Source organism: Bos grunniens, chromosome 10 (assembly GCF_055505025.1).
Source record: "Bos grunniens cultivar Pamir isolate PY7600 chromosome 10, Bosgru_T2T1.0, whole genome shotgun sequence".
Taxonomy (NCBI): Eukaryota; Metazoa; Chordata; class Mammalia; order Artiodactyla; family Bovidae; genus Bos; species Bos grunniens.
In genome coordinates, this window is record NC_141174.1 from 60,246,865 (window position 1) to 60,368,722 (window position 121,858).

Here is a 121,858-nt window from a genome sequence, read left to right on the forward strand (position 1 = left end):
GCAGATTTCCAAAAAATAGCAAGGAGAGATTAAAAAAAAAAGCCTTCAGCAATCAATGCAAAGAAATAGAGGGAATCAATAGAATGGGAAGGACTAGAGATCTCTTCAAGAAAATTAGAGATACCAAAGGAACATTTCATGCAAAGATGGGCATAATAAAGGACAGAAATGGTACGGACCTAACAGAAGCAGAAGATATTAAGAAGAGGTGGCAAGAATACACAGAAGAACTATACAAAAAAGATCTTCATGACCCAGATAACCACAGTGGTGTGATCACTCACCTAGAGCCAGACATCTTAGAATGCCAAGTCAAGTGGGCCTTAGGAAGCATCACTACGAACAAAGCTAGTGAAGGTGATGGAATTCCAGTTGAGCTATTTCAAATCCTAAAAGATGATGCTGTGAAAGTGCTGCACTCAATATGCCAGGAAATCTAGGAAACTCAGTAGTGGCCATAGGACTGGAAAAGGTCAGTTTTCATTCCAGTCCCAAAGAAAGGCAATGCCAAAGAATGTTCAAACTATTGCACTCATCCCACATGCTAGCAAAATAATGCTCAAAATTCTCCAAGCCAGGCTTCAACAGTACATGAACTGTGAACTTCCAGATATTCAAGCTGGATTTAGAAAAGGCAGAGGAACCAGAGATCAAATTGTCAACATCCGTTGGATTATTGGAAAAAAAAAAAAGAGTTCCAGAAAAAAATCTACTTTTGCTTTATTGACTATGCCAAAGCCTTTGACTGTGTGGATCACAACAAACTGTGGAAAATTCTGAAAGAGATGAGAATACTAGACCACCTTACCTGTCTCCTGAGAAATCTGTATGCAGGTCAGGAAGCAACAGTTAGAACTGGACATGGAACAACAGACTGGTTCCAAATCGGGAAAGGAGTACATCAAGGCTGTATATTGTCACCCTGTTTATTTAACTTCTATGCAGAGTACATCATGTGAAATGCTAGGCTGGATGAAGCACAAGCTGGAGTCAAGACTGCCGGGAGAAATGTCACTAACCTCAGATATGCAGATGACACCACCCTTATGGCAAAAAGCGAAGAACTACTAAAGAGTATCTTGATGAAAGTGAAAGAGGAGAGTGAAAAAGTTGGCTTAAAGCTCAACATTCAGAAAACGAAGATCATGGCACCTGATCCCATCACTTCATGGCAAATAGATGGGGAAACAATGGAAACAGTGAGTGACTTTATTTTTTGAGGCTCCAAAATCACTGCAGATGGTGACCACAGCCATAAAATTAAAAGACACTTGCTCCTTGGAAGAAAAGTTATGACCAACCTAGACAGCATATTAAAAAGCAGAGATATTACTTTGTCAACAAATGTCTGTCTAGTCAAAGCTATGGTTTTTCTAGTAGTCATGTATAGATGTGAGAGTTGGACTATCAAGAAAGCTGAGTGCCAAAGAATTGATGCTTTTGAACTGTGGTGTTGGAGGAGACTCTTGAGAGTCCCTGGGACAGCAATGAAATCAAGCCAGTCAGTCCTAAAGGAGATCAATCCTGAATATTCATTGGAAGGACTGATGCTGAAACTAAAACTCCAACACTTTGGCCACCTGATGCGAAGAACTGACTCATTTGAAAAGACCCTGATTCTGGGAAAGATTGAAGGTGGGAGGAGAAGGGGACGACAGAGGATGAGATGGTTGGATGGCATCACTGACTCAATGGGCATGAGTTTGAGAGGGCTCCGGGAGTTGGTGATGGACATGGAAGCCTCGCGTGCTGAAGTCCATGGGGTCACAAAGAATCAGACACAACTGAGTGATTGAACTGAACTGAAGGGTTTGTGCTTTGCAGTTAAGATATTGTCACATTGCCTCTGATGGAGACTGACCAGTTACCAGTCTCACCAACAATGTATCAGAATACACATTTCCCCATATTCTCACCAACACAGTATATAATCAAACTTTCTGATTTGTGCTATTCCAATAGATGGGGAAACAGTGGAAACAGTGTCAGACTTTATTATTTGGGGCTCCAAAATCACTGCAGATGGTGATTGCAGCCATGAAATTAAGAGACGCTTACTCCTTGGAAGGAAAGTTATGACCAACCTAGATAGCATATTCAAAAGCAGAGACATTACTTTGCCAACAAAGGTCCATCTAGTCAAGGCTATGGTTTTTCCTGTGGTCATGTATGGATGTGAGAGTTGGACTGTGAAGAAAGCTGAGCGTCAAAGAATTGATGCTTTTCAACTGTGGTGTTTGAGAAGACTCTTGAGAGTCCCTTGGACTGCAAGAAGATCCAACCAGTCCATTCTAAAGGAAATCAGTCCTGGGTGTTCATTGGAAGGACCGATGCTAAAGCTGAAACTCCAGTACTTTGACCACCTCAAGCGAAGAGTTGACTCATTGGAAAAGACTCTGATGCTGGGAGGGATTGGGGGCAGGAGGAGAAGAGGACGACAGAGGATGAGATGGCTGGATAGCATCACTGACTTGATGGACGTGAGTTTGAGTGAACTCCGGGAGCTGGTGATGGAGAGGGAGGCCTGGCGTGCTGTGATTCATGGGGTCGCAAAGAGTCGGACACGACTGAGCGACTGAACTGAAGTGTACTGAATAGGTAAAAAATGATAACATAATTTAAATTTGCATTTTTTGTAATATGAGAAAGTTGCCCATCTTTAATAAGTTTGAGACATTTTATATTCCTTTTCATATCCTTAATGTTTTTTTATTATTACATTTTAGTCTTATAAATTTATAGGAACTCCTTTAGATATTAGGGAGATTAACTGTAGGAAATAAGTTGTAAATATTTTTTTCAGTTTGTCGTTTGCCTTTTAGCTTTACTTATGTTTTCCTTTGGTATACATTTTCAAAACTAGAACTTACCAAGCTACATTTTATGTCATAGTAGTAAGGTCTTTGTACTCTGAAATTATAAGCAGATTACTTTATGGTTTTATTTTTTATATTTAAATATTTGACACATCTGGGAGTTAGCCTAGTGTACAGTATAGGGTATGGATCCAACATGTTTTCCTGGATGGCCCATTTGGTTGGGTAACTTCTTACTAATGTCATTCTTGGATTATTTTCCACATGCATGTGGATCACATTTCTGTTTGTCTAGCCCAGAGATCATAGCTCAGATGCTTGTAGAGACTAGGCAGGTTACATAAAAGGGTGAAGAGTGCCAGGTGGGGAGGCTGCTGCTGCTGCTGCTGCTGCTAAGTCGCTTCAGTCGTGTCCGACTCTGTGTGACCCCATAGACGACAGCCCACCAGGCTCCCCCGTCCCTGGGATTCTCCAGGCAAGAACACTGGAGTGGGTTGCCATTTCCTTCTCCAGTGCATTAAAGTGAAAGTGAAGTCGCTCAGTCATGTCTGACTCTTAGCGACCCCATGGACTGCAGTTTACCAGGCTCCTCCATCCATGTGATTTTCCAGGCAAGAGTACTGGAGTGGGGTGCCATTGCCTAGCCAGCTTCAAATGGGATGGCATACTTTTCTAAAGAGGCAGCCACTACCCCGTGCCTACTGATCATTCCCTTGCAGGGCGCATCAGGGCCCAGTATTGCCAGATCTTTGTCAAGAGAAGCTGGAAATCCAGATTTTTTTACATGAAATTTTAAGATATTAACATCAGGTTTAAAAAGGTAAATACAGTTCTGGTTGAACAAAATGTGTCTTGAGACCTGATTTGACTCAGAGAAGGCTCCTAATCTCCTTAGCCAAGAATGAAACTTCCCATCTTCACTTTCCTATAAGAAAATACAACCCCAGTCTAATAGCGGGACAGCCTAGCAGTTTATAGCTGGAGTTCAAGAAAAGAGAGAAAAGTAAAGAGGTCTAAATTAGCCAAGGTCTTTGCCCTCACTTATGGAAAGATTCTTTGGAGAAATACAAGCATTTCACCATTCTACCTTTTATCCTAATTACATGGGAATGTGGATGTGGCCATTCTTTTTAAAGGAAGTATTTCTTATTTACAGTAGTTTCAGGTGTACAACAACAATTCAATATTTTTAAATATATTTTGCTCTTCTTGAACTTATTACAAAACAATAGCTATATTTCCTTGCTGTACCACATATCCTTGTTACTTATCTATTTGAAAAGGTTCTGGATTCAGTGGATACTTGGATTAGAAAAATGATCTAAGTTTTCCAACTCTGCCATTATGATTTTGCCAAAATGACAAAATGATGCTTGTTTTAACTGCTCTGCTACTGATTTTGAACCGATTTTGAATCGTGGCACACTGTTTTTTTGTACCTTGTTCTTCCTTTCCCTTCCTCCGGGATGGTGGCTGCAACAGTCTATTGTAATTCATGTATGTGCTCAGCATCTTTAGTGGGATAAAATTTATGCTAACGATAAAGTTTCCAGAGTCGTCAATTCAGGAGGGGTTAAGGTCTGGGGATCTTTTTGGGGTTGCTAGTGAGTAGGGCTGGCCCCAAGGGCGGATCCAGGTTTTGTGGGACCTGACACCTCCACACCGCCACAATTTGGAAACACCATTAAGAAAACAATGCAAAAATATGGACAGTTTTACCAAAACGGTATGAAATTTCTGTGAACACATGAGGGCTCGTGCAAGTGAAGGACTTTTAAATTCAAGCTTGATTAACAATGCCCTCTGCCTTTTTTGGCCCTACTATGCGCCAAGGACTTTCCACTCCTCACCTTCTTCAGTCCCCTCAACACTACGCTATGAAATAGTTACATATACAGAAGAGCCACGTAGAACACAAATACATTAAACATCGTTTCCAGCCTGAAAACCACTTTCTTTCTAACTCCCTATATTGCTTCCCACGACTGGAGTTCTGGCGCTTGAGGAATGGCATCGAGTCAGGATTGTCGCGGGAAAGAGTGTGTAAAACGCAGTCAGGGAGCTAGGGAGTGTTTCCGAAACTGGCTCGCAGAGAGCGCCCAGGAGACGTGCACTCCCGAGAGAAGGCCCCCGCGCCCAGCCGGCGCCTCGGCCAGCTCTGCGACGCGCATGCTCCGTGAGGGGCTGGTCCAGCTACTCTGGTTAATGAGCGCGCGGCGGAGGGGGCGGGCCGAGCCGCGGCTGCTGGGACCTGGGCTTGGCGGCGGTCCTGAGGCTCTGTGCGCGGCTGCTGAAGGGGCGGCGGCGGTGGCCGGCACTGTGCGCGCAGGAGTGTGGCTTGCTCGCCCGACGCGCACGCCCGGTCGGTCCCCAGGGCCCTCTGGAGGTGACTCGGGCGGCCCGGGCAGGGCAGCGTTGCCGGTTGGGAGGGCGGAGATGAGGCGATGAGGACACAAGCTGCCGCCGCCTCTGTCCGCCTACTACGGCCGTAGCGGGAGTCGGGGCGGGGGCGAGGCCAGCTGTACCCCCGCCGGGCTGCGAACCCAGACAAAGGAGGAGCAGCCGCTCGAGAAGCGGGCCAGCGCCACTGGGAAAGGAGGCCGTCGCTTTGGTCGCAGCCGAGGGCCGTTCGGGCTCACGGGCCGCCGCGCTTCCCCTGAGGACGCTGCGCGAGGCGAGGTCGCGGGGCCGAGGAAGCCGCCCCCGGAGCCCCCGCCCGCCCGCCGGCGCCGCCTCCGAGCCGCCTCGGCCGTAACCGCGGCCCGGGCGGGAGGCGGCGGCGGCCGGTGAGGCTAGGCGGCCCGCGCCCTGCCTGTCAGATCACCGGCCCGGCCCGTTTCGGCCCGCGGGCCGCCCCCGATGCGGAGGCGCTGCCGCCGGGGCCATGCAGCAGGCGCCGCAGCCTTACGAGTTCTACAGCGAAGAGAACAGTCCGAAATGGCGGGGACTGTTGGTCTCGGCCCTGCGGAAGGTCAGTGCTGGTGCCCGGGCGGCCTCGGGGCCCGAGGGAGGTGCCGGGGCCGCGGCAGGCGGGCGGGGCGCGAGCCACGGCCCGAGCCGCGGCCCCTCGGACGCTGTAACGGGGAGCTGCACGTCTTCCCCGCGCTCGGCGCCGGAGGGCCCATCGCTTTCTCTCTGGCCGGCGACGAGGGGCTTGTGATTGCCTTTGCGTCCCAAAGGACGTTTTCTCAAGTTATTGCCTGGCCCCGGAAGGAAGGTTTTGTTATGATCATAAAACTGGATTTCATGTTGCAGTCTTTTCGTCAGGCGACTTCCGCCGTTGACCAATTTGTTGTCCTCGGGCTGGATTCGGGCAACAGAAAGTCCCACTGGTATTTAGACAGTTTCTAAAACAAAAGCACGTTTCTAGGCCGAGTAATCACTTTTAATTAAATTCTTTGGGTCTGTTCCCTTAGGCAGTTTGAAGGGTGAAGGGTGTCCACTCACTTAAGAGGTTGTAATTTTTTTTTTTTTGGTGATGGATGTGTTTCTCGATTGAGAAATGTCAGTGAGCCATAATATTGCTTTTACAATTCTTGAGGTCAATTTAAAGTGCCTCCTCCCTTCCTGCCATAGGCGTCCCCCTGTTTAGGAGAGATTTCCCCTGTAAAATTTGGTTATTTTCTTCACTGAGTGCAATTTATTACTTAGAATCATTTTAAGGGGATAAAAAAGGCTCAGCTCATAAAAAATCAATCTTTTTAGTTTGGGTACATCGTTAGGGTGCATCTGTCCTGTAGATGATGTCAGTTTTCCTCTGAATTTCGGTAATAATCGTACTGTTTTTTTAATATGTAATAAACATACGTTTTTATAATAAAGCCTTTTGTAAGGTCAAGACGTTTAAAGAGTGTAAATGGAGGCAGAAGATGATAAACATACTGAGCATGGGCTTTCCTTGCCATTGATACAGATGTAGTCCCTATGACCTTTTGTGCAAAATAACCAAATATAAATTTTAAAATAATAAGGAATAAACATTAATTTAAAAGACTACCCCGGAAAATAAATCTTCATACATTAAATTTCTCTAAGTGAAAAGAAGTAGTAGTATTTTAAAGTAAAAAACATTCCCTCACGTATTCGAGTTTCAGATCTGCCGTTTTTTCACGATTCTTAGGAAGAGGTATTGCCTTCCTTGGGCCAAACATCATGTAAAATTTTTTAAAGAATTTGGTGGAGGTGGTTAAGAGCAGCTAGACAGTTACCATTTCACAGGTATTTTAGGTGTTAAAGTATTACATTGACCTTCCTTCCGTGGGCAACCCGATTCTATAAGGAGAGGGAAGGAAATGGCAAGTGTGCTGAGTGGTGATAATGAACACTGGCCTGAGTTAAAAGCAAAGAGGGAAATGCTTAGATAGTGATTGAACCTTCTACCACATAGAAATGTGAATGCAGTTATCAGATAGTCCTATGTTGTTGGCAGTGAGGTGTAGGTCTCTTACTAGGATTTTCTGGTAGCAAATAGAATTTGAGTATGTGTTGCATAACTTATTCAATAGGTAGCTTTGACCCTAATAATCCCTCATGCACAGATACAGATTTATATCTTCAGGTTAGTCTGGAAATAAACCCAGGGTAGCATCTGATCCTAGTTCATTGCTTTGAGTCTGTTATTTTGCATTTATATGTTGTGCTTGTTTTCTTGGATCTCAGATGCCTTGTAGATCTCTGTTGTATTCTACAGTTCTTGTATGTCCTTTGCGTATGGAATATATACAGCTAAGGAAATCTGGCCTTTTGAGTGAATTAAAAAACAATTTTTATTTAACTTATTACATTACTGTTTTTCTAGAATTGAGGTATATTCCCATGGAACACATTTTTTTTATGTTTTTGCAAATTTTTTGATGTTTGTAATTCCAGATTATATCCAGTTTTGTGGTCGTGCAGCTCGTAGGTTTATAGTTCTTTGTAGTTTTGTAGTTCTTGAGGTTTGTAGTTTTTGAGGAGTTCAAGGTTCACTCTTTCTTTGCAGGATGAGTTAAATTCTGGTCTGTACTTGCCACACGTGTCCTTGTACAGTGAGAATTCTGCAACTTAGGCAGAAACTCTGTCTTCACATTCAAGGCATCTAGAACATGGCTTCCTTCTTCCAGCTGACCAGATTATTGCAAACACTACTAAGATTAATACTAATAGTAAAAGCAGCAATAGTATTAGACTACTAAGACTTTTCTCCTCTGGTGGATGTTGCCATCAAACATGTGGGAGCTAGTTTTATTAACATTTATTGAACACATTGTAGGTACTTGGCCCCAAACTGGATCCTAAGAATACAAACGTGAATAAAACCAAGATGCCTTGCTCTAAAATGTTTACCACATAGACTGAAAATTCTAAACTTTGAGGTTTTGGTTTATGTAGAACTCAAAAGTTCTGTAAGAAATATCTCTGTGTGAAAAGAACAAGGTTGTTTAATTAGTTCTGTTAGTTCACTTGTGCATCTTGATGGAACCTTCAAAACAGTTACAATATAATTTTCTGAAAGGTAAAATCAAAACTCTCATGACAGTTATGAATGAACATGTATCAGTGATTTTGATTCAATTTATTACTTAATTTATTACTTAACTCATGAGATGCTAAAAGCCACTTCATATGAAAATTGGAGGAGGTTAAGTATTTATAGGAAACCTTAAAGAATCTCAAGGTAAGATTGTTGGATTGGACACAAAAATAGTTAATGTCCTACAGGAACATAAGCAGTAAGTTTGGGGTTATCTTCCTACTGATTAGATCTTGCATCTGTGCCGGACAAAAATCTCTTTAAGTTAATCTTACCCGTTTGTAAAATAGCCCAGTCAGTAGTAATCAAGCATAGTGTTGGACTGAAGAACAGCAAGTTATCTCTTTTGCTTATTTTCAAGTTTTCCTGATTTTTCTGAAAACCATACATATATTTGATAAAGTTACTATACTGACTTTGAAAATGGAAGAGATTGTTTTAAACCAACATTAAATATTCATTTCACTATGGAGAAACATGAACATTGAGAAATAGATTTAAGGAAAAATAATTTTGGAAATAGAAATGTGTTGTTCTTTAGCTCTTTGTTTTATTGTGCTTTTGTTCTTTACCTGTTAAAATAGAACTTCACTTAGGGCATTTAAATACATAGAGAGCTACAAAGGGTAGAGCAATATGACACTACTAATGGATACTATGTGCATTGTTAACATTACTGCTGAATTATGTATCTTACCTAAAAAGAGCCAGAGACGTAATTGCCCTCATTACTACTCCTGAAGAACACTGAAGCTATCATGTTACTTGGGGGAAGAAAGGGTGTGGGATATATTTGCAAATGCAGCTTATTACCTGTGTCTTTGAAATGCCTGTGGTACTTTGTGCATGTGCTACTTGAATCGTATGCTAAGAAAAATCAGTGTAAACATTCTGCATATAGGGAAACATGCCTTAAAATCATTTTAGCAGGTTTTTTAGTCTCTGATATTTCCCTTGTAGATGCCTTTTCTGTAGGATATTATTCACCAGGCTAGCCATGGAAAAGAAAATTTTCTTATTATCTGTCATTACAGCTGTCACAGAAAGCTAGAAAGAATTGGTAAACTTACCTTATTCCTGAGTCTAACTTAATTCAGGTTTAATATTGACCTTACGCCTCAACCATTACAGTTTACTCTTGATATCTGTTAAAATTCAAGAGATGTGAGAGAATGTTTGAGTTAATTAATGGCAGTCAATGCTGAGGGTGGGGGTGGAAGAGAAGGTTGAAGGTTTTGATTCAGAAATGCCTTTGTACTAATACCTCTTGGAACTGTTTTAGAAGATTGCACTGGATCTTTCCTAGGACCCAGAAGAAAAGCATGGGAGTTCTTTGAGAAAATGAAATTGGTGTCATTGACAGAAGGTCAAGGAAGGCTTCTTTAAGGAAGTAATATTAGTGCTGACTTCTGGAGAATATATTTAAATATTTGTTGAGTGCCTCATACGTGCCAGGCAGTATTCTTGATACTGAGGTTGTAGTAAGGCCCTGCTCTCATTAAAAACATCTATTCTCTTAATAAATGACTGTAGCAGAGAGGTCTGGGGAGAGACAGACAGTAAAGAGGTAAACAATTATTTGAAAGATCAATAGGAATAAACAAAGAAAGGGGGAGAAAAGATTGGAGCTGTAGGGTAAGGTAGGACCATGACTTTAGGAACTGAGATCAAGTGAAAAGGAGTTGAGCAAGTTGAGAGACTCTTACATAGACTCAGGTTAAGGTCTCTCCTGAGAATAGAAAATCCTGTAGGGTTATTTATGTAACACATTAATTAGATTAACTTGATCAAACTTGCTTTTTTGAAGAGATCACTCCAGCTAAAAGGAATAGGAGAAACTATGATTTTGTGACATGAGGCCTATTCGGAATTTCCTAAAGCCACTGAATATAACAGTGAATATAACTCTAGGGAGTCATTTGGAATTATTCCAAACTAATAATGACCCAAACTGACCCAAGGGGTTCAGCTAGAACTGGATGAGCATTAGGAATGCATTTTAGCTTGCTGCGTTTAGCTTCCTGTCAGCCATGATTTAGTAGTCTTCTATTTTCAGTTTAATTTTGGTATGGTATATTTGGAGCAATAATATTCCATTAAAGTGTTTTATGCTGAGTATCCAAAGCATTACCTGTGTTACCACTTGACATAAATCAAATATATATCTTTTATATTAATCAGGGCCTTTCTTTCAATGGAGCAGTAGTTTGATTATATCCTCCGTTAGCCTGCATATTTGAATCAGGAAGGAATTTTAATGGAACTAATAGATTTAGCGTTATCTCATGTAGTCACGTTAAAAATTAACAACCTAAAATTCTTTTCCTTTTTTTACATAAGAGCACATAGTAAGTAGAAACTTTTTAAATGTGTAAAGTATTATATACTTCACATTTTAATATGTAGAGAGGAAGCAACACAATGAAAATAACATCAAGATCAAGTCGAGAGCGTTAGTATTATCTCCAAGTAAAGTTTTCATTACCCAGTTTTCTTCATAAAAACACCTTGTGAACTCAAATACTACCTCTTACTTATGTAGCACTTTGTAATTTTTTCTTAAATGACCCATTAGCAACATTTCATAGTTGATCTGTTTCTGCTTCTTTTCATCATTTGGCTTCCAGGACACCAACCTCTGATGGTTTTCTCCCTCTCTGACTATATTCCTCCTAGTTCTTCACCATTGTTTATCTCCTCATCTTCCCTACTACAATGCATCATCCTGACCTCCCTGGAGCTTAGTCTTTGAATTTCTGTTTCTATTTACAATAGATTTCTTGAGATCCCACCCAGCCTCATTGCTTCACATACCATCTCTATCTGATGGGTTCCAATATATATTTCTGGCTCAGAGCTCCCTCCTGATCTTGGATATCTGGTTTCTTAACACTTCCACAAAGATGTGTGATAGACATCTCAACTGATACTGAATTCCTCCTCTTCCCCTGAAAATTTGCTCCTTTTGTAATATTTCCCACATGAGTGAATGGCTACTTCATCATTCTAGTTGCTCAAAGTACTGAGTTATTCTTGAATTCTGTCTTTTTTTATAACCAATATCTAATGTGTCAGCAAATCTTTTTAGCTCTACTTCACACTATAACAGTATTCAGTCACCATTTTTTACTCTTCCACTTCTACCTTCTGGGAACACTCTGGGACTATTAAAATAGCCTCTTAACTGGTCTCCTGTCTTCTCCCCTTATCCCAACGCATAGTCTTTTCTCAACACATAGAGATAAGTGGGATCATGTCATTCCTTTGTTCAAAACTTGTGCTTCTCAGAATAAAAGTCAGAGTCCTCTCAGTAGCCTGGTGTTGCCCCACTTCCCCCTGAACCTCACTGATCTCATTTACCACTGTCCTTTTTTTGCTCTCCTCCTGCCGCACACTGGCTTCCTGGTACCTCCAACTCTTAGACGTGTTCTAGTCTCAGGGCTTTGTGCTGGGTGTTTCTTCAGCCTGGAACAACCTTCCTGCAGATAAAAATATGAGTGGCCCTTTTACCTCTTATAAGTCTTCAGACAAAGATCTTAAAGAGTCCTTCTCTTGGAGCCTGTCTAAACTTCTGCAACTCCTGCTTACTGGAAATTCCTATGTAAATGTTAACAGCATGTCCCAATTCAAGCTTGTTATCATCTTCCATAAACCGATGTCTCCAGTATAAATGATCTTGTACTCATTTCTCAGGCTAGAAGCCTAGTCATCATCTGTTCTTTTTTCTCCAGGTTCATGTGTAATCAACACCCAGTCTTGATTCTTTTCTCCTAAAAGGAGCTTTCTAACTTTTTTTTTACTATGTATTCCAAAAGAATTTTGAAAATTTTGTACATTTTTATGTTGACATCTAAAAATGTTCATCTTTAAGCTTAGTTTCAGAGGATATATTGAGTTGGCTAAAAAGTTCATTTGGTTTTCTGTAAGTTGACTTTGTTGTTGTTCAGTTGCTAAATCTTGTCTAACATCTAACTCTTTCCCGACCCAGGAATCGAACCCGCAGGCAGATTCTTTACTGCTGAACCACTCAGGAAGATCTATGGTGGCTTTAGTAGTGCTTAGTTGTCTTTAACTTCATTTGACACAGTTTTGTTAGATTGTATGTCATATCAGTGTGCATTTTAAAAACTTACCAAAACCAGAGAATTTTTGTGTAGCCATTTTAGTGTTCAGTGTTTAAGGCTTTCTTGGTGGCTCAGATAGTAGAGAATCTGCCTGCAATGCTGGAGACCTGGATTTGATCCCTGTTTGGGAAGATCCCTTGGAGAAGGGAACAGCTACCCACTCCAGTATTCCTGCCTGGAGAATTCCGTGGACAGAAGAGCCTGGAGGGCTACAGTTCAGGGAGTCACAAAGAGTCAGACATGACTGAGCGACTTTCACTTTCACTTAGTGTTGAAGGTGGAAGAAAAAGCAACATTTTGCCATATTATGCTTTACTATTTCAAGAAAGGACTTCTCTGGTGGTTCAGATGGTGACGAATCTGCCTGCAGTAGGGGAGACGTGGGTTCAGTCCCTGGGTTGGGAAGATGCCCTGGAGAAGGGAACAATACCCGCCCCAGTATCCAGGTCTGAAAAATTCCATGGACAGAAGAGCCTGGCAGGCTACAGTCCGTGGTGTCGCAAAGAATCAGACACGACTGAGGTACTTTCACTTCACTTCAAGAAAGATAAAAACACAATTGAAACACAAAAATAGATTTGTGTTATATGAAGAAGGGGCTGTGACTGATTGAATGTGTCAGAAGTGGTTAGTGAAATTTCATGTTGGAGATTTCTCACAGGACAATGCTCCATGGTTGGATAGACCAGTTGAAGTTGATAGTGATCAAGTCAAGACATTAACTGAGAACAGTCAACATTATACCATGCAGGGGATAGTTGACATACTAAAAATATCCAAATCAAGCATTGAAAATCATTTGTACCAGCTTGGTTATATTCATCGCTTTTACATTTGGGTTCGACATAAGTTAAGCAAAAACCTTCTCAACCATATTTCTGCATATGATTCCTTACTTAAACATAATGAAGACATTCCATTGTTAAAACAAATTGTGACAGGCAATGAAAAGTGGCTACTGGGCAATAATGTGCAGTGGAACAGATCATGGGGCAAGTGAAATGAACCACTGCCAACTACACCAAAGGCTGGTCTTGACCCAAAGAAGGTGATGTTGTGTATATGGTAGGATTGGTGAGAGTCCTCTATTATGAGCTCCTTCTGGAAAACCAAATGGTTAATTCCAAGCACTGCTTCCAATGAGGCCAACTGAAAGCAGCACTGGATGAAAAGTGTCTGGAATTAGTCAACAGAAAATGCATAATCTTCCAACAAGATAATGCAAGACCACATGTTTCTTTGATGACCAGGCAAAAGCTGTTACAGCTTGACTAGCTAGTCCTGATACATCCGCCGTATTCATCAGATGTTGCACCTTCAGATTTCCACTTATTTCGGTCTTTATAAAATTCTCCTAATGGAAATAAATTTCAGTTCCCTGGAAAACTGTAAAAGGCACCTGAAACAGTTTTTTGCTCAAAAAGATAAAATGTTTTGGGTGGATGGAATTATGAAGTTGCCTGAAAAATGGCAGAAGTTTGTGAAACAGAATGGTTGAATACATTGCTTAATAAACTCTTGGTGAAAATAAAAGGTGTGTCTTTTATTTTTACTTTAAAACCAAAGGAACTTTTTGGCCAACTCAATAGTTTGTTTTCTAAGTACAGGTGTTTTAAAATAAAACATTTACATTAGTGTTTTAATACCCAATGAAATCTAAATACCGTAACAATTTGATACACACCATTCATCCTTTTAATATATATGACAAAGTGCTTTCTTTTAGGTTGAGTTATTGGCTTTCCCATGTGGCTCAGTGATAAAGAATCAGCCTGCCAATGTAGGAGTTGCAGGTTCCATTCCTGGGTCGGGAAGATTCCTTGGAGAGGAAATGGCAACCCACTCCAGTATTCTTGCCTGGAAAATTCCACGGACAGAAGAGCCTGTGGGCTACAGTCCATGCGGTTACAAAGAGTCAGACACGACTTAGAGACTGAGCACATACTTTAGTAGTACATAGTTGCTCAAAAGAACATAAACCTTATGAATTTCTGTTGTGTGGTTGCTAAGTTGCTTCAGTTGTGTCTGACTTTTTGCGACCCTATGGACTGTAACATTCCAGGCTCCTCTGTCCATGGGATTCTCCAGGCAAGAATACTGGAGTGGGTTGCCATGCCTTTCTGTTTCCACATAACAAATTTTTGAGTACTTGGTGGCTTAATACAACACATATTTATTATCCTACAGTTACGGTTAGAAGTCCAGACATGGCCTACCTGGATTCTCTATTTTGGGTCCCATAGGCTGAAATCAAGGTTTTGGCTTTAGCTGCAGGCTCATCTGAGGTTGAGATCCTCTTCCAAGTTTATGTGGTTATTGGCAGAATTCATTTCCTTCAGTTGCCTGTCTGAGGCCCTCAGCTCCCAGGGGTTGCTGCCATTTCTTCTCCGTGGTTCTGCCTGTAATAAGTCAGTTTACTACTTCGAGGCGAACAGGACTGCATCTGCTGCTGTTTCTTGTCTCACACTTCTGGACCCTTTTTTAAAAGGACTCACCTGATTTAGGTCAGGCCCACCTAGGATAATCTCTTTTATGATTAACTCAAAGTCAACTTAATTACTGACCTTAGTCACCTTTGCTATATACAGTAATAGCACAGGAGTGGTATGTCATCATATTCACAGGTCCTGCCCACATTCAAGGTGAGAGGAGTGTACGGGGTGTGTAAACCAGGGATCGGAATCTTGGGAGCCAGGCACCTTAGAATTCTGCCTACCACATTCATCTTATGGAAAATATCCCCCATAACCTAACTGGAAAGGTCAGTTTAGTTGTCAAGCCAACCTGCCTATCATATTTATCTTCAGACCAAGTCTGACTTAATTTTTCAATTCAGATGAGTGTGTTAATACTTGTTATGTGCCAGCCATTTCACTTCTGAATTCTATTTGTAAGATAGAAAGATAAGGTGTGAAAACTTGCTTTAAATTGTTTCTCCTGACTGAAATAAAATGATGTTGGCTGTATTTAGTATTCTTTTAAAGATGCTTTCTTTTCTTTGTTCTCATGAGTCTCCTCATTTATAGTGTATTTTTTTTACTCTAGGCTACGGGATGAAAGAAGCAAGATTAAATGATAAATATTTATTATTTAAATGAGAAGTATTTATCACCGTCTCTTTGTTTTGTGTCATAGAATTTATTATTTATTGCTCTGCAGAGCAATGCCCCATAACAACATTCAAGATAAGAGATCTGCCTTTCTTCTGTTAAGTGGGAGGAAGGCAGTTGTGGAGAGATGGGAAAGGAGAATGCATTATTTACTCCTTGAGTGCAGGCACCTTGCAGGCAGATCTTTAAGAAAGAGTGCATATGGTAGTTTTGGTAGGATGCTGAAGGATATGAGTATTTGACCCAGGGAGTATTAAAGTTTGACTGAATAAAATATACTTAGTGACCTTTTCCCCAGGCCACAGGAAAAAGCCAGTATTAATTTTAATTAATTTTATTTTTTTCATGCTCACTTTGGCAGTACATATACTAAAATTGGAACGATACAGAGAAGATTAGCATGGCCCCTGCGCAAGGATGACATGCAAATTCGTGAAGCGTTCCATATTTTTACAAAGGCTGTAAAAAGAGACAGAAGGACACTACATAATGATCAAAGGGTCAATCTAAGAAGAAGATATAACAATTATAAATATATATGCACCCAACATAGGAGCACCGCAATATGTAAGACAAATGCTGCTGCTGCTGCTAAGTCACTTCAGTCATGTCCGACTCTGTGTGACTCCATAGACGGCAGACCACCAGGCTCCCCCGTCCCTGGGATTCTCCAGGCAAGAACACTGGACTGGGTTGCCATTTCCTTCTCCAATGCATGAAAGTGGAAAGTGAAAGTGAAGTTGCTCAGTCATGTCCGACCCTTAGCAACCCCATGGACTGCAGCTTACGAGGCTCTTCCATCCATGGGATTTTCCAGGCAAGAGTACTGGAGTGGGTTGCCATTGCTAACAAGTATGAAAGGGGAAATTAACAATAACACAATAATAGTGGGAGACTTTAATACCCCACTCACACCTATGGACAGATCAACTAAACAGAAAATTAACAAAGAAACACAAACTTTAAATGATACAATAGACCAGTTAGACCTAATTGATATCTATAGGACATTTCACCCCAAAACAATGAATTTCACCTTTTTCTCAAGCGCACATGGAACCTTCTCCAGGATAGATCACATCCTGGGCCATAAATCTAGCCTTGGTAAATTCAAAAAAATTGAAATCATTCCAAGCATCTTTTCTGACCACAATGCAGTAAGATTAGATCTCAATTACAGGAGAAAAAATATTAAAAATTCCAACATATGGAGGCTGAACAACACGCTGCTGAATAACCAACAAATCACAGAAGAAATAAAAAAAGAAATCAAAATTTGCATAGAAACGAATGAAAATGAAAACAACCCAAAACCTATGGGACACTGTAAAAGCAGTGCTAAGGGGAAAGTTCATAGCAATACAGGCATACCTCAGGAAACAAGAAAAAAGTCAAATAAATAACCTAACTCTACACCTAAAGGAACTAGAAAAGAAAGAAATGAAGAACCCCAGAGTTAGTAGAAGGAAAGAAATCTTAAAAATCAGGGCAGAAATAAATACAAAAGAAACAAAGGAGACCATAGTAAAAATCAACAAAGCCAAAAGCTGGTTCTTTGAAAGAATAAATAAAATTGACAAACCATTAGCCAAACTCATCAAGAAACAAAGGGAGAAAAATCAAATCAATAAAATTAGAAATGAAAATGGAGAGATCACAACAGACAACACAAATACAAAGGATCATAAGAGACTACTATCAGCAATTATATGCCAATAAAATGGACAATGTGGAAGAAATGGACAAATTCTTAGAAGGTACAACTTTCCGAAACTGGACCAGGAAGAAATAGAAAATCTTAACAGACCCATTACAAGCACGAAAATTGAAACTGTAATCAGAAATCTTCCAGCAAATAAAAGCCCAGATGGCTTCACAGCTGAATTCTACCAAAAATTTAGAGAAGAGCTGACGCCTATCCTACTCAAACTCTTCCAGAAAATTGCAGAGGAAGGTAAACTTCCAAACTGATTCTATGAGGCCACCATCACCCCAATACCAAAACCTGACAAAGATGCCACAAAAAAAGAAAACTACAGGCCATTATCACTGATGAATATAGATGCAAAAATCCTTAATAAAATTCTAGCAATCAGAATCCAACAACACATTAAAAAGATCATACATCATGACCAAGTGGGCTTTATCCCAGGGATGCAAGGATTCTTCAATATCCACAAATCAATCAATGTAATACACCACATTAACAAATTGAAAAATAAAAGCCATATTATTATCTCAAGAGATGCAGAGAAAGCCTTTGATAAAATTCAACATCCATTTATGATAAAAACTCTCCAGAAAGCAGGAATAGAAGGAACATACCTCAATATAATAAAAGCTATATATGACAAACCTACAGCGAACATTATCCTCAGTGGTGAAAAATTGAAAGCATTTCCCCTAAAGTCAGGAACAAGACAAGGGTGCCCACTCTCACCACTACTATTTAACATAGTTTTGGAAGTTTTGGCCACAGCAATCAGAGCAGAAAAAGAAATAAAAGGAATCCAAATCGGAAAAGAAGTAAAACTCTCACTGTTTGCAGATGACATGATCCTCTACATAGAAAACCCTAAAGACACCACCAGAAAATTACTAGAGCTAATCAATGAATATAGTAAAGTTCCAGGATATAAAATCAACACACAGAAATCCCTTGCATTCCTATACACTAATAATGAGAAAATAGAGAAATTAAGAAAACAATTCCATTCACCATTGCAACGAAAAGAATAAAATACTTAGGAATATATCTACCTAAAGAAACTAAAGATCTATATATAGAAAACTATAAAACACTGATGAAAGAAATCAAAGAGGACACTAATAGAGAAATATACCATGTTCATGGATTGGAAGAATCAATATAGTGAAAATGAGTATACTACCCAAAACAATCTATAGATTCAATGCAATCCCTATCAAGCTACCAACGGTATTTTTCACAGAGCTGCTGCTGCTGCTGCTAAGTCGCTTCAGTCGTGTCCGACTCTGTGCGACCCCATAGATGGCAGCCCACCAGGCTCCCCCGTCCCTGCACAGAGCTAGAACAAATAATTTCACAATTTGTATGGAAATACAAAAAATCTCGAATAGCCAAAGCAATCTTGAGAAAGAAGAATGGAACTGGAGGAATCAACCTGCCTGACTTTAGGCTCTACTACAAAGCCACAGTCATCAAGACAGTATGGTACTGGCACAAAGACAGAAATATAGATCAATGGAACAAAATATAAAGCCCAGAGATAAACCCACGCATCTATGGACACCCTGTCTTTGACAAAGGAGGCAAGAATATACAATGGAGAAAAGACAATCTCTTTAACAAGTGGTGCTGGGAAAACTGGTCAACCACTTGTAAAAGAATGAAACTGGAACACTTTCTAACACCATACACAAAAATAAACTCAAAATGGATTAAAGATCTAAACATAAGACCAGAAACTATAAAACTCTTAGAGGAGAACATAGGCAAAACACTCTCCGACATAAATCACAGCAGGAACCTCTGACCCACCTCCCAGAATATTGGAAATAAAAGCAAAAATAAATGGGATCTAGTTAAAATTAAAAGCTTCTGCACAATAAAAGTAACTATAAGCAAGGTGAAAAGACAGCCTTCAGAATGGGAGAAAATAATAGCAAATGAAGCAACTGACAAACAACTAATCTCAAAAATTTACAAGCAACTCCTGCAGCTCAATCCCAGAAAAATAAACCAGCCAATCAAAAAATGGGCCAAAGAACTAAACAGACATTTCTCCAAAGAAGACATACAGATGGCTAAGAAACACATGAAAAGATGCTCAACATCACTCATTATCAGAGAAATGCAAATCAAACCACAATGAGGTATCATTTCACACCAGTCAGAATGGCTGTGATCCAAAAGTCTAAAAGCAATAAATGCTAGAGAGGATGTGGAGAAAAGGGAACCCTCTTACACTGTTGGTGGGAATGCAAACTAGTACAGCCACTATGGAGAACAGTGTGGAGATTCCTTAAAAAACTGGAAATAGAACTGCCATATGACCCAGCAATCCCACTGCTGGGCATACACACTAAGAAACCAGAATTGAAAGAGACACATGTAGCCCAATGTTCATCGCAGCACTGTTTATAATAGCCAGGACATGGAAGCAACCTAGATGTCCATCAGCAGATGAATGGATAAGAAAGCAGTGGTACATATACACAATGGAGTATTATTCAGCCATTAAAAAGAATACATTTGAATCAGTTCTAATGAGGTGGATGAAACTGGAGCCTATTATACAGAGTGAAGTAAGCCAGAAAGAAAAACAGCAATACAATGTACTAACACATATATATGGAATTTAGAAAGATGGTAACGACAACCTTGTATGCAAGACAGCAAAAGAGACACAGATGTATAGAACAGTCTTTTGGACTCTGTGGGAGAGGAAGGGGGGGATGATGTGGGAGAATGGCATTAAAACATGTATAATATCATATAAGAAACGAATCGCCAGTCCAGGTTCGATGCAGGATACAGGAAGCTTGGGGCTGGTGCACTGGGATGACCCAGAGGGATGGTATGGGGAGGGAGGTGGGAGGGGGGTTCAGGATGGGGAACACGTGTACACCCGTGGTGGATGCATGTTGATGTATGGCAAAACCCATACAATATTGTCAAGTAAAAAATAATAATAATAATAAAAATTTTATTTTATTTTATTTTTTTTCTATGTTTTTCTTAATTCTGTGGTACCTGCTGCAGTTTATTTGCTAACGAATAGTGCAAGTTTGTTATTTGGCCATCAGCGTGTGGGATCTTAGTTCCCCAACCAGGGATTGAACCAGTGTCCTCTGTAATGGAAACACAGAGCCCTAACCACTTGACCTCCAGGGAAATCCCTTTTTTCCTATCTTTACACCAGTCTACCACACTATTTTATTACACCTTTATAAAAAATTTTTGGAATCAGGTAGGTTTAGCCTTCCAGCTTTTTTTTTCCCGCAGTTGTTTTGGTTATTCTAGGACCTTTGCATTTCCATAGAAATTTTAAAATTAGCCTGTCAATTTCTACCCCCCCCCCAAAAAAAAACCCTGCTGGAATTTTGATTGGGATTATGTTGAATTTATAGATTATTTGAGGAAAATTGAAATCTTAACAGTATTCAGTCTTTGAACCCACAAAGTTTGTATTTTCATTTATTTAGATTTTTAAACATTTCTGTCAGCAATATTTTGTAGTTGTTAATGTATATCTTTAGGGTGAAATCTGCTTTTTCTTTTTAAATTGAATTTTAACTTTTAAAGCTTTCAGTATTTTTAATTGATGTTTGAGCCACTGTATCTTTGCAGAAACTTTGGCAATGAAATAAAGAATTTGGCATGAATAAATACACAGACTGTGTATCCAAGGGATTTATTTCTATATTGTTCAGTTCAGTCGCTCAGTCGTGTCCGACTCTTTGCAACCCCATGAATTACAGCATGCCAGGCCTCCCTGTCCATCACCAACTCCTGGAGTTCACTCAAAGCCATGTCCATCAAGTTGGTGATGCCATCCAGCCATCTCATCCTCTGTTGTCCCCTTTTCCTCCTGCCCCCAATCCCTCCCAGCATCAGGGTCTTTTCCAGTGAGTCAACTCTTCTCATGAGGTGGCCAAAGTACTGCAGTTTCAGCTTTAGCATCAGTCCTTCCAGTGAACACCCAGGACTGATCTCCTTTAGGATGGACTGGTTGGATCTCCTTGCAGTCTAAGGGACTCTCAAGAGTCTACTCCAATACCACAGTTCAAAAGCATCAATTCTTTGGCGCTCAGCTTTCTTCACAGTCCAGCTCTCACATCCATACATGACCACTGGAAAAACCATAGCCTTGACTAGACGGACCTTTGTTGGCAAAGTAATGTCTCTGCTTTTGCATATGCTATCTAGGTTGGTCATAACTTTCCTTCCAAGGAGTAAACATCTCTTAATTTCATGGCTGCAATCACCATCTGCAGTGATTTTGGAGCCCCAAATAATAAAGTCTGACACTGTTTCCACTGTTTCCGCATCTGTTTCTCATGAAGTGATGGGACCAGATGGCATGATCTTGGTTTTCTGAATGTTGAGCTTTAAGCCAACTTTTTCACTCTCCTCTTTCACTTTCATCAAGAGGCTTTTTAGTTCCTCTTCACTTTCTTCCATACCCTAAACGCAAATGTTAGTTGATTGAACAATTTGCACTAGCAAGATTTTCTTATTTGATTCTGAGTATGGGAAACTGAAAATATGTATGTATTAGGAAATAGCATTTCTGAAATTTGTCAGATCTAGTGTTTATCAATTTAAAAAATTAAGTTTAATGCTTTTATATGTGTCTACGCACAAATCTGTAGCAGTATGATTTTTCTGTTTACAGTGTATGTGTAAGGAAATACCGTCTGGCAATTTGAAAATACGGTATAATGGGAATACAGGTCTGATATGTTAATCTACTGTTAAAGACTGAAAATTATTTTAATTGCTCTTTTTTCTGCCTAGTCTTTCAGAAAAATATGAAAAGTGAGTTTGAGTGAGTTTGTTCTGATATAATTATTTTATACTTACTGTCTCTTAGGGTGCTGAGATAGTAAATGTGGTATTGCAGGGTACGGTTATCTTTTGTTGTCGTTTGATATCCTTTTTAGTATTTATAGCTAGGATTTTAAGATTTTATATTTGTTTTTATGACTTTTCATCTTTGCAATTTAGTGAGTTTAGCATAAGAAACTCAGATGCTCAGTGTTAAGGTTGCTTTTCAGGTTACTTACTGAAATCATAATCATGGGAAAAATTTGTATCCCAGTTAGACATTATCTTAATTCTCACGCATAGTCATTTGTACTGAGTGGGGCTGTTGGCTTTTGTGGAAGAATGTTATAACAAACAGTCTTATGGACTTTTTTAAGCTAAACTTCCAATATAAATGTTTATTTTATACATATATTTATACGTGTTTATACATGTATTTAAATGTCTGTTCTGTTGATATAATAGAAATATATGGTAGAGTGTAATTAAGTTTCGTCTTGACATGTAACAGGAAATATTTATTTCTCCCAAATCTATTTTGAATTTCCAAAAAAAAAGTAAAGCCAGGTTTTTTGGATATTAGTCCTGTATGGATTTCCAGCTGCCTTAGTTAAGCGCTTCTCATCCAGACTTCGTTAACTGGTTATTGTTCCAGCTTCTTGTGTCCTTTCTCTCTCTCACTTCCCCACTTCAAATTATGTTTCTTTGTAAGTTTGTTTTTATCAAAATTATTCATGGAAATGAAAAGATAACTAGCTCTGTAAGGCTGTTAGGAAAAATAGCAGTATCTCCTCACTATTTGCAACAGTTTTTGCTTCCTAGATGCAGTCCCTTTAATTTTTCAAAGTGATTTATTTCAGTATTCTGTATCTCTAAGAAAAAAAAAATGCTTCTGCTCTATTGACCTTTCTGCTTTGGGCAGTATCTTTTGGCTTCCTACTATGGAAGGTAAGGTTTTACTATCTTTTGTACACACACACACACACTCATATATATATTCTCCCCTCCAACAACACATAGATTTACCACATGTACATACTTCCTGTCTCCCCTCCCACTCCATGCTTCTATCTTAATGTTGGTTGGATCAATATTCAGAGTTTATAGTATTATTACTGTACATAATGACCATATACTATATGTTATTTATAGTTAAACCCCTTTTTCTTTCCTACTTAATGTTTTACTGAAGTTAATAATTATCTTGTGTTCTTGTTTGTGTATTTTCTATGTACTTATCAGTTTAAGCTCAAACTGCCTACCAGTTGTCTAAATATCCTCTCAAGAGTTTTAGATCTATCAGATACTCTGTTAATTTCATCTTCTTGAGATAGTTTCTTTCAGAGCCTTCTGATCTGCTCTGATTGGACTGGCAACCTTTATGCTTGTTTTACAGATCTCATAAGTTTTCTTCACGTCATCCTAGGCGTTCCTTTGGCTTTTCTCTTGCATCGGTTCCTTTGTTTCTTATATCCCATATTTTTCTCTATCTTGATTTGTATGCTTGTTTTATTGTGGTACAAACTATAAAGTTTAACGAAAAAGAGTATGTGAGAGTAAAACTTTTGGCCATGTTAGATCCAAGCATGTCTTCATTATACCTTAACATTTGATTGATAATTTGTTAAGATCTTATTAAAGGTTGGAAATTATTGCCTTCCAACTTCTAGTATTATTGTTGAAATCTGGAGCTGATTTAATGTTGTCTACTTTGTGCATGACCTGTTTTCTCCCTCTACTCTGAACTTGTAAGATATTCTCTATATCTCCAGGCATCCTGACATTTTCATTTCTTTCATTGAGATGGGAACTAGGAGGGCCCTTAATGATTTAATATATTGATAATTTCGCCCCTTAATTTTCTGTTTGCTTGTTGGTGATTTTCTTTTTAAAACTTTATCTATGGTGAAATGTAACATACAGCTAGAAAATGCATAAAACATAAATATACAATTTAAGGAACTCTTACTTAACCATCACCCAGGTGAGAAAATAGCACATTTTTAACATTTTTCTCAAGAGAACTCTCCAGAAGGTAACCAGTAGTCATCACTACTTTCCTTTATAGTTTCATCATCTAAGCATGTGTTCTTAAACACCGCAGCTTAATTTTATCTGATCTTGAACTTTGTGAGTGAAATTTGTATCTGTTCTTTTTATCTGTCTTCTTTCTGCCAACATTATTTTAAAGATATATCCACATTTTGTGGAGCTGTCTTTACTCATGTTTTATTTTTTGCTGTATATACATTCCATTGTATGAATATGCCACAATTTATCTATCGTACTCTAGATAGGTATTTGAATTTGCCTTTCTAATTTAAAGGTATACCAATAATGTTTTTTTCTGAACCTTTTTGTTCACGTATTCTGTAAATGTTTGTGCTTATTTCTTTAGAACAGTGCTGTCCAGATGAAATATAATATTAGCCACATGTGTAATTTAAAGTTTTCTCATAGTCACGTTAGGGCTTCTCAGGTGGTGCAGTGGTGAAGAATCTGCCTGCCAGTGCAGGAGATGCGGGTTCAGTCCTTGGATGGGGAAGATCCCCTGGAGAAGAAAATAGCAATCCACTCCAGTATTCTTGCCTAGTAAATCCCATTAATAGAGGAGCCTGGTAACCTGCATTCCATGGGGTCACAAAGAGTCGGACTTGACTTAGCAACTGAGCACACATGTACCTCCGTCCGTAGCCACATTAAAAATATAAGAAGGCACAGATCAAGTTTATCTAAATAACATATTTAACCCAATGAATGTAGTCATTTCAGCATTTAGCCAACAAAAAAATTATTGAGGTATTTGACATTCTTTTTGTATTCTAGATCTTTGACATCTGGTATGTATTCTATAGCCCATCTCAGTTTGGTCGAGCTACATTTCAGGTGCTCACACTAGCCACATGAGGCTAGTGTCTCCTGTATTGGACAATAGAGCTCTAAAAGATGTGAATATACTGAACAGTAGAATTGCCGGATTATAGGGTATCATATCTTGAACTGTAGTAGATGACAGCAAAGGTTTCCGAAGTGATAGAGCCATTTTGCACCCCAGTGCCAGTGTGTGTGGGTTCCCATTTTTCCACATAATTACCAACACTTAGTATTATCATACTTTTTCGTTTTCTTGTCTGTTAAGTGGGTGATAGATTTCACTGTGGTTTAATTTGCACTTCCCTGATGGCTAAAGAGCTGGAGCACATTTTCACATTAATTGACCATTTGAATTTCTTCTTCTGTGAAGTACTGGTTTAAAATTTTTTTGCCATTTTTTTTCTATTAGGATTTTCATCATTTTTTCCTTGTTGAATTTTTAGAAGTTCTTTATAATATATTCTGGATGTGAGCCCTTTTGTATTATGTGTTAACATAGATCTTCAACTCTGTAACTTGCCTTTTCATTTTCTTAAAGATGTCTTTTGCTGAACTTGTTTTAAATTTTAATGTTGATAAGTTTGTAAATCCTTTACTTTATGGATAGTAATTTTTGTGTCCTTTTTAGTAACTCCTTTTCTGTCCTGAGATCATGAGATTGTTATCTATTATGTTATTTTATATTATCAGAACTTTATTAGGTCTTTTTATTTAATAGATCTAAAATCCAACTAAGACTGATTTTTGTATCAAGTATGAATAGGAGTTGATTTCATTCTTTTCTGTATGAGTGTCCAGTTGTTCACTGTTCATCCACTTGCCCCACCTTTCCTCAGCAGTTCTCCCCCTACCCATTGTGCCACCTTTGTTGTACATCAAGGGTCTATATATCTGTAGACTTGTTTCTGTACTGTCTGTTCTGTTCCATTCATCTGTTTCTCTATCATTATATCAACATTCTTAAATCCTACTTGTTGTTGTTCAGTTGCTCAGTTGTGTCTCACTCTTTGTGACCATGGACTGCAGCACGCCAAGCTTCCCTATCCTTTACCTGTTTCCCAGAGTTTGTTCAAACTCATGTCCTTTGAGTCAGTGATGCCATCCAACCATCTCACCCTGTCACCACCTTCTCCTCCTGCCCTCAATCTTTCCCACCATCAGGGTCTTTTCCAGTAAGTCAGCTCTTCGCATCAGGTGGCCAGAGAATTGGAGCTTCAGCTTCAGTGTCAGTTCTTCCAATGAGTATTCAGGGTTGATTTCCTTTAGGGTGGACTGGTTTGATCTTCTTGCAGTCCAAAGGACTCTCAAGAGTCTTCTCCAACACCACAGTTCAAAGTCATCAGTTCTTTGATGCTCAACCTTTTTTATTTTCCAACTCTCACATCCGTACATGACTACTGGAAAAACCAAAGCTTTGACTATATGGACCTTTGTCAGCAAAGTAATGTCTCTGCTTTTAAATATGCCATCTAGGTTGGTCATAGCTTTTCTTCCAAGGAGCAAGTGTCTTTTAATTTCATGGCTCCAGTCACCGTCTGCAGTGATTTTGGAGCCCACAAAAATAAAGTCTGTCACTGTTTATATTTTTACCCCATCTATTGAAAGAGAAGAATGTAAAAGCAGGCTTAAAACTCAACATTCAAAAAATTAAGATCATGGCATCTGGTCCCATCACTTCAAGGCAAATAGATGGGGAAACAATGGAAATATGCAAGGTGACAATATACAGCCTTGGTGGATTCCTTTCCCAATTTTGAACCAGTTCGTTGTTCCATGTCTGATCCTAACTGTTGCTTCTTGACCTGCCTACAGGTTTCTCAGGAGACAGGAAAGGTGGTCTGGTATTCCCATTTCCTTAAGATTTTTTCAGTTTGTTGTGATCCACACAGTCAAAGACTTTAACCTAGTCAGTGAAGCAGAAGTAGATATTTTTCTGAAATTCTCTTGCTTTCTCTGTGATCTAACGGATGTTGGCAATTTGGTCTTTGGTTCCTCTGCCTTTTCTAAATCCAGCTTGTACATCATGTTCTCAGTTCACGTACTGTTAAAGCCTAGCTTGAAGGGTTTTGAGCATTACCTTGCTAGCATATGAAAGGAGTGTAATTGTGTGAAATTTGAACATTCTTTGGCATTGCCCCTCTCTGGTACTAGAATGAAAACTGACCTTTTCCAGTCCTGTGGCCACTACTGAGTTTTCCAAATCTGCTGGCATATTGAGTGCAGCTCTTTCACAGCATCATCTTTTAAGATTTGAAATAGCTCAGCTGGAATTCTGTCATCTCCACTAACTTTGTTCATAATGATGCTTCCTAAGGTCCATTTGACTTAACACTGCAGCATGTCTGGCTCTAGGTGAGTGATCACACCATCGTGGTTATCAGGTCTTTAAGATCTTTTTTGTACAGTTCTTCTGTGTATTCTTGCCACCTCTTCTTAATATCTTCTGCTTCTGTTAGGTCCGTACCATTTCTGTCCTTTATTGTGCCCATCTTTGCCTGAAAAATTTCCTTGGTATTTCTAATTTTCTTGAAGAGATCTCTAGTCTTTCCCATTCTGTTGTTTTCCTCTGTTTCTTTGCATTGATCTTTGCATTTCTTATCTCTCCTTGCTGTTCTTTGGAACTCTGCATTCAGATGGGTATATCCTTTCTCCTTTGGCTTTCACCTCTTCTTTTCTCAAGTATTTGAGAGGCCTCCTTATACAACCGTTTTGCCTCTCTGCATTTCTTTTTCTTGGGGATGGTATAGAGGTGCCCTATGAAGTAGGGTGCACTTCATAGTGCACCTCTATAATTTATAAAACCGTATGGTCATTCAGAGATACCTCTGTTGCTGGGTTTATGACCTAGTGTTCATAGACTTCTAGTAGGTTTGTTTTATTTAACTTTGCAACACGTTTTAATTTTTGCTTTATGTCTAATTACAGTGTTTGAAACCTAAAGAATTACACATTATCTTCAAATTTGAATGTGTATATAAATATTTGTCTGAACTCAGCACATTCAGTGCCATGATTTCTTGGCTTACATCTGCTCTGAATCATCAAGCTTTATAGGTATACCCAGGGGGCCCTGAGGACATAGGAAACAGTAGCCAGAGTTTATAGTTCTTAAAAGCAAATAAATTTGGAAAGAAAAGCCAAAGGAAAAAGGTTTGATTCACCTTCCTAGAGTCTGTAGCCAGGAACCCATGCTTTTTTGAGGGACATCTGGTCTGTCTTGGTAGCTGGGCTACCCAGTTTTCTCTTCTCAAACTCAGGGGTCAAACATCTGAACTACATTAGTTCAGAGAAGTTCAATATGTGCTAATGTGGACATCAGCAGTCAGGGTGGTCCAGAAGTTGTGAGGTGGGCCCAAATACCCCAAAGACCTGTATGACACACTATACAGACCTATCTCCCAGCGTGTTCTGGGCCTCAAATTTAATGGTGCCTCTTCTAACTCACAGCCAGTTTTGATCTGCATATAGCCCAGGTCTAATGCAAAAATGATCTCTTTCTTTTGAACTGTAGGAAATAGTTTTGTAATAAAGTCAGCAGCCTAAGTGAAAAGGGCCCTGCTCCTTGTCTCCCTGGGAGAGTGAGGGTTGGTAGTAATCAGGTTGAAACTGAAGAGCAGCATCTGACTCACGTGGTACAGTATTGGTATCACTTTTCAGTCATGACCGCAGGCCTCAACCACTTTTCTCAGAAAATGCCTCTGGAGTTGGATCGTAACTCTAAAAAAACAGGGTAGATTCAAGACCAGTGACCCAAAGCACCTGAACTTATCTGTAAACAGAATGGTGTGGCTTTCATCTGAGGCAGAGGGGGATGTGTAGGAATAGGAGCAAGAATGGTGGTGTTTCTGGGTAAGGGGAAATGCAGCTCGGAGCAGAACACCTCTGACCCACCTCTGTGGGGCTGATAGTGCTTCAGCTCCACCATTGGCCTACATTTAGCCAAGCTTCCTCCTCCCCCACCCCCACCCCCAACAACTGGGCTTTACACTCACATGCAATCCACCAAAGCATATAGACAAACCTCTGAGGCACTGCAATCAGATCAGATCAGATCAGTTGCTCAGTCGTGTCCGACTCTTTGCGACCCCATGAATCGCAACACGCCAGGCCTCCCTGTCCATCACCAACTCCCGGAGTTCACTGAGACTCACGTCCATCGAGTCAATGATGCTATCCATCCATCTCATCCTCTGTCGTCCCCTTCTCCTCCTGCCCTCAATCCCTCCCAGCATCACAGTCTTTTCCAATGAGTCAACTCTTCACATGAGGTGGCCAAAGTACTGGAGTTTCAGCTTTAGCATCACTCCTTCCAAAGAAATCCCAGGGCTGATCTCCTTCAGAATGGACTGGTTGGATCTCCTTGCAGTCCAAGGGGCTCTCAAGAGTCTTCTCCAACACCACAATTCAAAAGCATCAATTCTTCGGCGCTCAGCCTTTTTCACAGTCCAACTCTCACATCCATTCATGACCACAGGAAAAACCATAGCCTTGACTAGACGAACCTTTGTTGGCAAAGTAATGTCTCTGCTAATAGCTCTACTCAAAGGGGAAAGAAAAGATATTAGGATTATAATTGTCAAAGGAAGGGCAAAACCCAAACCATGTACAAAGTTATGTACGTGTTTCTGTACACAGATAGATGGCTGCCTCTCCTCTTGTCACAGAAATTTACAGCCTCAGGACTTTTGTGAGAGTGACTGATATCGTCCCTAATAGGATCCTTGTACACAGTAGGTTTATTAATTAACTTCAGGGTATCCATGCTTCCTCTGAAGTTGTATAGAATATTTTATGTGTATATGGTTTTTTGGTGGTAAGGAGAAGAGAGACCAGTGGCTTTCAGTTGATTTTCATAGAGTATTATTGTTGTTTAGTTGCTAAGGCGTGTCCAACTCTCTGCAACCCCATGGACTGCAGCATGCCAGGTTCCTCTGTCTTCCACTGCCTTCCAGAGTTTGTACAGATTCATGTGCATTAAGTTGGTGATGCTATCTATCCTCTCTCTCATCCTCTGCCACCTCCTTGTCTTCAGTCTCTCCCAGTATCTGGGTCTTCTCTAATGAGTCGGTTGTTTGTATCAGGTGGCCAAAGTGTTGGAGTTTCAGCTTTGGCATTGGTCCTTCCGATGAATATTCAGGACTGATTTCCTTTAGGATTGACTGGTTTGATCTGCTTGCTGTTCAGTCTCCAACCCCATAGTCTAAGAAAGATTAAGAACGACTTCTATGAGTTAAGAAAAGTTTACAGAAACCAACTTTTTCCCCCCATTTTTTTGTGTTTTATGTCTGTATTTGAATAACCATTCTGATAAAGTACTATTAATTATATGTAAGATTCTCAGACTTTTGTTTAATAAGTATCATTTTGCTTATACTTAAATTGAGAACTTTTTTTTTTAAGGTTCAGGAGCAAGTACATCCCAATCTCTCAGCTAATGAAGAGTCTCTCTATTACATTGAAGAGCTGATTTTTCAGCTGCTTAATAAATTATGCATGGCCCAACCAAGGACTGTTCAAGATGTGGAGGTAAAAATGATTGTATTATTTCAAAAAGTCATTGAACCACTGTATAAATTAACTTTTATATCTACATCTATATCATTTAAAATTATCATGGAAACTAAAGCCATTGAAATCATATGGGGGATGTATGATCAATTCATTTTTGTCAGAGATGTCAAGGCAATTCAATGAGGAAAGTAAAGTTATTCAGCCAAAATAAGTGTTAAAACAACTGGATAAATTTTTGGTGGGAAAAAACCCTTGAAACCATCTCAGAAATTTAAGATACATCATAATCTTAAAAATAATAGCTGGAACTATGAAGTTTCTAGAAGAAAATGCAGCAGAATATCTTTATAAGATGATGTTAAACAATTTTTTTTTTTTTACAGAGGACTCAAAATACCATAAATAGCAAAATAATAAAATTGATGTGAAGGTGAAAACGATACAAGTCACAGACTAGGTGAAAATGCTTTCAATATGTATTCCTTACAAAGGGCTTGTATCCAGAATATGTTAAAAAAGAAAAACAATTACAAATCCAAAATAAAAAGATTCTTTGCTCACCCAGATGAACAAAAGTCTTGAATAGACAGTTCATAAAAGAGCATATGAAAAGTATTCAAACTCATAATTCATCAGGGAAATAGAAATTTAAAGTACAAGGAGTTATTTCACACCCACTAAGAGGGATAAAGTTGAAGACTGATAACATGGAATACTAATGGGATGTAGAGCAACTGGAACTCTTAAACACTGCTAGTAGGAGTATAAAATGGCATAACTACTTTGGAAAATTGTTTTACAGTTTCTTATAGTTAACTATATACCTAACCTATGACCTTGAAGTTTTATTGCTGGGTATTTAATCCTAAAGAAATGAAAATATACCTTCACAAAGAGACTTATATAAGAATGTATAAGCAGTTTTATTCATAACAAGCAAAAATTGAAAACAGCTAAAATTTCCATCTATAGGAAAATGGGAAAACAAATTGTGATAGATTCATAAAATAGAATGCTACTTAGTAGTAAAATGAAGGAATAAACTATTGATACATGCAATAACATAGCTATAATCTACAGTTATCACGTGGAACAAAATATAAGCCAAACCCCAGAAAGTATATATTTATTGATTCCAATTATATGAAAATCAGAAATAGCTTAAAGTAATGGTGATAGAAATCAGGATGGTAGCTGCCTATGAAGTTGAGATTAAGATGATAGAAGTTTTCTGTAATCTTGATTAGTGAGATGGTTACACAGGTGTAAACATTTTTCAAAACTTATCTAATTATACACTTAAGATCTGTGCATTTTACTGCATACAAATATTAGGTTCCATAAAGGACTAGTGTAGAATAAAGATATTTACTCATTGATTAAAAAAATATACATATATGTATATATATGAATGAATGAATGTGAAAGTTGTTCAGTCATGTCTGACTCTTTGCAACCCCATGAACTGTAGCCTGCCAGGCTCCTCTGTCCATGGAATTCTCCAGGCAAGAACACTGGAGTGGGATAGCCATTTCCTTCTCCAGGGGATCTTCCCAACCCAGGGATCGAAGCCAGGTCTCCCACATTGCAGGCCAATTCTTTACTGTCTGAGCTACGAGGGAAGCATGTGTGTGTCTACCTAAAAGATCATGTGTAATTTAGTGCTGAAATACCTGTTTGGGCTCAGTTACATGTGAGTATTTCTAAATTTTTAGAAATACCTGTCAGTATAGTTTTTAAAAGTTACTTTGGCATTATATTGTTTATGTCACCTTTCTTTGAAAATTATTTTCTAACAAGGCAACAACTTCCAGGGTAAAGGATAATCTTATTTTGGAGTAATAGACCTCCTTTCTGCCTCATGGGAAACCTGTATGCAGGTCAAGGAGCAACAGTTAGAACCAGACATGGAACAATGGACTGGTTCAAAATTTGGAAAGGAGTACATCAAGGCTGTGTACTGTTACCCTGCATATTTAACTTCTATGCAGAGTATATCATGTGAAATACTGGGCTGGATGACTCACAAGCTGGAATCAAAATTGCCGGGAGAAATATCAACAACCATAGCTGTACAGATGATACCACTCTAATGGCAGAAAGCGAACAGGAACTAAAGAAACTCTTGATGAGGGTGAAAGAGGAGAGTGTAAAAGCTGACTTAAAACTCAACATTCAGAAAACAAAGTATCGGGTCCTATCACTTCATGGCAAATATGGGGAAAAAATAGAAACAGTAACAGACTTTATTTTCTTGGGCTCCAAAGTCACTGTGGACATTGACTGCAGCCACGAAATTAAAAGACACTTGCTCCTTGGAGGAAAAGCTATGACAAATCTAGACAGTGTATTAAAAAGCAAAGATACCACTTTGCCGACCAAAGTCCTATAATCAAAGCTATAGTTTTTCCAATAGTCATGGCAGATGTGAGAGCTAGACCATAAAGAAGGCTGAGTGCCAAAGAAATGATGCTTTTGAATTGTGGTGCTGGAAAAGATTTCTTGAGAGCCCCTTGGACTGCAAGGAAATCAAATCTGTCAGTCCTAAAGGAAATCAACCCTGAGTACTCATTGGAAAGACTGATGCTAAAGCTGAAACTCTAATACTTTGGCCACCTAATGCAAAGAGATGACTTATATTGGAAAAGACCCTGATGCTGGGAAAGATTGAGAGCAGGAGTAGAAGGGGACGACAGAGGATGAGGTGACTAGATGGCATCACTGACTCAATGGAGATGAATTTGAGCAAACTCTGGGAGATAGTGAAGGACAGGGAAGCCTGGTGTGCTGCAGTTCATGGGGTCACAAAGAGTCAGACACAACTTAGCAACTGACAGTAACAACAATATTAAGAGTTTCAGGAACTCTGGTAATTAATGCATTTGTTTCCGTATTCTCTGCTGTAAGAATTGGACATAACTAAATATAATAAAAGTATACTTTTCAGAAGCTAAATATGCTAGAAGCTGAGAATATAACTTAAAAAACAGGAAATTCTGCTGAATTGGAGTTTGATTCAGTTATCATCACTTCTCATTATTCATGCCAATTACTGGTAATAAGATTTGTTATTACCACTAAATTTGTTAATAAGATTAGATGATATAAAAGGTTTGTATTGTTTTTGCCAAGCGATACATTTCTTTAAACTATTCTGAGCTCTGCCATACACTTGATTCTTTAAGAGGTACATGATATTTCTCCTTTTTAAAATTCTTCTCTATAAAGCTCTGAGATTAGCAGAAGGAGAATGACTGCATAATAATTATTAATAACAAGTTAACACCTTCTGCTGGGTAAACAATTTTAACCCTAGAAACCTTGACCGTAGAATCACTGACTTAGCATATTTTATGTTTGCTTTAATCTCTAACATTATTACTTTTTCTTTTTTTTCCAATTTTATCTTAGTTATGCTTACACTTAAAGCTTTCTGTTTAAACTTCACCTTTTTATTTACCTGTGGGAATTATGTGGAAAAATCTTGATAGTGCTTTGAATTTTTTTTAAACAAAAAACATTAATTTATTGCAGAAATCAGAACAGGTTATGTTACTATTAACTGTTGGCATGAGGATGATGATAAAGTTAATTTTGTATGAACTTTCCGTTTATGAGCACTTCTGTTAATGATAGTTCTGCTGTGATCTGAACAGGAACGAGTTCAAAAGACCTTTCCTCATCCAATTGATAAATGGGCTATTGCTGATGCACAGTCTGCCATAGAGAAACGAAAAAGAAGAAATCCTCTCTTACTGCCTGTGGACAAAATCCATCCTTCATTGAAGGTAAAAGCAAACAAGCAAACATACAATAACAAGACACACAAAAAACTGTTGAGAGAAGTTTTTAACAAATAGTCCTTTATATAGTATTTATGTATCTATATACATGGTCTATAAATATATTTATGTATTTATATGCGTGGTCTATGTGACTGTGTATGTGCAGTTGAATATGTATATACTTGTATATACACATACACACACACACATACATATATATGTTCCTTAATATATGCAAAAAGCAAAAAGAAATATACTCTGATAAAATCAGTTGCTTTTCAAATAGTATTAAAAGTTAATGATAAGAAATAATGCATCTTTTTGGCATCTTCTGATGACTGCTACGCTGATTAACTTTCAGCTTTTTGTTGTGTATAATGCAAAAGCTACTGTGAGTTCAGAACTCTTTTTAAATTCATTTGTATTTGTTATAGATATTTTTATATACATTGGTAAAGTTGGGTGTTGGGTAGGATATATTATTTAGTCTGTACAGAGTAGCTGGTGTACCTGGATTTGAATATCCCTTGGTAGCAGTTTTAGAACCCCCCACATATATGTCATCCCCTCAGTAGAAACCGTTGTAATTTGGGAATATTAATTAAAAAATGCAAATATTTGTCAGATGGGTTTTGGATAATATATCAAGAGGTTTTCAGTGAAGTCCAGTCTAAGATTTCTGTCTTAGAATCAACTATCGCTTCTTGTTTGATACTAAAGACAGATTTGTTAGATTTAAAAAATCAAAACCAAAACCCCGATACTGAGCCAACAGCTCATTTTACATCCTGTGGTACCTTTGAGTTTAGACATTTGGTTTCTGGAAAGTTGTTTATAAGCAAGAATATTAAATAAAAATTTTAAGTGCGTTTTACCTGCTACTTGACAGTGCTGCCATTTTTGGGAATTAAATTGTTTATTTTTTCCACAGGAAGTTTTAGGGTACAAAGTGGACTACCATGTATCCCTGTATATTGTGGCTGTGCTGGAGTATATCTCAGCTGATATTTTGAAATTGGCTGGTAATTATGTTTTTAATATCCGACATTATGAAATATCTCAACAAGACATTAAAGTGTCAATGTGTGCAGATAAGGTAAGTGTTAAAAAGTATTTAAATTTAGCTAGAATGCTAGTGATTATGTCACTTCTATCTCTGTTTTTTAATACATGGTTATATTAGTGATTTTTATAATTCCTAGTGTTGCAAGACAGAAAAATGGTGGCCTTATAGACTAATAACAATGATATTTTCAGATTTTTCAGCATGTGGTGGGATGAGAATCTCTTTTTTTCCATCAAAACTTCTTTACATGCAGAGAAAAAACATCCAAAACCTCAAACAAGTTTTAAAAAAGTAGTTTGAGTTTTGTATTTTTAGAAAGATAATAAATCCAGAATATTCAGATACTTTTAAGAAGTAATTTTGAAAAACATACTTCGATTTTGCAGCATAATTCAGTGGGGCATAAGGAAAGAGAAGATTTTACAATGCCAGAGTTACTTTCTTCGGATCGTTTTTTTTGTTACTTCATTCTTCCTGTCTGTAAGCTACAGAGGAAAGAAATTGAGTCTTTTATTTTCCTCTCTCCTCCTTTTCTTCCCTTTCTACTTTCCTCCTTTTTTTTTTTCTTTTGAAATCAACATTTCTGAATGCTTGTTATGTGTCAGATACTGCCCTGAGCAATGTACAACACTGAGCATATCAGCAGTCCCTGTGTTAGAAGGAATTTATTTTAGTGGGTAATAAATGTATTATAAACAAATAATTGCAGTACAAGATAATTAAAACTATTATTATACAAATGAATCAAAGGTGCGGTGAAGAAAGTGGTTAACTCTGGATAGGGGAGACCAGAAGCACTTCATAGAGAAGGCGCCTAAGCTAGACCTCTAGGTGTGAGTTACCCCAGGGCCTGGCCTAGGCCCCTGGTTCTTCACCTTGCACATCAGAGTTACCAGTATTTATTATTTATTACCAGTATTTAAAAGAATACTGACGTGTGCATCTTGCCTCTAGAGGGTCTTATTTACTTGGCCTGGGGTTGGCCTTTAGGCTCACAAGTGATTCTGATGTACGGTTAACAATTGAGAGCCATTGTACTACGCCATAGTCTCAAAAATGATTTTTCACTTAAATTTTATTGTAGAAATTCCTTGTTATTTCTGTGTGACTTCTCAAAAAATGAAAAACAATGATTATATGTTTTTTTTAACTTAGTTTCTAGCTCACTTTTAGAAAAGTCGCATGTACAAAAAAAGATACCCCCTTGTACCCTAAACCACTTGAGAGTAGGTTATTGACATAGTTTAGTGTATCATATGAAGAAAAACATTTTCCTGTATAATCACACTGTGACAGTCAAAATCCAGGAAATGAATGCTGATACACTATATTATGTAATCCTCAGACCCTGTTCAGGTTTTGCCAGTTGTCCCAGTGACGTCTTTTAAGCAGAATGATCCTGTTCAGAATCATGTGTTGTGTTTAGTTGTCATGTATCTTTTTCTTCTCCTTGTTCACTCTGGAACAGTTCATTCTTCCTTTAACTTTTATGACCTTGACATTTTATGACCTTGACATGCTTATTAATGTTTAAAATGCTCTTCAGTTTTTTCTGACATTTTCTCTTGATAAGTTTCAGGTTATGTATGGAGCTGTGGCAGAAATGCCATGGAAGTTCTTCTCATTGTACTTTGTCACACGACAGCAGTTTTGATGTGTCCCATTTTTGGTGATGGTCACTTCAATCCCTTGATTAAGGGTTTGTCTCCTAGATTTCTCTACTTTAAAGGACTCCTTACCCTTTGGTAATTAATGAATATTTTGTGGAGTATCTTAAGGCTATGTAAATATCTTGATCCTCATCACACTTTGTGGTGGTTTAGTCGCTAAGTCGTGTCCAACTCTTGCTACCCAATGGACTGTAGCCTCCCGAGCTCCTCTGTCCATGGGATTCTCCAGACAAGAATACTGGAGTGGGTTGCCATTTCCTTTTCCAGAGGATCTTCCCGAACCAGGGATTGAACCCAGGTCTCCTGCATTGCAGGCAGAATCTTTACCAACTGAGCTACAATTTATTTTAATATGGACTCATTGATTCTTATTTTATTTAGTGAAACATAACTTGTTACTTTATTAGTTATTTTGATATTCAGATTGTCTCAAGTTGACCAGTGGGAGCCCCTTCAGTTTGCTTCTCTGTCCCTGTCTCTCTTTTGACATAAGATGCTCCAGGTTCAACTTGTTCTTTACCTGGCTACTCAAGCCTGGAATTAGTTGTTTTCTAAAAATCCCTGGTTCCTTTTAGTGGAGAATGGTATTTAGAAACCATGATCTTGGTGCTCGATGAGCTCATTGATACTGGAGTGTTACTCCTCCGATCTCTCTAAGGTCAAAATTAGGGAATATGTGTGTGTGTGTGTTTGTATACATACATACATGGGCTTCCCTGGTGGCTCAGTGGTAAAGAATCTGCCTGCCAAAGCAGGAGATGTGGGTTTAATCCCTGGGTTGGGTAGATCCCGTGGAGAAGGAAATGGCAACCCACTCCAGTATTCTTGCCTGAGAAATCCCGTGGACAGAGGAGCCTGGCAGACTACAGTCCATGGGGTCACAAAAGTGTCAGACAAAACTTAGTGACTGAGACAACAATAATAACACATACATATACATCTGTATTTATATCTTATGTATCTTTAGATGAGTTCTCTTCAATCCAGGTTCATTACCACAGACTTCATTTTCGCCTCCCCATTTTTACATTTGTAATTCTGTTATCTGATAGAAACATGGCTCCTGTTTTTCTTAATATATTTATTTGTTTGGTCAACACTTCTGTATGTGACCAGTCTCCCAGCAGGCCTATCTCCCCACTCTGGTGTAGACACCCTATTTTGGCATAGAAACCCTTCTCCTTCTTTGTATACTTTGTCCTAACCCTCCTCAAATTCTGACAATCCCATCTTGGTCCACTGCTGCTGGACCAGCTTCCCGTGCAAATACCCTCCTTACCCACTAGGGCTCCAGCACCCTGCATCAAGCTGCGCTATCCTATGGATAGTCTCTATACTCTGATTGATCGCTAACATCTTGTGCCCCAACCCTACACTCCTGTAAACACCCTCCCTACTCCTCTCAGGAACTAGCACACTGAGATGGGGCGCTGCAGCTTTTCCCCACACCCTCATGCAGGGATTCCTCCTTTATTTGCCCCATTCCTCCACTCTCCCTGCCCTGAATAGTGGCTTTGCGTGGGATTATTGAGAGACTGTGGGAAGGGGAGACTTTATTCTATATCTGAGTCAGTTAACTTTTCTCTGACTCTTTTAAAAAGCAAAAGTAGTTAAATTCTTAGACAATTACACAGTCTCAGAATTACAAGAGACCAGATCTATATGCAAACTGACAGGTGGTAGTCACATAGCGTCTGTTTGAGCACTGGGGAGCTTATTGCTCATAAAACTGTCTATTCATTTTTATAGAATTCTAGTTAGGTGAAATGTCTTCCTCATAGAGAGTTAAAATTAACTTTCCTATTAACTTTTTTCCAGACTAGCTGTTTTTTATTAGCAAGAATATACTTGATAATTCAATATGTACAATTTTAAACACATCATGCCTTTTAAAAAATTTTTTGGATGGAATTATCCAAAAGAGAATTTATTAAAATTCAGTGCATTTTTAGGGTACAGACCTGTAGTAGAACTATAAATATCAAGTATGGCATGCATTAAAAATTTTTTTACTGAAATATAATTGATTTACAATGTTGTGTTTAATTTCTATTGTGCAGCAAAGTGACTTAGTTATATATATATATATACTTTTTTTCATACTCCTTTCTATTACAGTTTATCATAGGATATTAAATATAGTTTCTTAGATATATAGTTTCTACTATGCAGTAGGACCTTATTATTTACTCATCCTATATATAAAAAGTCAGTTTTCATCTGACTTTCCTATTAACTTTGATTCCTTAATTCGATGAAACTGTTTTTCAGAATAAGTCATTCCGTTATTAAAGCATTTTTCCATGTACTAAATTTTCACCTTTTGAGACTTTGCAAACCAATCTTTTTGACATGATTTTCAGATTTTCTTTGAATTGCTCTTAGACTGTGATTTCAAAAATAAAGACAACAGACTAGATTTTTTCTGACCACACAAAGTGCAATGAAATGCCTACTTCCTTTATTCGATATGATGTTCTTTTATTATTTTACTGTTAACTTTTTGGAGCACACATGTTGTTCTGTTTACTTAATGAGTTTACAGATGTCTCAACTTTTTCACAGGAGATGCTAGTATGTTATATATCTCAACTCCCTAGGACTTTTCACGTGAGGTACTAGTATGTTATATCTTTGATTTCTTACAATGTGTGCTGTTGGTATATTTTTTTTCATCCAAGTTTGAATTCAAATTTATCTCTCTAAAACTTAATACTGTTATTGAGACTATGTCCAGCATATCAAGATATTATAAAAATCTGATTTTGTTATTCATCATTGTAGATATCCTACTAGCTTTTTATAATATATGCCAGTCTAAGAAACTTAGTTTGTTTCAGTTTGAATTATTTATTAAAAATATTATAAAAAGTGTAATAGGTGATATTCCTCATATAATGTTATTAGAGGCATCCTTCTAGATTAATAAATTACCACTTTTTTTCACTACGGGCTTTTAGTTAGCTGCCATTTCACCTCTTTGTCTAATTCGGGTATCAGCAGGCTTTATCTGTAAAGGACCAGATAGATGGATGAATATTTTAGGTTTTGTGGGCTATATATATATATATTTGCCTTTCTTGGAACCACTCATCTTTGCTTTTGTGGCAAGAAAGCAGCCGTAAAACAATGAGTTTAGGCTGTGCTCTAGTAAAACTTTATTTATACAAAAGGCAGTAGGCTCATTGTGGACTGTGGGCTAGTTTGCCCATCCTTTCCTCCTGTGATTCCAAATTTGTCACAAGAGACTGTCATATGTATAGCAAAGATCCAAATGACTTTATTTGTGGGACTAGTCATGTGAATGGAGTAATGAGACTAGTGTGATATGGTGTGATCTTAGTAAATCTAAACTGATTTCCTGTGAGCACTGTTTCAGGAACTTATAAGCCATCTGTTTAATAAACTGTTCAAAGTGCTTTCTAGAGGTCTCTAATTTTCCCAGACAAGGTCATATAATTTGACAGAGAACTTGAGAATCAAGTTTTTTTCTGCACTTAAAAAAGCAGCATTTGACTATATGATGTATTCTGGCCCATCAGAGATTCCTGAGAATAGGTATATGATCATAGGAAGGAATTTTAAAGCTCAACCCTTCATATATTTTCACTATTAAGGAAAATAATATTCAGATTGGAAAAATAGAAAATATATGCTTAAGAGGAAATTTGATGTTTAAGCAAGGCAAAGCCTTTGACTGTGTGAATCACAATAAACTGGAAAATTCTGAAAGAGATGAGAATACCAGACCACCTGACCTGCCTCTTGAGAAACCTATATGCAGGTCAGGAAGCAACAGACTGGTTCCAAAAAGAAAAGGAGTACATCAAGGCTGTATATTGTCACTCTGCTTATTTAACTTATATGCAGAGTACATCATGAGAAACCCTGGGCTGGAAGAAGCACGAGCTGGAATCAAGATTGCCAGGAGAAATATCAGTAACCTCTGATATGCAGATGACACCACCCTTATGGCAGAAAGTGAAGAGAAACTAAAAAGCCTCTTGATGAAAGTCAAAGAGGAGAGTGAAAAAGCTGGCTTAAAGCTCAACATTCAGAAAATGAAGATCATGGCATCTGGTCCCATCACTTCATGGGAAATCGATGGGGAAACAATGGAAACAGTGTCAGACTTTATTATGAGGGGCTCCAAAATCACTGCAGATGGTGATTGCAGCCATGAAATTAAAAGACATTTACTCCTTGGAAGGAAGGTTATGACCAACCTAGATAGCATATTCAAAAGCAGAGACATTAGTTTGCCAACAAAGGTCCGTCTAGTCAAGGCTATGGTTTTTCCTGTGGTCATGTATGGATGTGAGAGTTGGACTGTGAAGAAATCTGAATGCCAAAGAATTGATGCTTTTCAACTGTGGTGTTGGAGAAGACTCTTGAGAGTCCCTTGGACTGCAAGGAGATCCAACCAGTCCATCCTAAAGGAGATCGATCAGTCCTGGGTGTTCATTGGAAGGACTGATGCTGAAGCTGAAACTCCAATACTTTGGCCACCTCATGTGAAGAGTTGACTCATTGGAAAAGACTCTGATGCTGGGAGGGATTGGGGGCAGGAGGAGAAGGGGACGACAGAGGATGAGATGACTGAATGCCATCACTGACTTGTTGGACACGGGTTTGAGTGAACTCTGGGAGTTGGTGATGGACAGGGAGGCCTGACGTGCTGTGATTCATGGGGTCACAAAGAGTCGGACATGACTGAGCAACTGAACTGAACTGATTCAAGTCAAGAGAGAGTAAGAGCACAGAGCTGTTCTGAAGATTATTTCTGTGGACCCAGATGTCATAGGAGTTGAGTTCTTCTGTATTTTTTCTTTTGTTGTAATATTATTCTATTTCAAGAACTGATTCTCCTTTACTATTCTTGTGAACATGACCAAGAACTGCTTTTGTTGTCCTAACATTTATTCTGATCCTTAACTCAGTCTTTAGCCATTCATTACAAGTCTTGTGTCTGCTCAGTCACTCAATTGTGTCTGACTCTTTACAGTCCCATGGACTATAGCCCACCAGGCTCCTCTGTCCATGGGATTATCCCAGCAGGAATACTGGAGTGGGTTGCCATTTCCTCCCCCAAGATATCTTCCCTATCCAAGGATCAAACCCCTGTCTCCAATGTGGTTCCTCCATTAGCAGGTGGATTCTTCACTCCTGAGGCACCTGGGAAGGCTATTGCAAGTCATTACAAGTCTTAGCAATTTCAGTTCAGTTCAGTCGCTTAGTCGTGTCCGACTCTTTGCGACCCCATGAATCGCAGCACGCCAGGCCTCCCTCTCTATCTCCAACTTCCAGAGTTTACTCAAACTCACATCCATCGTGTCAGTGATGCCATCCAGCCATCTCATCCTCTGTCATCCCCTTCTCCTCCTGTCCCCAATCCCTCCCAGCATCAGGGTCTTTTCCAATGAGTCATCTCTTTTCATGAGGTGGAAAGTATTGGAGTTTCAGCTCCAACTCACAAAGTATTGGAGTTTCAGCTTTAGCATCAGTCCTTCCAATGAACACCCAGGACTGATCTCCTTTCGGATGGACTGGTTGGATCTCCTTGCAGTCCAAGGGACTCTCAAGAGTCTTCTCCAACACCACAGTTGAAAAGCATCAATTCTTTGACGCTCAGCTTTCTTCACAGTCCAACTCTCACATCCATACATGACCACTGGAAAAACCATAGCCTTGACTAGACGGACCTTTGTTGGCAAACTAAAATCTCTGCTTTTGAATATGCTCTCTAGGTTGGTCATAACTTTCCTTCCAAGGAGTAAATGTCTTTTTATTTCGTGGCTGCAATCACGATCTGCAGTGATTTTGGAGCCCCCCAAAATAAAGTCTGACACTCTTTCCACTGTTTCCCCATCAATTTCCCATGAAGTGATGGGACCAGATGCCATGATCCTCGTTTTCTGAATGTTGAGCTTTAAGCCAGCTTTTTCACTCTCCTCTTTGACTTTCATCAAGAGGCTTTTTAGTTCCTCTTCACTTTCTGCCATAACGGTGGTGTCATCTGAATATCTGAGGTTATTGATATTTCTCCTGGCAATCTTGATTCCAGCTTGTGCTTCTTAATTTGCAAACATACAATATATGTATGCTCTTTAAGCAGGTATCTTTTGTGCATTTACTGTGCATCAAATGCTGTGGATTTTAAGATGAAGTTACAGCTCTTATCTGTAGATATGTCAGTATAAGTTAGGTGCTTAAATAGAAAAGAGAAGGGATGCTTATGGAGGACTGAAGCCAGGGAAAGATTTTAATGGAGGAGTTCAGGAAGAGTTGGGAAAAGCTATACAAAGACAATTTTATTTGAGCTAAGTGATGAAAATTACTAAGGATTTATCAGGTGAATAAATGTGAGAGTTGGAAGGAAAGAGAAGTAAGAGAAGGTGAAGGACAGGAGAATAGAAGGACCTGACCAGTTTTAAGAGCTGTTTGTAATTGGAGTTAAAAGGATTTGGGGACTGATTTGGTGTGAAAGTTGAGAAGTGTTAAGTCTAGGGTAAGGACAAGTTTTCTAGCTATGAAGTAGATGATGCTTGATTAGTGATTCTCAAGTGGAGTGTACATGTATGGGTTTGTCAGACAGAGAGATACCTAGCCAGCCTTTCATAGCACTTGTCTAGATTCCAGAGAGATTCTGACATAAATATTTAGGGAGTCATTATCTAGTGATTGATAATCATCTAAGAAGGTGAGCTCATTCAGAAGAAAATATAGTACATGTTTCAGACTGATGGCCTGCTATTGAATAGGGGTTCTCCACCTAGTGAATAGGGGCTCCAGGTTTATTTTTTAAAATTTTGAATTATTTGCAATCTGTTTATATTTAAAAATAATGAAAATTCTACATAAAATCTAGATTTCAGACTCTTGAAAAAGAAAATCAAAATGCCTGATAAAACAGCTACCATTGAGCACACTTTCCTGTTTAGGTCCATGCACTTTCTAGTTTGCCACACTGCCTGTCACCTCTTCTGTATTAATATGATGTGTCATCTGCCTGACTCCTGTAGCATTTACATTCAGGATTTTGGGTGTCGTGTGGCCAAAACAGTTCCAAAAATGGGACCCTTCAGTGGGTGGCAGGGAAGGTAAGCAGTAGAGAAGGAGGCCTCACTGACAGAATGGTGTATGAGAAGCCAAGGGAAGAGAAAGTTTTAAGAGGTTCTGGTTATCTGTGTTAATAACTAGAGAAAACAAAAAGATATTCAGACATTATTAGTGAGTTTCAGTAGAGTGGTGAGCTTGAGAACTAAGAAATTAGAGATACAAAGTACAGACTACTTTAAAAATATCTCTAGTGGGGGAAGAGAAGATAGTTCTGTGTCATACTTTCCATTCTTTTGTGTGTCTGCCTAAAATCATTAGCTAATTCCCTGTGCAGCCCAGTGGTTTCTTCAAAGGTCTTAAGTGGCTGAGAATGGGAGGCGATGATGTTCAGTTGCAGGAGGGCGAGTTGCATGGAGAGGGCAATGAAGAGAAGAGGGATTTTAGAGTATCACAGGAGATGAGGCTGGGGAGGTAGGCCGGGGTTAAATTGTAAGTGGCTTTATCTTCATGAAATTAGAATTGTATACTGAAAGCAATGAAATCCAGTATCATGTATATGTAGGATGTGACACAATTTGGTTTTAGGAACATAATTTTGGAACTGGGGTTGGGAAGAAACCTGTGGCAAGGAGGTCATATTGCAAGACCTTCTAAGAGGTGATATGGCTCCTTAATAGTCTAATTTGAAGCTTGGAGGGTAATGGAGAGAACTGACCAGCTTTAAGAAATATTTTTGAGTTAGATTTAAAAGATCAGGAAAGCAGAATTCATGTTTATTTTGCTTACTGCTATATCTTACCAACATCTGGCACAATTTCTGGTGCTCAGTAGATATTTTTGAGAATGAATGAATATCTCATATTGTCAGAATTTGCTCATTCTCTTAATTGTTTTACTTTTGGAGCTTCCTTTTTGGAAATGTGCTTTTTTTTTTTCTCTCTTAAATTCTAGGAAAGTAGTTTTCAGTTAGTCATGCATATATAATTAAGTAGGTCCAATTTTTCTTTTATTTTTAAACTATCAATGTTTTTAATTCTAAAAAGTATGGTTACCTTTTTCCTGTTGACTTTAATATACATCCAGCTACTGAGTGTTGGTTGACTCAAGTCCATAGTACCAATCTTTATTCTTTCCTGAAAGGGGAAATTGTCACTATAGCAATTTAAGCATCTGTGGGATGCTTGATTTTAACAAAGAACTTTCTATAGCAGTTGTTAATGTAGTAAATATGCATCAGAAAAGCATCATGCTATTTCTATATTTTGTGTCTTGTTTCATTTTTCTCCTTTAAACTCCACTTAAGTGCACCTAAGCATTCTTACAGTAGGATAAAGAACTACTATTTTTAATGCCTATTATTTGCTAGTCATAATAGTATGCATTTTATGTCCTTTACCTCATTGAATTCTTTCATCAATTACATACATGTAAGGGATCTGACTTTCGAAGGAATACTCGAAAATATTATATTGTCTATAATCACAGGTAAATGATAGAACTGTGATTTTTGGCTCAGATTGTTCTGATTTGTTCAGAACAATTGTACAGATTTGTTCTCCAAATGTGTACTCTTTTTGCTATTGTAAATTTTGTGTTTACATGTATGTATATATGTATTTATATACACACAGACACACATGTATTTGTGTACATAATATGTGTATATATGTATTTCACTATTAGATTTATTTTCATAAATATTTATTTTTCTATATCCAGTTTTATTTGAACATTATCTCACTTTAGCTTTTCATATTTCTCTTTAGTTTTCTTTTATAAATTTGGCCTCTAATACACATAGCTCTCATTGTTTAATAATATTTTAATTCCAAGTACTTTGAAATGGTCCTGTAACAGTAAGTAAGATAAGTTTATTCATTACTGATTTATATTTCTTAGGTTTTGATGGACATGTTTGATCAGGATGACATAGGCTTGGTTTCTCTTTGTGAAGATGAACCTAGTTCTTCAGGCGAGTTAAACTACTATGACCTTGTTAGAACTGAAATTGCAGAAGAAAGACAGTATCTACGGGAACTAAATATGATCATAAAAGTGTTTCGAGAAGCTTTTCTTTCTGACAGAAAGCTGTTTAAACCTTCTGTAAGTACCTTTTTGGGTTTGAAAGTCTGTCTGCCCCCAAATGTCAGATAGTAGCTTAAAAATCATAAGTAGTAACTTTATAAACTTAATGAGTATGTAAAACAAAAATATGGTTTTATATAGTACTGTGGTATTGTTTGGCTTTATTTAAATTGTTTCAGTTTTTTATTGAAATATAATTGATACACATTCCCGAATGAGTTGTAGGTATACAGCATAGTGATTCACAAGTTTTAAAGTTTATACTCCATTTATCGTTAGTATAAGTTATTGGCTATATTCCTCATGTTGTACAATACATCCTGGTAGCCAATCTTACACTCGATAGTTTTTACCTACCACTTCCCCACCCCTATACTGCCTCTGTCCCCTACAATGGTAACCACTAGTTTGTCCTCTATATCTGTGAGTCTGCTTGTTTTTTGTTATAGTCACTAGCTTATTGTATTTTTTAGATCCCATATATAGTTGGTACTTGTCTTTCTCTGTCTAACTTAATTCACGTAGCCCTCCCAAGTCCATCCAAGTTGCTGCAAATGGCAAAATTTCATCTTTTTATGGCTGCATAGTATTCCATTGTGTATATATACCACTTCTTTATCCATTCATCTGTTGAGGGACAACTTAAGTTTCTTCCATATATTGGTAATTGTAAATAATGCTGCTGTGAACACTGGGGATATTGTGGGAGTTTTTTTTTTTTTTTTGAAAGAAAGTTATCAACTTTAATCAATTGATTTCTTACAGAGCTTTGCCCTGATTTCTGTGACAAAATCATGTTGTGGGTTTTTTAGTACATGGGTTGTTACACTAATATGTTCAGTGGCAATGAAAATTAGACACAAAATTAGGGGAATTACACTGGAATAAAATCTTTCTACTGTGCAATATTGGAGATTTATAGTTATTCATTTGAAGATGGTGAAAGAAATGTATGGTCTAGAAAAGAAAGATATACATTTTGTCCTGTCTTTTGGTAAGTACTTTAGAGTAGTATAAAATTTTAATAGTGAGACTTTTTAAGAATAAAAGTTTATGCAGAATGTCTCATAAACAAAGGCAGAGCAGCAGAGTTCTACTCTGTCGGGTAGGAATGGGATGAATTATGATGGGGATCCAGGAGAGTCTTGTCCATGTTTTTCTAACCTGTGTAGTTTTCTAAGGAATCTATCTAGACAGATGCTGTGTTTATTTGTTTAGATTTCTTTTTCTTTCCTTCCTTTCTTATATGATCTGTTTTCCCTTGGATGTCTGAGTGTCTTTCACTTTAAATTCTTAGCTTTTCTCTTACCTCCTGACTTCCTCTCCCAAATAACTATTGTGTGTGTAAGTGTATGTGTTCAGTCCCTAAATTGTGTCCGATTCTTTTTAACCCCATGGACTGCAGCACACCAGGCTTCTCTGTCCTTCATGATCTCCCAGAGTTTGTTCAAACCCATGTCCATCCAGTTGGTGATGCCATCCAACCCTCTCATTCTCTCTCGTCCCCTTTCCTCCTGCCCTCAATCTTTCCCAGCATCAGAATCTTTTCCCATGAGTTGGTTCTTTACATCAGGTGGCCAAAGTATTGGAGCTTCAGCATCAGTCCTTCCAATGAATATTCAGGGTTGATTTCTTTTAGGATTGACTGGTTTAACCTCCTTGCTGTCCAAGGGACTCTCAAGAGTCTTCTCCAGCACCACAATTCAAACCCATCAATTTTTTGGTGCTCAGCCTTCTTTATGGTCCAACCCTCACATCTGCACACGACTACTGGAAAATTCATAGCTTTGATTATATGAACCTTTGTCGGCAAAGGGATGTCTTTTCTTTTTAATATGCTGTCTAGGTTTGTCATAACTTTCTTGCCAAGGAGCAGGTCTTTTAATTTCATGCTAGAGTCACTGTCCACAGTGATTTTGGAGCCCTAGAAAATAGTCTGTCACTGTTTCTATTTTTTCTCCATCTATTTGTCATGAAGTAATGGGACTGAATGCTATGATCTTCATTTTTTGAATGTTGAATTTTAAGCCAGCTTTTTCACTCTCCTCTCTCACCTTCATCAAGAGACTCTTAGTTCCTCTTCACTTTCTGCCATTAGGGTGGTATCATCTGCATATCTGAGGTTATTAATGAAAATGTAAGATGTTTTAATTGGCTTTTATCCTTTTTTTAAAAAATGCATGTTTAGTTTAACATTTGATAATAATTTCTACTGGACACACTGCCTTAAGTAGTTAACATTTTTATGTTTTTCAAAGTACTGTCCTATTTTGTGTGACCCTTAAAAATTCTCTGAGATAGGTAGGACAGGTATTATCACCTCAACTTTACTGGTGAGGAAATAAACACAAAATAGTTATGACATGATAAGTTACTTACGGAGGTTGAACTTGATTCTTTTATACCACAATTGGGTTTTATCTAAAGTGGATGAAGAATTAAAAACTTAATAAATGCTGTTAGCTAATAATAATTGCTGGAACTATTATCCTCTTTACCTTTTGTTCATCCCATCAGTTTTCATTCCTCAAGAATTAATTTTTATGGTTCTTTTTTCACTGAATTTGTGCTGATTTGACAGAAAATTTTCATTAAATACTCAAGAGTCAAGAGAAAGAGGGAATCCCTTTATCTCTATATTATATTTTTTCAACATAGATGAGACTGTAAACTTTTGAAATAAAGACCATCTAAGATCAGAGCATAGAATTCAATAATATTTGATAAAAGAATTAATGACTGTTAATCTTAATTTACTCCTTTGGGGTTTACCCCTACCCCTATGTCTTCAGAAAACTCATATTTGTGGAAGGCCTAATATATACCAGGAGCATTTTGTAGAAATCATCTCATTTCATTCTCTTAAAAACCTTATGAAGTAGGTCTTAATATACCAGCTGTGTGACCCTGGACAAATTACATAATTGCTCTGTGTCTCTGTTTTCTCATTCGTAAAATGAAGATGATGATAGTAGCTAATCTGTTATGAACTTACATGTCAGGTACTTATAATAGTGCCTGGAACATAGAAAGTGACCAAGAAATGTTAGCTGTTGTTATTGTCCTAATCCAGAGTCATTCACCTAGCAAGTAGTGGGACAAGGATCCAAACTCAAGTCTGTTAGGTTCCTTAATCCATGTTTCCATTACCAGATGCAGAATGAATACTAGTTGGCTATAACCTGGATAATCAGTCACGTGGTCTTCTTGTTTCCAGAGTATTTAACATGTTTTAACCCAGATAAAGTTCACTCTGAAGAGCTTGACTGAAATCTTTAATTCCTCCTCAAATTTAAGAGACAGGTCACATATTGTGGAACTACTTTGTGTCTCAGTTAGGAGTCAGATCTTCATTTTGATCCCAGCTTTTGTCATTAACCAACTCTGAGACTTTGATCAAGACTTTTAGCACCTACCCAATTTAAAAATACTCAAATGCCCGAATTCTTCATTTAAAAAGTTGCTCAGAATCATCCACCATATGAGATTTACAGCACATTTACTGGAAAATATAGATTCTATACAGTTTTGGTCAATAATTCTAAATCTAATCCAAAAGATTCATTTCCCTTCCTTATTCATGATTGACTTTTGCTATGATTCGGAATATGTTTTATGTCTTGAAATATACTGGTATGCGATTGGATGAAAATATACCCTTAGCACTTATATTACTTATATTTAATAATTCTCTAATGAAATTTTCAACCTGACATGTCTTAACCTTCCTTTTTTTTTTTTTTTTTAGGATATTGAAAAGATTTTCAGTAACATTTTAGATATACATGAATTGACTGTGAAACTTTTAGGTTTAATTGAAGACACAGTTGAAATGACTGATGAAAGTAGCCCTCATCCCTTAGCTGGCAGCTGTTTTGAAGATCTGGCAGAGGTAAATTTACAAAACTGTTTTCCTTTTAAAGTCCTAAGTGCTGTATTTCTTTGTGAAAATTAGAAGACACTGCTGGCTGCTATAAAAAATGCTTAAGATTTAACCAGTAGCAAACTAAAATTGCATTGTCTTTATAGTGGCATTTTATGGTGTATTTATGCTAATATTTATATCAAAAGCTGATAGACTAGTAATGTTTAAGACCTTTCTTTTTTTGATGGCAAGTGCACTTAAGGCGGAAAGAAAAGAAATTTTATTGATCATTGCTTTTATTGACCATAGAAATTTTATTGACCAAGCTAAAAGTTTAACTTTTGTGGATTTTAGTCTTAATTTCCAAAAATCAAAAAGGAAATTTATATATTTTTTCTCAAAGTGAAAATCATATTTTTGTACTTCAAATGATTATAAAATTAACATAACTCATTTTAAAAATGTTCAGAAAAATGTAGGTAAGTATAAGACAAAAATCACTGTTTTGCAAAACCTAGAGATTGTCTTTATAAGATTTATTTATCCTTGTGAATATTTGTCTACATGTTTAAACAAACCTATGTGTAGTTACAAAAATAGGATCTTACTATTTTACAACCTGCTTTTTTTCACTCAACATCAGGAACATTTTCCATGTTAACAAATATACTTTATAGCTTTTAAAATCTGAAAGTACCATGTACTATGGAGATACTATTCAAATTATCTGTTATTGTTAAGCATGTAGGTTGTCTTAGTTCTTTTTGTTATTATAAACAACACTATAACAAACATTTATATAATGCCTTTATAATCCATTAATTATTTTAAGATGCAGTCCTAGAAGTAGAATTATGGTACATTTTAAGAACTTTGAAGCATTTTTCCAAATTTACTTCCAGATAAGTTCCAGTATATGCAGGCCCTCTTTTTTCCCCATATTTTCAGACCTGGTTGTTATCCCATTAAATTTTGCTAGTCTAGTGAGAGAAAAACAGTATTTCATTATTCTTTAATGATGTTGAACATCTTTTCATATTCATTGGTTAGTTTTATTTCTTTTGGAAAACAGATGTTAAAAGTTCTTTCTTTAGTTATCATGTAAATTTCATAATTTTATAATCTCTTTTTAATTTTTGTGAAAATATGCATCACTTTTATTACATCCATTGTGTAGACAATGGAACTGATAGTATAGAAATACTCAGTTACTGATGCCTAACCAAGATACTTAGGCTTGCTCTTATTAGAAAGCTTTTTTTAATATTGTGATATCTTAGAATATTACTTTGTAATCTGGTTGCTTGTACTCTTAAAGATATCATGAGTCAAAAACTTGTATTCAAAAATGTATTTTCTAATTTTTATGGTAAAACATAATTTGCCGTTTTAGCAATTTTAAGTGTACAATTTAAGGGATAAATGAAACTCATAGTAATATACTATCATTATAACTATCCATTTCTGAAACCTTTTAATCATCCTGAATAGAAACTCTGTACTCATTAAGTAATAATCCTTATTCTCTCCCACACAAACGCTGGTAACCTTTAATCTATTTCTGTCTCTATGAACTTGCTGATTCTAGATATTTGATAAAGGTAGAATTATTACAATGTTCTCCTTTGCATATTTCACTTAGCATAATGTTTTCAAGGTTCATCCATGTAATAGCATGTTATCAGAATTCCTTCTCTATGACTGAATAATGTTCCCCTGTGTGTATATACCACATTTTGTTTATCCATTTATTTGTTGATAGACCCTTGCGCTTTTTCCACTTTTTGGCTATTGTGAATAATGCTACAGTAAACATTGGCATATGAGTATCTGAGTCACTTTTTTTTTTGGTTCTTTTGGGTATATACCTAGGAGTAGAATTGCTGGTCATATCATAGTTCTTTGTTTAGCTTTTTGAGGAATTGTCAAACTTATCCACAGGGGCTATACCATTTTGCATTCCAAGTGTCAGTGGACAAAGGTTGTAGTGTCTCTGCATCCTTGACAGCACTTGTTATTTTCTGGAAAACATATTGTATTTTTAACATATGAAAATGAAATAAGTCTTAGTTCTAACTAAACTTTGCAGATATTGATTATTATAAAATAATAGGAATTTTAAAAAATATAAACATGGACAAAATATGGGCAGTTTCTGTTTTGTTATTTTACTGTATGTTAGTCTTTGGTTTCTTTTTCTAATTTTGAAAAAATGTGGTATAAAACAGGGGAAGTATCACTTCTTGCTTCTTTTGAAAATATCCTCAGTGTAAACTGCTTTTAGTCTCAGTTCATTTCAGTTCAGTGGCTCAGTCGTGTCTGACTCTTTGCGACCCCATGGACTGCAGCATGCTAGGCAGGCTTCCTTGTCCTTCACTAACTCCTGGAGCTTGCTCAAACTCTCGTCCGTAGAGTTGGTGGTGCCATCCAACCATCTAGACTTTTAGCCTAGGTAAACCTAATTGATGGAGAAGGCAATGGCAACCCACACCAGTACTCTTGCCAGGAAAATCCCATGGATGGAGGAGCCTGGTAGGCTGCAGTCCATGGGGTCGCTAGGAGTCAGACATAACTGAGTGACTTCACTTTCACTTTTCACTTTCATGCATTGGAGAAGGACATGGCAACCCACTCCAGTGTTCTTGCCTGGAGAATCCCAGGGACAGGGGAGCCTGGTGGGCTGCCGTCTATGGGGTCACACAGAGTCTGACACGACTGAAGTGACTTAGCAGCAGCAGCAAACCTAACTGAAATTTCAAATCCCAGCCTTATTTTACTAATAATACAATTTTTGTTTAGCTGGGATAAATATGCATATGCATTTGATAGTTTGATACTTGTGATCACAAGTCAGTGACCTATTTTAAGACTAGCAGCTTCTTGTCATCTATTACTTAAAGTCATTACTTACATTTTTAAAAAATTTCCAAGTTATAGTCCATAGTTATTATTTGTCCCCAGAATAAAAAAAATGTTCTGAAACCTAATGGAGGGCTTAACTAAAAATTTGCCATTAAATAATCTGTGCCATGATAGTAGAAAAGATTTTCTTTTAAACCTAACATATTTTTCTTTTTTTAAAAAAAAAAATAGGAGCAAGCATTTGATCCTTATGAAACATTATCCCAGGATATTCTTTCACCAAAGTTTAATGAAAATTTTAGTAAGTTGATGGCCAGACCTGCAGTGGCTCTACACTTTCAGGTAAACTTAAATTGAATGCTGTTTTTTTTATAAAGAAACTAAAGGAATATTTTACCAGTCCTTCAAAATCTGTTAATTGTAAAACTGTTGTAGGTTGTCTTTTGTTTTCTGTCTTGAGTTCTTTCAATTTGTCCTTAATGTGGAAATCTTTTATAGAATACCATCACAAATACTGTGTGACTAGAAAAATCTGGTACACTCTAGATCTGAGATGTAGAGATGATGGTGGAGAGCTATTTCAGGATCTGTTTCCCTACGAGAGAGAGAACTGAAATAATAAAGAGTGGAGAATATCCTCATGTATACTCATACTATTTTCCAATTAGGACTGTCATTTAAAGGAGATAGGTATATTAATGGAGATTATGCAAGTTAATTGGTTCTGTAATGCAGTTAGATAAAATGAGAGTAAGTGGAGAGAGACAAAATTACATTTTACTCTGTTAACACTTAATGAAGGTTAGATTGGCATCGATGATCCTTGACTACTTACTGCTGTAGAAGCTTCCTGCATTTAGACAGGCTTTTCTCCCTTAGCATAAGAATATGGTCAAATCTGTATTGTCCTAAAACAAGTGAATAAATGCACAGATTTTTGTCGCTGTTACTCTTACCCCTTTTGTTTTTTCCCATTTGTAGCCAATGATATTTTGATCATTCTCTATCAGACTGCCACCACCTGTGCTCTAACCAGGCTCTAACACTAAAACCTGCCCTGGACAATGAACTTAACCACCGAATCTTGTGGTTATTTTGATTTCATGTTTATGTCTGTAGTATTTATGAATATTCCTCTTGCTCTTTTTTACTTCTGTGATACTACTGTTACATAGTTTTCATCTTCTCTGGTTTCCTCTTCTCAGTTTCCTTAGTTGCAGGTGTTACCCATCTTCTTATATCAGCTCCTGCTGTTCTGTTCCTTTGTGCTGTCCTTGAGGACTTTATCCATACCCTTTGCTTCCATCTGTATGCTGGTGACTTCCTTATTTGTATTTTTAACCCATAGCTTTCTTTTGAACACTGGATGTGTGTGTGTGTATGCACCTTCCTATAACCAGCAACCTTTTGAACTAATTCACTTGAATATCCCACAAGGACTTCAAATATAAATAAATAAAACTGAACGTATTGTCTTCTCCCTGCCTCCTTTACTGTGAATTCCCATTATCATCTATTCCTCAAAAACTTGTCAATTTGGAATAAAACTTACACTTAATTCTCAAAATTTACTTAATTGAAGAAATAATTTTTAAGTTAAATCTTCGATATTCATATAAACCATAAATTAAGCATTAGTTAAATGGAACAGTATGCTTATAAGATCTTTGCATACTCATTAAAAGTACAACAATTGTTTCATCCTTATTTTATTAGTTATTCTTACTACTGCTGCTGCTCCTAGGTCGCTTCAGTCATGTCTGACTCTTTGTGACTCCATAAACTATAAATAGCCCACCAGACTCTGTTCGTGGGATTCTCCAGGCAGGAATACTGGAGTGGGTTGCCATGCCCTCCTCCAGGGGATCTTCCCGACCCAGGGATCAAACCCACGTCTTTTATGTCTCCTGCATTTGCAGGCAGGTTCTTTACCACTAGTGCCGTCTGGGAAGCACCCAGTAATTCTTACTATGAGATTTTAATGTTTCTAACCCAATTATTTAAGCTGTTATTCCAGATACTCAGTGAAATTCAGAGTTAGATAATACCCCTTTTCAGGCCAGACTCACTTGTACTTTATTAACGTAAAACAAATTTTTCATTTGTAAGATGAAAAAGTAATGCTTTATTAAAAAACACAACAAAACTTTAGAAGATGTAGGCACACTGTAAGAATATGAGTTTTGGAGTCAGAACTTCTGGCTTTGAGCCAATTATCTTACCTTGAATAAATCACTTAATCTCTGAGAATCAGTTTACTTATTTGTAAAATGATAATGATAATGTACATCTCTATGGTTATGAAAATTAAACGGGAATACACTAAGCACATTTGGCACATACTACACATGCAAACATTAGTGTATATTGTCTTTACAGGCCTCCTTACACTATAAACATACATTGCATTAATATTTTAGAATACACTTTAGGAGCCATTTCAGTGCTAATTAACCATGTAAATGACAGTTTTGTAGACTAAATTTAAAGTTTCATCTTGCTTCCAGTTAAAGCATTGCATATAAAATACATAAACCTATATCCAGCATAATTTATATCACTGTCTTAATTAAATGATAAAAGAAATTAATCTCTGCATATTCTGGTAAAAGTCTGTTGAACAAATTATAGTTTACTTCAGTTAACAATAGGTGAGAATTATGGGTATGTTTACCTATGAGGATATATTTTAAAAACAGCATCTTGAACTTTTTCTTCACGTTGTGTATTGCTTCTGTCTGTATTTACCTGATGAGGAGATATACCACTTTAAATAAATATATGACATTTAAAATCAACATGAGTGACTTTTAAATGCCTCATAAATTTTAGAAAATCATTTATTCTGCAGACTATTAGTTTTCAAAACTGGGATGTACCTGCTGCTGCTGCTGCTGCTGATTTTCCAGGTGATACAAGGGTACAGGGGGCTTCCCTGGTGGCTCAGCAGTAAAGAATCCACCTGCAATGCAGGAGATGTGAGTTTGGTCCCCAGGTCTGGAAGATCCTCTGGGGGAAGGAAATGGCAACCTACTCCAGTATTTTTGCCTGGGAAATCCCACGAACAGAGAATCCTAGCTGGCTACAGTCCATGGAATTGCAAAAGAGTCAGACACAGCTTAGCAAAAACAACTTAGACTAAACAACAAAAACTTACCAGTACAGGTATCTTGAAGAGAATTAGTTTCTAATCTTACTTTATGTTTTTGCATTCTCTTCCAATTTTTCCTACACGTTACTTATTATCCTATGGAGTTTCCTATCATGCATTAATCCAAGGTGTAAAAATCTCCAGGGTACCAATCAGAAAAAAAAAAAGATTTCTCCTGAAGAAGAGTTTATTGTTATTGTTGTTGTTCAGTCATCAAGTTGTGTCCTATTCTTTGTAACCCCATGGACTGCAGTCTACCAGGCTTCCCTGTCCCTCACCATCTCCCAGAGTTTGCCCAAGTTCATCTCCAACAAATTGGTGATACCATCCAACCATCTCATCCTCTGTTACCCTCTTCTCCTTCTGCCTTCAATGTTTCCCAGCATCAGGGTCTTTCCCAATGAGTTAGCTGTTCGCATCAGGTGGCCAGCTTCAGCATCAGTCCTTCCAAGGAGTATTCAGGGTTGATTTCCTTTAACATTGACTGGTTTGATCTCCTTACTTTCCATGGGACTCTCAGGAGTCTTCTCCAGCACCACAGTTTGAAAGCATCAGTTCTTCAGAGCTCAGCCTTCTTTATTGTCCAGCTCTCCCATCTGTACATCCGTACCAGGAAGACCATAGCCTTGATTATACAGACCTTTATCGGCAAAGTGATGTCTGTTTTCTAACACTCTGTCTAGGTTTGCCATAGCTTTCCTGCCAAGAAGCAGTCGTCTTCTGATTTCATGGCTGCGGTCACCATCTGCAGTGATTTTAGAGTGCAAGAAAAGGAAATCTGTCACTGCTTCCACCTCTTTCCCTCCTATTTACCATAAAGTGATGGGACCAGATGTCATCATCTTAGTTTTTTTGAGTTTTAAGCCAGCTTTTTCACTCTTCTCTTTCACCCTCATCAAGAGGCTCTTTAGTTCCTCTTCACTTTGTGCCATTAGAGTAGTGTCACCTGCCATATCTGAGGTTATTGGTATTTCTCTCAGCAATCTTGATTCCAGAGCTTGTAGCTCATCCAGCCCAGCCTTTCACATGACATGCTTTTCATATAAGTTAAATAACAGGGTGAAATAAACAGCCTTATCATACTCCTTTCTCAATCCTGAACCAGTCAGTTGTTCCATACAGGGATTTAACTATTGCTTCTTGACCCACATACAGGTTTCTCAGGAAACAGGTAAGATGGTCTGGTATTCCCATCTCTTTAAGAGTGTTTCACAGTTTGTTATGATCCATGCAGTCAAAGGCTTTATCATAGTTAATGAAACAGAGGTCGATGTTTTTCTGAAATTCCCTTGCTTTCTCTATGATTCAGCAAATGTTGGTAATTTGTACTCTAGTTCCTGTGCCTTTCCTAAACCCCTTGAACTTCTGAAAGTTCTTGGTTCATGTACTGCTGAAGCCTAGCTTGGAGGATTTTGAGCATAACCTTACTAGCATGGGAGATGAGTGCAATTGTCTGGTGGTTTGAGCATTCTTTAGTACTGCCCTTCTTTGGAGTTGGGATAAGGATTGACCTTTTCCAGTCCTGTGGCCACTTCTGAGTTTTCCAAATTTGCTAACATATTGAATGCAGCACTTTAATAGTATCATCTTTTAGGATTTTAAATAGCTCCGCAGGAATTCCATCACCGCCACTGGCTTTATTGGCAGCAGTGCTTCCTAAGGCCCATTTGACTTCACACTCCAGAATGTTTGGCTCTAAGTGAGAGACGACAGCATCATGGTTGTCTGGGTGATTAATATCTTTTTTGTATGGTTTTTCTGTGTATTCTTTCCATCTCTTCTTGATCTCTTCTGTTTCTATTAGGTCTTTATCATTTCTGTCCTCTACTGTGCCCATCTTTGGATATTAATATTTCCAACTTTCTTGAAGAGATCTCTTGTCTTTTCTGTTGTTTTCCTCTGTTTCTTTGCATTGTTCATTGAAGAAGGCCTTTTCTCTCCTTGCTGTTCTCTGGGACTCTGCATTAGTTGGGTGTACCTTTCCCTTTTTCCCTTGCTTTGCACTTCTTTCTTCAGCTATTTGTAAAGCCTCCTCAGAAAACCACTTTGTATTCTTGCATTTCTTTTTCTTTGGTTTTGTTCACTGCCTCCTGTAGAATATTAAGGACCTCTGTCCATAGTTGTTTAGGCATTCTGTTTACTAGATCTAATCAATTCAGTTCAGTTGCTCAGTTGTGTCCAACTCTTTGCGACACCAAGAACTGCAGCATGCCAGGCTTCCCTGTCCATCACCAACTCCCAGAGCCTACTCAAACTCATGTCTATCACATTGGTGATGCCATCCAACCATCTCATCCTTTGTCGTCCTCTTCTCCTCTCGCCTTCCATCTTTCCTAGCATCAGGGTCTTTTCCAATGAGTCAGTTCTTTGTGTCAGGTGGCCCAGGTATTGGAGTTTCAGCTTCAGCATCTGTCCTTCCAGTGAACACCCAGGACTGATCTCCTTTAGGATGGACAGGTTGGATCTCCTTGCAGTCCAAGGGACTCTCAAGAGTCTTCTCCAATGCCACAGTTCAAAAGCATCTATTCTTCAGCGCTCTGCTTTCTTTATAGTCCAACTCTCATATCCATACATGACCACTGGAAAAACCATAGCTTTGAATAGATGGACCTTTGTTGGTAAAGTAATGTCTCTGCTTTCTAATATGCTGTCTAGGTTGGTCATGGCTTTTCTTCCAGGGAGCAAGTGTCTTTTAATTTCATGGCTGCAGTCACAATCTTCAGTGATTTTGGAGCCCCCCCAAAATAAAGTCTGTCCCTGTTTCCATTGTTTCCCCATCTATTTGCCATGAAGTGATGGGACCAGACACCATGATCTTAGTTTTCTGAATGTTGAGTTTTAAACCAACTTTTTCACTTCCTCTTTAAATTTCATCAAGAGGTTCTTCAGTTCTTCTTTGCTTTCTGCCATAAGGGTGGTATCATCTGCGTATCTGAGGTTACTGATATTTCTCCCGGCAATCTTGATTCCAGCTTGTGCTTCATCCAGCCCGGCATTTCACATGATGTATTCTGCATATAAGTTGAATAAACAGGGTAACAATATACAGCCTTGATGTACTCCTTTTCCAGTTTGGAACCAGTCTGTTGTTCCATGTCCAGTTCTAACTGTTGCTTCTTGACCTGCGTACAGATTTCTCAGGAGGCAGGTAAAGTGGTCTGATAATCCCATCTCTTTCAGAGTTTTCCACAGTTTGTTGTAATCCAGTCAAAGGCTTTGGCTTTGTCAATAAAGCAAAAGTAGATGTTTTTCTGGAATTCTCTTGCTTTTTTGATGATCCAACGGATGTTGACAATTTGATCTCTGGTTCCTCTGCCTTTTCTAAATCCAGCTTGAACATCTGGAAGTTCACAGTTCACATACTGTTGAAGCCTGGCTTGGAGAATTTTGAGCATTACTTTGCTAGCGTGTGAGATGAGTACAGTTGTGTGGTACAGTTTGAACATTCTTTGGCATTGCTTTTCTTTGGGATTGGAATGAAAACTGACCTTTTCCAGTCCTGTGGCCACTACTGAGTTTTCCAGATTTCCTGGCATATTGAGTGCAGCACTTTCACAGCATCATCTTTCAGGATTTGAAATAGCTCAACTGGAATTCCATCCCCTCTGCTAGGTTTGTTCGTAGCGATGCTTCCTAAGGCCCACTTGACTTCACATTCCAGGATGTCTGGCTTTAGGTGAGTGATCACACCATAGTGGTTATCTGGGTCATGAAGATCTTTTCTGTATAGTTCTTCTGTGTATTCTTGCCACCTCTTCTTAATATCTTCTGCTTCTGTTAGGTCCATAGCATTTCTGTCCTTTATTGTGCTCATCTTTGCATGAAATGTTCCCTTGATATTTAGATCTAATACCGTGAATCTCTTTTCATTACCTCCCCTGTGTATTCATAGAGGATTTTATTTAAGTCATACCTGACTGGCCTAGTGGTTTTCTCTGCTTTCTTTAGTTTAAGCCTGAATTTTGCTATGAGGAGCTGATGATCTGAGCCACAGGCAGCTCCCGGTCTTGTTTTTGCTGACTGTATACAGCTTTTCCATTTTCCGGTACACTGTAGTCAATCTGATTTCAGTATTGACCATTTGGTGATGTCCATGTGTAAAGTGATTTCTTGTATTGTTGAAAAAGGGTGTTCACTATGACCAGTGAGTTCTCCTGGCAGAAATCTGTTAGTCTTTTTGCCCTGCTTCATTTTGTACTCCAAGGCCAAACTTGCCTGTTACTCCAGGTATCTCTTGACTTCCTACTTTTGCATTCCAATCCCTTATGATGAAAAGGACATCTGTTTTTTTTGTTAGTTCTAGGAGGTCTTCTAGGTCTTCTGATTACCTTCAGCTTCTTCGGTTTTGGTGGCTGGGGCATAGACTTGGAATGTTGAATGGTTTGCCTTAGAAACAAACTGAGATCATTCTGTTGTTTTTTAAGGTTGCAGCCAAGAACTGCATTTTGGACTCTTGTTGACTGTGATGGCTACTCCATTTCTTCTAAGGGATTCTTGCCCACAGTAGTAGATATAATGGTCATCTGAATTAAATTCACCCATTCTCATCCATTTTAATTCACTGATTCCATTATGATAAAGGAGAGGGGAGGCTTGTAAAGCTCTCATACTTGAACATGCTATGTTAGAAGCAGTTATAGTTTCTTTCAAGTGCTTCCTGTACTGAAGACTGTGGTATTAACTTGTGTATTTCAATTTAAGAGTGAAGTCAGACCTGTTGTGGAAATTTAATGTGATCTGGCTGTTTACTTTGACAGTGAAGATCAGCTGTATCAATTAAGCAGCATTTTTCTTAAGTTAAATGAGCTAAATCTGAAATGTATTTGATCGGTGTTTGGTGAAATAGGTTTAAATCACATCTGCAATGTACCACATCCCCCCAAACACATTCTTTGTAACTACTTAAAACATTTTGAGTAAAAGTGACATAGAAATCTGTGAGAAGATGTATAGCTTTTCAGCATTCCTTTATGGTATTTGGAACCCAAAACTTTTGGGGAAAAAGCTGAGAAGACCATTGTTAAAGTTATATTAGCCATGAAAGATGAAATGTATATATTTAATTAGCTGATAAATTAAAGAAGGAAAAAACTTGATTTATAGCACTTCAATTTCAATATAGAATGCTTTCATTATAGTTTTGATACATCTCTATCTTGTTTGTTTGTTTTTTTAAGTCATGCCCAAAACACAAATGAGGTTAGACTAGAGACTAGTTCCATTAAAGATATCTGTACCCTAATGTTTCTATTGTTTAGTCTAAGTTGTTATTATTGTTGTTTAGTGTTGTTATTATTGTTATTGTTGTTGCTAAGTTGTGTGCAGCTGCTGGGATCCTAGCAGCTTGTGGGATCTTAGTTCTCCCACCAGAGATTGAAACCAAGGATCCAGCAGTTAAAGTGGCGAGTCCTAACCACTGGACCGCCAGAGAGTTCCCTGTATCTTGTATTCTTAAAAACTACTTCTGTTAGGCACTGCTGTTTACGTAACCTTTATATCAGAGATATACTATTTTGTCTTTTCACTTTGCAGTCCATCGCTGATGGTTTTAAAGAGGCAGTTCGTTATGTCCTTCCACGCCTTATGCTGGTGCCAGTATATCATTGTTGGCACTATTTTGAATTATTAAAGGTAAGATAAAAGTTTTCTGAACAAAAAGAAATACTTAGATTTATGAGACTTAAAAACTTTTTCTCTGATGATAGTTTTAATAGTTTTTATTCATAAAAAGAAAATATCTTAAATGTTTTCCTACTTCCCATGGACCATAGAGAAATGCCTTTAATTTTTATATTCATATAATTTCCAAGTTGTAGATAGGGGAAAATGTTACTTTATCTATCACTTGATAATATAAATTCTCAAAGTAATAACATTAAAAAGTTGACTTTTTAAAAATTAATTTTTGGAGACACACAGCAACAATGGTTTAACTTCATATTTTATAAAGGTAATTAATAACTTTTATGTATAACATTGTTCTAAACTTCTGTCATATATAACTTGTCATGAAAAACACGTTTAAAGTTGATACCTTTTGCCCATGCAATGTAGTAGGTAGAACCCAAGTAATGAATTAAAAATTAAAATTGTGATAAAACTTGAACTCGTTTTTAAATATCAGTACACATAAAAATATACTGAATTTCTAAGGGTCTAATATGTAGTATAAACTTTATTATGGTGTATACTTAGAGAAAAATGTAAACATGCTTTATAATAAATAAATGTAATGTACAAGCACACCAGAGGTAAGTTATTGCTCTGACTGTAATGGCAGTTACTTTTTTGCTTTTCTTTACAGTTTGACCACCTATGTATATGTCAGTAAAAATGTATGTAGCCTGTTTCTGAGCTTTTTATCAATTAGATCAAATTATTATAGTATTTTGTGTCATCTTCTCTGAAAGTTACATTGATATTTGTAAGATTCATTGATCCCATGGACAATAGAGCCTGGTGGGCTACAGTTCATGGGGTCACAAAGAGTTGTACATGACTGAGCAACTAACACACAACATAAGATTCACTGATGTTATTTTATGTTTTTCTAATTTAATTTTCTTCCATTGTTTGAATAAACCATGATTTATTTATTGTTCTCTGGCTGAACAATAGTTTTTTGCTATTATTGATAACACTTCTATTGATATTCTTTTTTCTATCTTTTGATACACATGTACATGATTTTGTTTCTCTAGAGTATGTACTCAGGGTTAGAATTGCTTGGTCATAAGGTGTGTATGTTTTCAAATTTAATAGATGAGGTCAAGCAGTTTTTCAAAGTGGAAAGTTTTCCAAAGTTATACAGTTTATACTCCTACCAGAATGCATGATGTCTCTCTTTATGCATTTTTCATATTTAAGATTTTCTATTATATGATCTATTTATAATGGTAACTAATGTTTTATTTTATATTTTCTTGATTATTAATGTGCTTGTACATATGTTGATTGGCCTTTTGAATAACTTTTTATAGGATCGTTCAAGTCTTCTGCCATTGTAAATATCTTCTGGGCCTTGTCTTTGCAGTTTTTCTGATTGTTTTTCTTACTGTTGTGCATCAACTAAAGCTGAATATATTCCATATTTCTAAGAGTTGAGTTTCACTAATGAGATCATGTGCGGTTTCTCTTTATTATTCATTCTTTATATAGATATTATATCTCTGTGTATATAGAGTATACTATATTTGTCTATATGTAGACACTGTGTCTATACCATGTTGGTGGTTTAGACAGCCTGTTCTAACTTTTCCATGTAACTCATTAGTAATATTTAAAATAAAAGCCAGAATAACTAAACTTAGTAGACATCTAGGCAAAGAAATCTTTAGATGATTTCTAATGAATATCTTGGCTCAGATATTGGTAGCTACCCTGGTAGCTCAGTGGTAAAGAATCCACCTGCCAAGGCAGGAGATGTAAGTTTGATCCCTTCATGAGGAAGATGCCCTGGAGAAGGAAATGACAACCCACCCCAGTATTCTTGCCTCGGCAATTCCATGGACAGTGGAGCCTGGTGGGCTACAGTCCATAGGGTTGCAAAAGTCAGGACTTAGTGACTAAACAACTACAACAATAAATACCTACCTCAAGAATTCTTTTTTTATGGAGTCTTACTATCCATAATGTGTGATACTGGAGCTCACTAGCTTTTGTAAACAAATAGATGAGCAACTTGATTTTGTGTATCTCCATGGAGACTAATGGATCCATAAAGAACTCATAGAAAGGATTGTAGGCTTCTCATGAATAATATATTAGCAGCCACAGATGTATATTTAGATTCCTAAAAGTTTTTAGAGAATGTTCATGTCTAATTGGAAGTCCCATCATTAGTTTTATAGTTGCCTTCTAGTATTTGCCAACATTTAAAAATACCAACTTAACTATAGTCAATTCAGTTCAGTTCAGTTGCTCAGTCGTGTCTGACTCTTTGCAACCCCATGAATCACAGCACGCCAGGCCTCCCTGTCTATCACCAACTCCTGGAGTTCACTCAAACTCACGTCCATTGAGTCGGTGATGCCAACCAGCCATCTCATCCTCTGTCGTCCCCTTCTCCTTCTACCCCCAATCTCAGCATCAGAGTCTTTTCCAATGAGTCAACTCTTCACATGAGGTGGCCAAAGTACTGGAGTTTCAGCTTTAGCATCATTTCTTCCAGAGAACACCCAGGGCTGATCTCCTTTAGAATGGACTGGTTGGATCTCCTTGCAGTCCAAGGGACTCTTAAGAGTCTTCTCCAACACCACAGATCAAAAGCATCAATTCTTCAGTGCTCAGCTTTCTTCACAGTCCAACTCTCACATCCATACATGACCACTGGAAAAACCATAGCCTTGACTAGACGGACCTTTGTTGGCAAACTAATGTCTCTGCTTTTGAATATGCTATCTAGGTTGGTCATAACTTTCCTTCCAAGGAGTAAATATCTTTTAATTTCATGGCTGCAGTCACCATCTGCAGTGATTTTGGAGCCCCCCAAAATAAAGTCTGACACTGTTTCCACTGTTTCCCCATCGATTTCCCATGAAGTAATGGGACCAGATGCCATAATCTTCGTTTTCTGAATGTTGAGCTTTAAGCCAACTTTTTTACTCTCCTCTTTGACTTTCATCAAGAGGCTTTTTAGTTCCTCTTCACTTTCTGCCATAAGGGTGGTATCATCTGCATATCTGAGGTTACTGACATTTCTCCTGGCAGTCTTGATTCCAGCTTGTGCTTCTTCCAGCCCAGCGTTTCTCATGATGTACTCTGCATATAAGTTAAATAAGCTGGGTGACAATATACAGCCTTGACGTACTCCTTTTCCTGTTTGGAACCAGTCTGTTGTTCCATGTCCAGTTCTAACTGTTACTTCCTGACCTGCATGTAGGTTTCTCAAGAGGCGGTCTGGTATTCCATTCTTTTTCAGAATTTTCCACAGTTTATTGTGATCCACACAGTCAAAGACTTTGGCATAGTCAATAAAGCAGAAATACATGTTTTTCTGGAACTCTCTTGCTTTTTCGATGATCCAGCGGACGTTGGCAATTCGATCTCTGGTTCCTCTGCCTTTCCTAAAACCAGCTTGAACATCTGGAAGTTCATGGTTCACATATTGCTAAAGCCTGATTGGAGGATTTTGAGCATTACTTTACTAGCGTGTGAGATGAGTGCAGTTGTGCGGTAGTTTGAGCATTCTTTGGCATTGCCATTCTTTGGGATTGGAATGAAAACTGACCTTTTCCAGTCCTGTGGCCACTGCTGAGTTTTCCAAATTTGCTGGCATATTGAGTGCAGCACTTTCACAGCATCATCTTTCAGGATTTGGAATAGCTCAACTGGAATTCCATCACCTCCACTAGCTTTGTTCGTAGTGATGCTTTCTAAGGCCCACTTGACTTCACATTCCAGGCTGTCTGGCTCTAGGTCAGTGATCACACCACTGTGATTATCTGGGTCGTGAAGATCTTTTTTGTACAGTTCTTCTGTGTATTCTTGCCATCTCTTCTTAATATCGTCTGCTTCTGTTAGGTCCATAGCATTTCTGTCCTTTATGGAGCCCATCTTCACATGAAGTGTTCCCTTGGTATCTCTAATTTTCTTGAAGAGATCTCTAGTCTTTCTCATTCTGTTATTTTCCTCTATTTCTTTGCATTGATCACTGAGGAAGGCTTTCTTATCTCTTGCTATTCTTTGGAACTCTGCATTCAGATGTTTATATCTTTCCTTTTCTCCTTTGCTTTTCACTTCTCTTCTTTTCACAGCTATTTGTAAGGCCTCCCCAGACAGCCATTTTGGTTGTTTGCATTTCTTTTCCATGGGGATAGTCTTGATCCCTGTCTCCTGTACAGTGTCATGAAACCTCCATCCATAGTTCATCAGACACTCTGTCTATCAGATGTAGTCCCTTAAATCTATTTCTCACTTCCACTGTATAATCATAAGGGATTTGATTTAGGTCATACTTGAATGATCTAGTGGTTTTCCCTACTTTTTCAATTTAAGTCTGAATTTGGCAATAAGGAGTTCATGATCTGAGCCACAGTCAGCTCCTGGTCTTGTTTTTGCTGACTGTATAGAGCTTCTCCATCTTTGGCTGCAAAGAATATAATCAATCTGATTTCGGTGTTGACCATCTGGTGATTTCCATGTGTAGAGTCTTCTCTCGTGTTGTTGGAAGAGGGTGTTTGCTATGACCAGTGCATTCTCTTGACAAAAGTCTGTTAGTCTTTGCCCTGCTTCATTCCGTATTCCAAGGCCAAACTTGCCTGTTACTCCAGGTGTTTCTTGACTTCCTACTTTGCATTCCAGTCCCCTATAATGAAAAGGACATCTTTTTGGGGTGTTAATTCTAAAAGGTCTTGTAGGTCTTCATAGAACCATTCAACTTCAGCTTCTTCAGCATACTGGTGGGGCATAGGCTTGGATTACTGTGATATTGAATGGTTTGCCTTGGAAACGAACAGAGATTATTCTGTCGTTTTTGAGATTGCATCCAAGTACTGCATTTCTGACTCTTTTGTTGACCATGATGGCTACTCCATTTCTTCTAAGGGATTCCTGCCCACAGTAGTAGATATAATGGTCATCTGAGTTAAATTCACCCATTCTAGTCCATTTTAGTTCACCGATTCCTGGAATGTCGACGTTCACTCTTGCCATCTCCTGTTTGACCACTTCCAATTTGCCTTGATTCATGGACCTAAATTCACTTTTCACGTTTATGCATTGGAGAAGGAAATGGCAACCCACTCCAGTGTTCTTGCCTGGAGAATCCCAGGGACGGGGGAGCCTGGTGGGCTGCCATCTATGGGGTCGCACAGAGTTGGACATGACTGAAGCGACTTAGCAGTAGCATGGACCTAACTGTAATAGAAGTTAACTAAAATAGAAGCTTACTATTTTTGCCCTGTCTAGATGATTAGTTTTAAAATCTCTGAGGTCTGAATCTAAAATCGGACATTGACTATAATGGCCTGATTCATCCTAATGTCACAGCTACTTTTACTACCAATTAATTACTGGACTCCAAGTATTTTTAGCCACTGTGATTGGGACTAGTAGTTGGTCAGTTAATTGAAAATGAACTGAAGAATCATAAATCATTTTAATTATCAATCATAATCATTTTAATAAACACTCATTTTAATAAACACAAAACCCCTAGAGATGAACATTTGTATATATTTATATGCTAATCTGTTGACTTAGGGTAAAACCTTTTCTTTGAGTATGAATCTTACTTAAGTCACAAACAGTATCTCTATGATTTCTACTTTCCATTTATTTTAGATGGTACATAACCTTGAAGATCCTTGTAAAGCAATCTGATTGCCGAAATCTAAATTTTTATAATTTTTCCAATACTTTTATGATTTGTCTTCCCTATATCTTTTAAAAATGACTTGCCTTTAAAGTTATTAGATTTGAGTTTTTATATAAATATTTTTATAGTCATATTTCTTTAGCTTATATAGTTATTGAATTATATAATTATAAGCACAACTGTCATTCATATTTGGAAACATTTACTACTGATTCTTGGTAATTATATGACTCATTTAGTGGGCTCAGAAGGGCCTAAGTATTCTAGAAAGTGACCCATTTATTTATAGCATTATTGTCCGGTGGGAATCAGTCTGTATGTTACACAGTGGGAATGATCCATAGTAAGAAATACATTTAACATCATGATAATGCTATACGACCATACACACACACAAAGCAAAAAGGTTTTTGAAATGCTACTCGGCATTTCATGGAATATATTCACACCCTATATTCTGTTATATTCTATTCTGTTTCTTTTTTTAAAAAAGGATCCATTCATTTCATAATTCAGTGTATTATGACATAGATTTTGAAAAACCAAAATAAGGATTAATTCTAGACATAAGCAAAAAGAATTATCACATGATCAGATAAGAAATTACTTTTTACATTTTATATCTGTTCTGACTGTGATACTGTTCCTTTTAATAATAATTTACTATTTTTTTAATTGTGGTCAAACATGAAATTACTGTCTTAACCATTTTAAGCGTATAGCTCAGTAGTGTTAAGTATATTGTTATACACCCAGTGTTGTTGGACACATGGATTGCTTCTGCTTTTTGGCTATGATAAATAATACTGCCGTGAACAAATATGTCATCAAGACTGTTTTTAATTCTTTGGATATATAGCCAGAAGTGAAATTGCTGCATCATAGGGTAATTCTGTTTTTAATTTTTTGAGGAAGCACTGTATGATATTCCATAGTAACTTTATACTCTTTTACATTTCCACCAATAGCACACACTGTTTACAGTTTCTCCACTTCCTTGCCAGCACTTGTTATTTTCTGTATTTTTATTTTTTGATAATAGCCTTCCCGATGGATGTGAGATGGTATCTCATGGTTTTGACTTGTATTTCCCTATTTGTGACAGTGAACATCCTTTTATTTGCTTTTTGACCATTTATATATCTTGTTTGGAGAAATGTCTATTCAAGTCCTTTGCCCACTTTTTATTTGGGTTATTTGTAAATATTTTTGTGGTGGTTTTATAGGAGTTCTTTATATATTCTGAATATTAAACCTTTTGAATGTGTCATTTCCGGTACTGTCTCCCATTCTGGTGATTATCTTTTTGTGATATTGTTTGAGCTCAAGCACTCATTCGAAAGAAATTTCATTTCATATTGAGCCTACTTTGGGATGAGACCCATAGGAAAGAAGGCTCGACCAGTGTAACTTACGGCTGTCATGTTCCTTTGGGAATAAAAAACACTGTCCTGGAGCAGTTTTAGGCCAGCTTTAATTTGAAATATTTGCCTTGGTCATGTACCAAGGAAGATTTATTTATGGATATAATGTTTAAATATTATTTGAGTTTTACTTCCCAGAGTCAGAATTTATGATAAGAAGACAGAAAGACAACTACATAATGAGAAATTATAGGATATCATATATAGTTTTCCTAAAATTATTTTACACTTGTAGAATAGTATTATTTTGTTGTTGGATTATTATTATTTTTAGCAATACTTTAAAGTTCATGTTATAGGTAATATGATTCTTTTTTTTGTTCTTTTCCAATTTAAGCCCCTCTGGGGTTAATCATAAACTACTTTCATTTTCTTTATTTTTCTCAGATAAATTTTAGATATTTCTTTCCTTAATATATATTCCAACCCTTATGTAAGAGGAAACAGAAATCACAAATTCATTTCCTGATTTATAAGCATCTTTATAATATACTTCTTATATTCTAAGAAAAAAATCTGTTTATCCTTCTGTTACTAGGAACATATCAACTCTTAGTTCAGAATTGATTTTTTCAAATCCAAGTAACATTCTTCTCCTCTCTTACTCTGGTCATTCCCTGGAAATTTAGTAATGGAAAGAATAAATATTTTCCTCTGAAGAGAACTTTATCTTAATTTGAAGCTTAACAGGAATACCTATTACTAATAACTTTAATGAAGTTCATTGGGAACGATAAGCCAATATTTTAGTGAAACAATTGAAAATGTTTCTTTAGGTAATATTTTTTTTAACCTTTTACTTTGAAAAATATAGGGGAAAAGTTACAAAAATAGTATGCTCCCTTCATCTAGATTCCCTAATTGTTAACATTATGTAACAATTACTTTGTCACCTACAGAGAAAGTGACAAAAAAGAATTCCTGTGTGTGTATTTAAGTGTATTTATAACATCAAGAAGTTGAGATAATGTCTATTAAAAGAAATGTTCTGGCTCTTGAAAAAAATATGTGAGAATATTTTACTATGTAATATTTACTGTTTCAGTACTGACACAGCACTCAAAGATATCTGAAGGAAGATAATGCACATTTTTAAAAAGCACATAAAGAGAAGTAACAGGTTTTATTGAGGTGAATTTCCCACCAAATTTCTAAAATCCTATTTTTATGAAAATCTAGAGAGAAGTTTATTATTACCAAAAGAGAATTGATCACATATATTATTTCACATCTAAACTGAACTCCCAGCATGATAAACTAGAGATAAATTCATAATTTAATATAATTTCTCCTGTCTTAGGCACATGTATCTGTAATAGATGGGCTTCCCAGATGGCTCGGTGGTGAGAATTCACCTGCCAATGTAGGAGACGCAGGTTGGATCCTTGGGTCCAGAAGATCCCCTGGAAGAGGAAATGGCAACCCACTCCAGTATTCTTTCCTGGAAAATCGTACAGTCCATGGGGTCACAAAGAGTTGAACATAAATGAATTCATATCCTGAATTGATATAGCAGTTTATAGAAATTTAAGAGTTTCAGTGAAGTCTTAGAGTTAAGAAAAAACTTACATAAAGTATAAAATCTCAGGCAAAATACACATATATGCTACTAAGGAGAATAGTGTATCAGGTAAGCAAAGAATATATTCTTCAGTCAAATTCATAAGGTAGTACACATTAATGAAAGATTATTTCCCCTTTACTACTTAGTTTAAGCATAAATTGCAAGGGCATTTATTCTCTTTGGGAGAAGGAAATGGCAACCCACTCCAGTATTCTTGCTTGGAAAATCCCATGGACAGAGGAGCCTGATAGGCTACAGTCCATGGTCACAAAGAGTCCGACACGACTGAATGACTTCACTTTCTTTCACTTTCACTTTTATTCTCTTTGACCTCTTTCCCAAAGCACACTTCATTTTATTTCTTAAACTGTGTAATTATCCAGTTTATGGTTAAGATAAAGGGGAATCCCCTTCAATTCATTCACCAGAGTTTGGCATAGTCCAGTTTTTTGCATAATTGTGTTCGGTGTCATTGGAGAGAGGCATGCAAAAAGGATGGAATCTGAGTTCCTTGGTTTGAATATAGACTCTGCCATTCATCTTGGGTGCCTCAGTTTCTTCATCTGTGACATGTGTATGATGATAGTACCTATCTTACAGAGTTGTAACAAGCATTAAATAAGCCAGTGCATAAAAGAGCATGCACAGAATGCTTTTTATCAAGAGCTTAATAAATGTTCATTGTTGTTATTTGTCTAAACACTTAACAAAATTCTAAGTATTTATACAACAGTCACTCATTCTCATTACTTTCTTGGGTACCTACCATTTGTGGGTACCGTACTAAAAATGAATAAAATATATCCCCAAGCTAAAGAGTTCATGTTTTAGTAAAGAAGATAAATGTCAGACAAATAATTACAATATAGGAAGTGCCTAATAAAAGTAATTCTATGGGATAGTGAGGCAGGAGTTACCAACTCTGTCTAGGAAAGTTAGAAAAAGATGTATATGAGTGTTGAGTATGCTAGAATTTATCATCCTGTTCTGGTATGTTGGTGTTATTAAATTGAGGGAGCCATAAAAGACAAATGCTGAGGGACTATTACAGATTAAAAGAGAGAATAGAAACATGACAACTAAGTACATACTGATTGGATCCTGTATTGGGGTGGGGTGGAGGTGGGTGGGATTGCCCTAAGAACAGGATTGGGACATTAAGCAAAAGTTTCCTGAAGTTATCACTATACTGTAAAAGAATTTTTGTTCTAAGACACACTGAAATATCAAAGGAATAAGGGGAATGACACTATTTGAGAATAGTTTGTGATGTATTTGAGAAACAATCTCAGAGCCATTTAGCAATGGCGGGAGACCTGAGTTTGATCCCTGGGTTGGAAAGATCCCCTGGAGGAGGGCATGGCTACTCACTCCAGTATTCTTGCCTGGAGAATCCCCATAGACAGAGGAGCCTGGCAGGCTACAGTCCATGGGGTCACAAGGAGTCAGACACAACTGAGCAACCAAGCATAGCAAGCACAGCACCTTCCTCAACAAGGAACTGAGAGAATTGTGTCACAGACTACTCTCAGGTAGTTCAGCAGGAGAATGCCACATAACACTCACACACAGAGTGGTATAGCCTTTGTGGTAGTAGTAGTAGTGTTAGTCGCTCAGTCATGTTCTACTCTTTGTGACCCTATGGACTGTAGCCCGCAGGTTCCTCTGTCCATGGGATTCTCCAGGCAAGAATACTGGAGTGGGTTGCCATGATCTCCTCCAGGGGATCTTCCCCACCCAGGGATCGAACCCAGGTCTCTGGCATATGCAGAGAGATTCTTATAAGTGTTAAAAACTGGTTACTCTGAGTAACAAGAGTTGCTTACATTATTTTTATAACTTTTCTACAAATTTGATATTATTTCAAAGGAAAAAATTCAAGGGGGAGGAAAAAGGAAAGAGCTTACTAAGGAGGAGGCATTTGAACTGTATCATGGAGGCTAAATTCACCAGGTAGATAAGAGAAGCACAGACAAATATGTAGAAAGCACTATCAATGTGAAAGAGCATGACTTACATGCAAGGTAATTCAGTATGGTAATTTCTACATCATGATAAGAATACGTTCTCCCAAATATCTATAGAGAATTAGCTTGGGTTTCATTAATCTGATGTTTATTGAATCTTACTGCCCAAATTCAAGAAATGTTTATTTAGCAAATTATTGGACTGTGTTTATGCCAAAGAAAGCCATTGTTTTGTATACTTATATCACTGGAAAATCCTATGCTTTAAACATCCTGAAGTTTTATTTCTCTTTGATAGCCTGAAATTATTCATGGATATGTAGAAATGATAAGGCCACTTGCTTGGAAACTTTTGCTTAGGTTTGAGCAACCTTACGATGAAATTTACAGTAGAAATTTAGTGTCCTCATACACCTAAATTGAAAAGCAGTTCTCATTTTGGTAGAACCTCATTATTAGTGATAATTTGGAAATTTGGATCAACAGAAGCAGTAAAAATAAAAAATCTGTAATTAAGCATTTTGTCTCATCAATGTCTATATTAGGGAAATATTTTAGAGTGGAGCTGAAAAGAATCTTTTTGTAAGAAGCTTTCAAACAGCAAAATGAAGTGATTTGGTAGTAATTTTCACCTTTAGAAGTCAGAGTGATCGAGTGCTAATCATGTTTTAAACCGGTGGGTTTTTTTTAAACTCTTTTTCCCTTCATCTTTTCAATTTATTTCTTAAATCTGGAGATGATGATAGTCTCTTAAATTATTTATATTGCAAATCTTTGATAGCAAGACTTCTATATGTATCTTGAAAAATATCTAATGGGTCTGTGCTCCATATAGAGAATAATTTCTAGACGTATATGTGAAAGGTAATGGACCTAGTATTAAACAGCATCCATTCAGTTCCTTGCTAAGGAAGAAGAGCCATTGCTGAATGGTTTTCAGATTGTTCTTGGAGTATAAGGAAAATTTATCACAAAATTTCTAGTGAGGTAGTTTAAGATCATGAAATAGACTTAAACTTTTAAAAATTTTCTGAAGCAATTTAAATTTTTCCATATTCTCATATAAATGTGTATTTATATCTACATAATCTCTGTATAATGCTCCTCTTGGAGTTCTTCTGTCAAAGCACTGAAGCATCGTCCAGTCTGAATTACTTATTATAAGGTGAATTTTCTTCCATTTTGAGACTGAGCTATTAGAGTTTTTGCTTAAATGAAACGAAGCCAGAGTTGTTAAGATTAATGATGTAATTTGTTATTATAAGTGTCATTTCTAAGGATTAGTAAGATAGGATATTAATTTTCATGGATTCTTGATGTTTACTAGAATAGTTGAATTTTATGTTGTAAAAAATGTCAGTTGGATCTTTTTGTGATGCTGTTTGTAGAAAAGTTTATGAAAGATTGAATTGCTAAAATTAGCATACTTGATTTTATTGTGTAACAAAAATATGCAAGCTCTTAAAAATCTGTAAAAGTTAAGAATTTAATCATTAGAGAATGTGAAATAGTATGTATTTATCTTTTCTCTATTCATAGTTACAAATAAAAGTAACTTGTAAGCCTCATGTTTTGCATGTTTTAAACTATTTTTATATATCTGGAAAATGTCTTTTTCGAGACATTTTCTGGAAATACCTGGAAATTTACTTTTTGTTTTTTATGATTGTAATGGTTATAGTACTTTATATCTGTATTGTATTTGCATATATAGAAAGAGGGCTGTTTTGAAGGATCAGGAGGTATACTTAATTATATAAAATTATAGTTGTTTTTATTAAGTATACTTAAAATTCTTTTAGAGTTCATAATGTTTGTTGCTGCTTCCTCTAAGTATGAGAAAGGGAAAGAATTGAACAATGCAGGTTTAATTTTTCTGTTTGGTTTTTCTTAGCAATTGAAAATACGTAGTGAAGAGCATGAAGACAGAGAATGTTTGAACCAAGCTATTACTGCTCTCATGAATCTCCAAGGTAGTATGGACCGAATTTACAAGCAGTATTCACCTAGACGCCGACCTGGGTAATTCCACACTGTTGAAAATATGAATGCTTATGCAGTATTTCACTTATATCTGATGTCTGGTTTTCTAAAGTGTTACTTACAGTGATAGTTGCATTCTTGAAAGTTATATTTTTGTTTTACATTTTTATTTTGCCCTTTAGCCTTTTAAAATTGGTGTTGTCATATTGTTAAGATATATTTAACAAAAATTTTAAAAGATATATTTAATAACTTATTTATATAAGAAATTTAATATTATTTTCATTTTAATTCTTAGGACCTCAGGAATCATGTCAAGTCTCTACGATTTCTCTTTCTGAATAATGAAATTGAAGCATGTATTATTTAATGGCAAAGTTAGGAGAAAGTAAATGCTGTGTGCAAAATTTAGTGTTTAGTTATTTAATATTTTTGTCACTTGATTTAAAGTAGTTTATACTTCAGGCAATTAAGGTTGCTTAGCCATTGAGTAAGCTAAATTTATCTTGGTTTTTTTTTTTTTTTTTTTTTTTAGGGATCCTGTTTGCCCTTTTTATAATCGTCAATTAAGAAGCAAGCACCTGGCTATTAAAAAAATGAATGAAATTCAGAAAAACATAGATGGATGGGAAGGCAAAGATATTGGACAGTGTTGTAATGAATTTATTATGGAAGGCCCATTGACAAGAATTGGTGCTAAACATGAACGGCATATTTTTCTCTTTGATGGCTTAATGATTAGCTGCAAACCCAATCACAGCCAGTCACGCCTTCCAGGATGCAGTAGTGCAGAATACAGATTAAAAGAAAAATTTGTCATGAGGAAAATACAAATATGTGATAAAGAAGATACTTGTGAGTGCAAACATGCTTTTGAATTAGTATCCAAAGATGAAAACAGCGTAATATATGCTGCTAAGTCTGCCGAAGAGAAAAATAATTGGATGGCAGCACTTATTTCCCTTCAGTATCGTAGTACTCTTGATCGAATGCTAGATTCAGTATTATTGAAGGAAGAAAATGAACAACCATTGAGATTACCAAGTCCTGAAGTGTATCGTTTTGTGGTAAAAGACTCTGAGGAAAACATTGTTTTTGAAGACAACTTGCAGAGTAGAAGTGGAATCCCCATTATTAAAGGAGGAACTGTGGTGAAATTAATTGAAAGGCTAACATATCATATGTACGCAGGTATGTGGAGCTCTTTACAAGTGGTTATATAGGGCAGAGGATATCCAAAACCTTTTCAAGATTGTTCAGAAACACTTAGGGCCTAGGAAGAAAATAGACTGCCTCTAAAATTTAAAAGGAATACTGCAGAATCAATAGGAATAAATACCTAATTAAATGTCTATATAGTGTTAACTTCGTTAATAAATATTCATCAAAATTTTATGTTCATGAATCTTGAATTTGAAAATATCCCTTTATCAAGAAGCAGTCCTTTATCAAGAGATACCACAATTGGCAGGAAAAGCAACAGTGGGGGGAACCAGGAAAAAAAGAAAGGAAGGAAGGCCTCCAAAATATGCCACTTTGAATTAATTAAACTGAGTAAATTGAATATGCAATGTGTTCTGTGCTCTGCCTTTTCAGATCCCAATTTTGTTCGTACTTTTCTTACTACATATCGTTCATTTTGTAAACCACAGGAATTACTAAGCTTACTGATTGAACGGTAAGAAAAATACTTATTTCACTTATTTTTACATTTTTTAAAAAGTTAACTTTTTTACCTTGCAAAGTGCTAGGTACCCAGTATGTACTCAGGTAGTTTTTGAACATAATTTATTCAACATTAAATTCACAGTATTATTATTCTCTTTAAGTAGCATACTTACTGAAATCCCTGTTTATAACAGATCTTTTCAGATCCTAGCAAAATTTATAGTGGTAATCAGAAAGACTCATTTTTATAGGATAAAAAATATGAATTTTAATGAAATTTTTTCTATGCAATAAAACAATACTTCCTTGAAAGAAGCTTTTCACTTTTAAAACAAACCTTTTATTGTGAAAAATTTCAAAACATATGCAAGAGAAAATATATTCTGTTAATAAACCCCATTTATCAATCATCCAACTTCAATAATTATCTCCTTGTATTTCATCTGTTTCCCTGTTGATTTGAATACCCTAGTCCCAGGATTATTTTGAAGTAAATCCGTGGCAACATGTTTGTCAGTATTATTTCCATTAGTATTTCTAAAAGATAAGTATTCTTATTAAAAGCATAATCACAATATCATTATTAGACCTAAAAAATTAAGATTTCCTTTATTGAGTAATTTTTAAAAATTAAGTTTTGAATTGGCTTTTTCTTTCTTACTGAGTATGTTAGTGGTATTTTAAAATGCTTTATAGGTTAAACTGTAGTATTTGAGCTTCAACATAATTTTGTTTTATATTTTAAAACTTAACCAGATTTTTATCTGGACCTCTATCATTATGTTATCCCATGAAGCTAACTATACCAGACTCAGTCAGTATAATGTGCTATGAAGATTTACTTGGTTGCCTTTTCACGTTCAAAATAAGGAATGCACATATGGTATATATATATTTATTTATTTATAGTATTTATGTGAAAGTGTTAGTCACTCAGTTGTGTTTGATTCTTTGTGACTCCACGGACTGTAGCCCACCAGGCTCCTCTGTCCATGGAATTCTCCAGGCAAGAATATTGGGGTTCCTATTACCTTCTCCAGAGGATCTTCCTGACCCAGGGATCAAACCCCGGCCTCCTGCATTGCAGGCTGATTCACCACTGTCTGAGCCACCAGGGAAGCCCCATTATTATATTATAGCTACATTTCCTATGGTTGGGGAAGGTGTTTTTTTTTTAAACTTTGATTTTTTTTTCCACTTAGTTATGTTTTTTAAATACTATTTAAAATTCAGTGTGGGACTTCCTTTGGATTAATATTCGTTTATTTAAGGAAACATATTTACTTTCATTTTAATAAAATAAATATTAAAGATAGGATTAGATAAGGTATCTCTGTTATGTTTTTAAAGAGGTCATACTCTATTGATTGTCTTCTTGGATCTTTTCCATTGACCTTTTCTACGTTGGTCAGTGCTAGTTATTAAACTTTTGATAAAAGTAAGAATATAAGTATTCGGTACTATATAGCTAAAGGGCAGTGTTTTGTAGTATGTAGTACTTTAAGAGAAGTTTATCAGTTTCAGTTTTCACATAAATGGTAGGAAAGAAGTTTGCTTATTAAAGTGTCTTTCCTGCTATATTTGAAATCCTCATTTCTGAACAACAAAAAATTTCTCTCATTTTGCTTTTCTTCTTAGATTTGAAATTCCAGAGCCAGAACCTACTGAAGCAGATAAATTGGCGTTAGAAAAAGGCGAGCAGCCCATCAGTACAGACCTTAAAAGGTTTCGCAAGGAATACGTCCAACCAGTACAACTTAGGTTTGGCCTGAATATTGTATTTTTTATGTGTCATTCAATTTTCAGTATATAGTTAGCACAAAAATTTTTACCTCTTAATTCAGATGTAGGTTATTTTATTAATTGCACAGCAGTTAAACTTTCAAGTTCTATGTGACTGCTACTGCTACTGCTAAGTCGCTTCAGTTGTGTCAGACTCTGTGCGACCCCATAGACAGCAGCCTACCAGGCTCCCCCATCCCTGGGATTCTCTAGGCAAGAACACTGGAGTGGGTTGCCATTTCCTTCTCCAATGCATGAAAGTGAAAAGTCAAAGTGAAGTCGCTCAGTTGTGTCCAACTCTTAGTGACCCCATGGACTGCAGCTTACCAGGCTCCTCGGTCCATGGGATTTTCCAGGCAAGAGTACTGGAGTGGGGTGCCATGAAGCTACTCTTAATTCCCTGAAGAAATTTAATTATTAAAATATACTGTGTTATATGCATCAGATATCTCTCACAGGCAATATGTTATGGCTTATAGGCTAGGGTACCTAATAAGTAAAAATATTTTGATTTTATATGAATTTTGCCTACTGTCAGTCCTCTCTACCCTTTTGATTTCATTTTTGTCTCAGTGTGATCATTTAGTAATCCTAGACTTTTTTCTGTTTATAATATTTATGAAAGTTCTAGTTCTTTCCCTACTCTCTTCCCACAAGATACATTGATATATGTTACTTACCTGCTGCTGCTGCTAAGTCGTGTCAGTCATGTCCGACTCTGTGCAACCCCATAGACAGCAGCCCAGCAGGCTCCCCCATCCCTGGGATTCTCCAGGCAAGAACACTGGAGTGGGTTGCCATTTCCTTCTCCAATGCATGAAAGTGAAAAGTGAAAGTGAAGTCACTCAGTCATGTCCGAGTCTTCGAGACCCCATGGACTGCAGCCTACCAGGCTCCTCCGTCCATGGGATTCTCCAGGCAAGAGTACTGGAGTGGGTTGCCATTGTCTTCTCTCTGTTACTTACCTAAACAATGTCATTTCAGTATTTGTTTTTTCATGACTTAAAAAAAAATTTATTGAAGTACAGTTGATTTATAATCTTGTGTTAGTTTCAGGTGTACAGCAAAGTGATTCAGTTTTATATATACTTTTTATCTTTTTTAGATTGTTTTCTATTATAGGTTATTACAAGATAATGAGCATAGTTCCCACTGCTATACATTTGGTCCTTGTTGGTTATCTATGTAGTAATTTCTAAAAATATATTTAGTAATAGCATCTGCCAGTTGTTAACGTTACTCTGTGTGCCTAAGTGCTTGATCTTTTTTATTTTGTCCTTCACTTCGTTTAAAAGAAAATTGAAAGTTAACAGAATAAAGTAATTTGAGATAGGTCGTATAAAAGGAGTGACAGGACAGGGTTCAGACTTACATCTGACTGCCTGAGCCAGTGCTTGCTTGTTCGTTTCAATGTTCAGTGAGCATTGAAAATTGAAAGCTCCTTTGATTAGGCCTATTTATAGTGCAAGTGAAAATCATGGGAATCATAACCTTTTCCATGGGAAAACTGAGATATCTTATTAGTTATATATGATTAAATATTTCTCCTGTAAATGTTAGGGTTCCTTGATTAATGTTAACCATAAACTGAAAATTTAAAACTAAGTATATTAAATGTTTATTTTCAAGGATAATTACCACAAATAAATGCAGTTTTGGCGGAATGATGATGCTTCCAACTATATATCTTTTAGCCAAAACTTTTAGTATGTCATTCTTTGTGTAAGAAGATAATGCCTTAAGCCACTGAGCTAACCAGGCCCTTAAGGTTGTTTTATTCCAGATACCATTAGAAATTTAGAGTATTTTCTTAGTCTGGGGAAAAAACTATTGCCTGACAATTACTGGGTGGTTGTGGAGGGTATAGGTGGGAAGATAACCTAGAAATAGTCATTCATTGAAATAATGAAGGAAAAATGCTAATGAAATTAATATATACTAACTATCTTTGTGATGGAGAATGGAATGTTATATTTGTGTCAATTGTTTACATCTTTATTTGCAAGGTATAAGTAATTATTTATGAGGTACTATAAAACAAAATGGGCTTCCCAGGTGGTGCCTGGTGGTAAAGAACCCGCCTGCCAGTACAGGTAGATGTAAGAGACTTGGGTTCGATCCCTGGGTTGGAAAGATCTCCTGGAGGAGAGCATGGCAGTGCACTCCAGTACTCTTGTCTAGAGAATCCCATGGACAGAGGAGCCTCGCAGGGTGGAGTCCATAGGGCTGCACTGAGTTGGACACAACTGAAGCGACTAAGCAGCAGCAGCGTAAAACAAAATAGCTCGGTCAGAAATACTTTTGTCTTTTGAAAAAAAAGAATGTGAGCCTACCTGCAAATACAGGTAATTTGATGATAGCACTTGCATTTAGAACCAAATACACTAAATCTTAGTTGGTTTTCAAATTTTAGGTCTTTCAAAGAAATCCTTTTACAATTGAAGAACTTAAAAGTAGCTTTTGTAATTATAGAGAATAAATTTTCTACATATGAAAAAAGAAAAGGTACTTTTCCATGCTTATAAAATTAGAAACTCTTGGGTTTTATATTGGCCCTAGTGTATAAAAGTACCACCATGGCATTAGAGAAGTGAAAGAAGTATAATTGAACGTTTGGGTTTTACTAAAATATGTTTCTTTTCATTTTGTCAGAGTCTTAAATGTGTTTCGGCACTGGGTTGAACACCATTTTTATGACTTTGAAAGAGACTTGGAGCTGCTTGAAAGACTAGAATCCTTCATTTCAAGTGTAAGAGGTATATTATTTAAAGATTTGATTGACTCTTCTGTTGCACATGAGGTTTTGTTGTTTTTTTTTAATTTATGTGATTTTCAATTTAAGAAGCTAAACTATTTTTCATTTTAAAAAAGAAGTAAGATTTGGAATAATTTTTATAGACTTTAAGGCTCTCACATATGTTTAGAACCACCTGAAGTGTTAAAGGTTTTTAGGAAAATATTTTTTTTAAAGTCAGAAGTCCTCTTTAGTAAATTTAAAACTTTATCTCGTCTCATGGCTGCCATTCCTTTAACTAATTAAATATTTGTGTAATTTTACCTGTTTATTTTCCTTTATCTTATTCTTCAGTTTTGAATGGTTAACAGCTTCTTGGTATTGGTGGTTTAGTCGCTAAGTTGTGTCCAACTCTTGCGACCCCCCGGACTGTAGCCTGCCAGATTCCTCTATGCATGGGATTCTCCAGACAAGAACACTGGAGTTGGTTGCCATTTCCTTCTCCAGGGGATCTTCCCGACCCAGGAATCGAACCCAGGTCTTATACATTGCAGGCATATATTCTTTACCGACTGAGCTATGAGGGAAGCCCTAACAGCTTCTTAAATAATATCTATTTCCCCTGGAAAAGTTTTTGGTATATCTTTGGCACCTGAAAGATAGGGGTTTCCTACCTGAAGTTGCAGAGCACAGTCCATAAAATGAAACTCTAGGCAGTGAGCATCAAACAAATGTATGTATCAAAATATGCAACATATCAGATATATGCTATTGAATCCAGAAAATTCATGTTTTCCCTGATAGTATAAGGCATTAATTAAAAATATTGGCATATTGTAAATTAAATATAGCTTCTTTCATCTCCTACTTGTTCTTTAAGGTGAATTTTACTTAAAATAGAGAATGTGATTTGTTTCCATTTTGAGATGTTTAAAACACATTTTTATCATCTGTGCTTTATAGTACTAAGCTGATTTTTAATTTAATGTTCTTAATGAAGATAGTAGATTTTATTTGCTATAAGAAGCTTCTAAAATACACATATTAGAATAAAACAATTAAATGGTTTTGTTTAAAGGCCTTTCCAATACAAGTTAATCCTCAAGATAACTCAGTAGTTGATGAGGGAAAGTTTTTTTTGGGGGGAAGATATTTTTTTTATAATTATTTGTTTTTAATTGATCAATGACTGCTTTATAGTATTGGCTTGATCTCTGTCATACATCAACATTAATTAACCATAGGTGTACGTATGTCCCCTCCCTCTTTAACCTTCCCATCTCCCTCCCCATCTCACCCCTCTAGGTTACTGCAGAGCCCCAGTTTGAGTTCCCTGAGTCATACAGCAAATTTCCATTGGCTACCTATTTTACATATGTTAGCATATATGCTTCTGTGCTCCCCTCTCCATTCGTCTCACCCTCTCCTTCCACTCCCCTGCTGCCCTTGTCCATAAGTCTTAACTCTGTCTGTGTCTCCATTGCTGCCCTGCAAATATGTTCATCATTACTCTCTCTATAGATTCCATATATGTGCATTAATACACAATATTTATTTTTCTCTTTCTGACTTACTTCACTCTATATAATAGGCTCTGGGTTCCTCCACCTCGTTAGAACTGACTCAAATGTGTTCCTTTTTATGGCTGAGTAGTATTCCACTGTATATATGTACCGCAGCTTCTTTATCCAGTCACCTGTTGACGGACATCTAGGTTGCTTTCATGTCTAGCTGTTGTAGAGTGCTGCAGTGAACATTGGGGTGCATGTGTCTTTTTCAATTTTGGTTTCCTCAGGGTATATGCCTAGAAGTGGTAATTGCTGGGTCATAAAAGGGAAAGGTTTTGTAGAAGCATTGCAACCAGTAAGTGAAGAAGGAATGACAGAATTAGAATGTTACCATTTCTCAAACTCACAGTAACATCATAAAAAGACATTTTATGCCTCTTGTCAGAAATATTCTTGCAAGTATTCATGTTTAAGTTTGTCTTGGACCAGATCAATCTGTATATGTTGACTTACAGAAAATACAGAGACAGAGAAATAGGGCTGATGACGCCACAAAGATTGAATTGGCAAAATTTAGACTTGGGAAACACCACAAGTGATTGAATTTCAACAAATAAATTGTCTGAAGAAATGAGAGAAAAGAGAGGAACCTGTTGATGAATGGAGTCTTGAGACATACTGACTCAGTGCAGTGTGTACATCTTGTTGGATCCTACTTCCTACAAACCAACTGTGGGAAGACGGTTCCCTGAGACAATCAGAGAAATGTGAATACTAACTAAATATTTGATGATATTAAGAAGATACTGTCATTTTTATATGTGTAATGGTATTGTATTTTTTTAAGTCTTAACTTTCAGATACATACTTAAATATGAATGAAATTATATTATACCTTCGATTTGCTTTGAAATAATATAAGTAGAGGGAGGACATGAGTGATATTAGGTAAAACAGTGGCCGTGAGTTGATAATTGTTGAAAGTAGATGAAAGTTACAAATTATATGAATATTTGCAGTTAATGTTTGTCAAGTAAAGGGCTTTTTTTGTTTGTGTTCTTTTTCTAGGGAAAGCTATGAAGAAATGGGTAGAGTCAATTGCTAAGATCATCAAGAGGAAAAAACAAGCTCAGGCAAATGGTATAAGCCATAATATTACCTTTGAAAGTCCACCTCCACCAATTGAATGGCATATCAGCAGACCAGGACAGTTTGAAACATTTGATCTCATGACACTTCATCCAATAGAAATTGCACGTCAGCTGACCCTTTTGGAATCTGATCTCTACAGGTAGACAATTAACATTAATTTGCTGCTGTGTTTTCAAGAACGTTGAACATTTCTATCTATTTTCAGAACTTTCTGAAAATTATTCATGTGTACTTAAAAAGCCTCGTCTATTCTTACGGGCTAGGAAGAAAGTTCATAGCAATTTTTTAATTATAATCTGTTCTGCAAGTGAAAGTCTTATAAATTATTGCTCTTTAGGCCTAGATTAGGTACTAGCAATCCTTCACAAGAGAAGTGGCAAAGAGAAGACTAATGCAATAGAATAAGCAGGCACTTTAGACCGTCACCCAGCTCCTATTCCTGATGCTTTGTCATATTGCTTTAGTTTAACTTGCTTCAGTTAAAAAAGACTGTCAGTATAGATGCTAAGCTCTGGGCAGCTCAGTCCATGGACTATTGAGTGAAATAAACTTTCTTCTTTTTTTTTTTTTTCAAATACTCTGTAATAAAAAGTTAGACTTGGGACTTGACTGGGTTAGCTTTGCAAGGCAAATGAATAAAAATTCTTAGTGGAGTAAAGATTTCTTCACTTCTTTTAAGGAGTCTCAAATACTGTAGCTATTTGAAATTAGTATTGGCTTTAAGGATTTTTGAAGTAGATGATGAACCATACTTTAAACTTGTAAATAATTTTCTTTTGTTTATAAGAATCGCTAGAAATATGCTTGACTATTTTTGTCTGTATCCCATCATTTGTCTTTATATATAAAGCAGTTCCTGCCATCATCCTGTATCTATACACATCACGCATTTACAGCCTAACTTTAGTATCATGGCTGTGGCATTTCCAGGGTCACTCTCTACTCCAAATCAGACACTTCGCTTTGTCATATTATTTACTTCAAATTTTATTCCAGAATTACTAACTCATGTATCTCAGTCTCTCTTTTCAACTTGCTTTATCAACTTCTTTGTCTGTCAGGTTTTTTTTTAACCCCTATGTTTTCCCAGCGCGTTAGCTTCTTTCTGTCTTCTCCTCCCTCATAATATAAGCTTTCTTCTTTCATTTACAACCCAGGTTCCTGTGAAGAGTAGAGGCCTTGCAAAAAAGAGAGTATAGGCCTTGTAGGTAATCACCACTCACTAACCTGTACCACTATGGTTGTATCAGAAACTTTTCTGCGTTCAGGAGCTGCTTTTGAAATACAAACATCCTTAAGAAATTATCCTGATTAGCAGCCGTTGTTTTTTTAAACTGAGATTACACAGGGAAAAGCAAGAATATATAAAGTTTAACGTTAGTGGAGAGTGTAGAAAGACACCAGATATAAAACTTGACCTTTAGAACTGGGTTTCTGATTTGCCCTGGTTGTGTTGTTCAGACTTTAGCACACACATCAGAGGTTGTTACCATCTGATTCAGAGTGTCATGTTATATTTTAAATAATTTGGAGTTCGAGTGGTTTTTGTTTGTATTATAGGATTTTTTTAAGGAAAGAGTTTTTTAAATTGCAATTGTAGTTGATACACAATATTATATTAGTTTCACATGTACATTATAGTGACTCAATATTTTTGTGGCTATTTTATTTAAAATTATTATAAAATATTGGCTGTATTCCCTGTACTATACGATATATCCTTATAGCTTATTTGTTTTCTTCATAGTACTTTGTTAGGTCTTAATTACCTACCCCAGTTGCTCCTGCCCCTTCTTCTTCCTTACCTATAACCACTAGTTTGTTCTCTGTATCTATGAGTCTGTTACATTCATTTGTTGGTTATATTTTTTAGTCCATATATATGTGATAACGTGTTTTTCTTACTTTGCTTGACTTATTTCATGTCACATAATACCCTCTAGGTTCATGGGCACTTAAGTTGTTTCTTTACTGTGGGATTTGTGATAGGTGGGAATGAAGAGACTTATTACTTAGATAACAAAGCAAATAGTATGAAGTTAGATTTTTCCTTACAGTGTTACATGAATGGACATCAGGAATAAAAAAGCACTGAGCTCTATGTGGACCTACTTTCAAAACATAGAAATACCTTTGTTAAGTGATATGTGTATTATGGAAGAAGGATACCATACGTAAAACATTGACACTCTGTAAACTAAAATTCTGGTGAAATAATAGAACCAATTAAGAAAATTTATTTCCAAGACTGTTCAGAGTACCCTTTTGTATTCAAATCTACTGAACTTTTTTATTATAATAGCCAGGTCTATAGGACAGTGATGGCAATGCCATTGGTCAATATTTTAAAAATCATATAATCCTGAATCACTATATACAGTGATTTTATCTGCTTTTCCAACTGTTTTTTATTAAAAAATATAGACGATAATACAGTAAGGGCTCAACAACAACAAAAGCATTACAAATAAAAGTGAAACCCTTTGTGTGATTCTCTCCAATCCCATTCCTCTTCTTTCTCCCAAAGGATAATTGCTATTCTGTATTTGGCATTTACTACTCCTATGTGTGTCTTTATAATTTATATACATACAACCATTCATAAACAACACGTAGCATTATTTTACACATTTTAAGTCTGTTTCTACCTGTGTATCATTCTGTAACTTGTTTTTTTACTTAAATCATTTCTGGCATTTGTTCAAGTTGCTGAGTATCGCTCCAGTCTGCTTATTTTAATTGCTGTATTGTATTCCATTGTATGAATACTCCACAGTTTATCCATCCTCTTGATGATGAGCATTTAGGTTGTTTGGGATTTTTCACTCTTGCAAATTTTGCTTGACTGAACGTTCTTAGAAATGCTAGATGATCTAGTATGTATATCTTCAGTGTTATGAGATATTGTGAAATTTTTTGAAAAGTGGTTATATCTGTTTTTACTTGCACATCAGTGATGGGGAGTTCTCTTTTTTCCACATTTTTATCCATTTGGTGTTAAACTTCTTTTAGTGTGATAGCAATAAAGTGGGATTTCATTGTGGTTTAATGTTCTTTTTTCTGAGTAAGAGTTAAAATATTCTTTCATGTCTGTAGCTATTCAGTTCTGTTTCTCTGTAAATTATCTCCTTGTATGTTTGTTCACTTACCTTTTAAACTAGTTATCTTTTTCTTTTTAAGCTTTTGGAGGCCTTTAAATAATTTTGATACTGATCCCTTGTAGATTAAGTGCATGGATTTTTGGTTCCACAGGAAAGTTCAACCTTCTGAACTTGTAGGGAGTGTATGGACCAAAGAAGATAAAGAAATAAATTCTCCAAATTTATTAAAAATGATTCGCCACACCACAAATCTCACCCTCTGGTTTGAAAAGTAAGTTTTTACTTACTTTGTATTATTACTTCTTAATATATTTCTATAACATTAAGTCACATATAAGCAAACATTCTGGCTGAAAATGTATATTTTTTCTGTATGAAACAAGGCACTTCTTGCTTTCTAAGCCATGATTTTTTTTTTTTTTGGTTAGATGCATTGTGGAGGCAGAAAATTTTGAGGAACGAGTGGCAATACTGAGTAGAATTATAGAAATTCTGCAAGTTTTTCAAGATTTGAATAATTTCAATGGTGTATTGGAGATCGTCAGTGCAGTAAATTCAGTATCAGTCTATAGACTAGATCATACCTTTGAGGTAAGTTTTAGGCTTAAATAGTTTATCTTTTGAGAGGAGATAAAATTAATGTGAAGGAGATTCCTTCTACCACCAATCTTTTTTGAGTAAATTGTTTATAAATAATCTGTCTTACTCCTGAAGCACAGTATCACAATATTAGAAAATACATCAATATATGCTAGTAAACCTAGAATTCATCAAAGAATATGTGTTTTGTGACTATTTAATATGCTTACCTAAATGCTTCCCTAGTGATTCCGATGGTAAGTATTCTGCCTGCAATGCTGGAGACCCAGGTTCAGTCCCTGGGTCTAGAAGATCTCCTGGAGAAGGGAATGGCTACCATTCCAGTATTCTTACCTGGACAGTTCCACAGACACAGGAGCCTAGTGGGCTACAGCGCGTGGGGTCACAACCAGTTGGACTCAACTGAGCGACTAACACTTTCACTTTCAGATGTATAAAGTTCCAAATGTATTTTTTCAGTAGTAGATTGACTGACAGTTTCAAATAAATGACTAAACATATTTTAAATATAAATATACAAATTAATTACCTGTAGTATATAGTTAAGTAACATGGAGAGAATGCTTTCTAAAACTTAAATGTTTTTTTAAATTATAAAAAATAATTGTGTAAACATGGTGTATGTTTTCATGTTTATCATTAAAAATTTGGAAGATATAGAAAGTATAGAAATTTAGAGACTCAGCCATGTAAATATATTTGCCTTTGAGAATGTGAACTTTTATAGTGTTACTGGAAAGCAATCTGGCTACAGATGTTAACAGATGTTACACATACTTTTGGACATAGAATAAAAGGCTCAGGACTATAAAATTAAGGTACAAAGATCTAGTTTCTGCAGCATTAATTGTACTAATAGTAGCAGAAAGCTAGATCCAACCTGTATGTCCATCAACAGAATGATTATGTTATCCTATCCCTATCATGTGGAGTATTGGTTGGAGGGGAAAAAAGTGACTAGAATCTTTGTGTGTGTCTTGAAAGAATAGTGTGACATTCAGGGGAAAAGCCATTTCAAAAATCTTTAGAAAAATTAATATAGTATGACTTCATTTTGATAGAACAGAACAGAATAAACTCTAAACATGTAAGTGGAGTTGCACAGCATTGAGAAGAGTGGAAGGATATGTACTCTTCACTTAACATTCATTCTTACAGTGGGTTGTGATTAGTGGGGAGTATAGGGTTAAACTGCTTTCATGTATGTGTTTTTCTATGTGAGTGTTTGCATGTTATTGATTTGTATGGACATATTATATATTAAAGATGTTAATAGTCAAATATTGCCAAATATTAATCTAAGAGACTAATAACTTCAGTTCTCATTTTGTAAACTCTAAAGAAATATATTCATTTTGAGACGTTAAGCTTTAGTTTCTTAAAATATTAAATGTTCAACAGTATTTCTTAAAATAGGTATATGGTATAAGGAATAAAAATTTTAAAAAAGCCTGTTTACCTGGCATCCAGTTTAAAAACCTTTCCCAATTCTATCTCCTTTGTCCCTTCAGAGCCAACTACTGTGCTAAATCTTGTGCTTATCATTCTTTTGCTTTTTTCTATAGTTTTACTATTTGTAGCACTAAACAATGTTATTTTTCTTGTTTCTTAATTATATGTGAATATAATTCTTCCCAGACTTTTTTCACTCAGTATTATTTTCCTAAACTTCATCCATATTGTTTCTTATAATTATAGGCCATTCTTTTTTATAGTTGTATCATATTATAGAAATAGATTCAAGGGATTAGCTCTGATAGAGTGCCTGAAGAACTATACAAACTATAATGTTTGTAACATTATACAGGAGGTGACGATCAGAACCATCCTCAAGATAAAGAAATGCAGAAAGGCAAAATGGTTATCTGAGGAGGGCTTACAAATAGCTGAGAAAAGAAGAGAATAGAAAGACAAAGGAGAAAAGGAAAGATATATCCATCTGAATGCAGAGCTCCAAAGAATAGCAAGGAGAGATAAGAACCCTTCCTAAGTGATCAATGCAAAAAAATAGAGGAAAACAATAGAATGGGAAAAACTAGAGATCTCATCAAGAAAATTATAGAAATAACTTTACTAAAATTTATTTATTTGCTTATTTATTTATTAGTTAATGGTCATTCATATTGTTTCTAGTTTGATGCTATTATCGATAATATTGTCATGAACATTTTCTGCCTGTGTCCTGGAGCATACATATACAAATTTCTCTTACATACCTAGAAGTAGAATTATTGGATGATAGAATAGATAATGCCCAGTTGTTTTCTCAAATTACTGTGCCGGTTTATACTCGCACTGGAAACATAACGAACTCTGGTTGTTCTGCATTCTCACTGACACTTGATATTGTCAGTTCTTTTAATTTTTCTAGTCTTGTGGTTTGGGTTTATAATTTCTTGATTTCTATTGAGTTTGAACCTCTTTTAAGATGTTTATTGGCTCTTTGTATTGTGGAAATTTTTTTACTTTTCTTTGAGTTTTTCTCATGAATTTGTATGAGTTCTCTCATATACTATATTTTAATCCTTTGTCAATCATGTTTGTTATAAATACCTTTTTTCCAGATCAAAGCTTCTGTTTTCACCATTTTTATTATGTCTTTTGATGAACAAAAATTCTTAATGTCACATTTATTTTTTCCTTTGTAATTTGTGGTTGTTGGTGTCTTGTATAATAGATCCTCCTCTGTTATCTTAATGTTTTCTTTCTCATTAAGTCCTTAATCTAGCTGGAAACAAATTTTGAGTATGGAGTCTAAATTCATTTTATGTTCCATTTGGCTAGCCAGATGATCCCACACGTTTATTAAAAGTACATTCTTTCCTCATTGATCTCTAGGTGCCAGCTATGTCATAAATTGAGCATCCATATATGTGTGGGCCTGTTTCTGGTTCCTCTGTCCTGTTCCTTTAATGTATTCCATTATTCCTGTGCTAGTGCCGCATGTTTAAATTGCCATAGTTTTATACTAATTCTTGATACACTATAGTAGGCCAAGTCCCCACCAAGCTTCCTTTTCAAGAGTGATTTACTCTTTTTTTTTTTTTAGTTCCCCAAGCAGGGATTGAACTTGGACTCCAGCAGTGAAAGCACTGAGTGCTAACCACTGGACTGTCAGGGAATTCCCAAGAGTGACTTATTCTTGACCCTTTGCTATTATGTAATTGTAGAATCATCTGAAAGGTTGGGATTTTGATAAGAATTGTACAGGTCCTATAAATCAATTATGAAGAACTGACATTTTTACAATAATGAATCCTCCCAACTACGAACATAGTGTATCTCTCCATTTATTTATTTAATAAAGTTTTATGGTTTTCTTGATGAAGACCTCACAACTGTTTTGTTAGATTTATATTAGAATATTTTAAAATTTGTTTTCTTTATTGATTATATCTAGAAATGCAGTTGATTTTTGCCTATTAGTTTTATATCCAGCAATATTGCTAAATTCTTTCATTAACATTCTATATGTAGATTTATTACATTTCTTTACATAATCATTTCCTCTGTGAATACTGGCAATTTTTCTTCTCAGTCGCTAGTCTTTTATTTATTTATTTTTCTTGTCCATTCTAGTTAGAACTTCTGTAGAGCACTGAATAAAAGTTACAGTGCAGTCACCTTTGCTTTTTCCTTAAGTTAAAGGAAATGAGTTGAGTGGTTTTTTATCAAGTACGTTTGCTGTCAATTTGTGTGTGTGTGTGTGTGTGTATGTATCAGGTTAAAAATAAAATAACTGACTTTTAATTACAAAATGTAATAATGAAATATAAAATAAATGACTGCTTACTTGGTTTAATAAATTTTTGTTCAATTCTTGTCTCCCTCCCCTGGCCTTCTCTTTACCAAAATCTTATTACCCTTAGCCCCAAAAGACCTTCCAGTAGAAAAATACTTGAATGCCATGGGATTATATTTTTCTCCTATAGCTATAACTTGAAACTCCAGCTAATCAGGATTATAACTAATAATGTCTTAAGGAAGATTGTTTTATTGTTTAATCCTCTAACTTATATTAGAAAAAAACTAAGTTTTAAAGTTCTATATTTATAGATAAGTCATTTCCAGCAAGTAGAGATAAGAATACTACTGATCTCTTAATTTAAAAGCTTTTTTTTCAAACACTTGTACAATATTAAAATTGAAAGCTTTGTACCTAAAAAATATGATTGAGCTGTTTAAAAAAAAAACAAATTATACTCCATTTATATATTTTAAAGGCGTTGCAGGAAAGAAAAAGGAAAATTTTGGATGACGCTGTGGAATTAAGTCAAGATCATTTTAAAAAATATCTAGTGAAACTTAAGTCAATCAATCCACCCTGTGTGCCTTTTTTTGGTAAGTTATAAAATATGGATTTATATTTTGAGGGAGATTTTGTTATATAGCAAAAAGAGACCAGCCTTTAGAAGCAGATAGTCCTGATTTTATATCTGAGCACATCTACTTTTATTAGCTGTCTATATTGATAAATGAAACCTAAACTCTATATGTAGACTCTTATCTATAAAACTTGTAATTCTGGTAATTATCTCATAGAGTTGTAAGGAGTCCTGTGGAATCTCTTCTATAAGAGCAGTAGTCTCATTCATGAGGGCTCCAGCCTCATAAGTTTAGCACCTCTCAAAGGCCTCACCACCTCATTCTGTCACATTGGGCATTAGGATTTCAACATATGAATTTTGAACATTCAACCATTCAAATTATAGCACACACCAAAAATGTCTCCAGACATTCCCAGATACCTGTCCTCTGGGGGACAAAATTGTCCCCAGTTGAGAGCCACTGATGTAAATGAATCTAATTATGTGTGAAAGAGAAACTGAAAACTTTCTTCCTGTCCAAAACTGAAGAATAAATTGTGTCTAAATTACAGGCTTTGGGAAAACAGAATTAGTTTGCAAATCTGTAGTCTTATTAACCAGAATTGGCTTAAAATTAACTTGCTGGTCAGTAATCACTTAAGATCATTGGTATTGTGTATTTTATCAATAATCATTTAAGATCATTGGTGTTAAATATTTATAAGTAAATATTAAAATGGTTAGAGTAGATTTAACACATAATTTAGACTGTGAATGAATCCCCTCTTTTATTTTAGGCTATTAGACTAAGAAATGGCAAATTAAGCTCTTTATAAACCCTAATTTTCTTTCAATTTTAAATTATTTCCATCCATGTAAAAAATTCTTCATGTAGAGTTGATTATTAAATATATCAGAGATTTCACTAGTAAGACCTGCTGTATTATAAGATGTCTTTCAACTTTACTAGATCAATTGTTTTCCCAAATGGTTAAGTAACCAATTTTAAAACTTTTCTTCAAATACTTTTTTTACTAGGAATATATTTAACAAATATACTGAAGACTGAAGAAGGGAATAATGATTTTTTAAAAAAGAAAGGGAAAGATTTAATCAATTTCAGTAAGAGGAGGAAAGTAGCTGAAATTACTGGAGAAATTCAGCAGTATCAAAATCAACCTTACTGTTTACGGATAGAACCAGAAATGAGGGTAAATATTTTCTTTGCTTATCTTTAAAAGAGAACATGTTAAGTCCTCTGCCCTCTCTAAGAAATTCCATAGCCATACATTATGATCTTTATTTTGCTATGAAAATAATATGCATTAATGAATCAATAGATGGAAGTGGTGAATATTAGATATTCTCCACTAACAATCTGCCGTTATTAATATTACTAGGCACTTTGTGTTGACAGTTATTGCTTCTTTGTGCAACAGGTTTAAGTAACACTTTCAAAAAAATGAATGACAAAATGGAATGGAAGATGCTTTCCGATGTCCACACAGTAAAAAGAAAATCCACTACCAGTACTATCATTAGTTAATAGACATTTTAGATATTTTACATGTGCCAGTGTAACATTAAATAATTAATACCTTTATAAGAACACTGCATTTAAGTAGGGGAAGGGGTTGGGAGAGTGATGTGTATATATGCATAGCAAAACAATGATTTTTTAAAAAATATTTTATCACTTGATATTCTGTTTTGAGCAATAGTTCATAATATTGATTCTGTGGTACTATAAAGTGTGAATATCTTCTAAATTAGAGTAAATACTATGGTATTATATCTATAGTAAGTAGATATTATTGTGTTTATTTGAAATTCAGAACATATGATAACAATCAGTAAGTTTACCTTTCACATTAAAAATTGTGCTACACTTTCAGATATAGTTTGCAGGTTGAGCATATTGAGTGAAAATAGTCACCATCATTTCCATCCTCCTAAATTGTAAGATGGTAACTATTCTTTGTTCCAAGTTCAAAACAAAGAACCTTAAAGTCCTAAGAAAAATTGACCTGAAGTGTACACCATTATGAAAATATAGACAGATACTTGCTTTAAAGAAAATGGTTGTTTGTTCCATCCCCTTCTCTCAGCATTTAGCCAACCCTCTATGATTTGGTGTTCCATAGGGGTAAAGAAATGTTCTTGAGGGAATTCCCCGGAGATCCAGTGCCAAGGGCCCAGGTTCAATCCCCGTTCAGGGAACTAAGATCCCACAAGCTGCATGATGGGGCCCAAAAAAAAAAAAAAAATGTTCTTGAAGCCCAGATTAGAATTCACAGTGTATTTCCTCATAGAAATAATGTTGCATTTTAGTTGGGTATAATTAAAATAGTGCTTTTAGCATTCATATCTCAATAATTCCTGATAGGTTTCTGCATCTGATCTAGACATCCTGCCATCATTTAAAGCATTCTTTTGGGGGTAAGGAGCAGAGAATGCTTTTTTTACGATTGACTCAAAATAAGCTTAAAATGTAGATAAAGTAGCCATTCACTTTCAAAGCATAGTTAGCCAAACTAGTATTTAAAAGTAGAGTAACAGATGAGAAAATCACAATTATAACTTTATAAAAGTCTTTAAATTACTTTTGGTCCATATGATTTAATTTATCTGACCTGAATATAAGAATAAATTGTTTCAATATTGTTTAAGTAGTAATGCAATTTTCTTGAAATTGTCAGAATGCCTGAAAAATGGAAGAAGTTTATACTAGAAATTCTAAAGCTCATTTTGCCTACTGGTAAAGCTAAAACTCAGAACTTATTTTTACATATGCTTCTAAGCCACTTCAAAATTAAACTAAACCCAATCATTTGCTTATAAGGAAGTCATCAGAAATGCACAGAAAAATTTATGCATGAGGAGTGGATAATAACACATAATTATAATAGCAAAAAATTAGAAACCACCTATGTAAGTTACTACCTATATGGAAATTGGTGAAATAAATTCTGGAACATTTCATCTGATGAAGTACAGTATAGTTAAAATTTGTATTATTTAAACCATACAGAAAAAAATTAATATTTTCAAAAGGCTAAAAATACCTATGTTGTGACCCCAATTTCGCAGGAAAAAAATTGTAATAATGTATATGTGCATATGTTCACATACATAGTTAAGACACTGGAAGACTGTCCCAATAGTAAAATGTTGACAGTGCAATCTCTCATTGTGAGATTACTGTTTTTCTTTTTGCACTTTGTTAGATCATCTAAACTTTCTACTTAAAAACCTATGTTTAAGTTTAGCAAATACTTTTTCATTAAAGACAGAAAAGTTATTTTGTTAGATGTGAGCACAGATATGTTAAAATATATTATTGTCCTTGAAATTATTTTTGAATAGACTTTAATCCAATTTATCGCTACTTTTTTTCTGATCATCAAAGTTTTATTGTGGATTATAACTGTAATTCTGTTTTAAACACTTTTGACTTATTACTGATGATCATTTTGTTGTGTAATCAGTAGGAATGTTAACTGACGGATACTGAGCTATTAAGATGATAATAAGTGAAAGTCTGTTCATCTTCTTAATAGAAGTTTAAGATTGGAGTATAAAACTTCCATAAAAACTTTATAATTTTATCCCAAAATAGAGAGATTGGAATCAGCAATCCTTGAGGACTTTTCAGACATTAGGATCTATTAATTTGTTGATAGTTTTTTTGATATTAAACCGATGAAGTAAACATTTTAATAAAATAAAAAATATATACTTATGGATGTTTAATTCCAGAGATTCTTTGAAAACCTTAACCCCATGGGATGTGCTTCTGAAAAAGAGTTTACAGATTATTTGTTCAACAAGTCACTAGAAATTGAACCCCGAAATTGCAAACAGCCACCTCGATTTGTAAGTGCATTATAATTTTGGAAAATTTTGTTTTTTAAAACGATATCATCTTTAATGTTCAGTAGACTATTTCCATTAAAATCATACTTTGCTTGAATACCTGTTTTGTTTTGCAGTATTGCATTATTTCTAAAATTATATATCCTGTAGGGGGAAAGTTAGCAGTTAGATAAAACCTGATGTATCCTGTCTCTTAAACCACTTACTTACCCATCCATTTCTGATCCTTCCCAGTATAAGGGGGAAAGCTATGAGAAAGTGAGAACCTAATGACAGGTAGGTAATAGGACAAGGAATGAAGAGACTTGGGAAAGAGTAAGGAGATATATTGTGGTTCTTCTGACTTGACCATGGTTTCTGCCATAAGAGCACCACTGTCCACAGTTAGCACTGGAACCCACCTCACTCGCTAAAATTTGCTACTATACAGTAGTTGCTTTTATTCCTGGGGTTTACAGTGACACAGAAGTAGTAGTACACCAATTATAAGGAGCTGAAAGTGAAACAAGATGTGGAAGGAAGGAAAAACATTTGTCATACATGAACTTGGGGCCAGATAGTTTCATGTTACCTCATCTCCACAACAATTGTATGATATTGACCTTAGTCTCATTTTACAGACATAAAGAGGCTCAAAGGAGATAAATAACCTTTTCAAGGCTGCATAGCTAGATATGGGCACACTTGAGGTTTTAACTCAAATTATCTGAATCTGAGTTTATATTTTTCATTAAGTTACCACTGTGGGAATTTTTAAAAGTGGAGGGTAAAGGTGAGAGACAATGATAGCAATTTTTCCCAAAGACTCTAAAGTATCATTGCAGAGGTTGGTCATTTATTATTTTGTGGAGTTGGGGAGAGGATGTCTTTTTTTCTATAGCACCTAGCATAATATGTTGTATTTATTGTATCTACAGTAAATATTTATAAAATCGATATCAATAATTTGAAGAAATTTAGATTCAAGTGTCTTGGAAGCAAATAGTTGTTTTCACATGAATTTTTATTTTATTTCTGAATTATGAAAAGAGGTTTACTTATACAGTATTCAAGTCCACCTTAAAATTAAGCCAATCAAATCTCAAAGTGTTCTGCTGGAAGAACAGTTACAGACTGTCCTTGCAGGTTGGGATTTATTGTACTCTTTCAACTGTATACTAATATGCTAAGCCATAATACTTTACATAATGTACTTTATTTATTAAAGTACACGCAAGTTAGTAATGGTAATTACATTTGCTTTTCCTAGCCTAGGAAATCAGCTTTCTCCTTAAAATCTCCTGGAATAAGGCCTAATACAGGCCGACATGGCTCTACCTCAGGTACTTTGCGAGGTCACCCAACACCATTAGAAAGAGAACCGTGTAAAATAAGCTTTAGTCGGATTGCTGAAACGGAGCTTGAATCAACAGTGTCAGCACCAACCTCTCCAAATACACCGTCTACCCCACCAGTGTCTGCTTCTTCAGACCTTAGTGTGTTTTTAGATGTGGATCTCAACAGTTCCTGTGGTATGTATTTGATGTAAATTGTTTGGCAAAAAAGGGAATCTTTTGTTTTAGTTAATTCTCATCATTTTAGTTAGGAAACTGTAGAATCCTTTACAGACTATATTAGTGTGAAAAATGACATCTATATGTGAAAATAAAGATTAACACAGGGGAGGAAAGCATAATTTGTGCATTGCTTTTGCATATTATTTTCTAGTTTATTCATTCAACAAAGATTTATTCAGGACCTTTTGCGCCCCAATTCTACTCTAAAGGGAGCAATAGCCAATGAAAAAGAAAACAAAACAGATAAATTCTGTGAAGGAAATTTAAAGAGACTGATAGAGAGGGAGCTATTTATGCTAAGAAAGGAAAAAAATTCCAAGTACAAAGAATACCATATTCATTCTTTAAAAACTAACATGGCAAAAGATGATAAAGTTCTGAACTCTGTACATGTTATTATGTATGTTACTTTATGCAAACATATTTTTAAAATAAAATCATACATATTACCTTCCTTTTCAAATTGATTTTTCTCCTTCTAATAGGAAGCAATAGCATCTTTGCTCCAGTCCTCTTGCCTCATTCAAGTAAGTAAGAATTTAACTTGATTCTAATGAAATCACTATAAAGATAATAATTGCATTGATGAACTTTGTATATGAATATTTTGAATTTTAGCAACATTTAAAGATTTTACAAAATAAAATTCTTACAAATGGATGGAATTATTTTTTTACAACTGGGTACTATTTAAACTTTACTACAGTTTCATCATTTTACTATATATGTTTTAGGGACTGCATGATGCTGAACAAATTACTTAGCATCTCCAACTTGTTAAGGGTCAAATGAGATAACTATATAGAGCACCTAGCACATTGCTTGGCGCAGAAGGAAGGAACAGTGATTTCATATTGGTTGTCTCTCCTCTTCCCTGCTATTTCCAATTCATTTTTCTACAGGAATAATACTAAATGTTTATCAGGTTCCTAGGCTAGCTTTGATCACTTATTTCTTCTCATGAACTTATTTAGTTAAAGTAGCATTTTAAGTAAAATGCTATTCTGCCATCCTTAATTATATCATCAGATCAGATCAGATCAGTTGCTCAGTCGTGTCCGACTCTTTGCGACCCCATGAATCGCAGCACGCCAGGCCTCCCTGTCCATCACCAACTCCCGGAGTTCACTCAGACTCATGTCCATCGAGTCAGTGATGCCATCTAGCCATCTCATCCTCTGTATGACATAAATACTGTCACTTACCTTTCTGTGGCCATTTGTTTAAAACAGAATAACCCAAAGGGATACAGCAGCTTCAGGAATAATTCTCCCAATCTAGAGGACTTCTGCTTCTATGATAGTAAAATGTAGATCATATAGATAGTAACAAGAGAATTCCTGTCCTGTGAGAAAAGTAAGTTTATTCTTTTAAATATTTAATTCTGTAATTTCAGATTTTTATCAAGGTAATATATGTGTAGAGTTTCAAAAGGCAAATAGTGCTTAAAATACTTAGGGTGAAATTAACAACAGTATTCTCCCTCCTGACTCCCCACCCCTTGTTTTGCAGTGATTCTTCTACCTTTTTAAGTGATGTTTTTATATTTTTCTCTCTCTTGAATCATTACTTTTAGACAGTGTTTAAAAGACATGGTAGGTGAGGATTTCTCTCTTTACCTAATAAACTTCCCGCATTTAGAGAAAATATTATTACGGCTAAGTCACAGAGTATATACTGTGATTATGCTTCCTTTCTTGTATGCTGTTTCCTGGAATTAATAATAGCTTCATTAATGTTTAGGATTTTTGTTTTTTAAACGTCTATTGCTAAGTCTTCCCACACGCTTTAACACCACAGTTTTCCTTAAAGTCAGACCATTTGGGGAAATTACCAAGGTTTTTTTGGTTTTGAGGGTTTTTGTGTATGCTTTTTAACTGGGAAACTTCCTTACTGATGATCTTTTGTCCTCCTGCTCCATTTGGGACTAGTTGCTGTCTCGGCTTCTGACTTAGCTGAAATCCTAGAACTTTCTTCTGCTGTCATACTGGAAATGACTCCTTTATTTTGATAGGGGTACATTCTGTAGTAGCTACCTGAGAAAGGATACATAGGATATACATTTTTAAGTTCTTGCATTTCTGAAAATGTATTTATTATACATTTCATTGTTAATAGTTTAGCCAGGAAAATTCCCTGGCAGTCCAGTGGTTAGGACTCTGCACTTTTGCTGCCAAGGGCTGGGTTCATTTCCTTATCAGGGAACTGATATTCCATAAGCCTGCATGCTCATCCTCAGTCACTCAGTCATGTCTGACTCTTTGTGACCCCTTTGGCTATAGCCCACCGGGCTCCTCTGTCCAGGGAATTTTGGAGGCCAGAAACCCAGAAGGAATGGGTTGCCATTTCCTTCTCCAAGCCCACATGGTGCAAACTGCCCTCCCCCAAGGTCCCCCCCCCCCAAAAAAAAAAGTTTGGCTGGGTAGAGAAATTTAAGTCATTTTCAGTCAGAATCTTGAAGACAGTTTCCCACTGTTTTAGCTTTCATATGTGGTGTTTAGAAGTCTAGTATCATTCACTCATAAATTATTCATGCATATTTTTAAATGCCCGTTACATGTAGGCCCTATTGTAGGTACAAGAGAAGTGGCACTGAACAAAATAGACAAAACTCCTTCTGTCAGTGACCCTACGTTCTTAATACTTTTTTTTGAAAACTGCAGTTTACTTGCTGTAATAACAAAGAGCCCCAAAAAGGCAGTGCCTTAAATGAAATGAAAGTTTGTTTCTCAAAATAGCCAGAGTAAGTAAACAACTCTGCTCTACTAGGCTTTCAAACTAGCAGGGCAATCCAAGATTCTCAAAATGTGTCTTCCATCTCTGAGTTTTGAGCAACTGATTTGAGTTGTTACCATTTTTCTGCCAGTAGGAACTTGGAGGGCAAGGAACTTTGTTTACAAAAACATGGTCTGGGAGTTGCAAACGTCACTCCTGCTCTCATCCCATTGGCCAAAACTTAGTCACACGGGCACAGCTGTAAGAAATGCTCTCTAACTGCTGCTGCTGCTGCTGCTAAGTCGCTTCCGTCATGTCCGACTCTTTGCCACCCCGTAGACGGCAGCCCACCAGGCTCCCCCGTCCCTGGGATTCTCCAGGCAAGAACACTGGAGTGGGTTGCCATTTCCTTCTCCAGTGCATGAAAGTGAAAAGTGAAAGTGAAGTCGCTCAGTCATATCCGACTCGTAGCGACCCCATGGACTGCAGCCCACCAGGCCCCTCCATCCATGGGATTTTCCATGCAAGAGTACTGGAGTGGGTTGCCATTGCCTTCTCCGCAGAGCCTATTACTAAAAGGATGAAAGGGAAAGGTGCCCTGGGGGACAATTAGGAGTCTCTGCCACATTAAATTCAAGAAGCTTTTAGGATCTTCTGTTTATTCCTAATGATCAGTACATTCACAGTGATCTACTTTGATGTGGGTCTTTTTTTTTTTTTTTTTTTTTCATTTTGCTGTGTATTTAATGAGCCATTTAAATTTAGAGATTTATGTCTTTGATTTCTAGAAAATTTTCCATGTATCATTTTGTTAATACTTTCTTCCCTTCCATGTTCCCTGGCTCCCTTTTTGGAGCTTATTTTCCATATTGTACATCCTAGATTTGTCATTCAGTTTTCTTTTATCTCCTCTTGTCCATCTCTTTGTTTTTATGTTCTGTTTTCTGGGAGATTGCCTTACTTTAATCACCCAGCTTTTCTATTTTTTTCATCTATCATGGTTTTGAATTTCTCAGAATTCTTTCTAAATTCCCTCTCAGCATGCCATTTTTATATTTTTCTCTTCTGGCTTAATTTTTTAATTTTTGAAAAATTTTGTTTCTGATAAGATTCTTTTTTTTCTGAGTTTCTTTCTTCTATTTGTTGTGGTCTGTGGTCTTTCATACTGGAGGCTTTTCTTTCTTATCTTATATCCTTAGCTTTCTGTTCATATTTTAAAGTGAGACAGTATAAATTTATGGAAAGATCTGTATCCATGGGTAAAACTTGTTGACTTGTGGGTTTCACTGTAGGGTGATAGAGTGTTGAGAATTTTTTAAATTAGGAATCCCCATATTTCAGAATCTGTGAGGCCTTTTCTCTAAGAGTATTTAGTTTCTCCAAAGAAAGATCTGTGAATCTTCTCCCTGGGTGATCTTTGCATTTAGTATGAAAATCTGTTTTCAGCACAGACTAGTGTCCCCAAGTCTGATGTTTAGATTCTCCAGCGAATAAAACCCTGAGTCTCCTGCCAGTGGTGGAAATGTGGTAATTTCCTGGCTTCATTAAGTACAGAATAGGGCTTTAGGGTTCTCGTTGTCCCTTGTATAGACTCAATCAAGTCCTCTGTCCCGTGCCTTCCATTATACTAAGTGCCTTCAATTCCCGGTCCCTCCTTTGGTTCTGTGGGGGCAGTTTTGCTGCTGTTTGTCAGTCTCATTCAGTGTAGACTGTTGGGTTTTGTCTTCTTCCATTTGTCTCCTTCATATACACTGTAGTCCACCTGTATGGGTTGAAGCTTCAGGATTCAGATGTTTCCTGGTTTCATTGAAGTTTGTATATGTTTCTTACTTTCCTGTATTGTCCAGCAGTGGAAATGTTTTTACTACATATATTAGTTTCTAGTGCTTCAGTAACAGAGTACCACAAACTGAGTGACTTCAAGTCCACTTCCGAGGCTGAAAGTCTGAAAAATCAAGATGGCAGGGCTATGCTCCCTCTGAAACCTGTAAGGAGGGATCTTTCCTTGGCTTTTCTGGCTTCTGCCTTTGCTGGTAATCCTTGGCATCCTTTGGTTTGTAGATAGATCACTTTAACCTCTGCCTCTGCTGTCACATGGCCAGCTTCTCCTTGTATCTCGTTTTCTCTTCAACTGTTTTTATAAAGATACCAGTCACACAGAATTAGGACTTCCCAGGTGGCAAGGTAGTAAATAATCTGCCTGCCAACGCAAGAGATGCAGAAGATGCGCATTCGACCCCTGGGTCGGGAAGATCCCCTGGAGGAGAAAATAGCAACCCAGTCCAGTATTCTTGCCTGTGAAGCCCCATGGACAGAGGAGCCTGGCGGCCCACTCTTTATGACCCGCTGTTCATGGGTCGCAAAGAGTTGGATACGACTAAGCACATAGCACACAAACAGAAATAGAGTTCACTTTCATCCTAACTTGATTTCAGAGCTGTAACGTCTGTATTTCCCAATAGAGTCATATTTATTGGTACTGAGGCTAGGACTTCAACATAACTTTTATGGAGAGAAGGGACACAGTTCAGTTTATAACACTGTGTCATTTTAGAACAAGGAGTTTTAGACATTATTTTGGGTGATGGTAAAATATACTTTCCATATCATAAATAAAATCATGTTTTGAATTTTAATAGAAAACATTGAGAATAACTGCATAAAATTCTGAGTATCTTAAGGTCCTGAAAGAAATAAAAGTACAAAAAGTGCTCACGTACAATGAGAAAAACAGCAAGAAACAATGGGCATGAATAGGCAGTTTACATCAAAGAATGAGCAAGCCTATCTTAAAAGGTGCTCATATATCACTTACCCTCTTGAGTTGATATATTAGTATGATCCTTTTGGAGAGAAATTTGAAAACAACGTATCAAACCAAAAAAATGTTCACACCTTTTGGTCTTATTCATTCAATAGAAAATTGAGTACTTTGGACCAGCTACTCTGCCAACTACTAAGGATTCAGTAGCAAACAAGAAAAAGTCTCTGCCTTCATTAATACTGAATACCAAAACATTTTTGTGAAGAAGGCACATACATGAAGATCACATTGCTCACCCCACTCACTCTCTTGGTTTTTCTACTTTACTTTTAGCTTCTTAGTCTCTCTGGCTGGTTTCTCTGTATTTTCCCAACCTATTAAAAATGGAAGGTCCTAAGTCTCTGGATCTCTTTTCTTCTCACTCACTTGGTGTCTCATTCAATGTTATATCATCTGTAATATGATAATTCCCCATTTTTTTCCTGTGCCCAGAACTTCTCTCTTGATCTTTAGCCTCGTATAATCAGTGTCCTGTTCGATGTCTCTATTTCAATATCCTGCCCTCTAAAGTCGTTCTCTCCATTGCCACCTCTTCCCAGTTATAATCACATTTGTCTAATTGCTGAGGCTGAAAATATTAAGAGCTATCATTTACCTGTTTCTTTTTCTCATACCCAAAGTGTGATCTATCAACAAGTTTTATTTACTCTCAAAATACATCCAGGATCTAATCATTTCTTGACTTCTTTACTAGTGCTACCCTGGTCCAAGTGACCACAATCACTTACCTGATTGATTATAGTAGCATCCTCACTTCCCACCTTCCGTACTTCAGTTTTCAATACAGCAGATGGGTCCTTTTAGAATGTAGGTTAGACTTAACTCATGACTACTTAAAACCCATGGCCTTCTGCTGGGGTCCAGCCCTGGTGGAGTCATTGAATTCGAAGGGGGTTTTTCTGCAAGGAGCAGGCTCTGTGTATTGTGTATTCTTTAAAAGCTCCTTTGTTTAAAAGAAAATTTTTTTATCTTTTTCAGCCTTAGGCAATGCTCTGGGAGGCTTTGGATGTAAACTGGGGAATTCCTAGGCCCTGGGAGGTGCAAGCGGAGGTGGGGTGGTCGCCTTAAATCAGAAGTTGTTGTATAAATTTTTAAAGGTTTGTGTAGAGGGGGAGGGGGCTCGCCAGGTCGCCCAGCCGCAGTGTCCTGTAAGCCCTCTCATTCCTCGGGAGGTAGAGCACAGTCTCCCTCCTTTTCTTCGTCAATGGCAGAAAATATGATCTGCGCAGAAGGTGGAGACCCACTACCATCCACCGCTATAGCCTCTCCCATAGGCTATCCAACAGCCTCATGACAGGGGTCCAGAACATTTTTAATCATATTTGTATGATAAGTTTTTAGTTGTTTTTTTTACCTTAACCGAAGTATCTAAATTAACAGTACCCTCTTCTGGAAACCAAGGACACTATTCTTGTACAAATGAAAAAAAATGATTGAATGGTAGATTTTTAAACTTTGATTCCTCTCTTAATAACTGCAAAATTACTCCTATAAAGAGCTGTCTTTGTTTGATTCACTGTTACCCATGTCAGAAAGTTAAGTATAGTAAAAGATTTAGTTTTAGTCTTCAGAAACCGGGTTTTCTCTCCAACCCTTTAACACTTCAATACTTCCCACTCCTACTTGCCCTGTCTATCCTACAGGGGGGTCTGCAGCACCCTGAGTGGGGTCCTAGCCGTCCCAAAAACTCAACACAGGGGGAACAGTAGGGCTGATGACCCTACTTGCTGTGAGGGGGGAGGGCTGATGACCCTAACTGCTCTGAGGGGGAACAACAGGGCTGATGACCCAAATTGTTCAGAGTGGGGAGCAGTAGGGCTGATGACCCTAATTGCTCTGAGGGGGAACAACAGGGCTCATGACCCAAATTGTTCCGAGGAGGGGGCAATAGGGCTGATGACCCTAATTGCTTCTAGGGGGGGACCTACCTTTGAAAAGCCTGTCCAGGCGCCACTTACCGGGGTCCAGCCCCGGTGGATCCAGGGAATTCTAAGGGGAGACGGCTTCGGCGATCAGGATACGATAGAATTAAAGATACAAAGGGTGATCAAATAAGGATAGCTCAGTGAGAAAATTCAGTGGAGAAAAGAGGCTGAATAACTTGGTTTACGTGGAAAGCTAATAAAATTCCAAAATAAGGAATTTGAGTCACCTACGTAGACCGCAGGTGTCCTCCCGTTCTCCCGAAGGAGAGGAGACACTAAGGCCTCCCCGGTCAGATCTTAGAAGCCCAGGCAAATTTAGTAGGCTTGACAAGCCTCCATGCTCAAGATGGGAATTCAGCCAGAAGGTAAGAGAAGGAACGACATGGGGAGACCAAGTTTCAGTGAACAAGGCCCGCACTTTATTTTCCAAAGTAGTTTTTATACCTTAAGTTGTGCATAGAGGATAATGAGGAAGGGGTAGAGTCAGCAGTAAGCCAGGCTTTCTTCCTGCAAACTTATCATATGCAAAAGTTTGAATTACATCATCTTCTGGCCAAGAGGCCTGTTAACATTTTATCATCCTTTCTTCAGAAAACTTATTTTTCTCTAAAGGTGATTATTCTAAAGTCAGGCACCACCCTCCAAAAGCATTAGATAAAGTTGCATTCCTATAGGGCAAAGGTGTGGTGGGCTATAACAAGAAAAGAATTAACTCAAGGGTCCAAGGTTACAAACATTAAAGCTACTACTTACATTCCTATACACCAATTATATTAATCAATACACTCCCAGGGACACAGTAGGTAAGGGATATGGAAACTTAGCAGCAAACATTGGCCCAACAAGTGAAAAACCCTTCACCAATACAATTTCTAATCAATCTTTTAACTGCTCAAAGGAATCTGTATTTAGACAGTTTAGAACATATCATGCCTCTCAAGGTTGGGAGGCTGTGAACAATCACATGTGGCCGGAAGATCCTATTCAGGCAGGCTAGAGGACTTCCAAAGGAGTTTGTAGGTTGAAACCCTCTTGTCACACCCAGGAACTTTATTAACTGGAGCTGTAAGTTAACTCTTTTTCAGAGAGAGGTGGTGGGGGACAGCCCCCTGTAAAGTCAGAGGTGTAGGTGAGAGCACAAAGCAGTAAAGTAGGCAGACTCTGGTTTGGGGGGGTAGATGCTCGAGAATTTCCAGGGGGACCCCTGAGGCTCAATCCCACCTTTGCGGTATGCCAAGCCTCCTTCCTCATGACCTTTGCCACGGGCGGAGTTCCTTACGCTGGCTCCCAGCAGCCTTCCATCCTAGAGTAAAAGACACAGTTTCAGTTTCTTCAAAAAGGACCCGTAAGGTCCTGTGAAATTTAACCTCTGATCAGTCAGACTTCATCACCTGCTGTTCACTCCTGTCACCTACTCTACTCTAGCTACTCTGCATCCTGGACATACTCCCACATCAGGACTTCTGTTCTTCCGATTCCCTCTGCTTAGAGTGCTGTTCACCCGTCTGGCCTAATGGCAAGCTCCCTTGCCTCCTTCAACCTTTTTTCTCAGTGTTTCCTGAGGGAGGTCTTCCCTGATCACCCTGTTTGAACTTGTTCCCCATTCCCTATCTAATATTTCTTCTTTTAACTTACAGCTGTTATACTTTTACTTAATCATCATGTATATTCTTTCTTATCAACCTAGAATGTAAGCTTCATAAGGACATGAATTTTTGTTTCTTGTTCACTGCTGTATTGCTAGTACCTAGAAGAGTGTTGGCACTATAGCAGATACCCAATACATATTTGTTGCGTGGATGGAGGCGTGAATGATAAAAAATTGGAAGTAACTTATATAGCTAACTAACATTACAGAAATTGTTTAGTAAATTATCCAACATTCACTAGTGTAGAATAATGAAGTTATTTTAAAAGCTCACAAAACCTGAATAATCTGTGGAGAAGTGCTCTTAATGGAAAATAAAATTGAAGTTGAGACTTCAACACGGGTTTACTAAGTGCTTCCTGTCATAGTGGTTAAGTGGTCTGACGTAGAGTCAGACTCAGTTTCAAAAACTTAAAACCAATGTCTCATCATCATTAAGATATTTTTTGCTTCCATAAGCATGTGTGTTTCTGTATGGAAGAGAAGACTCAACTCAGTCTGCCTTAAACACTAAGGAAGCTTTCTGACTCATTAGCTGAAAATCTGGAGGACGGTTGCTCTAAGGCTGGTTGATTCGGTGTTTCAGTGATATTATCAAAGACCAGGTTTCTTTTTGACCATTCGTTGTTTTGTCCAGATTATCAGCTTTATCCAAGGCTGTTTTTCCTCAAAGTCGAAAGAGGGGTGGCAGAAGCAATAAATAGGTTATGTGTGTTCTTGCTCAGTCAAGTGAGAAAGAGGTACAAAGAAAGACTGACAGACTGCTTTTCCAAAAGAACAAGAAACTTCGTTTTCAGTATCCTTTTGCATAACTCCTTTCAGATTTCAGTAGTCTGAATTGGGTCCTGTGCCAACAACTAAACCAGTTACTCTGGCTGAGGGAATGATCTAAGCAGGCCCCATCTTTGGAGCTAAGGGGTGAGGTCAGATTTCACTGAAGCACATGGCTGCATGCATAAAAAAGAGGTAGCTACAGATCTGATCTTGTCAAGAAAATGAGTCCTTTGTCCACTTCTTGACTGAAATTGGGGCGCCCTCGGCAGAATTGGCTGACTAAACCATATGGAATGGATTCACCATCACCTGGAGACAAAGACAGGGCAGGGTGTGCTGGGCAAGCAAAAGGAACGTATTGACAGCGGGTAGTGCTCTACCTGTCCTCCTCACACCACCTGCCAACACCACATAGGGATACTGTTTGTTTCTGCTGCTGGCACTCTGAGCCAGCAAGACCCCTGGGGTGACTGCAGAGTGATATGATCAGGACAGCAACTTTTGACATGGAGTAATGAGTGACATCTTTATTTGGATGTCCCATAAGCAGTTCACACAAACTCAGTGTGTTTAAAATTAAACTCATCAGCTTCTTTCCCAAAAAGCTCCTTTAAACCCAATCTCAGTATAATGATAAACAAGACTTATCAGTGCCTTTATACAGGTCCATAATGACAGGTATTATAACCATATGAAAAAGATAAAAAAAATAAACATGAAAATCGTTCTATGTCTGGTTGGCATGTTTAGGGATAATTTTTCCTCTAATACTTTATTATTTTGTAAATTTCCATTAATGTGGTTATGTAATGGGTCCATTATCAATAAGAAATTTGTATAGAGAATGGTTCTGTGATACAACAGTACCCTATCATCTCCTAAATGAAGGTTTTATTACCTATGTAGAAATGTATCCGATAGTAACTTTTTCAAAAATGCATAGTCTCTGTTTATGGATGCTCTTTACAGCTATACAAACAAAAGACTTTTCAGGGAGCAGAATCTCCTTATTAATCTTAATTGGGTACTATATTTTCATTTAGCAGTAGTATCTAGCATGTGGCAGGCACTATCAGTGTGTTACTTGCTATGGATATGAAAATAAATACTGCCCTCAAAAAGCTTACACCTTAATGGAGAGGATAGCTAAACCAACAGTCAGCTACAGTACAGTCTGATGGATGCCATAGGAGAGGTGATCACAGACTGAAATAAAGTTTTGTCTTATGATTGCATTATGAGTTGTGGTTAAACTAATCTTTTTTACCCCCAGAGTCTTTCTTCAGTTCGTGTGGTAGTTTACATAAGCTAAGTGAAGAGCCACTGATTCCTCCTCCACTTCCACCTCGAAAAAAATTTGATCAGGATGCTTCAAATTCCAAGGTAGGGAATTTCCCCAGTGGTCCAGTGGTTAGGATGCTGTTTTTCCATTACAGGAGGCACAAGTTTGATCCCTGGTCAGGGAACTGTAGATCCTACATGCTGTGCCTTTCAGCCAACAAGAGCAACAACAAAAATCCAAGGTAGTCAACAGGACTTGGGTTTGCCTCAACTTATTCAAAGTTGTGAATCTTCAAAACAGTGCTTATTCTTAAAAAGAGTCTGTCAATTATAATTTGGTTACCGTTTATGTTTTTTAAATACTTAGGTTGTTTTATTTAGAATATACCTTAAATAATTGTTTAATCCTCATAATACTTTTTCTTAAAAAAAAAAAGGCTGGGCAGATTCATAGATACTCAGAAGTACATTTTCTTTTGGGTAGAGATGGGAAAAACTGTAGTATTCAAAGCATTCTCCAAACTTTCAGCTGGTGCTTCTCAAACTTCAGGCTGCATCAGATGCATCTGAAAGGTTTGTTAAAACCAGATGGCCAGAATTTCTGATTCAGTTGGTCTGGGGCAGGGCCCAAGAATTTTCATTTATAACAAATCCCTATTAAGGCTTCCCTGGTGGCTCAGACGGTAAAGAATCTGCCTGAAATGCAGGAGACCCGGTTTCAATCCTTGGGTCAGGAAGATCCCTGGAGAAGGGAATGGCTACCTACTCCAGTATACTTGCCTGGAGAATTCCATGGAATGGGGAGCCTGGCAGGCTGCACCCCATGGGGTCACAAAGAGTCAGACTCAACTGAGCAACTAACACTTTCAATAGTGCTGATGCTGCTGATCCTGGGTCAAACTTTGGAGAACCACCACTCTGAAGTTCACTGGGGATAGTAGAAGTAAATGGCCAAAAAGCAGAAGATGGATATTAAGACCTCTTGACATCATGTTCTTTCATGTCTTGTTGTTCATTCACTAAGTCATGTCCGCCTCTTTGAGACCCCATGGACTGCATCACACCAGGCTTCCCTGTCCTTCATTATCTCCCGGAGTTTGCTCAAACTCCTGTCCATTTAGTCGGTGATGCCATCCAACCATCTCATCCTTTGCTGCCCCCTTTTCTTGCCCTCATTCTTTCCTAGCATCATGGTGTTTTCTAGTGAGTCAGCTCTTCTTATCCATCAGGTGGCCAAAGTATTGGAACTTCAGCTTCAGCATTCATGTCTACAAAACTAAATATTCTTTTTACTTACTTGCCCATTATTATAATTAAAATGCATAAATTTATAAACTGTATCTACAAAGCAAGATAATCTGAGGCTTTATAAGATTTCAGTTAAAACATCTCATATATAAAAATATTAAACTGAGCCCTGAGTGAAACTGGGAGTAATTTATTCATAAATCTGATCATTAAACCAGATTAACCTATTTTGTGTCTCTGGATTTAACTTAACACATAAGAATTTTTTAGTCTTTAAAACTTTTTCTTATAGATGTTTCAAGAGAACAGAGGTATAATTTAATTTTTTTGTTTTTGAGGGAACTATGAAATCTGATGATGACCCCCCTGCTATTCCACCAAGACAACCTCCTCCTCCAAAGGTAAAACCCAGAGTTCCTGCTCCCGCTGGTCCATTTGACGGGCCTCTGCACAGTCCACCTCCACCGCCGCCAAGAGACCCTCTTCCTGATACCCCTCCACCGGTTCCACTTCGGCCTCCAGAACACTTTATAAACTGTCCGTTTACCCTTCAGCCACCTCCACTGGGACATCTTCACAGAGATCCAGACTGGTTCAGAGACGTTAGTACGTGTCCAAATTCTCCGAACACTCCTCCTAGCACACCCTCTCCAAGGGTACCTCGTCGATGCTATGTGCTCAGTTCTAGTCAAAATAATCTTGCTCATCCTCAAGCTCCCCCTGTTCCACCAAGGCAGAATTCAAGCCCTCATCTACCAAAACTGCCACCAAAGACTTACAAACGGGAGCTTTCACACCCCCCAGTGTATAGACTGCCTTTGTTAGAAAATGCAGAAACTCCTCAATGACCCTAGCCATATGTAGTCATTGACACTGGAATGATATTTGTAAAGTTTCTTTTTTTTTTTTAATTTATTCAAAAAAGGCATAGTATTTTAGTACTTTTAAAAAAATAATGCTCTTACAAAAATGCTACTGATCAAATAAGCTTTTCAGAATTGGAAAAATAAAAATACAGAAGTCATTTACCATTATCCTCAGGTGATCAGTAGCATTGCCTTGTCTTGGATCCTCAGTGCTGCCAAAAGGCCAGTATAAGGAATTTATATTTGCACTGTAGACTCTGCTAAAATATGGTTTAAAGTGAAATTGATTGCACTGAAAGGGGATAGTGCATTTGTGGAATTTTTCAAATTTGAGTAACAGATGACTATTTAAGGCAGTGAATTTACACACATATAGGGGGTGTGTGGTGATACTGATTTTTAAGCTTCTTTGACCATCTTTGTTTTTACATCTAGTTTTTACCGAAAATTGTGAATAACACCCACTATTCTTAAACTCTTCAATGCCATGTCTTAAATGCCAGAATTTGCTGCTGAAGACAAAAGTGAAAAATAGAATGAAAATAATAGAATGCACTGTGTTTATTATGTTGTCAAAATGTAAAGACTACCTAACTCAGTCATAGAGGGAAAAAGGGCATATATCTTGTACAGATGTGCCTTTTTGTTTTTGCGGACTATGGTGTCTTTAGCTAACGAGTTGCCTATTGTTTTGGAAAACAAAGTTAATATGCCATATATGTACAGTTTTGTTTATATTGTATATTTAAAAATAATGCTAATAACCTATATAAATTTATGTGACTCAAGGCCTATAATACAATCTGCTACTTTACTAATTCATAAATCCGGAGGATAATTTTCTTATGGCATAGGAACCAACTGCATTGCCTTCAAAACCAAGTAACTTTCTCTATAAATCTCGTGTTAACTAAAATTTTTTAAAGTATTTTTTTAGATTGGTAATATTTAAACCAGCAGTTAAAGCTTTATTAAACTTTTTAATCAGAGAAGTGATTAAAACTTTTATTTGCCATTTGTACTCCTCTGTTCAAAGTGATGAAAAAGCGTGTTTTGCTCTTAGTGCTAGCAGCAGTTGTAAAGTAGCCAAAAGCCACATTGTTTATTTACTGGTCTGTGGCCTTTTACTGTGCTTTGTATCAGAGTTCCTAACAAGATTAATAAATCACCCCAGTCTTAATTTTTAAAAGACTTTTAAAATGTGTTTTCATTATAAGGAACAAGGGGGTAAGACTGTCGAATTCTGTACAAGTAATACATATACACACATTATTTTCAGTTATTTTGTGCAGTTTAAATTCCATAATCCCAAAGAATTTAAGTGATGTAAACTTTAGAGGGAAGAGGGGAAACTGTCTTCACCGTTAAACGCGATCACAAGCTTCCTGCAACCGTTTTATGCATTTGAGATGAAAATTTAGGAGCCTATTAGGAACTCGAGATAAGCAGACTATAGCCACCCTCGGTAGTATCTTGGAAGCTGCCTTGATTTAAAGCCAGTAATTTAAAAAAAAAAAAAAACTTAATCAGTCTCCAGCCAGGTAAAAACGCTCAGGTTGGCGTTGTCTGGAAAAGTGATTTAAACTGCCCGTTCGTTAAGCCACACTTGTAATTTAGGGGAGAATGAGACGGTTTCGCGCGTAGGGGTGCCTTGGCCCACCGTTGGGCAGCGCTGGAAGAACGCTGCCTTCCGGGTTTTGTGGCTTCGCGCACGCGCCGTAGCCCCAACTCCGCCACCGGGACGCGCCGGGGCCCTGGCAAGGCGGGGCCTGGAATAGTGCGCGTGAATGTGACGTCGCTGCGTGCGACGCCTCTTGTTGCCGGGCAGCGATGGCGGCTTCTTTGGAGTCCTCTGGGGAGGATCCACTGCGGAACTTTGTGCGAGTTTTGGAGAAGCGAGATGGCACGGTGTTACGACTGCAGCAGTATGGCTCCGGCGGCGTGGGTTGTGTTGTTTGGGACGCTGCCATTGTCCTTTCTAAATACCTGGAAACGCCCGGATTTTCCGGCGATGGGGCCCACGCGCTGAGCCGGCGGTCGGTGCTAGAGCTGGGCTCAGGCACCGGGGCTGTGGGGCTCATGGCCGCTACTCTCGGGTAAGACCTGGCGGGAGGGTACGCCGCTTTGTTCGGGAACCCCGATTACTGGCTTCCCACTCTTTCGCCTACACGTAAATCAACGTTATTTTATAGGGCAGATGTTATAGTCACCGATCTTGAGGAATTGCAAGACTTGCTGAAGATGAATATTAATATGAACAAGCATCTTGTCACTGGTTCTGTTCAAGCCAAGGTACTGAAATGGTTTGTATGGCCTTTCAGCTTGTTTTAAGATAACAATTTGTAGTTTGCTTTAAATCGCGTTTCACTGAAAGCATGATTAATACGAGTGGAGATTTCTGGGTCTTTTTATAAAACAAGACTATTTTAAATTAGTAAAGCAACAGTTTAAAATATGTGGTTGACGTTTTTAAGGGGGGAAGAATTAGAAGACTTTCCTTCTCCGCCAGACTATATACTGATGGCTGACTGCATATACTACGAAGAGGTGAGTATTTCATGAGTGGAGTCTCTTCCTTTAGAAGACTTAAACTGTATTTCGAGGATTCTGGAGCACGCATTACTTAGCATTTTAACATCTCTGAATGCAGGATATATGTTCCATAGTTGATGAACAAAGAGAAAGGTCACCAGGAACTACGTATATGTACTCATGATTAACATAGAGGTCCCTGAACCTTATTGAGAAAAGTGTTACGTGCATTTTAGGAGGCCTCCGTAAAATTTTTAAAGGATTTTTTATTCTGAATCTCCTGTAAAAGGTTAAGATTTCTTTTTTTTTTTTTAAGTTAGCTGTAAGTTGCATCCTAAAGGATTCATTGTTTGGGGGCAAGATTTATTATATTTATAGAATTTTTTTTCTTTTAGAATATCAGTTTGTATAGTGTAAGCATCAATCATTTTTTTACAATAATGAACATTGAACCAACTTATATTCAAGTTAAAGTTGGACCTACTTTCATAAGTAAATTGTTGATTGTTTAAATATTGTTAGAGTAAGCTTTAAGAATGCTGTCAATTCCATTTTTACCCATGGGTACTCCAAAATGCAATCACTTGAATCCATTCTTGGAAGCTGAAATTAATACAATGGTTGATTAGTTAAGAGTTTACCAATCATTAGTTACAGAGTTGTTAACTGTGTTTACTGGGTTGGATTGATTCAAAGATGTGTGAATTGTAAGGGAGTTATAATTATCTCCTCTGCCTCCCCTACCCCCTTTTATAGTAAACAAATGTGTTTTTAAAAGTCATTAACAAAAATCATATTCCTTTTTGAACAGTCTTTGGAGCCACTGTTGAAAACCCTAAAAGATCTCAGTGGGTCTGAGACTTGTATTATATGTTGTTATGAACAGCGAACAATGGGAAAAAATCCAGAAATCGAGAAAAAATATTTTGAGGTGAGTACTCTATTAGATCTGCATTTGTAGGGATTACCCTTCAGAGAGGCTATGTGTGACTTTGTGTTTCAGTATATTGTGGTAATTTTGAGTAGGGAAAACATTCTGCTTGTATGAACCCAAGGAGAGAATTCTTTAGAGCACACCATTCTAACAACTGCTGCCAGCCTCCCCCGCCCCAGTACCCCCGTTCTGATCCTTTATTTTTCTTTTTTGATTTGTTGATCTAGTATGTGTAAAGCCATGTAAAATAATAATGTGACACCCTTGTCTTTTCTGAGAAAGTTTTCAGTGTTTATCAGACAAGTTGCTGGCTTTTAGGAACATATTAATGATGTATATATTTTTTGGAGAATACATCATAGAAACATGATATGTGATATGTTGAAACATGATATGTTTTCATTTCAGTATTTTCCACTGTATTTTTATGGTAGCTTTGGCCAATGTATCCTACCTATTTTGAAGTTGTTCTTTTTCTTTTTTTTTCCCTTTTGCAAGAATTAATGACCCACAGGAAGCTGCAGAAGTAGTACTTAGAATCCCATTTGTCTTTCCCCCATCTTCCTCCAGTGGTCACCCAAATGCTTCTTATGGGTAAAGATCCATCATATGACAAGTGGTTCCTCTTAAGGAAACATCTTTATGGCTCTTCAGTTTTATCTTCTGAAAGGGTTACTTTGGGTAAAGTGACTCTTCATGACTCTGCCTCAGATATATGGTGAAATGGTTTTTTACTTTTATGTTTTTCTTGACTGTGAAGAACTTTAATGAACTTCTGAAATAGTGTATACTTGAAAATTTGATATCATTAATCAGTTTTCAGTTGAGTTAAAACATATCAAATGCATATATATCAAGTGCTTAGCTCAACTTTTCATATACCCCTCCCAGTCAGTATTCCAAAGGTAACCACCATTCTGATTTCTGTCAGCAACGGATAGTTCATATTATTGAATTTGAATTGCATCTTTTTTAAATTTATAGCTCCTTCAACTAGACTTTGACTTTGAAAAAATTCCTTTGGAAAAACATGATGAAGAATATCGAAGTGAAGATATTCACATTTTATACATCAGAAAGAAAAAATCGGTAAATACATGTTTGCCTTATCATCCTCTGAAGTGATTTCACTAGCTGGACACTGTCTCTGAGCTTGAGTATGATGTAGATATTAATTTTCATGTGGGGAAATGGCTATAATGATTAACAGAACCAGGGCACTAATGCTCAGTGTTAAGATTGCCTAACTTATCGGGCCTCCGGTGTTTTCTCTAAAAGGCAGACTTTTTTTGTAAAGGTCATTTCTAGCTGTAAATTATATAGCTTTATAATTGGGCATTACCTCAGACAAGTAACTTAGCTATTTATAAATTTCTGTTATCTCTTAGAGGTTTTCAAATGCCAGTTCTGACCTTTGTGAACTCTCTCCAACCATTCAAGTTTTTTTTTTTTAACTAGTCCAACTATAACATAGTTATATGTTTTTATTTTTTGGTCTGTCCAATAAAGAAAAATGCACTCAATTAAATAGAATCTTTATGTTCCCCTTTTAGATTGCTTCCTTTACCCATTATAATAAGTACATTTTATGCAGTGTCTCGTATTTGAATGTGTAGAAGGGAAGAATTGTGTCCCATCTACCTTTGTACCCCAGCACCTTGTGTGTATGTGACTGGTATAAGGCAAGAACAAGATCACTTTTATGAATTGAGGGTGCTAAACGTGATTTAGTTCCATTTGTTTCTTTTATCTTTCCTTTGGATTTGTGGTGAAGTTTTTTGATTTATGTGCATTCTAGCCAAAAGCAGATAATCTGCATTTTTTGGAATCAGGAGTAGGTGTTGGAACTACAAAGAAAGAAGAGCAGTGGGATTAGTAATTCAGGTCAACTATTATGTGGCATGGTTCTAGAGATAAAACAATGAATTAAAAATGTTTTATGCCTTAAAGGATCCAGTTTTAGCCAAAGCTGTTGTATAGTTTTAAAAGTAGGGTTTTTTGTTTTTGTTTTTTTTGAGGCTTAAAAATTTTGTATTTCCTAAATATAAAGGCTTTTTTTGGGGGGTGGGCAGAGAGTCATTTGTTTTTTTAACTTGATATAATTTATATACAATAAAGTTTACACTTAAGCCATTTTTAGTATATTTACCTAATTGGACAACCATCACCACGTTTTAATTTTAAACATTTTCATTACCCCCAAAAGGAACCCCATACCTTTTAGCAGTTACACCTTTTTCCTGCCTTCCCCAACCCCTAGCAACCACCAGTCTGTATCTCTGTGGATTTGCCCATTCTGAACATTCCATACAGATGGAATCACATGATGTGTGCTTCTTCTGTCTGGCTTCTTTCATTCAGTAGTGTTTTCTAGGGTGCATCAGCACTTCACTTCTTTTACACTTGAATACTAGTCCTTTGTATGGATATGCCACACCTTACCTGCGTTCATCAGTTGATGAGCATTTCCGTTGTTTCCACTTTGGGCTCTAATGAATGATCCTGTTGTGAATATTCATGTGAAACTATTGTGTGGCGTGTTTCATCTCTTGAGGGTGTGTATACCCATCGTGGAATTGCTAGGGCACACAGGAACTCTTTGTTTAGCTTTTTGAGGACTTGCCAAACTATTCCAAAGCTGCTATACTATTTTCCTTTCTCACCAGCACTGTCTGCATTTTCCAGTTTCTCCATATCCTCCTTAACATTTATTGTTGTTAATCTTTTTTATTGTAGTCATCTCAGTAGGTATGAAGTGGTAATCACTTTGTGGTTTTTATTTCCCTAATGACTAATGATGTTGAGTATCTTTTTTTGTGTACTTATTGGCCTTTTTACATATTTGTAGAAACCCTTTGCCTGTTTTAAAATTGAGTTGTCTTCATTGTTGAGTTGTAAACATTCTTCATATATCCTGGACACCAGACTCATACGAGATTTATGACTTCCAAATATTTTCTTCCCATTCTGTGGGTTGTCCTTTTCTTTTCTTAATAGTATGTCCTTTGAAACACAGAGGTTTTTAATTTTGATGATGTCTAGTATATCTGTTCTTTCTTTGGTTGCTTGTACTTGAGGCATTAACAAAGACCATCTCTAAGCATTATATATAGCTATTCATTTGAATTGCATTTAGCTGTCAGCAAGCATAATACCTAGTATTAAATACCCAGTAAATATTTAATATATAATAAGAAATCAGTCTTTTAAGGTTTCATTTTTTTTTCTTATAGAAATTCCCATCATGAAATCTTTAGTCATCTTACCCAAGCCTCTACCAACGTGGGTAAGCTAATAACGTGAATGAAGCATGTGAATACAGCATGGGAAGATTGTGTTCACAGATTTTTTCAGCATGTCTTTAGGGATCCGATCTATAGACAACCACCACCGGCTGCCTGCAATATGAAAAATGACTTAACTGACTGCCTACCTGCCAATGGGCCTGAAATCCAACTTAGTTTACTTTTAGCTCCACATCAAGTTCTGCTTAAAAGAAACATTGTGTCAGTCACTCCTCCAATAAAAATAGGTACTGAGGTTAGCCTAAAGTCTGCCAAAAATAATGAAGTAGCATGGTTGGCTTGGCATGTTTTCAGGAAAATAGAGGTAAGTTGACCCAGTTTCTAAAGAGAGGTATCAGTTACTCTTTAATAATGTTTAAATTCAAATCAGTAAATTTTAATTTGTCATCAAGATAAGTTTAAGAGAGGGTTTTAACATTTAAAAATGGGCTTTATTTTAAGTATCTTCCACTTCATTGTTTTTCAGACAACTTTAATATTTGTGTTCTTTTACTTGGGGGAAAAAAAATGAAAAGACTGTTTTGTGACCAAAGTTCTGTGCTTTTCCTTTACCGTACTGATTATAGTATAATTTACCCTGTGAATTACATAATAAATTATACTGTGGTTGGTTAGTAAAGAAGAAAGAAGTCAGAGTGCAAGGGAGGGAAAGATCCTGGTAAACATTTTTTATTTGAGGATGGAGTGAGAATGAAAGGCCCAGCCTCAGGCTCGTGCGTTTATGTGTCTTGTGCACTCTTCCTCCTGTGTAGCTTCCAGGAAAATGTGGCTAAATTCACTGGTGATCACTTGTTTATATGAAACAGGAAGCTATTTAAAATACTACAAGTGTACTTCTGTGTACATTTACCAAATGATTTTTTTTCTGTGTGGTCTCTGTTTTATGTTATGATAATCATCTGTTCGCAGACTGATCTGTCAGGACTTCCCAGTCACACTGGTTCCAAAGCGTAATAGTAACCAGATGGAATGCTGGTACTTAACAGGCATTGGTGCTAGGTGGCACATTTTATGTGTTAAAATAAACATTGTTTTTGAGATCCTGTGACTTTGAGAATGTTTCAGAAATAGCTTTAGAGAAAATAAATGTTTAAAGCAGGTGACTGCTTTCCAGAAAGAGCAAAAGCAGCCCTAGAGAAATTAAAGATTAACATCAAGAGAAAATTTTTTTCCTTCAGGCTTTCTTCAGTCTTTAACTTTTGTTCTGCTGTTTGTTTTTTTCCCCAAACTGCTCTTGCTGCTGCTGCTGCTGCTAAGTCATTTCAGTCATGTCCGACTCTGTGCGACCCTATAGACAGCAGCCCACCAGGCTCCCCCGTCCCTGAGATTCTCCAGGCAAGAACACTGGAGTGGGGTGCCATTTCCTTCTCCAGTGCACGAAAGTGAAAAGTCAAAGTGAAGTCTCTCAGTCGTGTCCGACTCTTAGTGACCCCATGGACTGCAGCCTACCAGGCTCCTCCATCCATGGGATTTTCCAGGCAAGAGTACTGGAGTGGGGTGCCACTGCCTTCTCTGAAACTGCTCTTAGCATTTCATTAATCAGCTTACGAAGCAGCTAGTGTAAAGCAGCTAGTGTAACCTAAGTGTATGGTATTTTTCTAGTTACAGATAATACCAGGTGTTTTATTAGTGAAGTCTTAGAACAAATGATCACTTTCTGGCTTGTTTCGTAACAATATAAAACTTGTAGAAATGAGTTTATTAACAATGACCAGCCCTAGTAGTCCACTCCAATTCCTCAGGTCCCTTTCACCCTCCTCCCCTTAAGACTGTACTTCTAAAATACAGTAGCTGTGGATGTTCAGCTGAAGTCCTCCTTAACATTCCTGTAATGAAAGCCCAGTTCCTTTACTTCCGACAGGGGACCTTACACCAAAACTTCCTGGAGGGGTTGGGATGAGATCAGCCTCTTGGCAGCTTTGTCAGAATCACCCCTTTACTTCTTTCATGTCCTATTTCCACTCCCTTTCTTTCTTATCACCTTAATAAGTCAAGGAAATGGCAGTCCACTCCAGTGTTCTTACCTAGAAAATCCCATGGACAGAGGAGCCTGGCGGGTTACAGTCCATGGGGTCACAAGAGTCAGACAGGACTTAAAGACTAAACCACCATCATACATTCATTACCATCTGTTTATGAGGAACTGATATAAGGTACTGACTACAGGATTAACTACTTTGTAACAGAAAGTGAAGTGAGATTGTTTTTCTTATTCTGGAATAAGGCCAAAGCAGAGTTTAAAAGGTACCAATCACCATGTTCAAGATCAGAGAACCATAGTGAGTAGTAAACACTGCCGGGCTTCCTGAGGGTTGCCAGGTCATGTAGCAAGCTCTCTCACTAACTACCTTCTACACACAGCTGGGGAGACCTGGGAGAGGCCTTCTTTTGGAGGAAGTGCAATGTTGAGGAAAGGGATTTAGTCCTTTGAGCTCTCATGAGAGAGGGAACAGAGCATATCTGTACTCAGAAGCCACAGGAGGGAGACCTGGGGAGGAATTCAAGATCCAGGATGCCTCCAAGAAGGGTTGACTAGCATTTTCCCACCTGGTTGGATTTGTCTTTATCCTGCAGATGAATATATCTGTTTAATTCCAGAGCATGGAAATTTTGGAGAGGTGGTGTGGAGACTGTCAGAGAGGCGTTAAAGATGGATCTCAGGCAGTTGAGAGTTGACACATGAGTTGAAGGCATTAGGACTTCTGCAGCAACATGGGGTGGTTAAAAGGCAGGTGCAGCAGACGAGTGAGGTGTGATGCCATTATCTGGGAGTTAGAATATAGACAACGCTCAAATCTCAAGGGACTTCCAGGGCCAAGAGGAACTGCTCAGGAATTAGCCCAAGTGGGGCTTGCCACTGTGCACAATGAAACCTATAAGCCACTTACTGCAGTGCAGCTATAGCCAGTTAGAGAGCCACACACCCCACCCAGCCACCCAGTAAGGCAGTGCTTCTCAGACAAGCTGTACTTGGAAGATTAAAAGCAAACAAAAACTGTGTTTAGTCTCCATCCCAGTCCAATTAAACCAGAGTTTAATTTGTTAAAGTGCTCTGGATGGTTTTAATGTTTAGCCTAGATTGAGAATTACTGCAATGAAGAAGCCTCTTCTAGCAGCTACTTCCCAAGAAGAGATCAAAGGAAAGAGATACATGAAAACAAACCATGATTAGATCTATATAAAGGGAGGAAAGAGTTTTGAATCTGATGTGGAATCTTCTATGAAATAGGATGTTTTAAAATAAACCGGGCTGAGTTTTAGGAACTAAATATGTGAAAATTTAGAAAGTTTGGCTAGGAAGGTAAAGGTGATACTCCTCAAGAATAAAGGGGAGGGACTTCCCTGAAGGTCCAGTGGTTCAGACTCCACTTCCACTGCAGGGGAGCTTAAGATCTCACATGCAGCACAGGGTAGCCACCCCGAAAAAAGGAGGGGGGAGGATTCAAGAGCTAGGAAAAGAAAATTATTACAGGTGTAGCCTCCAATGACTTATTTCCTCTCTGTATAGACTATAACTTTCAAGGTCTTTAAGGTTACATAGTTTTAAATCTTAATCTGCTGCAATTCATAACCTAGGGTCCATGGGTCATGTTTGGTGAATTTGGAAGTAAAGTTTGGTTATTAAGAAGTATTAACAATCCACAATGATTTTTAGTGGGGCTTTTTACACAGTGTGGCTAGTTTCCTTGTTAAATGATGTCAATTCAGAGTACAGACAACTGTGTTTATTTAAAGAAAAGTGTGAAAGTGTTGGTCGCTCAGTTGTGTCTGACTCTTTGTGACCGCATGGACTGTAGCCCCCAGGCTCCTCATCCATGGGATTCTCTAGGCAAGAATACTGGAGTGGGTTGCCATTTCCTCCTCCAGGGGATCTTCCCGACCCCAGGATCAAACCCAGGTCTCCTGCACTGCAGGCAAATTCTTTACTGAGCCACCAGGGAAGCCCCCAAAGAAAAGTGTGGGGGACTTCCCTGGTGGTCCCAGTGGTTAAGACTCTGAGCTTCCAATGGAGGGGGCATGGGTTCAATCCCTGGTTAGGGAACTAAGATCCCACATGCTGCATGTCCAATAAATAAATAAAATATTAAAAAAAATAGTGTGGATCATAGAAATATGACTGTTGTTCCTAAGGTTCCCTGTAGATGGCGTTGCTTAACTTGGTCTTTAAACAGTTTATAGACAGGAAGTTGTTAAAATGTTTTAAATGGATTCACACTTGCATTTTGAAAGTGAAGTACAGTTAGATTTTAAAGAATAAAACCTACCTGTTATGAGTTGCTTTCAGAATATAATGTGGTTGTCTTAGTTCGTTTGGGTTGGTATCACAAAATATCGTAGCCTAGGTAACTTACAAACGACAGAAATTTATTTCTCACAGTTCTGGGAGGCTGGGCAGTCCAAGATCAAGATGTCCATAGGCAGCCGTCCTCACAGGGCGGAAGGGACAAGGCACTCCCTGGGATCTCTTTTACTGGGCACAAATCCCATTTATAGAGAGCTTCACCCTCATGACCTGCTCACCTCCCAAATGCCCCACCTCCAAATACCATCACACTGGAGGAATAGATTTCAGTATATGAATGGGTGGGGAGGGGCGTGGTGTAAGCATCCAGACCATAACAGTAGTGTAGGGGAAATAGGGTTTTTTTCCCTTGTAAATCTGTATTTATTTTGTTTATTGCACTTTGATATGCCTTTTGAAATTTTGAATGTTGTTCATATAGCTACATAAATTGCAATTCATAAATCATTTCTCTACTGTTGGTATTTTCTATGAGAGACAGATATTTCAAAGGCTAAATTAGTTCAAGTTCTAAAAATGAAATTCACCTTGAAAGTACTTTTTATATAATGCATGATTTTATATCTGAGGTGCTTGAAGCTTCTAATTAATTTTAATTAGTTTTCAAGCCAGTATTCCTTCTTCACTAGAGTAATAAGTAGCTTTTACATCAAAAGACTGAAGCTCTGTCTTTGGTTGTATCACAGTTCTGTAAGCTTAGGCTGCCTGTTTGACTTTCAGTTTTAATTTTTCCTCAAGGAACATTAGGATTTGAAAGAGTTTTTGATTCAGTGATAATAAACATTTAAAAATATAATATTCAGTTTTCATAACATAAAGATCTTTAAGCCATATTTGAATTAGAAAAAGTTTGTGGCAACAAAATTTTACTGAAAATTAAGTAATGGGAAACTTAAGTTTTCACTTTAAATGATTTGGGGTAGGAAAACAAATTCTGAAATC

The 121,858-nt window shown here is 36.9% G+C and overlaps 2 protein-coding genes, 1 long non-coding RNA gene and 1 other non-coding gene across 8 annotated transcripts; 3 read left to right on the plus strand and 1 right to left on the minus strand.

The window, feature by feature from the left end:
• Window positions 1–5,095: 5,095 nt before the first annotated feature.
• SOS2 (SOS Ras/Rho guanine nucleotide exchange factor 2) lies at window positions 5,096–111,031 on the plus strand. 3 transcript variants are annotated; one of them, XM_086321594.1, is made up of 23 exons: window positions 5,096–5,787; window positions 30,369–30,494; window positions 34,136–34,267; window positions 35,196–35,360; window positions 45,959–46,162; window positions 49,893–50,036; window positions 53,103–53,213; window positions 61,555–61,653; window positions 74,189–74,316; window positions 74,813–75,468; window positions 75,874–75,955; window positions 77,584–77,706; window positions 80,380–80,483; window positions 83,038–83,260; window positions 86,374–86,493; window positions 86,651–86,813; window positions 91,046–91,163; window positions 92,168–92,340; window positions 94,889–95,005; window positions 96,255–96,516; window positions 97,047–97,088; window positions 107,721–107,830; window positions 109,315–111,031. In XM_086321594.1, the coding sequence occupies exons 1-23, from the start codon at window positions 5,701–5,703 to the stop codon at window positions 109,822–109,824; spliced, it is 3,999 nt and encodes a 1,332-aa protein (XP_086177720.1). In that variant the 5' UTR covers window positions 5,096–5,700; the 3' UTR covers window positions 109,825–111,031. The 3 variants fall into 3 exon arrangements, 2 of the variants coding, with proteins under 2 accessions (XP_086177720.1, XP_086177721.1); XR_015134780.1 differs by lacking the exon at window positions 92,168–92,340; XM_086321595.1 differs by lacking the exon at window positions 107,721–107,830.
• LOC147364638 (uncharacterized) lies at window positions 7,813–9,472 on the minus strand. Its single transcript, XR_015134787.1, has 3 exons — window positions 9,399–9,472; window positions 8,604–8,703; window positions 7,813–7,918 (listed from the first exon to the last, which is right to left on the minus strand). It is a non-coding gene; the product is annotated as an uncharacterized LOC147364638 (long non-coding RNA).
• LOC147364639 (U6 spliceosomal RNA) lies at window positions 15,908–16,014 on the plus strand. Its single transcript, XR_015135647.1, has one exon. It is a non-coding gene; the product is annotated as a U6 spliceosomal RNA (small nuclear RNA).
• A 620-nt stretch (window positions 111,032–111,651) lies between the features above and the next one.
• VCPKMT (valosin containing protein lysine methyltransferase) lies at window positions 111,652–117,653 on the plus strand. Of its 3 annotated transcripts, none has more exons than XR_015134785.1 (6): window positions 111,652–111,938; window positions 112,035–112,134; window positions 112,317–112,389; window positions 113,186–113,305; window positions 114,293–114,397; window positions 116,542–117,653. XR_015134785.1 is itself a non-coding variant. In XM_086321606.1 (6 exons), exons 1-6 carry the CDS (start codon window positions 111,673–111,675, stop codon window positions 116,554–116,556), a joined length of 690 nt encoding a protein of 229 aa, XP_086177732.1. In that variant the 5' UTR covers window positions 111,652–111,672; the 3' UTR covers window positions 116,557–117,653. The 3 variants fall into 3 exon arrangements, 2 of the variants coding, with proteins under 2 accessions (XP_086177732.1, XP_086177733.1); XM_086321606.1 differs by having other exon boundaries at window positions 112,035–112,145; XM_086321607.1 differs by lacking the exon at window positions 112,317–112,389.
• Window positions 117,654–121,858: the final 4,205 nt, after the last annotated feature.

Coding starts and splice junctions, on each gene's coding strand:
- SOS2 (XM_086321594.1), top strand. CDS start 5,701: ATGCAGCAGGCGCCGCAGCCTTACGAGTTCTACAGCGAAGAGAACAGT. Junction 83,261..86,373: donor TTGGAATCTGATCTCTACAG/GTAGACAATTAA, acceptor TTGGTTCCACAG/GAAAGTTCAACCTTCTGAAC. Junction 92,341..94,888: donor GGATAGAACCAGAAATGAGG/GTAAATATTTTC, acceptor GTTTAATTCCAG/AGATTCTTTGAAAACCTTAA.
- VCPKMT (XM_086321606.1), top strand. CDS start 111,673: ATGGCGGCTTCTTTGGAGTCCTCTGGGGAGGATCCACTGCGGAACTTT. Junction 111,939..112,034: donor CTCATGGCCGCTACTCTCGG/GTAAGACCTGGC, acceptor GTTATTTTATAG/GGCAGATGTTATAGTCACCG. Junction 112,390..113,185: donor ACTGCATATACTACGAAGAG/GTGAGTATTTCA, acceptor CTTTTTGAACAG/TCTTTGGAGCCACTGTTGAA.